The 116,454-nt window shown below is 41.4% G+C and overlaps 2 protein-coding genes and 1 pseudogene across 3 annotated transcripts; 2 read left to right on the top strand and 1 right to left on the bottom strand.

Annotated features, from left to right (window-relative positions):
- Positions 1–9,040: 9,040 nt before the first annotated feature.
- Positions 9,041–67,749, top strand: MBTPS2 (membrane bound transcription factor peptidase, site 2). Its single transcript, XM_081081964.1, has 11 exons — positions 9,041–9,273; positions 16,780–16,928; positions 19,048–19,279; positions 28,725–28,828; positions 32,306–32,433; positions 44,317–44,435; positions 45,798–45,978; positions 59,841–59,935; positions 61,308–61,503; positions 63,579–63,654; positions 64,987–67,749. The coding sequence occupies exons 1-11, from the start codon at positions 9,199–9,201 to the stop codon at positions 65,207–65,209; spliced, it is 1,578 nt and encodes a 525-aa protein (XP_080938090.1). The 5' UTR covers positions 9,041–9,198; the 3' UTR covers positions 65,210–67,749.
- YY2 (YY2 transcription factor) lies at positions 36,449–40,213 on the top strand (the record flags this gene model as incomplete). The annotated part of the gene is made up of 1 exon (XM_081080990.1): positions 36,449–40,213. The coding sequence occupies one exon, from the start codon at positions 36,449–36,451 to the stop codon at positions 38,258–38,260; it is 1,812 nt and encodes a 603-aa protein (XP_080937116.1). The 3' UTR covers positions 38,261–40,213.
- A 32,532-nt stretch (positions 67,750–100,281) lies between the features above and the next one.
- LOC308511111 (large ribosomal subunit protein eL31-like) lies at positions 100,282–115,565 on the bottom strand (annotated as a pseudogene). Its single transcript has 3 exons — positions 115,421–115,565; positions 106,751–106,814; positions 100,282–100,668 (listed from the first exon to the last, which is right to left on the bottom strand). The product of its transcript is annotated as a large ribosomal subunit protein eL31-like (transcript).
- Positions 115,566–116,454: the final 889 nt, after the last annotated feature.

The following is a 116,454-nucleotide window of genomic DNA, read 5'->3' on the forward strand; positions in this document are numbered from 1 at the left end:
CTGATGGCTCTTTTAACTTCGTCCCACAAATGCTCAATTGGATTGAGATCTTGAGATTGTGGGGGCCACCTAAGCAAGGTAAAGTCTCCCTCATGTTCTTGAAACCACTCCTGCACAATATGAGCACCGTGGCATGGCGCATTGTCTTGTTGGAAGAAGCCATCTCCATTGGGATACACCATCAACATGATAGGATGAACTTGATCAGCAATGATACTTAGGTATGTTGTGCTATTCAGACGTTATTCCACATGAATTAAAGGGCCCAAATCATGCCAGGAAAACATGCCCCAAACTATAACACCGCCCCCACCAGCTTGAAGGATTGTACTCATGCATGTGGGGTGCATGCTTTCATGCTGTTTCTGCCAAATTCTCACTCTGCCATCTGCATGATGCAACTGGAAATGTGATTCATCAGACCATACGACTTTTTTCCAATGCTCAACTGTCTAATCCTTTTGTTCCTGTGCAAATTGGAGACGTTTTATCTTGGTAACTGCAGAGAGCAAAGGTGTTTGAACAGGGCTTCGGCTTCCATATCCCATATGATGCAGTGTATGGCTAATTTGCCTACAAACGTCAGGTGGTCATAATAATCTGGCCATTATATATATATATATATATATATATATATATATATATATATATATTTTTAGAGGCCCAGTGCACAACATTTATGCACTTGGGGCGGGGGGGGGGGGTGGCGCGAGAGGGGTCCCTCAGCCCAGCCTGCACCCTCTCGGAGTCTGAGAGCCCTCAGGGGATGTCCGACTGTCAGCTTAGGCCCGCTTCCTGCAGGGAGCGGGCCTAAGCCAGCAGTCAGACATCCTTAGTGCTATTGAGAAGGCAGGAGAGGCTCCCACCATCACCACTGCACTCGCCAGCTGTGAGCCCAGCTTCTGGCTGAGCGGCGCTCCCTCTATGGGAGTGCACTGACCACCAGGGGACAGCTGCAGCATTGAGCATCTTCCCCCTGGTGGTCAGTGTGCGTCATAGCAACTGGTCATTCCATCATTCAGTTGATTTGCATATTAGCCTTTTATTATATAGGACTAGAGACTCAGTGCACAAAAATTTGTGCACTCGGGGGGGGGGGATCCCTCAGCCCGGCCTGTACCCATTTGCAGTCCAGGACCCCTTGGGGCAGGGGTCCTCAAACTTTTTAAACAGGGGGTCAGTTCACTGTCCCTCAGACCGTTGGAGGGCCGGACTATAGTTTAAAAAAGAACTATGAACAAATTCCTATGCACACTGCACATATCTTATTTTGAAGTAAAAAAACAAAACGGGAACAAATACAATATTTGCATGTGGCCCGTGGGCCGTAGTTTGAGGACCCCTGCCTTGGGGGATGTCCACCTGTCAACTTATGCCCACTCCCTGGGGGACCAGGCCTAAACTTGCTGTCAGACATCCTTCTGGCAGCCAGGGAGCCCTCGGGGGATGTCCGAATAAAGACTTAGGCCCCCCAAGGGAGCTGTGATGAGGAAGTTGGGGTGACAGAGGAGCCATGCTGTCCCGCCCCGGGTCGGGTTGCACACGGGACGCCCAGGCGGGCCAGCCGATCGCTGCTGCACCGCCCAGCCACCCCGGGTCAGGTTGCACATGGGACGCCCACCGCCCCGGTTTGCAGATAGCAGGCCCGGATGGCGGCAGGGCAGGCGGGATGGTGCTGTCCTGCCCCACCACCCCAGGTGGCAAATAGCAGGCCTGGATGGCGGCGGGGCAGGTGGGATGGCGCTGACCCACCCTGCCTGCAGTATGCAAATTAGTCGCCATCTTTGTTGGTGGTTAATTTGCATATCACACTGATTAGCCAATGTGAGGCATAGCAAAAGTACGGTCAATTACGATGTTTGTCTATTATTAGGTAGGATATATAATCTAGGAAAGCTAAAATTTAGATAAAAATCTTATTGATGACATTACTACATACCACAAGTTAGCATGCTTTTTCTTTTAAGGGCCAGATAGTTAATATTTTAAGCTCTGTAGGCCATTAGATCTCTCGCAACTACTCAATTCTGTTGTCGTGGTGAAAAGCTTCTATAGATAGTGCAAACAGAAGAGCATAGCTGTGTTGTAATATTACTTATTTACAAAATAACCAGAGGGCTGGATTTGATCCTCAGACCATAATTTTACAACTTCTACCATAGACTGTGAACTATTTTTAGTAGTTGAAGATGAGTTTTCATATATGCTGGAGCTATAACTCCTAGTTAAGTTCCTTCTAGAAAATGTGTTATGAAAACACTTCTTGAATTGTATTCTGCTGTGTACTGAAAAGTATATTACTGAATGTGATACTTTATCTTGGATGTCAAACATTTGGATATGCAGAAACAACTACAAGTCATTTAAATCTGATGGTGTTGTAAATTAACTAGGCTCTGCTTCTGTTTAATTGTTGAGAGACTGTTGATGTCTCACATGGCTATAACATAATACATTCTGAGTGAAGAACTATTTATAGACTGGAAAATCAGTTTTTAAACATGTCAATTGTTATTGATAACTGAAAAAAATATGACAAAGGCTAAGAGTGATTTGGGAATTATAAGGATACAATGTTTTGTTCATACACCCTTCATTACTGTAGTCAGAAAGCAATTTTAATCTTAGCAGAAAGACAGTGAGCCACTTCATCATACTTCAGTCAGACAAAAATACATGATGTCCAAAGATTTTAGAATTGCCTTGTAATATATTCAACAAGGTGTTTAAACAAGATGGAATAGTAGCCTTGGCTGGTAAGTTAAATGGTTAGAGCATCGGCCCATGCACCAAAGATTCGTGGCTTTAATTCCTAGTCAAGGTCATGTACCTGGGTTGCAGGTTTGATCCCCAGTCCTGGTTAGGATGCATGCAGGAGTCAACCAATTGTCTTACACCTCTCTCTCTCTCTCTCTCTCTCTCTCTCTCTCTCTCTCTCTCTCTCTCCTCCCCTCCCTCCCTCCATTCCACTCTCTCTAAAAATCAATGGAAAAACATATCCTCGAGTGAGGATTAACAACAACAAAAAGATGGAATAGCATCCACTACATGCTGAAAAGTCATCTTGAACAAAACTAAAATAAGTTTTTTAGATGAAAACAATATGTCTTAACTTATTAAAACTGCTTGCAAATAAAGTACTTTGCTCGCTGGAACCCGAGGAAGAAGTAACCAAAACCATGCTCTCAGAGTGCGAGCATTTCTTATGTGATAGCTGCTTGAAAGATTATCTTATTCTACTCCAAGAAGATGCTAATACGATGCACATGAAATGAAACTGCTACACAGATGGGAAAACTAAGATGGTTGGTTTCTTGAAAGCCACATTTTTAGATCCAAGGTTTAAGGACAAATTTTATTCATGTGAATGTGTAAAACAGCAATTTCAGGCAAACATAAATCTATTAGGAATAAAAAATATGTGAGGACAACACTTTCAGAAAATATTTTCTTCAACGAGTACTAGAAGCTTCTATTTGAAGGACTGATTCAACCAAACTGCACCATCATCAGCAACTGAAATGGAGATCAATGTTTACTTTAATTTGTTCCTATTAAAAAGAAAGGAAAGCTTAATAATTTTGTGGCAGCATCAACATAGCAGTATCTCATAATGGCAGCACTAACCAAACGCTAACTGCTACTGTGCCCTCCATAGGTAAAAGTGTGGGGGAGGAAGAAATTTTCCTCTATCCTTCTAGGTTCTTCTGGCTGGTCTAATAATCATCATGAGACAGATTAACAAGAGAAAATAACCAAATTTAATTACATATGTATGTATAGGAAGCCTACACATATCAGCAAATCAGAGACCCCACATACATGAGAGTTTCAGGGACAGAAAGGGAAAATGAGGCATATATGGCATCTGAGCTAAGGATGAGGTAAGACGCTCTAAGGCAGTGGTTCTCAACCTGTGGGGGTCGAACGACCCTTTCACAGGGGTCGCCTAAATACATCCTGCATATCAGATATTTACATTATGATTCATAACAGTAGCAAAATTACAGTTATGAAGTAGCAACGAAATAATTTTATGGTTGGGGGTCACCACAACCCTAAGGGTCATGGCATTAGGAAAGTTGAGAACCACTGCTCTAAGGCTTCAGAGGGGAGAAGGGTTACCTGCAAATAGATAAGAAGAGCAGATGTTCGGTAATTAGAAGTTTTCCCTGGTCATAAAAGTTATTTCTGGTAATAACTCTTACTATGGGCAAGGGCTCCAATTTAAATTCTTTAAAGGAGAACCTACAGGGTCTTGCTTGATTGCCTTTAGCTCAAAATAATCCACATGCCAAGCAGCACATCTTGGGAGGCCTGTTCTGAACCCCTTCAAAAGAGAGCATTTTTTATTTGGTAGATAACACTACTGTTTATTTCCAGGTATATTCTTCTCTGTTCTTAGGTGTGCAGAGGATTACATTCATTCTGACCTTAAAGTTGGGCACAGGTATTTTGACTACTTTGGGCTCATGAAATGTGAAAGTAACCTGTGAATATATTCTAGGCCATAACATTTTGCTGCCATTGGTAAACACCCTAGTCCTCTCTTTGTCTGCTGCAATGAATGAACCCTGAGCCTCATTTTGAAGTGTGAGCATGAGAAAATGGTGGAGTTTCCATTAGTCTGCCAGCCCATGATGGATACATAGCACAAACAAAAATAAATCTTTTGTTTTTTTAAGCCCCTGGGATTCTAGGATTTACCCAAACAATGACTAGCTTATCCTGACTGGTGTACTAGTAATTTGGTGTCATAAATGTAGAGTATAATGACCCCAAGAAGCAAGCTTACATTGATGAGAAATAAATATTCCTGAACGGAATGTCAAACTTTAAAATCTGAATATTAACATTTTAATAGTAACATTGTAATAATAGTTTTAAAATTAGTAATATCTAATTTTAATATTTCATGATGATTCTGGTATCTTAGAAGTTTATTATAAAATCAGAGGCCCAGTGCATGAATTTGTGCACCTTGAAAGGAACTGTGGGCCGTGAGGCTGCAGTGGGCACAGGGGCGGGTCTCGGCCCATCCTCTGCGCCCACACCTGGCCCCTCACGCCACAGCCCCTGGTCCCCTGTCTGCCAGCAGCCCCGCTCTCACCACTGCCGCTCATACCTGCTGATAGCACAAAGCGATTTGGGCTGATACCATAAGTGGATGCAAGCTGGGCCTGTGCCATCAGCAGTTGCGAGCAGTGGCTGCTGCCCTGATCGCCCCTCAGGAGCAGGGGGAGGTGGAGAAGCCCTCAGGGGCATTTGGGGCCAGCAGCCACCACTAGCACCCGCTGACAGTGCTGAGCGATTGGGACCAGTGCTGGGTGCCGGCAGCGGGTGCAAGCGCCAGACGGGACCATGGTGCGTGGGAGCAAAGAATTTTCAGTAACCACCAGAGGCTCGCCCTGATGACAGTGACCGGCACCCCACCTTGGTCTGGCGCCCCTGTTCACCTGCTCCACCATCCTGCCACGGCCGATGCCCGCCATGTTCTGCGCTCTGCCTCCTACTGCTGATGCCCACCATGTTCCCCGTGTGCCCCTGGTGGTCAGCTCACATCATAGTGACCAGTTGTTCAGTTGTTCCACCATTCGGTCTATTTGCATATTAGGGTTTTATATATATAGATGGTGATAGTCTGCTTCATGCAAATACTGACTTTAACATGCAACTATTTTGTATTCAGCCAAAATGTATATTTGGTGCCCCTCTAAAAAATATTAACACATTAAGCACCCAGTCATTCACCGATGACTGACACTATACTTTCCATCCGGAAGACAAAACAGGCTGGGTGCTTAATGTGTTAAACAAAATAATATGAATAAAAGCTTGGTTATGTACCCTTTACTTGAAAGTTACTTGACAGAAACCTGAAATGATTTGTAATTAGGTCACAAATTTATTCTAAAGAAGAATACCTTTATCTTCTGGAATTTAGGCATTTTTTTTTTTACTGCCATCTTGCATCCTCTATCTTGTCTCTTCTGCTGCCACCAGCTGGCTTCCACTACTGATAAATTCCAGAAACCAGCAGGATTCAATTCAATGTTTTGTTTTGACTGCTGGGTCCCTGATGAGAATACCAAGTCAGTTGAATAAGCAAATTTTTAGGTTTGGAACAGAAAAACACAATTCACTTATTTACTTCATATCTTGGGTAATCAGCAGCTGGTACTTGTCCCAGCAAGTGGTCCAGACAAGGCTTCAGGCTAACAAAAGAGAAGACATTTCCATTCTTAAGTTAATATTCTTCTCCCAGGGAGTTATATAAGAGCAAAGGTCAGCTCAAATACAATTGTGCACCAGTAGTCTTAATGCAGTTTTAGGTTTTAATAACGTCAGAAGTACACATTCTACAAACTTACACAAAACATCATTTGAAAGTAAAATTATTTCAATTCCCTTCATGCTTATTTGATCTTAACATTTTTTGAACAGTAAACGTATTTCAATTACTTTTTTCAGTTAATATTTGTCATCCTCTATTAGGGGAGGTAAAAATTCTGAAATTTAAAATTATTCAAACTTCACAAAATGAGTAAGTGTAGAAGCAATTGAAGTAAACATTCAGGTGATGCTTTTTTGTTAGTATGTTTCATTTATACTTTTGAAATTATCAAAACCTAAAACTGCACTAAGACTTTTGGGACACCTGTATCTGGAAAACTGTGAAGCCATAGGATGCTCGATTATAAACTCTTATAATTTACACCCAGCTATGTCTAAAATAATTTAAAACATTTTATAGTAACACATATACACACATGTATACAAGGAGCTGAATCATAAGGTTTCTCAAGATAGAGAGTTAAGATGCTAAATTATTAAAATTTTAGGAAAAGTATGGACAGTGAGGCAAACTAGTAGCAATATATGTAATATAGGTCTATTATTACACTTTATTTTTCCTGTAGAGGATGCTTTGGAGGTGCATTTCTATTTGGGATACTTGTTCTTAAGACAGTATTATGTCCTCAATATTTGGGTATAAGTATTAGTTTTTTGGTTTTTTTGTGGTTGGTTTTTTGTTTTGTTTTTTGAGAGAGAGAGAGAGAGAGAGAGAGAGAGAGAGAGAGAGAGAGAGAGAGCCCTCTGGGCATAAAACCTGCAACCTTTTGCTATATGGTCAATGCTCCAATCAACTGAGCAACCTGGCCAGGGCAGGTATTAGTATTTTTATTGATGATGCTTTTCCAGAAAAGGTAGAACAAATAACTTCTAAAGGCTTGAACATTAAGATAATGCAGGAAAACACTCCATAAATATTAGTTTTTCTTCCAATTAGAGATCATCTAGTTCAGTGGTTCTGTCTTGGCTGCACAGTGGAATGACCTAAGGAGCTTAAAAAAATACTAATGCTTGGGTCCCATGCTGAGATTCTGATTCAATTGCTCTAAGCTACATAACTTTAAAAAGAAATTTTAAATGGACAGTAATAGGAATAGATATGAAATAGTGGGATGAGATTTTTTTTTCTAATGCCAAATTTAGGACCTATAGTGACAGGGCTTAACAACAGTTCCTGTGGGATTTAAAACAACAACAGCAACAATAACAACAACGAAAAACCTGCCCTGGTTAGAGCATCATCCCATGCACCCAAAGGTGTTGGGTTCCATTCCCTGGCAAGGCACATACCCAGGTTTTGGGTTCAATCCCCAGTCAGGGCATGTATGGGAGACAACCAATCAATGTCTCTTTCTCACACTGAAGTTTCTCTCTCTCCCTCCCTCTCTCTCTAAAAATCAATAAAAACATATTCTTGGGTGAGGATTTTTAAAAAGTTTAATAACCTGTAGACTCAGGAAAACTGAGTAGATCTCCAAAATGGCTAAAGCCACCACCTTTAGTATTATCTCCAGCTGAAGACAAAGGATATTGGGGTTTGGGAGGAGGCCAGTATGGGAGGTGACCAAGAAAAGCACAGTAAACAAGGATAAGGTGTTATGCAGGATTAAGGTGTTTGCCTTCCCCATTGATAAAGTGTTCCTCCTACTCTTCCTGGTACAGAGAGGGCCACACCTTTGCAAATGAAGATTCCTTTATAAATGTAAATATCTCTTACAAAGGGGTAACTTCTAGTTGGTTGTCAGAGCTTTTCTTATGTCTGTTTTTAATAACCAGTTTAAAATAATATGCCAAAAGGCATATTTTGGGGTCTCAAATTCTCCTCTGCTACTGCTCTCAAATACCGGGTTTGACAAAAGTAGGTTTGCAGTTGCAAGTATGTGAAACATAGTTTATTCTTGTATTGCTATTTATTGTTTTACTTATTTTTAAAATATATTTTTATTGATTTCAGAGAGGAAGGGAGAGGGAGAGAAACATTAATGATTAGAATCATTGATCAGCTGCCTCCTGCATGCCCCACACTGGATTTTGAGCCCCCCAACGCAGGCATGTGCCCTGACCGGGAATTGAACCTGGGGCCCTTCAGTCCACAGGCTGACACTATCCACTGAGCCAAACCAACTAGGGCAATTGTTTTATTTTTTCATACAAACAACTGTAAACCTACTTTTGCCCCATCCTGTATTTTGAGTAAAATAAGCCAGACACAAGAGTGCCTATTGTATGATTCTATTTACTTAAAGAAGGGAGGAGGGGATTGACCAGGAAGGAAATTCCTGAGATGTAGATGTTCTTTATTTTTATTAGGCTACACAAATAAAACTTATTAAAACTCAATGAAATGGACAGTTGACTTCTGTATTATTTCACTAAATGTAAATGACACTTCAATAAAAAGAACAAATAAAAGTAATAACTTAAATCTGGATACCTATAACAAGGTCTGGGAGGTGGGGACGATTATTACTTCAGGTAACCCCAAACTAAAAAGCAACAGGAAACCCTAAACTGGAACCGGAGAGCATGAGCAGACAGCAGGGAGGGACAAAGCCTAAGAAATCACTAGAGGGCAGGCAGCCGCCGCCAAACAGATACCGGGACGTCAGCGCGCCAGTGTCCCACGAAAATAAGCCCCCGCCCCCTTTTCCGGCGCGCATGCGTCGGTCCGTGTTTTACCGGAAAAGGCCGGTGGGAAACGGCGCCATCGCGAGAAAGGAGCCGGTGGCCGGCTTGTTCCTGTGCAGATGGTGTGGTTGTAGGCATTGCGCGTCCGGTTCATTGCACGGTCGCAGGGAGGAGGACGCCGGGGCTCGCCTGTCCTCCGCTGCCTCCCTCGCTGCCATGATTCCGGTGTCGCTGGTGGTGGTGGTGGTGGGCGGCTGGACTGCCGTCTACCTGACCGATTTGGTGCTGAAGGTGAGGGCCTCCGATCCACTGCCCGAGCCCGCGGTACCCTGCACTGGGGCGCATGGCCCGAGGCCTTTTCTCTTCTACCTTCCGTTTCCCGGTCTGGAAGCCGTGCGGCGGGTGTCCACGTGCGGCCTTCCGCGTGGTGCCGGGGCCCGTGGAGTACATTTTGGCGGGCCGCGCGCGGGAGGGGTGTGGTGATCTGCGCAGCAGCCGCAGTCGCATTGCGGGGCGATGCCCCGCAGCCTTTGGGTCCAGCCCTGGAGGCGATGGTAGTGGTCCTGGGAGGGCCGGGGCATGCCTTAATCAGCGGCAGTGCCCCAGGGTTAAAAATGAAATGTCCGCATAGGAAAGGTATTGTTACCCCCCATTGTCTTTGAGGCCACGACCCTCTAGCGCAGTGGTTCTCATCCTTCCTAATGCCGCGACCCTTTAATACAGTTCCTCATGTTGTGGTGACCCCCAACCATAGAATTATTTTCGTTGCTACTTCATAACTGTAATGTTGCTACTGTTATGAATCGTAATGTAAACATCTGATATGCAGGATGTATTTAGGCGATCCCCTGTGAAAGGGTCGTTCGACCGCCAAAGGGGTCGCGACCCACAGGTTGAGAACCGCTGCTCTAGAGCCTCTGGTAGAGGAGTGAATCTAAATCAAGTTGTGTTTTACGTCTGAAACTTCAAAGTACACACGGTCATCTGGGGTTCCGGTTAAAATGCACATTCTGATTCATCCGGTCTGGGGCGGGGCCTAAGGTTCTGTGTTTCCAACCAGTTCCCAAGCGCTGCAAATGTTGTTTCCCAGGCTACCAGCCTATACTTCAGATAAATACTTAGCAGCAAGGATTTAGAATTCTGACTTCTCATATTCTAATTTGCATCCTCCACCAACCCTTCTTCACATTGACTATCCCTCCCCCACACATACACATACACACTCTTCCCCCCCCCCCACACACACACTGGGTACATGATCCATTCTCCAGTTATTTGAAAAGGGTAGCAAAAATTATGAACATTTGACCATATGCTTCTAGCAACCTTTTGGAATTGAATATTGGAGGGTGGGGGTAACTCTGTGTGGAATGAAATCATATAAATTTTCAAATGTTTAATAAAAATCTTAATTACGTATAGTAAAACCTTGTCATGAATATCGTCTTAAATAGTTTCGTTTGTGTTTTAGGTTTAATGGTAAAATGAAATATTTGTTCTATTTTGTTGTATTTGAACTTGCAAAATGAGGAGGTTACACAGTAGAGTCCTTAGATCTAGGATTGGGCTCTTCCACTTCCCAGTGATTGTGAGCTTGGGCAGAAAAGTCTCTTGTGCTTCAGTTTCTTCATCTTTAAAGTAGGGGTAATAATAGCAAAGATTTCCTGAGATAGTAGAGAAGATTGCATTAGTACATCCACATAAAAGCCTTGCTACTCAACCTGAGGTTCAAGGACCAGCAGCACCTGTATCATCTGGAAGCTTCTCAGAAACGCAGAATCTCAGTCCTCATATCTGGACTATAGAATCAGACTGTGCATCCTCACAGGATTTCCTAGGTGCTTCCTCTGCACATACTTGGCATAGTGCTTAGCATGTCATAAGCAATACAGACCACTGCTTCTTTAAACAGTGATTTTGTTGTTTAGAAAAAAAGCAAAGCCACATGATTTCTTCATGTTGCATGTGTGACAAAATAAAAGGGATTTTTCAAACCTCTGTAGTCTCTGGTCAAGTGTGTGAGGTGATCAGGATGGAATTTTAATTTCAGTAACAGCCCCTAGCTCAAAAGACCCCTATTCCTTTAGCAAAAAAACCTCTTATTCAGCATCTCTGCCTGGGGAATGCAAAGGCCTCAAAGCTTTTGGGGTCTGTACCTTCAACTCTGTTTCAGGGAGTTGTTCTGCTATTCCACCCTTGGTTCTTTTAGGATTTTCTCTGAGGACATCTAGTCGAGGGGTGTGTCAGTCTCCTTTAAAAGTCTTGGAAAACAGATAGGTTTCAGGAACTTCACCTGAAGATTGAGAGCAGAGAACATTACAGATCCAAAGGCAAATAGATACCTATATTCAGTCTCAGGTCATTTTTTATGACTGTGATGGGGTGAAGTATTCTTCTAGAAACATAAGTTTCTCAAATGGATGGGCATTGATATGACAAAATACTAACTGTACTTTCTGTAACTGAGGTAATAGGGGTACGTGTATATAAAATGACTTATATTATTCAAAATCTGTACTTAAGGACTTCAAACTTTCCTAAAAATAAAACTCTTATTAGGCTGTATTTAAGCAGCTATCCTGCCAAACCTGAATGTAAGAGAAATTACTGAGCTTAAGTTGTTTTTTTTTATTACTTTTACATGATCAAAGTAGGCCTAATTTCTTAGGGTTGCTCGGAAAAGAATAGAAAGCTGACTCCAACTGACCTGTTTCCTCTGTTTGACTGGTTGGGGTCTATTTAAATTATAAATAGGACAGTGATGGCTAACCTTTTGAGCTTGGCGTGTCAGCATTTTGAAAAACCCTAACTTAACTCTGGTGCCATGTCACATATAGAAATTTTTTGATATTTGCAACCATAGTAAAACAAAGACTTATATTTTTGATATTTATTTTATATATTTAAATGCCATTTAACAAAGAAAAGTCAACCAAAAAAATGAGTTCGCGTGTCACCTCTGACACACGTGTCATAGGTTTGCCATCACTGGTTTAGGTCCTCTGCCCATTTATTTTTATTTTTATTTTTTTTAAAATATATTTTATTGATTTTTTACAGAGAGGAAGGGAGAGAGATAGAGAGCTAGAAACATCAATGAGAGAGAAACATCGATCAACTGCCTCCTGCACATCTCCTACTGGGGATCTGCCTGCAACCCAGGTACATGCCCCTGACCGGAATCGAACCCGGGACCCTTCAGTCCGCAGGCCGACGCTCTATCCACTGAGCCAAACCGGTTTCGGCTATTTTTATTTTTTAATGTTTTTATTCATTTTAGAGAGAGAGGAAGAGAGAGAGATCGAAACATGGATGAGAGAGAGACATCGTTTGGCTGCCTCCTGCACACCCCACCAAGGATTGAGCCCGCTGCAATCCAGGCATGTGCCCTGATGGGAATCAAACTGAGGATCTCTTGGTTCATGGGTCTATGCTCAACCACTGCTGGGCTCATTTTTTAAAAATATATTTTTATTGATTTCATAGAGGAAGAGTGAGAAACATCAATGATGAGAGAGAATCATTGATCAGCTGCCTCCTGCATGCCCCCTACTGGGGATCGAGTCCGCAACCCAGGCATATGCCCTTGACTGGAATCATACCTGTGACCCTTCAGTCTACAGGCCGATGCTTTATCCACTGAGCCAAGCCGGCTAGGGCTGGGCTCATTTTTTTTTATTGTGTTGTTTGTTTGTTTGTTTGGTGTTAAGTTGTATGAGTTCTGTGTATATTTTGGATATTAACCCCTTGTCGGAGCTGCTGTTTGCAAATACTATCTCCCATTCAGTTGGTTTCCTTTTTGTTTCTTTTGCTGTGCAGAATCTTTTTAGTTTTATATAATCCCATTCATTTATTTTTGCCTTTACTTCCCTTGCCTTTGGTGATCAAACTCATAAAATCTTTTCCAAGACCAAGGTCCATGAGTTTAGAACCTGTGTTTTCTTCTGTGTAATTTATTGTTTCAGATCTTATATTTAGGCCTTTGATCCATTTTGAATTATTTTTGTACATGGGGACAAGCTGTAGTCTAGTTTCTTTCTTTTGCATGTGGCTTTTGAATTTTCCCGGCACCATTTATTGAAGAGACTTTCTTTTCATTGTGTATTTTTGGCTCCTATGTAAACAATTATTTGCCCATATATATGTGGTTTTATTTATGGGCTCTTAATTCTGTTCCATTGGTCTGTGTTACTGTTTTCCTGCCAGTATCATGCTGTTTTGATTATCTATGCTGCGAAGTATAATTTGAAGTCAGGTAGTGTGATACCTCCAGGTTCGTTCTTTGTGTGTGTGTGTGTGTGTGTGTGTGTGTGTGTGTGTGTGTGTGTGTGTTTTGGTTTGGTTTTTTGCTATATTTTTATTTATTTCAGATAGGAAGGGAGAGATAAAAACATCAATAATGAGAGGGACTCATTGATTGGCTGCCTGCTGCATGCCCCCTACTGGGGATAAAGCCCCCACAACCCGTGCATGTGCCCTTGGCCATAATCAAATCCTTCAGTCCACAGGCCAACCCTCTATCTACTGAGCCAAACCAGCTAGGACAGCCGTGGGCAAACTACGGCCCGCGGGCCGGATCCGGCCCGTTTGAAATGAATAAAACTATTCAAAAAAAAGACCGTACCCTTTTATGTAATGATGTTTACTTTGAATTTATATTAGTTCACACAAACACTCCATCCATGCTTTTGTTCCGGCCCTCCGGTCCAGTTTAAGAACCCATTGTGGCCCTCAAGTAAAAAAGTTTGCCCACCCCTGAGCTAGGGCCAGGTTCGTTCTTTTATCTCAGGACTGCTTTCACTATTCCAGGTCTTTTGTAGTTCCATACAAATCTGATTATTTTTTGTTTTATTTCTTTAAAAAATGACATTGGAATTTTGATGGGGACTACATTCAATCTATATATTGCTTTGGGTAATATGTTCATTTTAACTGTTGATTCTCTCAATCCATGAACATGAAGTATCATTTCATTTTATCGTGTCTTTTTCAATCTCCTTTAATAATGCATTGTGATTTTAAATCTATAGTTCCTTCACATCCTTTGTTAAATTTATTCCTAGGTATTTTATTCATTCTGTTGCAATTGCAAAAGGACTCTTTTCTCGTTTCTTTTTCTGAAATTTCGTTGTTAGTATATAGGAATGCAGTGGATTTTTGTACATTGATTTTGTATCCTATAACGTTACTATATTTGCTTATTGTTTGTAATAGTTTTTTTAAATACTTTTATTGATTTCAGAGAGGAAGGGAAAGGGAGAGAGAGATAGAATCAGCAATGATGAGAGAGAATCATTGATTGGCTGCCTCCTGCACACCCCACACTGGGAATGGAGCCTGCAACTTGGGCATGTGCCCTGACTAGGAATCGAACCTTGACTTCTTGGTTCATAGGTCGACGCTCAACCACTGTGCCATGCTGTCTGGGCTGTAATAGTTTGTTTTTATTTGTTTTGAAGTTGCTCTTTTTAAAAAATATACATTTTTATTGATTTCAGAGAGGAATGGAGAGGGAGAGAGAGATAAAAACATCAATGATGAGAATCATTGATCGGCTTGCCTCCTGGACGCCCCCTACTGGGGATTAAGCCTACAACCCAGGCATGTGCCCTTGCCCGGAATTGAACCTGGGACCCTTCAGTCTGCAGGTAGGGCTGTAATAGTTTTTTTGATGGAGTCTTTAGGGTTTTCTACATATGAAATCATGTCATCTGCAAAACGTAACACTTTTAAGTCTTCATTCCCAACTTGGATGCTTTTTATTTCTCTTTCCTGATTGCTCTGGCTAGACTTCCAGCACTATGTTGAATAAGAGTAGTGAGAGTGGATATCCTTGTCTTGTTCCTGATTTTAGAGGAAAAGCTTTCAGTTTTTCACCATTGAGTATATTAGCAGAGGGTTTGTTATATGTGGTCTTTATTATGTTGAGGTACTTTCTTTGCATACTGATGTTATTGAGTGTTTTAGTCATAAATCCATGCTGTATCTTATCAAATGCTTTTCCTGCATCTATTGATAAGATCATGTGATTTTTATCCTTTGCTTTGTTAGTGTGATGTATTACATTGATTGATTTGCATATGTTGAACCATCCTGTGCCCTGGAATGAGCCCTACTTGATCATGATGTTTTGTTATTTTTATGTATTGTTGTATTCAATTTGCTAGTATTTTGTTTAGGATTTTTTGCATCTGTATTCGTCAGAGATGTTGGTTTGTAGTTTTCCATTTTTGTGTTATCCTTGCCCAGTTTTGATATCGGGGTTATGTTGGCCTCATAAAATGTGTTAGGAAGTATCATCTCTTCTTCAATTTTTTGGAAGAGTTTGAGAAGGATAGGTATCAAATCTTTGAATGTTTGGTAGAATTCAAAACAAAGCCACCTGGTCCTGAACTATTATTTTTGGGAGTTTTTTTATAATTGTTTCCATTTCCTCACTGTTGACTGGTCTGTTTAAGTTTCCTAATTCTTCATGATTCAGTCTAGGAAAGTTATCTATTTCTAGGAATTTATCCATTTATTTATTCCCAGTGCTGTTCCCTGCAGCCATATGCTGCTGGCAGTGTAGCCTCGGTGCATGGCAGTGGGGTGATGTGGGGGAACCCGGCCACCTCTTTTGTTGCTTTGCCCTCCTGTCAGTGCCAACCAGTGGACCTTTGCATTGTTCCCACGCCCCCTGACACCCCCCCTCCCCCCACGCCTTCACCGGATCCTGGGATTAGTCTCAGCTTGCCTGTCAGGGAAAAAATGATTTTGTAGTACCAGCTCTTCGGTATGTATATAATTTGCTCTGCAACCTAACACCAATAGTAAAGGGAGGCGAGCTCTGGGAGGTTAAGGGAAGGGCTCTGTGGCTTTGTTTCTCTGTCTGGAATGCCAATTGCCAGACAACGGAGGGCACAGCTCTGTGCTTTGTCCCTGCCCAGGTCACTGGGCTCAGCTGCAGCTTGTACTGTCCACACCTGCAGGAATGCTCATTAAATCTCTTTGCTTTTCGCAGCGGAAGGGAGTGCCGGCCACAACCTGATTCCTTCCCTCTCCAGGCTGAGCCCCTTTGTGAGATCCCAGCTGCAGGGCTGCATCTGTGGCTAGTCTCAGCTTTTTCCCTTCCGGCCTTCCCAGTTTGCTCCCACTTGCCCACCTTTAGATGTTTCAGTGTGCGGTTTCTCAGACACATTTGTGCGTTGAGCAGGGAGTCCTTTGTTGAAACTTCAGGGATCTCTCATGCCACCATTCCTCTGATGTCACCCAGTACATTTTTTTTTTTATATTGATTTGAGTTGAAAATGTATTTAAATTAATTACAACTTTCTAAATGTTGGCTACAAGGAAATTTGAAATTACACAAACTTAATTTTGGCTGGCATTTGTGGCTCATATTTCTATTTGGATAATGCTGTTCTAAGCAAAGGTCAGCAAACTTTTTCTGTAAAGGGTCAGATACTATTTTAGGCTTTGTGGGCTACACAGGGTGTTACATATTCTTATTTTTGTTGTTGTTGTTGTCTTTGGACAATCTCTTAAAGATAAAAACCATCCTTAGTTCATAGGCAGTGCACAAACAGGCTGCAGGCCAGATTTGGCCCATGGCCTCTAGTTTACCAGACCCTAACTTCAGCAAACCAGCTAATGTGAGGCCTTCACTTTAACTGAGGAATGAACATAAAGCTTTAAAATTACTAGCATTTGGGCAGTCAGAATCTAGCTTTCCTATATAGAAAATAGTAATTTTTTATTTTCTTAAACATTATAAATTGTTCTTCAAAATTGAATGATGTGGAACTTTTTCTCTTTTAGTCATCTGTGTATTTTAAGCATTCTTATGAAGACTGGCTGGAGAACAATGGCTTGAGCATCTCCCCTTTTCACATAAGATGGCAAACTGCTGTTTTCAATCGTGCCTTTTATAGTTGGGGACGGCGGAAAGCAAGGATGCTTTACCAATGGTATTCTTCATTTTCTTTTTTTAGTTTAAATTAGTCATTGTGATCATGAGAAATGCTTGTTAATGGAACTGTTTCCATCATGTTCCAAACTCCTGAGTTTTAAAATGTTGACAGTGTAGAAATTTTCTGGTTTTATATAAACTTATGGGATTACATCATTGTGCTTTTGCATACATTATAAATCAAGATTCTATATTTTTCTTTTTTTTAATCCTCACCCACAGATATGGTTTTATTGATTTTAGAGAGAGAGGAAGGGAGAGATTTAGAGTGAAAGAAAGAAAAACATCAATGTGAGAGAAAAATATCGATCGATTGTCTCCTGTATATGCCCCAACCGGGGATTAAACCTACAACCTATGTATGTGCCCCAACTGGGAATCAAACCCACAGCCTTTTGGTGCATGGGACACCACTCCATGGAAGTGGGCTACCCAACCAGGGCAAGGTTCTATATCTTCATCTGGATGGTAGATACATGGATGCACATACGTAAAAATTCAGTGAGCTGTACAATTTAGACTTGTTCACTTTATTCTGTACATTGTACACTAATATAAAAGCCAAAAACCTATGGAGCCTTTTTCATTAGGAAAATAATCCTGAAGAATTCTCTCCCCCATCATCACACATAGGAACGTGGGTCCTATTCCTGTCTTTTGTTTTCCCTTATACTTTTTGTGTGATATTTCTCCAGGAGAAGGATTTTACAACTATTCAACAATCAGTAAGGCATATGGACAAACCACGTGCAAAAATGGCTAGCCAGATTGCAGTGTTGGGGGTGCTGGAGCCTCCCTTGCAATACCAAGCATACTCCTTTCGTTTAAAAAAACATTTAAAAATCATGGAATTTATAGCGTTTTTGGTTAAAGGGTTTACAATAATCTCTGGGATACCCTAGAGACAGACAGGTTTTGTAATTGAGAGAATTTCTAATATGGGAGTTAGGGGACCTTTGTCTAAATTGCTCTTTGTTAAAAATTTAGCTCCAAATGGAGTAATGCTAAATGTAAATAGATCATCATAAAGCAGTAAATGCACCAGCAAATCAAAGCAAAGAAAATAAAAAGCAGGAAATAAAAAAGAGCAGAAATCAGTGAAATAAAAAGTGTATAGAAGATAAAATCAGTAAAACCAAAAGTTGGTTCTTTGAAAAGATTAATAAAATTGATAAACCCCCTACCATGACTGATCAAGAAAAAAAGATCACACATGTAACTAAATCAGAATTGAAAATTGGAACATTAGTACAGATCCTATAGACATTTTAAAAAAATGAAACTATTTTGAACAATTCTATGCCTATAAATTTAACCATTTAGATGAAATGGACAAGTTCCTTGAAAAACACAACTTATCAAAAAGTTAGAAAATGTAATAGATATAAGGGTAACTTCTAATTATTAAAACAATAGAAAAAAACTATCATTAAATTTTACCATGTTAGTATTTAAACTCATCACAAAATATAGCTAAAATAAGATGCAAATAATAGAATCAGTAAATAAAAGAAAAGAAAAAGAGAATGGATGTCTGTATAAAGCCCAAAGAACTTTCATAACTATATGAGAACAAGAGCAAAACAATGCTATGTAAATGAGCAAAAGAAAGGAAAAAAAACTTTTTATTGGGCCCTAGCTGGTTTGGCTCAGTGGATAAAGCGTCAACCTGCGAACTAAAGGACAGTTCTGGTCAAGGGCACATGCCCAGGTTGCACGCTCGATACCCAGTGGGGAGTGTGCCAGGAGGCAGCTACTCAATGATTCTCTCTCATCATGGATGTACCTATCTCTCTTTCCCTCTTCCTTCCTCTCTGAAATTAATTATATATATATATATATATATATATATATATATATATATATATATATAACTTTTTATTGGAAAGAATATTCAGCCGCTTCAGTTATGAGAGAAATGTAAGTTATTAGAACAGCTTAAATAGACTAGAGCCTGTGCTTCAATTACAGATTTGGAGTTCAGATAAGAAAAAAGAGATAGGGGTATTGAAATTTTTTTACACATTTTGAAGCTATGAAATGTGCCTGGTCAATACATTTTTTAGCCCATGAATTATGAAGAATTGTACACTTATGCAATTTTTTCCTCTTAACAGGTTCAATTTTGGAATGGTGTTTGGCGTAATTGCCATGTTTAGCTCTTTTTTTCTCCTGGGGAAAACGTTGATGCAGACTTTAGCACAAATGATGGCTGACTCCTCCACTTCTTATCCTTCCTCCTCTTCTTCCTCTTCCTCCTCCTCCTCTTCTTCCTCTTCGTCCTCTTCTTCCTCTTCGTCCTCTTCCTCCTCCTCCTCACTTCACAACGAACAAGTGCTACAAGTTGTGGTAAGTGCCTTCTTTTTGCTTTAAGTAACTTTTGAAACATAGATATAAGGTATTTCTTTTGGATAGCATAACTCCTATCTGTAATATAAATATGAAAATAAAAGTCGCATGATTTCTCAAATTATCTCCCTAAACAAAAATATTAGTAAGATTATAGCAAAGAATTGCTGCAATATGTAGTAGCAGCAGTGATAGTGTTAACAGAACAAATGGGCCATCATTAAGACTGTCAACATTACACGTTGATTTAATACGTGTTGTCTTGAGATGTTAAATGATTGTTACTATAAAAGAATAAGCATGGTGATTTAAGATCTCTATAATAATTCTCATTTTAAAGCACTTGTGTAAACCTATATACCTTATTAATTCCTGTCTCTAGAGTTTGGAAAGGTGATTTTCCATTGGCTAACTTTTATTTCGAAATTTTTAATTATAGTTTTCATTTCCATGAATCGTGAATGTTATGTTTTTAATCATATTCTTATTAATGGAACTAGAGGCCCGGTGCACAAAATTTGTGCACAGGGGGTGGGGGTCCCCTCAGCCCAGCCTGCACTTTCTCTAATCCAGGACCCCTCGGGGAATAGCACTCGGACATCCCTCTCACAATCCGGGACCACTGGCTCCTAACTGCTCACCTGCCTGCCTACCTGATCGCCCCTAACTGCCCCCACTGCTGGCCTGGTCACCCCCAACTGCCCCCACTGCCAGCCTGGTCGCCCCCAACTGCCTTCCCACCCCCGCCAGCCTGGTCACCTCTAACTGCCTCCCCCGCTGACCTGGTTGCCTCTTACTGCCCCCACTCCTGCCAGACTGGTTGCCCCCAACTTCCCCCCGCCCCCACCAGCCTGGTCACTCCCAACTGCCCCCCCTGCCAGCCTGGTCACCCCACGCAGCCTGCTGCTCAGTCATTTGGTCAGCCCTCACTAACCCCCCCTTGCCAACCTGGTCACCCCACGCAGCCTGCTGCTCAGTTGTTTAGTTGCCCCTCACTAAACTCCCTGCTGGCCTGGTCACCCCATGCAGCCTGCTACTCAGTCGTTTGGTCATCTGTTCGGTTGCGACGGTCACTTAGGCTTTGATAGATAGATAGATAGACTGATTGACTGTTTTTTTTTTTTTTAAATATATTTTATTGATTTTTTACAGAGAGGAAGGGAGAGGGATAGAGAGTTAGAAACATCAATGAGAGAGAAACATCAATCAGCTGCCTCCTGCACATCTCCCACTGGGGATGTGCCCGCAACCCAGGTACATGCCCTTGACCGGAATCGAACCTGGGACCTTTCAGTCCACAGGCCGACGCTCTATCCACTGAGCCAAACCGGTTTCGGCGACTGATTGACTGTTTAAGAGTTGTTAAGATTTTTTTAAAACTCATCTGTGGCTTCTATAAGCTGAGTCACTATGGGAAAATTTAGAACTCATTTATAGTGAATGATAAAGAATCTCTCCTACGCCCTAGCCAGTTTGGCTCAGTGGACAGTGCATTGACCTGTGGACTAGAGGATCTCGGGTTCAATTCCTGTCAAGGGCACATGCCTGGTTGCAGGCTTGATCCCCAGTGGGGGGCGTGCAGGAGGCAGTCGATCAGTGATTCTCTGTCATCATTGATGTTTCTTTCTGTCTCTCTCTTCCTCTCCCTCTCCCTCTCTGAAATCAATACAAATATTTTTTTTAAAAAGAATCTCTCCTATGGTAATAGCTCTTTCTTAGAGGTTAAAAGAGGTTAGTTTTCCAGATGAGGCCTTGAATGAGATGACTTGTTTCTTCAGCAAACATTTAATGCATGTATTCTGCCTGTTGAGCCTATGTTGAGTCCTGCTTATACAGGGAACAAAATCCAATCCTAGCAGTCATGTAGGTTTTAGTTTAGAGGGAGAGCTGCTATGATTGTGCTACAGTTGGACAGAGCATAAGGTGCTATGGGGACAGAAGGCGTGCTGAAATGGGCCTGCCACTGGGGAGAGAGTAGAGAAGGGTGAAGAGAATCCACATAGCCTGGGAAAGGAAGATGGCAATTGAGCATCCCAGTAACAGAGGAAACTGTATAACATGGAAAGGTGAAGGAAATAATAGTAATAATAAAACCTAGTTAATATACAGTGCTTCCAGTGTGAGGTTTTTGTGCCCATTTTATTTTATTCTTGTAACAATCTGGAGATAAGTTTCACAGATGAGAAAACCAATGCACAGAGATGTTAAGTAACTTGCCTATGGTCACAGCTAGGAAATGGAGAGGGGGTCCGTCACTCATCCACCACTGACCTCAGAGCCATCATGCTCTACTCACTTAAGAAAGACTAATAATTCTTCAAGTAGCTATAAAGTAACTTTGACCTATGTCTAGGAAGTATATGGCGGAAGGTGTATGGTACAGGAGATAAGATGGGAGAAATAGGTAGGATCTGGGTTAGGAAGGGCCATTCTAAGAAGTTTTGATTTTACCTATAGATAAAATGAACCAAAGTAGGTAAGATGGGGAAACCATTTAAGAGGACAGTTGGAATAATTCGTGTTAGAAGTGATAAAGATCTAAACTAAATTAGTGTTAAGTAGAATGAAGGGGGTAGATTCAAGGTATCTTCTGGAGTGGAGTTCTCAGGCCTTGGCCATTAATTGAATGTGAGGCTGAAGAAGGAAGAGTTTAGGGTAACTCTCAGGCTATTCAGTTAGTTACTGTTTGCCAAGTAGAGAAAGAAGCAGATTTGGAGAAAATATGACCATTGTCCTTTCTGCCTGCTCGGAGTAGAATGGCAAAATGTTGTGAAAAGAAGAAATAATTTCTTCCTTTTGCTTTTCATTTTATTCATAGAGCTCAGACATGCTTTGGAACAAGCAAGAAGTCAACTGCCCTCTATAGTCCGCCGTGCATATTTATGTATACGTTTAAGAATGTTATTATCTTGCCGAAACCGGTTTGGCTCAGTGGATAGAGCGTCGGCCTGCGGACTGAAGGGTCCCAGGTTCGATTCCGGTCAAGGGCATGTACCTGGGTTGCGGGCACATCCCCAGTAGGAGATGTGCAGGAGGCAGCTGATCGATGTTTCTCTCTCATCGATGTTTCTAACTCTCTATCTCTCTCCCTTCCTCTCTGTAAAAAATCAATAAAATATATTTAAATAAATAAATAAATATATATATAAATAAATAAAACTTTAGACATTTAAAAAAAAAAGAATGTTATTATCTCCTGACTTTGATATGAGCTCTGGTAGCTTAGAGAACATACTTTCCGTTTACCTTATAATTCCGTACAGTCTGGTTCAGTATTAATTCCCCCAAACCGGGCACTCTGTTGTTGAGAGATCAGTATTCTGGTACATCTAATACCCTGTTTGATCACGGCCAAGACAGATGGGCAGTTGCGTACTCTTGCTTAGCAAATAAGACCTACCATCTGTTGGTATAATCTCATGCTCAGATCCTTACCTTATCTCATCGTTACATCTATAAAATAATAAAGAGAAAGAACTAATGTCCTATTGCAGCGATTTTCAACCTTTTTCATCTCATGGCACACATCAATGATTACTAAAATTCTGCGGCACACCGAAAAATATATATTTTTGTCAATTTGGCAAAAAATGTAAGTATAATTTTGATCGATTTACCAAAATAATAATAATAATTACCTACCCTTTTGCTCCAAAGTAACTTTTTAAAAAATCAGGTGCCTGTACTTGTATATAAGTATGTCTGATGCCAAAAATTAACCAGTCAGACTCAACATTGTTATGTGACATGACCAATAAGATGTAACTCGATTATATGACCTATATAAATAAAGGGTGTCCCAAAATTCACTCAAGAAGTAATTTTGATAGAAAACACAGGTTTATAATTAAAAATTGTAAATTTTTTATTGATTCATAAAGTATACAGTATAGGGTTATATATGGAATAGCATATCGGGTAAATGGCCTCCACGACTTTGCTGGCACATACGCACTCTTTTGTTGAAATTTTCCATGACCGAAATGCTGCTGCTCAGGCAATAATAGTTAATGGTGCTTGCTATCGCGACATGATAATCCAGTTTTTTGTGCCGTGGAGGCCATTTAGACACTTGGAATTACTAATGAATTTAGAAAGCTGTCCACGCAGCATGGTTTGAATCTCCTCCTCAGTTACTAAAGGGGACTTAAAAGTGAAATTCCTGCCCTAACTGGTTTTATTCAGTGGATAGAGCATCGGCCTACGGACTGAAAGGTCCCAGGGTCGATTCCGGTCAAGGGCATGTACCTTGGTTGCAGGCACATCCCCAGTAGGAGGTGTGCAGGAGGCAGCTGATTGATGTTTCTCTCTCATCGATGTTTATAACTTTCTATCCCTCTTCCTTCCTCTCTGTAAAAAATCAATAAAATATATTTTTTTAAAAAAATTAAAAAAGTGAAATTCCTCTGTTGTACACAAAAATTAAAATCGAATGAATTAAAATTAAAACATGAAATCATAAAAGATCTTGAAAAGAAAAAAACAGGTTTCTGTTTATATGAACACAGAATAAGGAAGACAAGCATAAAACTAATGGCAGAAAACAGGATTATTGATAGATTTGATTACATAACTTTTATATATCAAAAAAACTAAATAAAAGGCAAAGAAACTTGTAAATATATTTGTGATGTATTACAGAGGACTGGTAATTAATATTCAAAGTTATCTTACAGATCAATAAGAAAAATATGAATACTCTAAGAGAAAAAAATAGGCAAGTCATGAATAGGCTACCCTCAAAAGACATATCAGGTGTCAGAAGTAGGGGGAAAGTGCAGCTTTAATAATGATCAAAGAAATACACATCAAACAATGGGATGCTTTTTTTTTTTAATCCTCACCCGAGGATATTTTTCCATTGAATTTTTTAGGGAGAGTGGAAGAGAGAGAAAGACAGAGAGAAACATCGATGTGAGAGAAACACATTGTTTTGTTGCCTCCTGCACGCACCCCGACCAGGGCCCAGGCTGGGGAGGAGCCTGCAACCGAGGTATGTGCCCTTGATCGGAATCGAACCTGGGACCCTTTGGTCTGCAGGCCAACACTCTATTTACTGAGCCAAACCAGCTAGGGTGGGATGCTTTTTATTTCTCTCAAATTGTCGATTTGAATAAAATGAGCTTGCCCAAGTTATGGAAGTGTCCGCTGTTAGCAGTTTGATATGTATGAAAGTCCTTTAGATTTTGTGTTATAATAGCATTTGTTACCCTCTCTGTGAGGCATACTTTTAAACATTGGACAAGGATTATCTCATATAATCCTTAAAATTACTCTCATATAAATGTGGTTGTTTCCATTTTAATGATGAGGGAATTGAAGTGTTGGGGAAATAATCAAATTTCCTCCAGGTCACTTAGCTATTTAGTGATGGAGGCAGACTGTCTAACCAAAATAATATTTCTCTGGAACCTGAACCAACCATGCTTGTCTAATATTTTATCCCAAAAAATATTTGGATATATGTATCCAAGTATGTTTATTATAGTATTTATAAGAGCAAAAACTTAGTCCTAGCTGGTTTTGCATCAGCCTGAAGACTGAATAGTCCTGGGTTTGATTCTGGTCAAGGGCACGTATCTTGGTTGCAGGTTCTCTGGCCCTCACCCCCGTGTAGACACAAGATGGCCGCCACAAGATGGCCAGCATGGGAGGGCATTTGGGAGGGACCAGGCCTGAAAGGGAGGGCAGTTGGGGGGACCAGGCTGGCAGGGGTGGGCAATCAGGCCTGCAGGGGAGGGCATTTTGGGAGGGATCAGGCCAGCAGTGGAGGGCATTTGTGGGGGACCAGATCAGCAGGGGAGGGCAGTTGGGGGCAATCAGGCCAGCAGGGGAGGGCAGTTGGGGGGGACCAGGCCGGCAGGCAGGTGAGCGGTTAGAAGCCAGCGGTCCCAGATTGCAAGAAGGATGTCCGACTGCCGGTTTAGGCCCGAGGTGTCCCTGATTGGAGAGGATGCAGGCTGGGCTGAGGGACACTAGTCTATAATAATAAAACCATAATATGCAAATAGAATAGCAAACTGACTGTCCGGACAACCACACTATGACACACACTGGTGCCAGGCCAGCCAAGGTGGGTGTGATTCAATTGGTCAGGGAACCCCGCCATCACCCCATAATTACCCCACAGAGGGAGGCTCAGGCCACCAGCCGGCGGGACAATTGCCCCAAAGAGGGAGGCCCAGGTACCCTCTGCGGGGTGATTGATCAGGGGGCTCCGCAATCAATTGCCCCAAAGAGGGAAGCCCAGGTCACTGACCAGCAGGCTGCAGCAGGTGGGTGGGGCCTCTCTCTTCAGGGCGATCAATCATGGAGCCCCAGCCAGGTGAGCGGAGCCTCCCTCTGTGGGGCTATCAATTGCGGAGCCCTGCGATTAATCACCCCAAAGAGGGAGGCCCAGGCTACCCAGCCGGCGGCACTGCAGCTAGGTCGGCGGGGCCTCCCTCTGCAGGGCAATCTATCACGGGGCTCCCGGACTGCAAGAGCTTGCAGGCTGGGCTGAGCCCTCCCTCCCCATCCTCCATCCCCCCCGAGTGCATGAATTTCATGCACTGGGCCTTTAGTATTTATAATAAAAGCACAATTTAAAAAAATATGTGTACATAACAAGATAGAAAGACTGCATTAAAACATTGAGAATGGTTTTTTATTTGTGTTCTGGGAGCAAGATTATAGGCTTCTCTTTATCTTTTCAGTTTTCAAGTTTTCCTGCTTTTAGACATCTACACTAATAAAAGACAATAGTGCTAATTGACTGTACCTTCACTATGCCCATCAGCCAATCAGAAGAGTATGCAAATTAACCCAACAAAAATGGCCGTTAAATTTGCATACTGCAGGCAGGGCAGGATAGCGCGATCCACTGCCCGCCAGCCACCATCCTGGCCTCCCCTGTGCGACCAGGGGCGGCAGGGCAATCCGCCACCCCGCTGCCATCCAGGCCTTTCAGGAAGGCCTGCTCCCGGGTTGCCATGCCGATCCGTGAGCGTAATCTGTGAGCAGGAAAGCGCTGCCCGCAGGCATCCAGCAGAGCCAGCTCCCGGGCCACTGTGGCAATCCCCAAGTAGGAAAGCGCTGCCTGCAGGCAGCACCCAGGAGGGCCTACTCCTGGGTCGCCGTGGCGATCCACGAGCAGGAAAGTGCAGCCTTCAGGCAGCACCCAGCAGGGCTTGCTCTGGGGTTGCCATGGCAATCCGCCAGCAGCGATCCGTGAGCAGGAAAGCGCTTGCCCGCAGGCAGCACCCAGGAGGGCCTGCCCCCGGGTCTCCACAGTGATCTGTGAGCAGGAAAGCGTGGCCTGCAGGCAGCACCCCACCCTCGCCCCAGCTCAAGGGAGAGAACAACACACACTGGAGGCCAGGAGCCTGAGAGATCAACACAGAAGGGCGCCTGCTCCAAGCCTCCACAGTGTGGCTGGGGGCAGGCCCCCAGCAGACAAAGACACACATATACACACACAGGGCGACTGCTCTGAGCCTCCTACACAGCTGGGGGCACACCCCCAGCAGGGACACACACACACACACACACACACACACACACACACACACGGCGACTGCTCTGAGTCTCCAATGTGACTGGGGGCAGGCCCCCAACAGAGACACACAAACTCACACACACACACAAACACGCGGGGTGCCTGCTTGGAGCCTCCAATGTGGCTGGGGGCAGGCCCCCAGCGGACACACACACACACACATGGGACGCCTGCTCTGAGCCTCTGCTGCCAGACTCTGGCCGTCAGTAGGATATCCATTGAGGGCTCCCGGACTGTGAGAGGGGCCGGCTGGGCTGAGGGAACCCCACCTCCCAGTGCACGAATGTTGTGCACCAGGCCTCTAGTATTTTATAATTAACTTAAAACAGTAACTAATAATAGAAAGGAGGAATTTTCTCCAGAAGAATACCTTCAGGGTCCCAACTCCTGGACTGTGAGAAATAGATGCTCAGTATAGTATAGGATTGATGCCTGGTGGGCCCCACTTAGCCTAATTTATAGAATCTCTCCTTAATAATTAACATAACTTGGGAGTGATTATTTATCTTATGAGCAGATTCTTGGGTATCTAAAAAATAATTTAGAGGGGGGTAAAGGAGGGTAAAATGGGAGATATCTGTGATACTATCAACAATAAAAAGTATATTTAAAAAATAAAATGAGCCCTAGCTGGTTTGGCTCAGTGGATAGAGCATCAGCCTGCGGACTGAAGGGTCCCAGGTTCAATTCCAGTCAAGGGCACATGCCTGGGTTGTGGGCTTGTTCCCCAACGTGGTGGGCAGGAGGCAGCCAATCAGTGATTCTCTCTCATCATTGATGTTTCTATCTCTCCCTCGCCCTTCCTCCCTGAAATCAATAAAAATATATATTTTTTAAAAATAAAATGAAAAAAATAATTTGTCACGCAGCCCTTAAATCGCAAACTTCCCTTGTGTATGCAATGATTTATATCTATACAACATCTTAGGAGCACATGTTTGCAAGACAACTTTTTGTTGTTAATACTCACCTGAGGATATTTTTCCATTGAATTTTAGGGAGAGTGGAAGACAGAGGGAAAGACAGACAGAAACATAAACACATTGATTGGTTGCCTCCTGCAGGAGCCCCAACCAGGGCCCAGGCTGTGGAGGAGTCTACATCCAAGGTTCATGCCCTTGACCGGAATCGAACCCAGGACCCTTTGGTTGGCAGGCCAACGCTCTATCCACTGAGCCAAGCCGGTTAGGGCACAAGACAACTCTTGATTCTTCACAGGTCCTTAATATGTATGAATGTTCCAAATGCCGTACCTTCTGCATTAAATTTCAATTTTAATACAATATTTATGTATCACTTTGCTCCTACCCATATACTGGACAAACTGATACAATCAAAGTTATGGAAGGTATAGTGCTCCCACACCAACAAGGCGCTTTATTACACTACCTTTAATTAACAACTCTCATATAACTTGAGAATACTAAAAGGAAATTCATTGATGGGGGTGGGGATATCCTATATTACTCACATAAGTACTTGGAACCCTGCAATAACAATATAGGGGAATAGAGGAAGAACTAGGAATTGTAACAAGAATTCCCAAATCAGGCTTCCAGCTGACTCCTTCAATGTCGCTTCACAGTCCCTGGCCCCTGGCACTTTGCCAGGCTCTCTAATTCTTTCCGGTAGTGAAAACTACAGGAAGCTAAAATTTCAGCTTTTTAACCTGGTGTTTCCTTTTCTCTTTAGATTGGTATTTTGCTTAATTCAAAAGCTGCCTACTTCAAAAAATGACTGGTGTTTTTACTTTTATTATGATAGAAATGAAAAAATGAACCATTGATATTCACATTATTTTTAGTTTATAGAACTATCAGCTTCGAAGTTTAAGCTTTATTACAAAGTGAACATCATGTTCTTTGCTACCCAAGTGTGTGCTTATCATTGTGTCTATGAAATTTATAGGTTCCTGGTATAAATTTACCCGTCAATCAACTGACATATTTCTTCGCTGCCGTCCTCATTAGTGGTGTTGTACATGAAATTGGACACGGGATAGCAGCCATTAGGTAATGATATTTACCTTTTTATTTCTACTACATGCAAAGCAGCTTGCATTTAGGAGGTTTTATTACTAAAATCTGCTACATTTGATATTTTTCTTTCTGTGCATGCTACCCAGTTTTATCCGTAATTATTGAGATACCTTCTCTTTTGCAGAGGAGATTTATATATTAATGAATATGCTCAGTTAACCGTATGTATAACTATAATCTGGGTCTTTCTATCTTTTGCCTTCTACCAGCATGGTTATATCCTCATGGTGCTTCATGATTTTCATCTAATCCTGAAACCTAATCTTTCTATTCATCATTGGGTCAGAATGATACCTTTGCATTGCTTTCTTAGTACTTTGTTTGGCTTATCCGTTGAAATACTTTCCTGCTTTAACTCATGGCCTCTGCTAACTAGAGCAAGAACATTGAAAGCTCTGGGTTTGTTAACAAATTTCATAGCCTATTGAAACACCGAAGAAGATAAGGGAGGATGAGAACTGGGACTTCCTTCAAGTATCATGTCCTCTTTTTGTTGTGACTACCCAAATGTATCATGATTATAGCTATTTTAAAGGATCCTAAACCTATAAAATCATGATGGGTGAGAAGGTGAGTCACAACTCCCCTTCACTCCCACTGATAATTACTGCCATAAGGAGTACACATGCTGATGGGTATGTGTTTTATCCCTTCGGTGTATGGACCTGATTAAAGGTTTTAGATGAGAAGATTTAATCACTTATTACTTTCCACTTGCTTATGAACAAGAGTCTATAGATTGGCAATAAACCCTCATCTTGACAGATCACATACTGCTACACAGATGTGCTATGTAGTGGTTTAAGTGGGTGGCTGCCCTTTTTTAAAATCTCTTTCACCTTTGCTTCCACATTTTTAGCCTTGCAGCCCTAAGGGTTTTACATATAAAAGAATTGTTATTAACAGTTTAATAATTCACAGTATAATGTGGTTAATTTTTTAAAAAATATATTTTATTGATTTTTTTACAGAGAGGAAGGGAGAGGGATAGAGAGTTGGAAACATCGATGAGAGAGAAACATCGATCAGCTGCCTCCTGCACATCTCCTACTGGGGATGTGCCCACAACCAAGGTACATGCCCTTGACCAGAATCGAACCTGGGACCCTTCAGTCCACAGGACAACGCTCTAGCCACTGTGCCAAACTGGTCAGGGCTGGTTAATTTTTTTTATAAAATCACAACTGCTGATATAAAGTGAATTATACAGTCCTCTGATGTATTTAGTACTAAGTGATAGCACAGTGTATTTATATAGTGCTTTTTTCAGAGTAACTATTTGGTCTTAGGAGGCTGTTAAGTATAATTCCATTTTTAGAGAATGAATTGATATATAGTTCTCCTAAGGAAAGTCTGAGCATAATGCATTTTTAACAGTACCTCGTTTAATGTGAATAAACCTCTACATTCATTTATAATAGCACAGACAGCCCTAGCAAGTTTGGCTCAATGGATAGTGTCAGCCTGCGTACTGAAGGATCCTGAGTTCGATTCTGGTCGAGGGTGGGCACGTACCTTGGTTGTAGGCTCATTCCTCAGTCTTGGTCGGGCCATGTGTGGGAGGCAACCAATCAATGTGTCTCTCTGACATAGATGTTTCTTTCTCTCTGTCTCTCCACCTCCCTTCTACTCTTTCTAAAAATCAATGGAAAAATATCCTCGAATGAGGATTAACAAAAAAATACTAGTAATATAAAAGCTAAGACAAATATAAATATTTAGATAATGTAATTGAATTATATTTTCTACTGTGTCCTCGGAAAATAATTCAGACTAAACCATAAAAATGTTATTTAGTTTCTCATAGAAATATTAAACTTTTCTTTACATATATATATATATATATACTAGGGGCCCGGGGCACGAAATTCGTGCACTGGGTGGGGGGGGGGTGTCCCTCAGCCCAGCCTGCCCCCTCTCACATACTGGGAGCCCTCAGGCGTAGACCCCCATCACCCTCCGATCGCCTGATCGGCCCCTTGCCCAGGCCTGACGCCTCCGCCAGAGGTGTCAGGCTTGGACAGGGGACCCCCATCTCCCCCCGATCACTGGCTCTGGCCCCCGCCCAGGCCTGAGGCCTCTGGCCCAGGAATCATGCCTGGGCAGGGGACCCCCATCTCCCTCTGATCGCTTGCTCCACCCCCCGCCCAAGCCTGACGCCTCTGACCCAGGCTTCAGGCCTGGGCAAGGGGACCATCATATCCCCCCAATCCCCGGCTCCGCCCCCCACCCAGGCCTGATGCCTCAGCCAGAGGAGTTGACCCTCATCATCCTCCGATCACCAATCACCGGATCGGCCCCTTGACCAGGCCTGAGGCCTCTGGCCTAGGCGTCTGGACCGGGCAGCAGGGACCTGCAGTGGCAGCGGGGTGCGCCGCAATCGCACGGGCTCCGCCCCTGCCCAGGCCTAACGCCTCTGGCCTAGGCGTCCGGCCCAGGCAGCGGGGACCCGCAGCTGCAGCGGCCCCACGATCGTGGGCTTTGCTTTAGGCCCAGGCAAGGGACCCCTAGCTCCTGGGAATGCCAGCTTCGACCGTGCCCAGCTCCCATCGCTGGCTCCACCCCTACTTCCTGCTATCACTGGCCAGGGCGGCAAAGGCGCCTGATTCTCCCATCATGGCCGGGGGGCAGGGCAAAGGCGGCCCCAGGGCCGCCTTTTCCCTGCCCCCCAGCTCTTAGCTCCCCCCTGGGTTTCCGATCACTGTCAGTGGCAGGGGGCTTCTTCCTGCTTTCCCTTTCACCTCCCTGCATTGTGCCTACATATGCAAATTAACTGCCAATCTTAGTTGGCAGTTAACTGCCAATCTTAGTTGGCAGTTAACTGCCAATCTTAGTTGGCAGTTAACTGCCAATCTTAGTTGGCAGTTAACTGCCAATCTTAGTTGGCAGTTAACTGCCAATCTTAGTTGGCAGTTAACTGCCAATCTTAGTTGGCAGTTAACTGCCAATCTTAGTTGGCAGTTAACTGCCAATCTTAGTTGGCAGTTAACTGCCAATCTTAGTTGGCAGTTAACTGCCAATCTTAGTTGGCAGTTAACTGCCAATCTTAGTTGGCAGTTAATTTGCATATAGCCCTGATTAGCCAATGAAAAGGGTAGCATTGTACGCCAATTACCATTTTTCTCTTTTATTAGTGTAGATATATGAGTAATTTCAAGCTATTTGTTCAGCATATTTGTTTCTAAGAATTTTCAAGTTAAAATCCTATTTCAGAATTTCATTTTATAAAATGCAGTTTCATAGATGACCAAATATGTACGTTATTGTAAAATTGTGAGATAAATGATAGCTAGATAATCATATATGTAGGATAACTTTTTGACTGTCCAGAGAGACTTGTTTTTCCAAGTAAGAATTTGCACTATAGTGGGAAGTACTAAAATTACGTACATTATTAATTTGAAAAGTGCAATACTCGTGCTAAATTTCTTTCTCTATGTGATTTCTTAGGGAACAAGTTCGATTTAATGGCTTTGGGATTTTTCTCTTCATTATTTATCCTGGAGCATTTGTTGATCTGTTTACCACTCATTTGCAACTTATATCACCAGTCCAGCAGCTAAGGATATTTTGTGCAGGTAACAGATTTAAATGTTTTTATTCTTCTATGTGTTGTTAGTGGTTTTATGGAAAATACTCAAATCACAAATTAAAAGCATCTCATCTTTCGGTTGATAAATTCAGTTTATAAGAATCTCAGTCAAAAGTAGTAGAGCAAGCCCTAGCTGGTTTGGCTCAGTGCACAGAGCATCGGCCTGCGGTCTGGGGGGGTCTTGGGTTCGATTATGGTCAAGGGCACATGCCCAGGTTGCAGGCTCAATCCCCAGTAGGGGGGGCGTACAAAAGGCAGCTAATCAGTGATTCTGATCATTGATGTCTCTCTCTCTCTCTCTCTCTCTCTCTCTCTCTCTCTCTCTCTCTCTCTTTCTCTTTCTCTCCCCCCTTCCTCTCTGAAATCAATAAAAATATATTTTAAAAAAACAACCAAAACCAACATAATTTTAAAAAGACAAAGTACAATGAGTTGAACATACCATGTGAATAGAAAATATGACTAAAGCATTAAATGAAGACAGAGCAGCACTTAATTATACGGAGTATAATCCACAATGAAAATGTAATTGCTGCAAGTCTTACTGTATCAAGTAACAAATCATCAAAACGAAAATGGAGAAAGTACAAAGAAAGCAGCAGGTATAAGAAAAGAGACTCCTATCTCTTGATACTTGGCACGTAGGTATGAAAAAGTCAGATCATAAAAGCTGTTAATAAGAAAAAAATAATTATGTCAAAATCGTACCATAATTTATTTTCAAGTGCTCATAATACATTAAAAATTGTCCAGTTTCATTCAAAACAATCATTGCAGTATATTTAAAAGTAAAAATGAAATAATGTATAAAGTTTTGCTAAAAGGAAAATTAACTGCCTTCAATAGTTATGGAATAAGTGAAAGTAAATCAGATAAGCAACTGAAGAAGTGAGGGGAAAAAACTATAAAATGGTTCAGAAATTATTATAATTTGTAAGGATATAGGCAGAAAATAATAACTGGAAAATAAAAATTGGAAAAAATAAAAACTGTAACTGTTAAGTCCAAGAGTTAGTTCTTTGAAGGAAAAAAAAAAAAACAACAATGGGAGAAAGCTTCTATAGACAGAGTTAGCAGTCAGATTGGGGAATGACAGTTGATAGAAAATTAAAAATTATAAAAAGGCTCTTTGTTCATCTCTGCAAAAAATTTTCAAAATCCTGGATAGTTATTTAAAAAATAATAGCCTAAATAAAGCCCAGAAAGATAGAAAAAAAAAAGTATATACACAGGTTAATTACAATGAGAGAAATTAAGAAAGTTGATGAAGGATGCCTCTGAAAGTTTCGTAGGTGGAATTCTTTCAAATCTTGCAGAAGATTTTTCTTTTTAATTCCAATTTAGTATAAACTTTCCAGAGCACATAGAGAAGGAAACTAAGATTTTTTCTTAGGCCAGTAAAACTCAGATAAAAGCACCAAAAATACTCTGCAGTCACGTTATGTATCTAAGCAAAGCAAGGATAGTTCAACATTAGGTAGTCTATTTGAATATGGGAAGCATTATTAAACTTTAGGGGGGGGGGAATCCTCATATCAGCAGGTATTGAAACATATTTAATAGAATTCAATATCTATTAATGGCTAAAAAACAAAAATCTTTAGTGAAAGTAGAAATAGCTGCATACTTACTAATGATATAACACTTCTTAGACAGTGTTTTTCAACCTTGGCTGCACATTAGAATCACCTGGGAATCTTTTTAAAATCCTGATTTCTGGGCCTCATCCTCCGGAAATTCTATTTCTTTGTTATGGGGTGGGGCCACAATATTAGTGACAAAGAAACAGAATTTCCGGAGGATGAGGCCCAGAAATCGGGATTTTAAAAAGATTGCCAGGTGATTTTAATGTGCAGCCAAGGTTGAAAAACACTGACTTAGAAGCATTCCTATTTAAAGGACAAGACAAGCAATTCCGCTGTCAACTATCACTGATACTATTAAACGATCTATAAGTGTGAATCAGTGCAATTAAATAAGAGGGAAAAGAGTATGAATATTAAAAAGCCCCCCTCCCACCAATACTGTTATACACCCGAGGAGGAAGATGGATAAAATAAATGGAAATGAAATATAGAAAAATTCAGTAAAGAATCTGGTTCGTGAATTAATATTGAAGAAGCAATAGCGGGTAAACGGAGCGGCCGGTTAGTGAATTAATATTGAAGACGCGATAGCGGGCGGCCGGAGCGGCCGGTTAGTGAATTAATATTGAAGAAGCGATAGCGGGCGGCCGGAGCTGCCGGTTAGTGAATTAATATTGAAGACGCGATAGCGGGCAGACGGAGCTGCCGGTTAGTGAATTAATATTGAAGCCGCGATAGCGGGCAGACGGAGCTGCCGGTTAGTGAATTAATATTGAAGACGCGATAGCGGGCAGACGGAGCGGCCGGTTAGTGAATTAATATTGAAGACGCGATAGCGGGCGGCCGGAGCTGCCGGTTAGTGAATTAATATTGAAGACGCGATAGCGGGCGGCCGGAGCGGCCGGTTAGTGAATTAATATTGAAGAAGCGATAGCGGGCGGCCGGAGCTGCCGGTTAGTGAATTAATATTGAAGACGCGATAGCGGGCAGACGGAGCTGCCGGTTAGTGAATTAATATTGAAGACGCGATAGCGGGCAGACGGAGCTGCCGGTTAGTGAATTAATATTGAAGACGCGATAGCGGGCAGACGGAGCTGCCGGTTAGTGAATTAATATTGAAGACGCGATAGCGGGCAGCCGGAGCTGCCGGTTAGTCAATTAATATTGAAACCGCGATAGCGGGCGGACGGAGCTGCCGGTTAGTCAATTAATATTGAAGCCGCGATAGCGGGCGGACGGAGCTGCCGGTTAGTGAATTAATATTGAAGCCGCGATAGCGGGCGGCCGGAGCGGCCGGTTAGTGAATTAATATTGAAGCCGCGATAGCGGGCAGACGGAGCGGCCGGTTAGTGAATTAATATTGAAGACGCGATAGCGGGCGGCCGGAGCTGCCGGTTAGTGAATTAATATTGAAGACGCGATAGCGGGCAGACGGAGCTGCCGGTTAGTGAATTAATATTGAAGCCGCGATAGCGGGCAGACGGAGCGGCCGGTTAGTGAATTAATATTGAAGCCGCGATAGCGGGCGGACGGAGCGGCCGGTTAGTCAATTAATATTGAAGCCGCGATAGCGGGCGGACGGAGCGGCCGGTTAGTCAATTAATATTGAAGCCGCGATAGCGGGCGGCCGGAGCGGCCGGTTAGTGAATTAATATTGAAGCCGCGATAGCGGGCAGACGGAGCTGCCGGTTAGTGAATTAATATTGAAGCCGCGATAGCGGGCAGACGGAGCTGCCGGTTAGTGAATTAATATTGAAGACGCGATAGCGGGCGGCCGGAGCTGCCGGTTAGTGAATTAATATTGAAGACGCGATAGCGGGTAGACGGAGCTGCCGGTTAGTGAATTAATATTGAAGACGCGATAGCGGGCGGACGGAGCTGCCGGTTAGTGAATTAATATTGAAGATGCGATAGCGGGCAGATGGAGCGGCCGGTTAGTGAATTAATATTGAAGACGCGATAGCGGGCGGACGGAGCTGCCGGTTAGTGAATTAATATTGAAGATGCGATAGCGGGTAGACGGAGCGAAGAGGCTGGAGGGGTAGCATACGGGTATGAGCGTGACCTGGTACGAACGTGACCGGGTATGAGCGTGACCTGGTACGAACGTGACTGGGTATGAGCGTGACCTGGTACGAACGTGACCCCACGCATGCGCCAGGGTATCGGGAAGCGCATGCGCTGGGTGCCAGGATGCCCAGAATTCCCCGCGTCTAAGCCTAAACCGCCAGTCAGCGCCACTCTCTGCCCTTCGCGCCTTTTCTGCCGAGCGGAGCGGAGCGGAGCGCGAGCCCTCCCCCGCCTGGGGCCTCGCGCTCTTTCTCTCAGCTTTTCCGCCACCTTCCGGCTGCCCCGCCCTGCGCTGCCGCCTAGTCTAGTCGTGTGAAAGCGAAAGCCTCGTCAGAGCTCTCAGCCATGGCTTCAAACAACTTTATCTACATCACCCCAGAAGACATGGAGGAGGCTGTCGAGTTAATGGAATTACATCAGGTACACCTAGAGACTATTGCTATGCAGGATATTGCTGTGGACGATTTTGCTTTGGAGAATATCGACATGGAGAGTCTCGCAGTCGAGAGTATCCCTTTCGAGAATATCTCCATGGACAATATCTCTTTGGAGAATATCTCCATGGACAATATCCCTTTGGAGAACCTCGCTATGGAGAATATTTCTTGGGAGAATATCTCTTTGGAGGATTTCTCTGAGGCGGATGTCGCTGTGGAGAATATCCCTTTGGCGGATTTCTCTGAGGCGGATGTCGCTGTGGAGAATATCCCTTTGGCGGATTTCTCTGAGGCGGATGTCGCTGTGGAGAATATCCCTTTGGCGGATATCTCTGAGGCGGATGTCGCTGTGGAGAATATCCCTTTGGCGGATATCTCTGAGGTGAATGTCGCTGTGGAGAATATCCCTTTGGCGGATATCTCTGAGGTGAATGTCGCTGTGGAGAATATCCTTTTGGCGGATATCTCTGAGGTGAATGTCGCTGTGGAGAATATCCTTTTGGCGGATATCTCTGAGGAGAATGTCGCTGTGGAGAATATTCCCGCAGAGCTCACAGCGATGGAAACCGTTGAGTACCAGGATATCAGCGGCAGTTGGGTCCACGGTGGCCACCACAGTTCACCTCTGATGGCGCTGCAGCCGTTCATGGTTAACCCGAACGAAGGGAACCACGACCAGGAAATGATCATGGTGCAGACCCCGGAGGAAGTCGTGGGCTATTTCGAGTCCGACAACGAGCAGGCTAGCAACTGCCAGGAGCAGCCGGTGCCTGTCCCGGTGGAAGAAGAAGCCTACTTCCAGGAAACTCCGGCTTCCCCGTCTGACTCCGCGGCATCATCGCTCAAGAAGCCCAAGAAGCTCCGCATCGGTCAGCAAAGCGCCGCCAGCCACGATCAGCAAAGCACCACTAACGGCGGTATGAAAAGCACCACCAGCAGCGGTAAGCAAAGCAAGAAGCACAGCAGCCACGGAAAGAAGCTCCGCATTGGCCAGCAAAGCGCCACCGACCACGGTATGGAAAACGCCGGCAAGGGTAAGAAACGCACCGCCAAAAGTGCGGCCGGGGCGGCGGGAGGCAGCGGCTCGGAGGAAGGCAACAGAAAGTGGGAGCAGAAGCAGGTGCAGGTCAAAACCCCAGAGGGTGAGTTCTCCGTCACCATGTGTTCCCAAGCTGGTGAAAGCGATCAGGAGATTGAAGGACAGAGTCCGGTGAACTTACCGGACTTAGCTCCTGATTATTCAGAGTATTTGACGGGAAAGAAACTTCCTCCTGGAGGAATACCTGGCATTGACTTATCAGATCCCAAACAGCTGGCAGAATTTATTAAAGCGAAGCCCAAAAAGTACAAAGATGACATTCTAAGAACAGTACCTTGCCTTCATAAAGGCTGCGGAAAGATGTTCCGGGATTCCGCTTCTATGAGAAAACATCATCACACCCACGGTCCTAAAGGCTACATATGTGCAGAATGTGGCAAAGGTTTTATTGAGAGCTCAAAACTAAAACGGCATCAACTGGTGCATTCTGGAGAGAAGCCCTTTCAGTGCACATTTGAAGGCTGCGGAAGATACTTTTCCCTGGATTTCAATTTGCGTACACATGTGAGAATCCATACAGGTGACAGGCCCTATGTCTGCCCCTTCGAGGGTTGTGATAAGAAGTTTGCTCAGTCAACTAACCTGAAATCTCATATCTTAACGCATGCTAAGAACAAATAGCCAGTGAAAAGGAGAAAAGATCCTTTTTTGATTCTTATATATCTAAGGGTCATGTTTTCATAGATTCGTTTAAAAAGTTAAAAATATATGTTCACGTTGTTAAGATGTCATGTTTTAATAGAGTAGTAAAAGTTAAAGGTTAAAAAAGTGAAAAAAAGGTTAAAATATGTATAAGATTACATTGTTCTGTAATATCATTTGGAAAACATGGTGTTTTGTCAAGTTTGATCCCAAGAAAGGATAATTCATAGACTTCACATCAAAAGACTTTTTATGCAACTGTGCTTAAAATGGGACTTTTCATATTCAAGTTCACCTATTTACAAATTTTTAAAGTTCTGTATTTTCCAAATGTTCATGTTTATACTTTTAGGAATATGTTTAATAATTCTATGGAAGTTGATAACTGCTTACTGTAGATTTTGTTTATGAGAATGAACGGTCATATACATACATGAAGTATTTTCCTGTTTAAAAAGAGGTTATATAGGTTTTGTTTGCTATCTTAATTTTGGTTTTATTCTTTGCTATTAACATATTTTGCCTAACTATCTTTTAGCTGCATGAGTGATGTATATGTAGTATTGAATAGTAGATGTGGTTAGTACTGTTCGTCAATTTAAACCCATTTTAGTCAATTTAAACCCATTTTAGTCATTTTATTTCTAATACTGCCAAATAGTGTTATTTAGTGTAATTTCTTTGCTTCTTCAGTTAGAAAGTGCTGCTCAATTGTAGTTGTATTGTTTTTATAATGACTTTTATAACATTTGTTATGTACACCTTATATAATAGAAAAAGCAAAAGTGAAATACCTGTTCTAAATAAAGAAAAAAAACACTTGCCTGTATAAATACCATAGCTAGAAAACAGGGAGGATGCTACTGGCATCTGGGGAGTAGAAGCGAAACATCCTGCAATGCATAAGGAATTATCTGCCCCAAAATGCCAATAGTAAGAAAACCTGCTCTAGAGAAAGTAAAATTGTAATGTATTCCTTTAATGTACTTATAAACATTAATGGACAAGAGGTTGTTTAAATAAAGGAAATGTGTTTTCAACCACCGTTGTTGCTTCTTAACCATCATGGGCAAATTGGGACTCTAGGGGGGTGGTCTGGTACAAGTTGCATCCCTGTCTCAAGAGAGGAGGGGAGAGGAGGTTGCCCAAATAATCAGGAATCAGTGCTGCTGAATTACCCGCTGATTTGTTCGGAGGGAGAGTTAATGAGGATGCAAGCATCTAGGTAATCCTGGTAGGCTTTTTCATCCTGGCTTGGAAGGAAAAGCTGAATTTAGCACATATAAGGGTCACAAAGCTAATCAGTGGGAATGTTTTGTGGAATTGTGTTGGGACTAGCAACTTGGTGGGTGATGAGGTTATAGCTGTATTCCAAAATTAGTTTCATTAGAGTAAATTTCAGTGGGTCAAAGAATTAGTGATTTTTTTGGTTTGTTGTTTCAATTGTGTTTTTTAAGTGATGCCATGAAAGTAATACAAGAAAACACAGGTATCTTCTATAATATTGAACTGGGAAAGGCTTAGTACAAAGGAGCAATTTGACCACACCAACATTTAAAATGTCTGCAGCCTTAGCTGGTTTGGCTCAGTGGATGAAGCAGGGACCTGTGGACTGGGGTCCCCGGTTCAATTCCGGTCAGGGGCGCATGCCGGGTTGTGGGGGCTCAATCTCCAATGGGGGTGTGTAGGAGGCAGCCGATCGATGATTCTCTCTCAACATTGATGTTTCTGTCTCTCTCTCCCTCTCACTTCCTCTCTGAAGTCAATAAAAATACATATTTGAAAAAGTAAAATGTCTGCATAGGCAGCCTATAAACCAAACCAAACAATAACCTGGATGAAAAAATTTAAATGCCTCTTACAAAAGACCAAATTCCTTAATATGTACATTGCAAATAATAATATATACATATTAGTAAAACAAAAAGCAACCAAGTCAAAAAATGTAAATAGGGAATGGATATGGTTCTCAGACAAAGGAAATAGAAATAGCCTTTTAACAAACATGAAAATGCTCTTCTAAGTCGCTCATAATTAAAGAACTAGAAACTAGCTCTAGGCGGTTTGACTTAGTGCAGTGGTTGGCAAACTGCGGCTTGGGAGCCACATGCGGCTCTTTGGCCCCTTGAGTGTGGCTCTTCCACAAAATACCGATTTCTGCGCACAGGCCACGAAGTTTCAATCGCACTGTATGTGTGCACCCGCACTGGTATTTTGTGGAAGAGCCACACTCAAGGGGCCAAAGAGCTGCATGTGGCTTGCGATCCGCAGTTTGCCGACCACTGGCTTAGTGGATAGGGTGAAGGGTCCCAGGTTCAATTGTGATCAAGGGCACATATCTCGGTTGCAGGCTCCTCCCCGGCCCGGCAGGAGGCAACCAATCGATGTGTTTCTCTCACATCGATATTTCTCTTTTTCCCTCTCTCTTCCATTCTCTCTAAAAATCAATGGGAAGCTGATTTTTAGTCATTCCTCCAGTGATGATTTAAAAAAAATAAATAGAAATTAGAACAAATATTTTACTTTTCACCTAGCACATGGCAAAGTCTAAAATTACAATAGCATCTGGTGTTGTTTCGAAAGTGGGAAAACATGCCAGTTATGAGAACATAAATTAATACAAACTCACTGGAGGTCAATTTTAATGCACATATTTTTGACCCAACAATTTCATATCTGTGTAATTTTTCGTACCCTCACAGATGCGTATTTAATTAGGTACATAACAATATGAGCAAAGCTGTTGAAGCATTGTATGAAAAAGTTAGTAGGGAACCTTATGTCAATATGTTTTAAAAAAATGGGTTACTCTGTAGTGGATATAAGAAATGGGATAGGTATGAATGTGCAGATAAGGGAAAAGTCCAAAATTGATAAATGAAAAAGCAAAGGTAATTTGATACCTTTGGTGTTTTTAAAAGAACTGTGTATAGAACAGAAAATACTGTCATGTGTCCTGGACTAGACTTGCTCTGGATATTTTTAGAATGTAACAACTTAAAGCACTCATATAGGGGTAGCGGGGTCCATCTTACAATGTGAATATGGTGTGTGGAACATATTAGCTAGATATCTGGCTGCTGTAATAACCAAAAATAGCAGGCTTAAATTCTTATAAAACATTTCACATGTAAGTAGCTCAGCGCTGATATAATTCTACTAGGGGCCCGGTGCACGAAATTCGTGCACTGGGTGTGTGTGTGGGGGAGTGTCCCTCAGCCCAGCCTGCCCCCTCTCACATACTGGGAGCCCTCAGGCGTTGACCCCCATCACCCTCCGATCGCCTGATCGGCCCCTTGCCCAGGCCTGATGCCTCCGCCAGAGGTGTCATGCTTGGACAGGGGACCCCCATCTCCCCCCGATCACTGGCTCTGGCCCCCGCCCAGGCCTGAGGCCTCTGGCCCAGGAATCATGCCTGGGCAGGGGACCCCCATCTCCCTCTGATCGCTTGCTCCACCCCCCGCCCAAGCCTGACGCCTCTGACCCAGGCTTCAGGCCTGGGCAAGGGGACCATCATATCCCCCCAGCCCCCGGCTCCGCCCCCCACCCAGGCCTCATGCCTCAGCCAGAGCAGTTGACCCTCATCACCCTCCGGTCACCAATCACCAGATCGGCCCCTTGACCAGGCCTGAGGCCTCCGGCAGAGGTGTCAGGCCTGGGCAGGGGACCCCCAGCTCCCTCCAATCGCAGGATCGGCCCCTTGCCCAGGCCTGACGCCTCTGGCCTAGGCGTCCGGCCCCGGCAGCGGGGACCTGCAGTGGCAGGGGGCGGGGGGGCCGTGATCGCACGGGCTCCACCCCTGCCCCTGCAGGACGCATCTGGCTGAGGCGTCCGGCCCGGGCAGCAGGGACACGCAGCTGCAGCGTCCCCGCGATCGGGGGCTCCGCTTTAGGCCCAGACAAGGGACCCCTAGCTCCCGGGACTGCCAGCTTCGACCGTGCCCAGCTCCCATCGCTGGCTCCACCCCTACTTCCTGCTATCACTGGCCAGGGCGGCAAAGGCGCCTGATTCTCCCATCATGGCTGGGGGGCAGGGCAAAGGCAGCCCCAGGGCCGCCTTTGCCCTGCCCCCCAGCTCTTAGCTCCCCCCTGGGTTTCCGATCACTGTCAGTGGCAGGGGGCTTCTTCCTGCTTTCCCTTTCGCCTCCCTGCATTGTGCCTACATATGCAAATTAGCCGCCATCTTGTTGGCAGTTAACTGCCAATCTTAGTTGGCAGTTAACTGCCAATCTTAGTTGGCAGTTAATTTGCATATAGCCCTGATTAGCCAATGAAAAGGGTAGCATCTTACGCCAGTTACCATTTTTCTCTTTTATTAGTGTAGATGATTTGGGCAACTCAGGCCTTTTCTGTCTTGTTAGCTTATAACACTCAAAAAAGAGGGGACATCTTACAGTGTGAATAAGGTATTTGGAACATGTATTAGCTAGGTATCTGGCTGCTGTAATAGCTAAAAGTAACAGGCTTAAACTCTCATAAAACATTCTAAATGTAAGTAAATCAAAGCTGATATAATTTTGTGATTTGAGGGATTCGGGCCTTTTCTGTCTTAGCTCTGCCGTTCCCAACATGCAGCTTCTTGGTTATGGACTCAGGTTTAGCTCCCTCCTATGGCTACATTCCAGCCAGTAGGACAGGGATATTCCCATCATTTCCACTCACATCCTCTTGAGCACAACAGTCATATAACCATACTCAGCTTCCTGAGAGTCTGGGAAATGTCTTTAGGTTGCATTTCTATCATTACAGAATATTGGTTCTCTACTGCTGATGTTATCACCCTCCTGAGAATGTTTGGAATGTGTGGGGTGGGAGGTATTCATTGGTTGTCTGACAGGGGAGCAGTAACGGTATTTAATGGATGGAGCCAGGCATGCTAAATATCCTGTGATGTTAAGGACAGACTTGCTCAACTAAGAATCATGCTACTCAGAGTGCTAGGAGTGCCCTGACCCGGCCTATGACAAAAACTAGCAGAAGTGAAGGATAAGTTTGGAGGGAGGGGTTATATAGCCGCGTGCCAGTGTATGTTTAGCACCTGGCTCTGAAGGGGAGGGTGGGGAGCTCTGATATTTAGCTTCTGCTGGTTTCTGACTCGTAAATATGTGGTCCCACCGTGGCCAGTTCAAGGTGCCAACCTGAAGTTCCTAATTGGGAAGGGATGCGCATAGTTGTCTGTGGCAAGCTGGTAGAAACAGACTCCAGCATTCCACTGAGTTCATCTAACCATTTCTGTATATATGATGGAGGTGGTTATAGTCTGTGACATGATGGTAGGTACATCCTCTATTTGGCCCACCAGTAACATTCTCTATAATAGTTTTATTCTTAAAACAATCTCTTTTTTTCCAAATACCATTTGGATTTCCATACCCCAGTTCAGCAAGAATGTTGATTCCATCTTAGCTTTTATGTGGGTAGTTTTAACATTCCTTTCAAAGACCACAAGTATGAGCCTGCACCAGCATGGCTCAGTAGTTGAGCGTCGACCTATGAACTAGGAGGTCACAGCTCGATTCCCAGTCAGGGCACATGCCTGGGTTGTGGGTTCAATCCCCAGTGTGGGGCATACAGGAGGCAACCGATTAGTGGTTCTTTCTCATTTATGTTTCTTTCTCTCCCTCTCTCTGCCTCTCCCTCCCTCTCTGAAATCAATAAAAACATATTTTTTAAAAAGATCACAAGTATGTTTACATTAATAATACATACATTTTCAGAAAAAAGAGACTATAATAAATAGAAGAGATTCTATTTGTGTTATATACATATGTATATTAGGTATAATAGGATGTAGGTTTTATTGGTGTTAAATCATATTAGCATGTGGTATTTTTAATGTGGTATTAACATGCTTATTTTACATTTTAATATATGAAATGGAAGAGATGTCTAACTGAACATCCGTCTACTGTACTAATAAGTAGATCTATGTGCCTCACAGCTTCTTCTGGTTATGTAAGCCCAGATGTCATGAAGTCCAAATACCTAGGTCACTTCTGCCCCTGGTTCAGCTTATTCCTTTTTTTCTCTTTTCAGGTATCTGGCATAATTTCGTCCTTGCACTCCTGGGTATTTTGGCTCTTGTCCTCCTCCCTGTGATCCTCTTGCCCTTTTACTACACTGGAGTCGGGGTGCTTATCACTGAAGTTGCTGAGGTAAATAATGGATTACTTGGGCATTTTTTTTTACCAGATTTTGTGATGTAACACTTAGCATTTTGTGTCAGGTTCTTTTTAATCAAGTTCTCCTCATAGCCCTAGATGGTTTGGCTCAGTGGATAGAGCGTCGGCCTGTGGACTGAAGGGTTCCCTATTCGATTCCGGTCGAGGGCACACACCTTGGTTGCAGGCTTGATCCCCAGCCCCGGTCCGGGCTTATGCAGGAGGCAACCAGTTGCTGTTTCTCTCTAACACCCATGTTTCTCTCTGTCTCTCGCCCTCCCTTCCATTCTCTCTCTAAAACAAAAGTTCTCTTCCTAGACAGAATGGTCCGTTTCTCCTGGAGAAATTATTGCCAATCCTTTCAAATTGAACAGTTTTGTGGAATACATTGTCTTTTTAAAAATACTAAAAATTGTTTCTGTTCTGAGTTACAAAAATAGTATAAAGATTTTCTACCTGTAATTTGTTGATAACATGCGTCATTTACTTTTACTGTTTATTTTTATAATTCTGCTTTTTAGTAAAAGGTCTCTTCACATTTGAAACCTAGGCTAGCTAGCTAGCCAGAACAATTCATGGGAGCTTAGGTCTTCAATTCTGTATTTTACTCCCTTATTTAATAACTACCGAGATAGCATCAAGTCTTCTATTCAGACTTAGGGAAGAGGAAAATTGCCTTCCTGAGCAACTGGCTCACATATTCATTGTGCTGACAGTATCATCTGCATATTTGGGACTGTGTCTAAATAAGGACTTTTACAATTTTATCCACGGAAGACATAGGAAAATGAAGGCATTCTGATGACTACTTTCACACCAAAAAATAATTAGCAGTTTACCCAAAAACTATTAGTTTAATCTTAACAGTTGGCAAGTGGGATTTTGTATTTTCAGTTGCAAAAAATCCAAAATCTTGTAGAAGTAGGAAAAGTATAATTCTTGGGTTTTGTTTTAATTTTGTAGTATTTTCCATCTTGGATTCAACGCTGGATTGTTTTGTATATTATTCAAATAGTCTACTTATTCAATTCAGTGTCTTTTTTTATTTATTTTTTTAATATATTTTATTGATTTTCTACAGAGAGGAAGGGAGAGGGACAGAGAGTTAGAAACATCGATGAGAGAGAAACATCGATCAGCTGCCTCCTGCACACTCCCTACTGGGTATGTGCCCGCAACCAAGGTACATGCCCTTGACTGGAATCAAACCTGGGACCCTTGAGTCCACAGGCCGATGCTCAATCCACTGAACCAAACCGGTTAGGGCTCAATTCAGTGTCTTTAACGATTATTTGCTCAGATTAGTCATAGCTTGTTTTCACACATTCTCTGATTTGTTTTTGCCTTTTTCCCAAGGACTCACCTGCAGTTGGACCCAGAGGTCTTTTTGTGGGAGACCTTGTTACCCATCTACAGGATTGTCCCGTTACTAATGTACAAGATTGGAATGAATGTCTAGATACCATCGCCTATGAACCCCAGATTGGTTACTGCATAAGTGCAGCAACATTGCAGCAGTTAAGCTTCCCTGTTAGAGGTGTGTATATTTCTCTCTGTATAAGATAATGCTTCAAGCAGTAGTACTTGCCACTCACAAATCTTAGATTATGTCTATAAATTTATTTTTTTCTAATTTGTTTGAAACAAATCAGAAAAGTAATAATAGGCCCAAACTAGTAAACATTCTTGGTGAATTGGATACTAATACGTATGTTTCTTTTATTATAAATATTGTTATTGAACCTCTAATTTTATAACATCATATTTGAGTTTCAGGAGACTAGAATCTAATTCTTTCTGTATATAAAAAAAAAAAAAACTTGTGTGCTCTGCGCGGTACTGAGTGGGTGCTACTGAGGGGACCCGCTGCCATGTGAGAATGTGCCAGCCCCACCAAATGCCCATGAACCTTCTCTCAGTGCTGCCCAGGCCACTGGGCCCGGCTACCCTGCTGCTGTTTGGCCATGGAGTGGCAGGCACCGGGGCACCAGGGCCCAGGAGCCAGGCGTGGCGGCAGCACTAAAAAATTGAGCAGTATGAGGGAAAGCAGAATCTGGACTCACTGAAAGAGTATCTGGAATTGAAACTCCAGAGTATAGATGGGGGTGTCCCAGAGACCGTCCAGCCCTCAGAGGTCTGGGTGCTGGCTGCCCAGCCCAAGGCCAACAAGGGCATAGTGTTGCACTCACGGAAAATAACTTAGATGGTACCATTGCAGAAAGAATAACTTTCAGCGAGTTTTATGTTCCATGGTGTGGTCATTGTAAGAATCTGACTTCTACTTTGGAAGAACTCTAAAAAGGAATTCCCTGCCCTAGCTGGTTTGGCTCAGTAGATAGAGTATCGGCCTGCGGACTGAGGGGTCCCGGGATCGGTTCCAGTCAAGGGCATGTACCTTGGTTGCGAGCACATACCCAGTGGGAGATGTGCAGGAGGCAGCTGATCGATGTTTCTCTCTCATCGATGTTTCTAACTCTCTATCCCTCTCCCTTCCTCTGTAAAAAATCAATAAAATCTAATTTTAAAAAAAAGGAATTCCCTGCTCTAGTTGGTTTGGCTCAATGGATAGAGCACTGGCCTGCAGACTGAAGGGTCCCAGATTCTATTCCGACCAAGGGCACATGCCTGAGTTATAGGCTCGATCCCCGGTAGGGGGCATGCAGGAGGCAGCCAATCAATGATTCTCTCTCATCATTGATGTTTCTCTCTCTCTCTCTCTCTCCCTCTCCCTTCCTCTCTAAAATCAATAAAATATATTTTTTTTAAAAGAATTCCCTAGTTTGGTAGAGGTCAAGATTGCTAAAGTAGACTGTACTGATGGACAGAGTACAGAAGTAGGCAAATGTAGGTTTATAGTTATGAGTATTAGAAATACAAAGTCAGTGAGTATAATGGTGGCAGAGACCTTGGATCGTGGCACTTTGTTCTGCAATGGGCAAAAGGTGAACTTCAAAAATGCAGGTGTGAGTCACCTATCATGCCTGGCCGCCTAGGGAAGAGTTAAATCATGTGGATATTGCTGAGTTTCAAGGTGAATGTACTAAACTTGTGGTATCTTCTCTTTTTTTAAAAAAATATATTTTATTGATTTTTTACAGAGAGGAAGGGAGAGAGATAGAGTCAGAAACATCGATGAGAGAGAAACTTTGATCAGCCGCCTCCTACACATCTCCTACTGGGGATGTGCCCGCAACCCAGGTACATGCCCTTGACCAGAATCGAACCTGGGACCTTTCAGTCCGCAGGCCGACGCTCTATCCACTGAGCCAAACCGGTTTTGGCTTCTCTTTTTTTTTTTTTTTTTTTAAGCCAACACACTCTATAGATTCTTTATTAAGTTTCTTTAAACATGTAACTCATGATCACTTTGCAAACTATTTTCAGTGGCAATCTATCATCCCCTTTAACCTTCTCTTGATGAAATTGAAATGGTTGCCTTTGAGTCTAAAATAGAGTTGAAGAAAATCAAATTGCTGGACTATTTTTGCCTCCTGAGTGATATTGGTGAAAGCATCATCCAAAGCAGTTTTTGAACTGCTTACAAGTCTGGAAAGGTAGCCATGTGACAGTATTGATATTCCTCTGATCTGAAGGTCCCATTGACTTACTAATAATGTGGTTAGTCTGTGGCTTGGGGCAGATTTAAAAAACACTGAAACCCCATGCCTCTGGAAGAGATTTTCACAGCCACTCCTGGATTTTGTTTCTGTTAATACTGCTCTCATCAGGAGGGGTTTGCCATGATGGAAGCAATGGTACTTTTGCCCCATGCCTGCGTAAGATAACGCCGATTCCATAATCTTATGTGTGTCGATATTTGTCAAATACTGTTCAAGGGATACCTCTTTATTTCTCATGAGTGAAAGATTTCATTGGTTAGGTTAACACGAAGTCAAGGTCCATGTAAAGATTTTTACGATTGCCATCACCGGTTTGGCTCAGTGGATAGAGCATCGGCCTGTGGGCTGAAAGGTCCAGGGTTCAATTCCGTTCAAGGGCCTGTGCCTTGGTTGCAATTGATGTTTCTAACTCTCTATCCCTGTCCCTTTCTCTCTGTAAAATCAATAAAATATATTTTAAAAAAAAGATTTTTAAGATTTAAAATCGATGTTTCAGTCCATGTTTAAGATTTGATGTCTCCCATGGAAAACGTGGGCATAGAAAGTTCCACAAGGCTTGTCTTGACTATCCTGTTAACTCATAGAAAGATTCTGGGGCAAGAGGACTAGCGAAGCTTTTCCAGGTACTGGTATCGGGGACCAGGAGAACATTGCAGCCCCACTACAGGGCCCTAACTGGAAGCAGTTTCAGTTCTGCTCCTAGGTAGTCCTTTTAGAGGCTCACTGTGAATCATTTGCCTTCCGGAGGCTGACCCTCTGCTGCTGTATGAAGAGTGGGATTAGAGCAGCTGCTGCTATGCTCTGCCTGGGCCCGGACCAGCCATCAGTCCCTTTGGCTTCTGCTCAAGGGAGCGGCTCATTCCCCTCCATCCCACCAACAAGATACTACCCTTCCTGTGCTGCTTGCAGTCCATGTCACACTCCCAGTCCGCCAGTCATTGTCGCATTCGTCGTCAGTCCGACTTTCCTCTCCCCCTCCCCTCCCCCTCCCCCTCCCCCTCCCCCCTCTGTCGTAATCTTAATCTTTACCAAAGAGCTGAGCCCCTGCCGGGCCTGCCATGTCTTCTCCCCCAGCCCCCTACCCTGCCTGTCTTCCCTCTCCAGCCTCCCACCCCACCTATCTTCCCGTCGCACCCCTGCCCCGTCCCCCTCCCCCACCTCCCTGTATCCCCTTCCCCCACCCCGCGCCGCCATGGGCTGTCTCAGAAACAGTAAGACCAAGGACCACCGCATCAAGGAGAAGGCCAATAAAAAGATCTAGAAGCGCCGAAACCGGTTTGGCTCAGTGGATAGAGCGTCGGCCTGCGGACTGAAAGGTCCCAGGTTCGATTCCGGTCAAGGGCATGTACCTTGGTTGCGGGCACATCCCCAGTGGGGAGTGTGCAGGAGGCAGCTGGTCGATGTTTCTCTCTCATCGATGTTTCTAACTCTCTATCTCTCTCCTTTCCTCTCTGTAAAAACTCAATTAAAAAAAAAAAAAAGATCTAGAAGCAACTGCAGAACAAGCAGGTCTACTGCTGCTGGGTGCAGGAGAATCTGGTAAAAGCACTATTGTGAAGCAAATGAGGATCCTGCCTGTTAATGGACTTAATGGAGAGGGCAAGGAAGAGGACCCAGTCTCAGGATGCTAGGTGCAACAGCGATAGAAATATTACCCTTAGGTGATGGCTACCTTTTATCTGCTTCCAGCTATGTCCCGTTGCTCTTGCGTGCTGGAATTGTCTTAGGAACTTCTAAAAAGAATACTATTCTGTTGTGGGGGGAGGGGGCCTACACCTAACCTCTAAAGATAACCAGGGAGAGGGGGAAAAAACACACCAAAAAATGGTCAAGGCTTGTTTTGACTATTCTATTAACTCATAGACAAGTCACAAAAACAATAACAAAAATGGAATAAAATCCTTAATTGTTCAAAGTGTAGTGTGACATCCAAAATAGGCAGGCATCAACATAAAAAGTCAGTCAGTTTACTGTACCAAGAGTTGGCATTTGAGAAGCAGTGACAAGTCCTTACTAAACAACTACTGTGTACTAGATGCTAGCCTAACCCTGCCATTGCTAATCCCTGCCTGCTGCCTGCTCTTTTCTGTGACTGTTCTGCAGTAAATACAGTATTTTTTTAATATTTTTTATTGATTTCAGAGAGGAATGGAGAGGGAGAGAGAGATAGAAACATCAATGACGAAAGAGAATTATTTATCGGCTGTCTCCTGCACACCCCACACTGGGGATCAAGCCGGAAACCCTGGCATGTGCCCTTGACTGGAATCAAACCTGCACCCTTCAGTCCGCAGGCTGACACTCTATCCACTGAGCCAAATCAGCCAGGGCTGTAAATACAGTATTAACATATGTGATAAATAAAACTTCTGTACCAAAAAAAAATGGGATTAACTTAACCTAAAAACCAAAGAAGGAAGTAGGCAGGGCTGAGTCAGAGCAAAAAAAATAGGCCATGCTACCTACCATCAATGCTAGCATCCTTATAATCCATGCCATTTTTACTATCACTTTTAGAAATAAGCAACAGTAGGCCTAGGCTCCCTTAAGATAGCTAAATGTATGTTCTTTGCAATCAATTTGTTTATACTATGATACTTTCTAAATAAGCTCTTTAAAGGAAAAAGCTTGGGTTAAGTCAGCATTCCAGCTCAACCATGACCAATTAACTAAATTCCAGTAATTAAATATCCCTGTACTGTATGGACGATGGCATATCCGAAGCTATTTGGGGTAGAGTTATTTTATGTGGCAGGCATCCAAAGGAAGTAATCTTGGCTTCCGAAAATATCCCCTGAAGTCAGATCTGTTGTTCCATGTAGCAGGTGGCAGGGTGAAGCAAGTTTCTTCTCAGGAGCTGCCAAATTTATTTTGAGTTCTTTCAGCTCTGAAAAATCAGTCTTCCAACTCTTTATATAAAACTAGGGGCCTGGTGCACGAAATTTGTGCACTGGGGGGGGGTCCCTCATCCCAGACTGCCCCCTCTCACGTACTGGGAGCCCTCAGGGGATGTCCTACTGATGGCTTAGGCCCGCTCCCTGCTCCCCTTGGGGAGCGGGCCTAAGCCGCAGTCTGGCCTCCCTTTGTGGGAGGTGACTGGGCTGATCAGGGGAAGGCACCAGCCCCATCACCCTGCTGCTGCAGCCACTGCCAGTCACCGCAGCCACCAAGGTGTTTTCATCAACACGGACTCCAGTCCCTTCACCATGAAAAAATGACAACTTTCTTTGGGCATTTTTAAGATGTGTCTTTCATAGGATATGACATTTCTTTATTATTTTTTTTATCCTCACCTGAGGATATGTTTCCATTGATTTTTAGAGAATGTAGAAGAGAAAGGGAAAGACAGAGAGAAACATCAAAATGAGAGGGACACTTTGATTGGTTGCCTCCTGCGTGAGCCCTGACCTGGGCCCGGGCCAGGAAGGAACCTGCAACCTAGGTACATGCCCTTGGTCAGAATTGAACCCAGACCCTGCGTTCAGCAGGCGAGGCATTATCCACTGATCCAAACCAGCTAAGGCAGGATATGACATTTCTTAGCCCTCCAGCAGCAGAACTTCATTTTTTTCTCCAGGAGTGAGGTGGGAAAACCCTAGATCACCTCTTTGGATTCTTATTACCCAAGTTACTAAGAATATTACCAGTGGCATACAGGGAGCTTAGCCAATGAGCGGTCAGAAAAGGTGCTTCCTCTGTAGTTCACACCGATCACCGGCTCGGCCCCTGCCCAGGCCTAAAGCCTCTGGCCAAGGCTCCCTCCAATCACCGGCTCTGCCCCTGCCCAGGCCTACAGCCTCAGGGCCTAGGCAGGGGCCCCCCCATCTCCCTCCGATCGCTGGCTCCGCCCTTGCCCAGGCCTTTGGATCGCAGGCTCCGTCAGGCCAGCAGGGGAGGGCAGTTGGGGGCAATAGAGCCGGCAGGGGAGCAGTTAGGCATTAATCAGGCTGGCACAGGAGCGGTTAGAGCAGGAGTGGGCAAACTTTTTGACTCGAGGGCCACAATGGGTTCTTAAACTGGACCGGAGGGCTGGAACAAAAGCATGGATGGAGTGTTTGTGTGAACTAATATAAATTCAAAGTAAACATCATTACATAAAAGGGTACGGTCTTTTTTTTTTTTTTAGTTTTATTCATTTCAAACGGGCCGGATGTGGCCCGCAGGCCATAGTTTGCCCATGGCTGGGTTAGAGGGTAATCAGGCTGGCAGACAGAAGAGGTTAGGGGCAATTAGGCAGGCAGGCAGGCGAGCAGTTGGGAGCCAGCAGTACCAGATTGTGAGAGGGATGTCCGACTGCCAGTTTAGGCCCGATCCCGAAGGCAGTCAGACATACCCTGAGGGGTCCCAGGTTGGAGAGGGTGCAGGCCAAGCTGAGGGACACCTCCCGCCCCCCCCCCCAGTTCACGAATTTTATGCACTTGGCCTCTGGTGATTAATAATCAAGAATAACTTTACTAAAGTGCTGTGTGCAACAATGGCAAAGCAGGAAGAACTGATTTTTAAAGTTTTAATATAATTTTGCATGTATAACCCATTTTAAATAACTTCTTATTGTAAAATTTTTTTCAAGCATTCATAAAAATCAAGAGAGTAGTATAAAGAAACTCATGCATCCTTCTTTGAGCTTCAACAATTATCAACATTTTGTCAGTTTTCTTTATTCAATCACCTCACTTTTGTGGGGAATATTTAAAGTATATCCTAGCCATCCTATCATTTCATCCATAAGCTTTATCATGTTTTAACAGATGGTGACTTTTTAAACATGACCAGAGTACTAGTAGCACACCTAACAAAATTAACAATAATTCCTAATATCTAGTTGGTTTTCCCTGTTAGGTTTTTTTCCATAACCATTTTTTTATACTTGGTTTGTTTCAGTTGGATGGTATGTCTTTTAAGTTGTAACAATTCTTCCTGGCTTTTTTTTTTTTTTTTTGAAATATTTGTTGAAGAAAGTGGAGTCATTTGTTTTGTTGAATTTCCCATATTCTGAATTTGTCTGGTTATATCTTATCCTCATGATGTCATTAATATATCCAGATGTCCCCCATATTTCCTTTAGAGGCTTGATTATAATCAGGATCCATGGGGGTGGGGGGCAAAAATACTCCTAGGTAGCACTCATTACTTCCTGTCGCATCCTGTAGACGCAAACAGTGTCTGCTTGTCTCCCTCGTGGTTATGTTGATTGTTCAGTAGGCTAACCTGATTCTTTAAGGTTGAAATATTTGTCAATTTTTCCTATTCTCAAGAGCCACTTACCATCTTCCCAAATTTTCAGTTGACAGAAGGTTGGTATGTAACCCACAATGTGTTCTCCTCTAAGAAAAATAATCCATTATTTCTTACTTCTGAAGTACTTTATCATTTTCCTCCAATTTTTCTAAATTTGGTATACTCTACATTGAATTACAAGAGCCAAAATGACACAGTGGACAAATAAAGTTCTCTCCAATAGAATTTTTTTATTTAGGATATCTGTATTCCAGATGTTTGAGGTTTTTTCCTTTTCCTGTCAGAATGAAAATGAAAATTTTCCTTGAGATACTCTGAAACTCTTTCCTTATTAAATTTTAGAATATTTCACTATTATGAGTCATATGCTATATTCTTGAAGTATTTCTTTAAAAACCTAAGGCAGGCATTACTCTTCCATACTAATAAAAAAATCAGTCCCAAAATAATTCTTCAATATCAATTTTATCTCCTTAGGAGTTGCTGCAGTACACTATGCATATTGATTTTACATTATGATTATATCTGATAAACTTGTACCTCTTTTTAACCATTTTTAAATTGAGTATAAATATATATATATATATATATATATATATATATATATATATATTTAGGCAGTTTACAGGAATCTTAATAACTGTAAGTGTAATTTATTTTTTTTAAATATATTTTACTGATTTTTCACAGAGAGGAAGGGAGAGAGATAGATAGCCAGAAACATCGACGAGAGAGAAACATCAATCAGCTGCCTCCTGCACACCCCCAACTGGGGTTGTGCCCGCAACCAAGGCACATGCCCTTGACCGGAATCTAACCTGGGACCCTTCAGTCTGCAGGCTGACACTCTATCCACTGAGCCAAATGGGTTAGGGCTGTAAGTGTAATTTAAAGTATATACTAAATTTTAAAAAATCTTTATTGTTGAAAATACGACATAGGTCCTCCTTTTCCCCCCATTAACCTCTTCAAGCCTGCTTCCCTAGATTAATTCTAATGGCAGACTTGAGCACCCGGACTGTGGATATTTAAGAAAGCTATAGATTGATAGTATTTTACATGTATCTTGACACCTTTGTTATCTTTTATTATGAATGCAGGGGAGTGCTAGAACCAAATGTGCTAATACATAGTAGCCAATAATCTAAAAGTGACTCATGTTCAATTTAGAATGGGATTCAGCATACATAATTAAAATTCTAGGAATTTATATTACTTTCAAAATGATAAAGGCACCTTGGAAAGATGTGACTCTGAGTGCTCATAAGTTGTCCCAGCCAATCATTTCTGTCACCTTATTTCATATCCTGACTTTCCCTGGTATATTATTAAAATTATGAAGATACTCCCTAAGATATTAAGTAGACTAGATATTCTCCTTAAAATACTAACAGCTTTTTTTACAGATTAAAAAAAATGTGGTTAATCTGCCTGAAATGACTGTATATTTTATTAAATTTTTGAGACCTTTTTTTCCCTGTTAATCCTTTCTTTTTTATTTTTAAACATTAACCTGCTGAACTATGAATGTCACCAACAGAGCCAAGGCTGGTTAATTTTACCTCTGCCCTTGATGCATGAGGTAAGCCTAAGGAGTTTATTCCAGACACTCCTTGGAGACTGAATGGCCTTGCCTGGAGGTCCAAAAAAGGACAGTGGGTGAGGGCTTGGAGTTCTTTGCACCTGTAATAGATCTCTGGTTTATTTGCAGTCGGAACAGAAAACAAAAACTTTCCCTCCTTTCACATTTAAGTCTTTGCTTTTAATAGTGCTGGATGTTCATATGCCACTTAGTGAGTTGAATGGAACTAAAGTTACAGACAAGAACTAGTCTGGCTCTTTTGGGGCGGGGGCTATTTTCCTCTCTTTAGTTTGAGAGGACATTCTGTATCATATATGCATAAAGCAAAATTTCTTTTTTATTTTCTAAAAGCACTATCTTGAGTAAGAAAGACTATACTCAGCAAGTCCAGCATTTTAACTGCATTTTAAGGAGAATGATACTGAATACTGAAGGCAACTGCTTCCTAAAATGAAGCTGTGAGCCCAGACTCAGACATTCCCCTTGAATAACCTATATTCCTGTTCAGAAGTAGTGAGGGTGTATGCCCATAACTGCCTGGCAACAGGAATATTATTCTCTTACGTATCTTTAAGATAATAAAAGGAAAACTGCAGGGATCTTTTCCACATATCTTAAATACCCAGATTGTTTTTAGGCCCAAATCTTCTGTAATGTTTGGGGGGCGGGGGTAGGTGTCTGTTTTTCCATTATGAACATCAAGTAATAATCTAAGATTTCTTTGCTATCCTAAATTGAAGAGAATATGTGTGTTATAAATCATTTTAAACTACTTATTACTAGGTGATGCTGTAGAACTAAGAATAAATAGGCTTGCTTCTCCCTGTGTTGGAGCTCTAACTACATTTATGTGTTTAATGAGCTAGGGTAAGAAAATTGTTCAGTTCCTTTTAGTGATATAGAAAGTAGTAGTAGGAACTGTGAACTACAGATTGAAAAAGTTTCTCTCCAACCTTATTCCAAAATTGCCTCTGGTCTAGACTACCCTTTGAAGACTAGGAGATGTCTAAGACTATCTTAAGCCCCATCTTAGGGTACATTCAGAATATGTAGGTTCTCCCTATAGTGAAATTATGAAACTAATCTGGTCTTAAATTTCCTAATTGTCTCCCAGACTGGGGAGATATATGGAATAACTCTAATCTTTAACTCAAGTTAAATTGAACCCATAAATGCCTCTAGTCTAGGACCTCCCGTTGCAGTCTTGAATGTTCTTTCCAAAGCAGAATTGGATTGGCTTCTCATGATTAAGAGAAGTACCTTAATGTGAAAGTTTTCTATGGCATCTCCACTTTATAGGTTAAGAATTGAGTTCCAGAAATTGGTTCAGCAACTTGTTCTTTAATATGATCCAGTAGAAAAGATTCTAAAATAAGATATTTTAGACCCACAACTTTTTAAAAGTTGATAAACAAAAATATCAAGTTTACTTCTCATCTGGCAACAAAATATTTAACTTTTTAGTGGAAAACCCTGCATGTCAGGAGATATTTAATCTTGTCAGAATAGCCACAGCCATGGATTCATGTTTTGGTTGGAAAAATCACCATAAGAATCAGCCATTACCCAGAGGTTGAAAATCGGTGGTAGACTAGAGGCCAAATCCAGCCTTGGCACATGTATTTGGTTTGGCTTGCAATATATTTATAAAAATTTTAACTGGCTGCTAATATTTAAAATTCAAGAGGGTTCACATGAAGGTCCAGATATCTGATTCCTTTTGGAATAAAATGGAGGAACTATCAAGACTGGGCCCCAAGTTGAGTGGCCTAGCTGCTAACCCCTTAGAATAGTATATATATTTTCTAATTCATTACAGTCCCCATCACTTCCTGTTTTTTTCCACACACTATCCACTTAATTTATTTGATACTAGAGGCCTGGTGCCTGGGATTGGTGCACTGGTGGGGGCTAGCCTGTGGAAATCAGCCCGCTGTGGGAGCATCTCTCATCCAGGTCAGCCAAGCAGCTGTGGACCTGCCCTCTGAGCGGCTGCTCCCTGGTCCAGCATCTTCCATGGAGCTGGAGCACTTGCCTCTCCAGGGGACCTGGTCGGGCCGGGCCCAGGGACAAATATAGCACTGAGAGGCAGTAGAGTAGGCCTTAGTCCCGCGGCGGCCACAAACCCGCCTCCTAGTCTCCAGGGTCATCTCTGCGAGTCCAGAGGTGGCAGGGAATGAGGAGGAGGAGCCTGGGGCAAGGAGGCGATGATCGCAGCCTGGGTTCCTGCCATCGGCTGGGGTTAGCAGCAGGAGCAGCCATTCATCCTGGTCAGTGAGCGGCGCTCACACTGTGGCAGCACACTGACCACCAGGGGCAGCTCCTGCATTGAGTGTCTGCTCCCTGGTGGTCAGTGCACATCATAGCGACTGGTCAACCAGTCATTCTGGTCGTTCTGTCGTTCAGTCACTGGGCTTTTATTATATAGGATTTGCTTGCCCCCTTTAAGCATTTGGGTTATCACACATGCTTTATCAACACATCCTGTAGTAATATCAAATTCTTGACTTTCATTCTATAGTGTATACTATCCTCCAAGGAAAGTTAGTGATCAAGCATCAGATGTAAATTTTAAAAAATAATTACTAGCAAAATCAAGTGGTATAGAACATCAGTTAAGTGTTTGATGCATATTGACTTATCTACCTTATATAAGTTTCTGAGAAACCTTTTCTCAAGGAGCTTCTAGGGAAAGAAACAGTATGCCTACATTATTATAGTACAAGGTTAAATGTAAGTAATGACCAGAAACATTGGGAGTTGTGGGAACAATGGTGGTCAGTCTCAACTGAGAAGTTAAGGGCAAAATTCATAACAGGAGTCCTGAGTTGGTCCTCAACAGTGAGTTTAATTTCAGGAAGCCAAGCTAGAAATGAACCATGGCACCATAAGACTAGAAGGTGCTCAAGGACCTGCTAAGAATTTGGTTCAGCAAAAGAATAGTGTGAGATAAGATGATAAAAAATGAAAGGCTAACTTTTAGGCTATGAAATTTAGACTTTATTTGGGAGCAGTGCAGAGTGTTTGGAAATGTTACATTAGAAGAGTCACATTCTTGTAGTTCTACCTTGGCAGGTTAATTTGAAACATTCGGTATGTAGGACAGGTTTGGACGTGCGAGCTAGATGATAAGCAAATAAGACTCATTAGGACTTTGTTCAGATGGGTGAGGTGAGAAGGAATTGGAGTCTACACTCAAGTGGGAACAGATGGTGATAGAAAAATGATTAGGAGGTAAATATTGGTGGGACTTGGCAGCTGACCAAAATGAACACTGAGGGTTTTAGCTTGTGTTGATTTTTTAAAAAAATTCTAATAACTTTTTGCCTTATACTTTATCATTGTGCTGATGAGTGATTGTAGGCACAGGTTTATCAGTGCCGTCACATATTCGCAGTTTGCTTTCATATTTTAAATATGATTTGTCACCCCAGATTTCAATATCTATTCAGTTATGATAAAAAAAAAAACAAAACTAGAGAACATAGACTGATGAACAGGGACAGATCCAAAGACAGAGAAACAGCGATCAGACTGTCAATCCCCAGAGGGAAAGTAGGGGAGGGCGGGGGTAAGGGGAAGAGATCAACCGAAGGACTTGTATACATGTATATAAGCCAAACCAATGGACATGGACAACAGGGGCATGAGAACATGAGGGGGGGGCGTTAAGGGTTAATGGGGGGATGAGGACACATTTGTAATACCTTAACCAATAAAGAAATTAAAAAGAGATTTAAAAAAAACTGCCCATGTAGCCAACCATTGCAAAGGAGAAGTAGATGCATTGGTTAGTTTGCTTCACCTGTTTTGTTCTTTATTTTGTATTGGCCAAGAAGAGAGAGCAGCAGTGGCTGGGGAAGATCCAGTGTAGCCAGTACAAGATGTCATTCTTAAATAATCTAGTTTTAAAAAACTATTTAAAAACAACCAAAAACCTTTGGCTGAAATACAGTGTCCTTATAAAATTACATTGCATATCAACTAACATTTTCATGCCAGTGTTCCTGAAGACACTCTTGAAATAGAAAACCTTTTTTGTTTTTTGGTTTTTTGGTGGGTTTTTTTTTTTGTACTGGAAAGAGTACTTTTTTTTTTGCAGTACTATAGTAACTTTGTTCTTAAATGTCTTCTTCAGCCTATTTGAGTATATGGCTGTATGAATGTAAGATTCTAAATTTAATTGGTCCTTCACATATATCAATTTATTCTTTACAAGTTTGATGTGTTGAATGCCAAGAACCTTCCAAAATATAAATACATGGAAAATACTTTTTATACCACCTGTGTCGGTGATTTAGCTTCCTTATTCTGCCCCAGATACCAGTGAAGCAGTCTACCAAAGAACTTTAAAACAATAAATGAATAGTGGGAATAAACAGTTTCTATTATCGTTCAAAAATGGTAACTGGATTATTGGCGTATAGGCAAATGTGTACACATCTGTGGGGTCAAATTGGGCTGCCCTAGTTCCAGAAGGAAAGCCCCAAGGTAAGCCTGGAGGTGAGGTAGGTATGTGATATAATAGAGATTTCCTTAGGGATGAGAGTCTCTTGGCACCCTTTGGCCCACTTTGTTTGCTAATACAGCCATGCAGGGGATCAGTAGTGATATTGGATCAGTGACATTAGGGCAGCTAACAGTGGCTCATTAAATGTCTGTACTTGGCCAGCCGGAGTTATTATAAAGCCCACTGAGACTGGGGCTCCAGCTTTATGAGTGGGTCAGTTTATATGAAGACAGCTAACCTAGAGTAAGTGCTGCTTCTTAATTCAAGATTGAATATATATCTTTTGTAATATAAAACCAAACTCTGCAGTGAGTAGCCATCAAGCTGAGCTCTGAATTATCCAGTTGTTTCTGAATTCATGTGCATCTTACTGTTGTTGTCTTGAAAGCAAAATTTTTATGACAAATGTCATTCTATATAACAGATTCTAATAAACTATTTCTCTTCAGCATACAAACGGCTAGATGGTTCAATCGAATGCTGTAACAACCAAAGCCTCACAGATGTGTGCTTTTCCTACAGAAATAATTTTAATAAGCGTTTGGTAAGTTGTCTCTGAAGCTGTCTTGCTTGTCTGATATAATTATTATATAACTAGAGGCCCAGTGCACAAAATTCGTGCACTGAGGGTGTGTCCCTCACCCAGCCTGCACCCTCTGCAATCTGGGACCCCTCGGGATATGTCTGACTGCCGATTTACCAGCAGTCGGACATCCCTCTCACAATCCAGGACTGCTGGCTCCTAACTGCTTGCCTGACTGCCTTGATTGCCCCTAACTGCTTCTTCCTGCCAGCCCAATCACCCCTAACTGACCACCACTGCCAGCCTGGTCGCCCCCAACTGCTCTCCCCTGCTGGCCTCATCTCGTCCCCATCTGCCCTCCCCTGATGGCTTGGTCACCCCCAACTGCCCTCCCCTGCTGGACTGATCTTGCCCCCAACTGCCCTTCCCTGCCAGCCTGTCACTCCTAACTGCCTTTGCCTGCCTGATCACCGCTAACTGCCCTCCCTTGCTGGCCTGATCTCGCCCCCAACTGCTCTCCTCTGCTGGCCAATTGGTTCTTTTTGGTCAGTTTCTATGCCAGTCAGCGTCAAAAGCTCTGTCTCCTAGGCAGCTATTGGATCCTCACACTTCACCCTGATTTGGTTCTGATTGGTTGGTTTCTGTGCCAGTCAGCATCAAAAGCTCTGCCTTTTAGGCAGCCATTGGCTCCTCACACTTCACCCTGATTTGGTTCTGATTGGTTGGTTCCTATACCAGTCAGGGTCTCTGGGCCTATCAATGGGGCCTGATCAGAAAGGCGGAGCTGATCACAGCCCCTTGCAAGCCTGGAGAGAATTGGAGGTGCGGCTGCTGGAGAGAAAGAGAGAGGCAAGTACTGATCAACATCTGCCACAGAGGCTATGGATCAGACCCTGTTTCTCTCTTCAGGCCTCTCTCTGGGCCTGATTCTCAACCCCTTCAGCAGTCAGTGCTGGGTTACCAGGACTGCAGCCACAGCAGTCAGTGCTGGGTCACAATGGCAACCCAGCACTGACTGCAGGACTGACTTCTGGTTGGTTGAGCCTCCGGTCATGACAGACCCAGGGTTTTTATATATTAGGATAAGCAGATAGAGCTAAAATGGAATCTATGAAAACTTCTCTCCCTTTTACTTTGTATCATTTTATTAAAATCTCTGCATTTCATGTGTCACATTTCATCTGAGAATCTTTAAAAATTTATAGTGGTAATATTGTACTTGGACAAAGTAAAATACTTGAATCTGACTTATAGTAGGTACACATAAATGGCATTTTTTACATGAAATTCTTTCCTAATATGCTAGGTGACATTAAAGATATTGAAGGACTTGTAACTTGGTGATTTTCTTTTAATAAATCATTTTTAGTATTGACTAATATTTTATTCGTAGCATACATGTCTACCTGCGCGGAAAGCAGTTGAAGCCACCCAAGTTTGTAGAACCAATAAAGACTGTAAAAGAGGCTCAAGTTCAAGTTTCTGCATAATCCCTTCTTTGGAAACTCACACCCGCTTAATAAAAGTGAAACACCCACCCCAAATCGATATGTTGTACGTAGGACATCCTCTGCACCTGCACTACACAGGTGAGTATTATGGTGGTAGATCCTCAGAAAATCATTAAGATGCCATATTGCATTAGTATTCGTTATAAATTTGCTCACTTTTCAAAGTCTTGTTAACTTGTTCTTATTTTTAATTTTAAAAAATTATCAGTTACAGTTGACATACAATTTTATATTAGTTTCAGGTGTTTCTAACTTATTCTTAAGTATTAAATAAAATTTAGGCAGTAGGAAAATAGTCTGAATTTATAAAAGCAAGATGGAACTGAATCCCATGTCTGCCTTTAGAAAGTAATACATTTTTCCTTCTCTTCCACTTATGCCCAAGTCATAGAGCTGGTCCCTTAGATATTCTGTGAAAGTTTATTAAATTTTATCCAAGCACCCAAAAGTAGTGACAAGAGCAGCATACCCCAGAGAATGCCAGGGATCATAGAGATATGACAATAAAGTAATTTGTGCATGACACATGAATTTTATGTGAACATAATTTCAAAACTGAGCAGCATAATTATTTGAACAGTATAGAGCTTCTCCATGTGGCTTAAGATCCTATAGTCTAACTCCTTTTGTTGTCTAAGCTTTTTAGTGTTCCTTTTTTAAATAATTTACTGAAATATAATTTACATACCATACAATTCATGCTTTTAAAATATATATTTTTTTATTATTGACTTTAGAGAGGAAGGGAGAGAGAGCAAGAGAGAAACATCGTGATGAGAGAGAATCATTGATCGGCTGCCTCCTGTACTGTGGGGGTTGAGCCCGCAGCCCGTGCATGTGCCCTGACCAGGAATTGAACCATGACCTCCTGGTTCATAGATGGAGGCTCAACCACTAAGCCATGCTGGCCAGGCCAATTCATGCTTTTAAAGTATACAATTTAGTAGCTTTTAATATATTCAGAATTGTGCATCCATCACCAAAAATCTAGTTACAGAATCTTTTCACCTCAAAAAGGAACCCCATTCCCATTAAGCAATCACTCCTCATTTTTCCCCAATATCCCCCAGCCTTTGGCAATGACTAATCTAATTTCTATGTCTATAAATTTGCCTGTTCTTCGAGTTTCACATAAATGGAATATTTTGTGACCAGCTTCTTTCACTTAGCATAATGTTTTTAAGGTTCATCAATGTTCTAGCCTATTCCAGTACATCATTTTTATGGCCAAATAATATTCCATTGTATGGGCATAGCACATTTTCTTTATTCATTAATCAGTTGATGGGCATGTGGGTTTTATGTTACTCTTTAAAAGGCTCTCATTGTATCATAGTCATATCCTGACGCACAACCTGAATCATTCTTATTAATGCAGAAGTGTATACTGTAGGTTCTACTTAATTACAAGAAAGTTTTTTTGGTTTTTTTAAAATATATTTTATTGATTTTTTACAGAGAGGAAGGGAGAGGGATAGAGAGTTAGAAACATCGATGAGAGAGAAACATCGATCAGCTGCCTCCTGCACACTCCCTACTGGGGATGTGCCCGCAACCAAGGTACATGCCCTTGACCAGAATCGAACCTGGGACCCTTCAGTCTGCAGGCCGACGCTCTATCCACTGAGCCAAACTGGTTAGGGCTACAAGAAAGTTTTTAAATATTTTGAACAAAAACAGGATTCTGGAATCTACATAGTGGAAGAGACCTTAAAAATTCTCTAGTCTTAATCCTCCTTTCAGCAATGAAGAAAAAACCGAGACCAAAAAGGTTAAGTAGCCTAATAGTTGTAGTGAATGTAACTTTAAGATTGTACCTCTTGGAAAGGGTAAGGACTCTTGATGTAAATTCTGTATTTATTAAATCAGTCTGTGTTTGGTATTCATATTTGGTATATAGTTAACTTTATCTTATTCTCACCTCAAAATATAAGTGCATATTGGGGCATGATTTTCTGTATTCCAGTATTTTTATTAGATGTTCTTAGAATAATTGATTGTTTTCATATGTGGTACAAAGCCTGTATCATATGTTTGGAAAAGGCTTTCTCAACCAATTTAATAGGCTAGCCCAATTTTTTATTATATGGTAAAATTTATAATGCTGTTGTTTATATGAATAATATGCATTATTCCTTTTATTTTTCTTTTAGTGAGCATCACCAGTTTTATCCCACGTTTTAACTTTCTAAGCATAGATCTGCCTGTGGTTGTGGAGACATTTGTCAAGTATCCTTTCCGGTGTGAAAATGTTTTAAAAATGTGTTATGTGGAACTTGATCTTTCTTATCTTAAATAGACATTCATAAACCTTACAGATATCAATTAATTACTAACCACTAAAAAAGAAACTTTAAGTTGAAAAACATCAACTTAGGAGGGAAGAAGTCAGAGGGAGGAGAGAGATTGAAAGGGAAAGAGGAAGTTTAAGGGCACAAAAGGAAAGGAACCCAGAATACAAATTGAGAGTTGAACTATAAAGGGTGAAAACTGCAGTTACTAGTGAGGTAATGAATTCTGCCTTTTCCGGGCCTGCTAGCTCTACATAAGGGAGAGCAGACTCGTTTCCACAACTAAAATAGGATTCAGAGGACAAAAATCTCTTGTGTTCTTTAGCATATTATGTTTGCATATACAAGGTGAACTTTTTTTAAAAAAAATATTATTATGTAGAATTTGAATAAACTGAACAGTTTGGAGGGTTTCCTTTTGCCACTTTCAATTTTTTTTTAATTCCTTTCCTCAGTGATTTGGGAAACAATGAAATGGAAAACAAATGAGCAGTTACTAAAAAATGTGTACAATCAAGATTGTATCTTTCTTTTTTTGATTTTTTACAGAGAGGAAGGGAGAGGGATAGAGAGTTAGAAACATCGATGAGAGAGAAACATCAATCAGCTGCCTCCTGCACACCCCTTACTGGGGTTGTGCCCACAACCAAGGTACATACCCTTGACCAGAATCAAACCGGGGACCCTTCAGTCCGCAGGCCGACGCTCTATCCACTGAGCCAAACCGGTTAGGGCAAGATTGTATCTTGTAGATTGCAGCTTTATCTCAGGGATTTGCACTATAAACGTATAGATGATAGTAAAATAGAGTTATATTTACATTATAGTTATATTTATGCTATAACCTTATAGATGATGGTAAAGTAGCGTTCAAGGGGCCAAAACCTTTGTTTCCTAATGGAAAATAATGCTTATAAGGATCAAAAAATAATTTTATTTCTTATTTCTTCCAAATTCCTTTCCTTGTTGTATCATTAAAGAATTAAAAGACTTAGTTTCTCCTAGAGTTCATTATAGAGTATCTTAGTTTACAAATGGTTGGCCTTTAGTTTTCTAGTTAAGGTTTTTGAACTTAGAAATAATATGTTATTTGTTTTAAATAGTAGAGATCCAAGAAGGAATGACCTGTACTGGTAGGCACAGATTCAGAGAAAGGAGGGAAGTCACCTGTCATCTTGAATCCAGTCCTAGTAAAGTATCTTCTCCTGAATCCTGGAAATGGGATTTCCACTCAGACCTCACAATCGGCTCCTTAACTGATTTTAACCAGGTACCTGATTTCTCTCTCAGGAGCTCTGGCTATTGTTAATGCAGTGCCCTGCTTTGCTTTGGATGGACAGTGGATTTTAAACTCGTTCCTGGATGCTACTCTTACCTCAGTGATTGGAGACAATGATGTGAAAGATCTGATAGGATTTTTCATCTTGCTTGGTGGCAGTATACTTTTGGCTGCCAACGTGACTCTGGGGCTCTGGATGGTTACAGCACGGTAATGTTGGCACTCATCTGACAGAATCTGTGAGTTATAATATACAATACTGAAAACCAGTACTTGGTATGAAATATAAAGTGTTCCCTTAAAATTACATTTTAGCCAACAACTTTTAAGCTCCTCCTATAGCCAGAGTATCCAAATGCTAGGATGGGGATAAACAGAAGAAATGCCAGGTATAGTCCTTGACTACATCCTAGTTTCAAAGACTGAACTTACAATCTGCAGATGCTTGTGGAACAATTTCTCAACAAGCGCAGATTCTTGTTAAACCGTTTTGTGTGACTTCGTATTGTCTCAGTAGTTTAAAAGGAGAATAGAATTTGGTAAAATTAGTTGGGGGAAACTTCTTGAAAAACCATCATTAATCCATATTTGAAGGAGACCAGACTTTGGCCAAGTGGAAGTGGAGCATTTTCTCGGCCTATACCTCTTGTCCTTTGTCTTGTTTGAAAAGTATTTTAAAATTTAATGGCGTATTGTTTTATCTTCTGATAACTGAGGTCTGATTACAATTAATAAAGTTTTATAAAAAAATCTGCTGACCCAAAAGGGAAAATCTTTGTCAAATGATGCCAAATAATTGAACAAAGTAAGAAGTAGGGCCTATGATACCTTGAAACAGGTTTTGCCCCACAAGTTACCTCTTTGCTAATGTATCCCCATTCCCTCACAGCAGCACTTGGCCTTGACATTTAGAATCAGCTGCAGGAAGTGTCTCCCACTTGCAGCACGTGAGCTGGAGCAGTTAGGGTCCTGATTACCACTCTCTGCAGAGCTTCACAGCTTGGAACCCTTCCAGGGTAGACCTTTTTTCTTACGCTGCTGGGGCTATTTGAGTCCTAGCTCCCAGGTTCCTGTCTTCGAGAAGCAACTGCCTTAAGCTCTGAGCTATGCTCTGTCCTCACCAGCAGCTCCCACGTTTCTCTGTGTTGGGCAATAAAAGATCTAGTCCTGGCCTTCCATCTTTCCCCCGAGCTACCTCACTGGGTCCACAGAACACTTGGTAGCACAGTGAGAATGGCTTCACATGAGTACCAACGTGGATTTGCCAGAGCCTGGGAACCTACTCTTGTGCCGAAAAAGCCCCGCCTAGTTCAGAAGTGTATGAGCATGCTGTACTTTGATGACAAATATGTCCTTTCCTCATACACTCAGGAACACTAACAGACATGTATCTAACTTCTTCAGTAAGTGAGGTATTCCATGGGGTTCACCTTTTTCAGATTAATGAGTTGCTGTTCAGGTACTAAAAGTTTTTAATCATTTTTAACAAACTCTTTAGATTGTATTACACATTTGCCTGCCTTCTTAAACGAATTATATATTGAGTATGATTTTAACATTTAAGTAATGACTCCAGGTTATCAGTTATTAGCACTACTAAAACTATACAAATTATTAGTCTATCCTAGGAAAAACGCATTTGTTCTGTTTGTTACGCAATCATTCAGGATCAAAGTGTATTAGCAGAGTAATGTTCAGACCTGTTCAGGTAGAACTTGGGGAATACCATGAAATACTTGCATAATTAATTCGAATACGTGAGCTAAGTGATTTACTAATGAAAATGTATATGTGCAGGTCAGCTTTTTAAAAACTGAGGAAAAATTTTAATAGAAAAAATCCTTCCCATTAATTTTTTTTCTGGGTGAAAAAAATCTCCAACCACATTATTTGCTTGTAGCTTTTAAACACCTTGATCTGTTGCTCCATAGGGTCAGGATTTGGGAATTGCGCAGATCAGTCCTATTTGTATACAAATGGCCTCATCCTGTAAGAAAGGAAAGAAATGTTACGTGTTGTCTCTTCAGCTTGATTGTGGGCACTTCTAGAGCAAGGACCATGTCATACTCCTCTTTGCATCCCTGACACAGTGCATGAGACATCATAAATACTTAATAAATATGGTTGAATGGGTGATAATTAGTGTTATTTATGGATTAGGGAAGCATGTATCTATTTAAGTAAGCTATAAAAACTATTGACTATTTACTGTAAATATATGTTAACATAAAAACTCGGAAGGTCTGTGTGTCCCTGGAAGATTATCATCTCTATGAAAATAATCCATTTTGATTTCTGTAGAGCAATTAGAAAAACTGAATTATTTTGAAGCTTTGAAGAAAGTATTCTTTTTGTGTTGTCATTTTGTTCAGTGAAATTTTATTTTCAGTGTTCCTACTCTGCATTGTTTACATTTTTGAGGATTTAAAAAAATCACCTATGATCTGTAAAGAATGTATATATTTCTTTCAGCATCTCAGTTTGAAAAGACATGCAGTTAAACTTGACCTTTTGATAATCACTCTTGTAGGTCATTGTCTGTTCTAATAGTAAATTGTAAACTTGTACTTCATGGATATGTAGCTCTCAGTCATCAGTTTGTCCTATGGTATTTATTGAATGTCCATATACTAATGGTGCACAGAGATTTTCTTCTCTAAATCTTTTGACTGTGTTGTAATTCATTCATAGGATTTAACTTGAAGATACCATAGTTGCTGGCATTTGATGTTTAGCAATAAAAGAATAAATGTGTACCAGCAGTCTATATTTTATCATCATCTGTGTGTTGTCTTTTAAAAAATATTTGTATTCTTTTCTGTCAAAATTGTTTCTTTTACATATAGTACGGTCTTAGCTGTTGTGTTGTTGCTTTTTTATTTTTAGAGAGAGGAAAGGAGAGAGAAAGAAACATTGATCAGTTGCCTCCTACAGGTACCCCAACCAGGCATTGAACTTACAACCTAGGTATTGCCCTGACTGGGAATCAAACCTACCACCTTTTGGTGTATGGGATGTCTCTCCAACCAAATGCACCACACTGGCCAGAGCTGATCTTAGTTGTTTTCAAATTCTTTTTTTTTTTTAATTTATTTTATTTGTTAATCCTCACCTGAGAATATTTTTTTCCACTGTTTTTTAGAGAGAGTGGAAGGGAAGGAGGGAAAAACATCGATGAGAGAGCCACATTGATTGGTTGCCTCCTTGCACATCCTCCGACTGGGCTGGGATTGAACCTGCAACCCAGGTATGCGCCCTTGACCAGGAATTGAACCCAAGACGCTTTGGTGTGTGAGCTGACACTCTAACCACTGGGAAACACTAGCCAGGGTTTGATTCTAAAAGCAGCCTTCAGTTTTTACTCAAGTGATCTGTATGTGAAACTCCTTGCTGGCATGGAAGGAAGTCTTTAAAATAAGATTTCTGTGCTCTCACTACTGTTTTGGAAATGGCCTGTTTATGGATGAAGAAAGAGGACTATTATCATGTTTCCTTGTATTGTTGCCCGGCTGGCATGGCTCAGTAGTTGAGTGTCGACTTATGAACCAGGAGGTCACAGTCTTCTTTAAATTAGTCTATATTTTTAGGAATTCATGAAAGGAAAGTGCTTCAACTGTGACATTTGGTTCTTCCTGACCTTTTGTCCTCGTGCTTCCTCCCTTGTCTGCAGAGCCTACCCCTCTCCCATACTCCCATATGTACACACACATACACCCATGCATGCACACATTCTCTTTCTAGGTTATTAAGGGCCAGATAAAATAGGCTGAAAATTTAACCCAATTCCTGATTGGTTAGCCTTATTCTCCTTCTCCTCCTTGCCTCTGATCCCATTGTACCACACTGGCCAGGGCTGATCTTAGTTGTTTTTACATTTTTTGTTTAATTTATTGTATTTGAGCAACATGACTAGGTGACTGGTTATCTAAGCCACCTTTTTTATTAGCAGCTTTATTGAGATAAAATTAAATACCATAATGTTCGCCTGTTTAAAGTTTGCAATTCAATGTAAACTATTTTTCTTTTAATGACTATGCTTTAGTATAATTGAATCTTTATTTTTATTAATTTGTTTTATTGATTTTTTTTACAGAGAGGAAGGGAGAGAGAGAGAGAGTTAGAAACATCATGAAAGAAAAATATCAACTAGCTGCCTCCTGCAAATCCCCTACTGGGGATGGGCCCGCAACCAAGGTACATGCCCTTGACCAGAATCGAACCTGGGACCCTTCAGTCCACAGGCAGATGTTCTATCCACTGAGCCAAACTGGTCAGGGCTAATTGAACCTTTAAATGAATGTGTGATAAGACTGGAAAGAAAAATGTTTCTGTGATGTCACAGCTATCTCAAACTTTGAAGTAATTTTAAGCACTAGCATAGAGTGGAATAACAAATTTCTTTTTTTTTTTTAATCTGGAATTGTTTTTTAATATATTTTTATTGATTTCAGAGAGGAAGGGAAAGGGAGAGATAGAAACATCAATGATAAGAGAGAATCATTGGTTGGCTGCCTCCTACACGCACCCTACTCGGGATCGAGCCCAGAACCCAGGCATGTGCTCTGACCAGGAATCCAACTGTGACCTCCTGGTTCATAAGTCGACACTCAACTACTGAGCCATGCCAGCCGGGCAACAAATTTATTTTTAAGGTGAAGTATGTGATATACTTTGAGACAATAAGCCTTTTAATCAGTGCATTTGCAAGCTACTTTCCTGTTTAGGCCATACTAATTTGAATAATCCATGGTATATTTTATCAGACCATGGCAAGTTAATTGAATGAAAGGAAAGCCTGTATTTCAGAACCTAATGCTACAATAGATTATACTCAGGGTGGAGGTAGAAAAAAATGACTAAAGGAAGTTGCAATTTCTAGTTAGCAAGCAGGTAATATTGTGTGTATAATTTAATTTCCCATTAAAGAGAGATGAAAACATACTTTTACCTTAGTTTTATGTAGCTAAAGATTGACGGGTATTCAATAATTGTCCCTGCTTATTAACTGTTTCTCAAATTTTCCTACTGAAGTGTTCCTGACACTGTAGAGGAGGGAAAACCCACAATGGACTAAGAGAAGTATCCTGCAGTTGGCTCTCCATCCTACAAAATTGAAGTCTCACTTTATTTTATTATTTTTAAAAATATTTTATTGATTTCAGAGAGGAAGGGAGAGGGAGAGATAGAAACATCAATGATGAGAGAGAATAATTGATTGGCTGCCTCCTACACGACCCCCTCTAGGGATCAAGCCTACAACCCAGGCATGCGCCGTGACTGGGAATTGAACCGTGACCTCCTGGTTCATAGGTTGACACTCAACCACTGAACCACACTGGCCAGGTAGGTCTCATTTTTTTAAAAATATATTTTATTGATTTTTTTACAGAGAGCAAGGGAGGGTGATAGAGAGTTAGAAACATCGATGAGAGAGAAACATTGATCAGCTGCCTCCTGCACACCTCCTACAGGGGATGTGCCCACAACCAAGGTACATGCCCTTGACCGGAATCGAACCTGGGACCCTTCAGTCTGCAGGCCAACGCTCTATCCACTGAGCCAAGCCAGTTAGGGCTCATTTTTTTTTTAATTCATGTGAATTTTGCATGCCATTAATCAGGCTTTGTAAAGCCAGGTCTCCTCTTATAGAAAACTAAATGATAAAAGAATTAGACATTAATTATATTAAGACTAGAGGCCTGGTGCACAAATTCGTGCACAGGTGGGGGCCGGCTGGCCGGGGGAAGAGGCCACGGGAGGTTGGCTGTGGGAGTGCACTGACCACCAGGGGGCAGCTCTTGTGTTGAGCATCTGCCCCCTGTGGTCAGTGTGCATAATAGTGACTGGTCTACTGCTCATTTGGTCGTAACAGTCGCTTAGGCTTTTATATATATAGATTTTCTACATGTCTAAAATACATCGGTAAAAAGTAGTCTATAACATATGGCCAGTAGACTAATGGCAGTCTATGATAGTGTTTTTGTTTATTATTAAAATGAGAAAAATAAAGCTTATGTAGATTGTCTATAATTACAGAATTTTTTTAAAGTATGTGTGTTGTGCCCTAGCCGGCTTGGCTTAGTGGATAGAACATCAGCCTGTAGACTGAAGGGTCGTGGGTTCAATTCCGGTCAAGGGTATATGCCTGGGTTATGGGCTTGTTCCCTAGTTAGGGGGCGTGCAGGAGGCAGCTGATCCATGATCCTCTCTCATCATTGATGTTTCTATCTCTCTCTCTCTCCCTTCCTCTCTGAAATTAATAAAAATGTATTTTTTTTAAAGTATGTGTGTTGTTATAAAGTTGCCTGGTGCCCTTTATCAAAGAGCTATCCTCTATTTGCAGTACAGGAAGACTTAATTTCACTTAACACTTCCAAATTGCTCTCTAGAATGGCCCTCCGTAACTAACACTCCTTGGCAAGTCATGAGGGTTTCATGTTTCCCCACACCCTTAACTCCACCTAAGTTATCTGACTTCCATGTTCTGACAAATCTGTTGAATGCAAAATGGAAATTCTTTTTAATTTGCATTTCTCAGACTATTATTCAAGTTGCACATCCATAAACTTGTTTTGCCATTGGATTTTTTATTCTTCCAATTGCTTGTTGATATCCTTTGCCTGGTTTTCCAATGAGTGTTTTAAATTTTTCTTATTGATCCATGGGGATTTGTTGTATATCCTATATTGGGAGTTAACAAACAACAGCCTGCAGGCCAAATCCTGCTCACCACCTATTTTTGTAAATAAGGTTTTATTGGAACATAGTCACTTTCATTCATCTATGTATTGTCTGTGGCTGCTTTTGTGCTATAACACCAGAGTTGAGCAGTTGCAACAGAGATCATATGACCCACAAACCTAAAATATTTACTAATTGACTGGGTATAGAACAACCCATGTCCTAAATATCTATCTCACCCACTTAAGATGTTACAAGTAATTTTTCCCAATCCATCATCCATCTATAAACTTTCCTTTCTTGAATAAGGATATATTAGTTTGATGTAGTCAAATCCTTTAATTTCTAGATTCATTGTTTATAATAATGAAAGCATAATATGCTAATTAGACCGGACATTATACTGGACGAAGCTGGGGCCAGAGGGAATCCTGGGTGCCTGCCCCCTGGTGGTCAGTGTGCTCCCACAGGGGGAGCACCACTCAGCCAGAAGCCCTGAGCCAGGCTCACAGCTGGTGAGCACAGCAGCGGTGGCAGGACCCTCTCCCACCTCCGCAGCAGCGCTAAGGATGTCCAACTATGGGCCTAGACCCACTCCCCGTGGGGAGGGTGCATAAGCCTTCAGTCGGACATCCCCCAAGGGCTCCCGGACTGCAAGAGGGCACAAGCCAGGCTGAGGGGCCTCCCCACACACAAATTTTGTGCACCAGACCTCTAGTGTTACTATAAAAGCCCTACCCTATCTCAAAATCATAATAATAGTCTACAGTTTCTTCTGTTTGCTTTGGAGTTGTACTTCCACAATGAGATCTTTAATTTCTAGAATACAGGATGGGGCAAAAGTAGGTTTACGGTTGTTCATTTGGAAAATAATACAATAATTAATAAATATTAATACAATAATAAATTCTGTTTCACATACTCACAACCATAAATCTAATTTTGCCCCATCCTCTATATGGTGAGAGACAGGAAAATCCAGGTTTCTTTTTCTGTATAAAGTAAATGATCTTTAAAAGAAACCTAAGTATTTTCCTGTATAAGATTGATAAAAGTTTACATAAACTCACATTCTCTAGTTATTATGTACTTAAATGACAAATTTTCAGAATGCAGAATAGTAACATAAGTTTGCCCTGACATGTCAGTCTTCACTTCTGTTAGATCACGCCTCCTCTTGGTATACCTTCCTGGCTTCCAGGCCTTCAGGCTGGCTCTGGTTGTCCAGAGGATCTCACAGGTCTTGGCCCTTTTAAACATTTCGCCCCAATCAAAATGGACCTGAAATCATAATATTAAAGATGTTGGCTAAGGATTTTGTTCAAAATAACTTGTGTTCATAGGTGTTTTCATTGATAGTACTATAGGCATTTTAATATGGTCTGACCCAAACAGTCACTTAAGAGGAGGTACTATGATAAACCAATATAGGAGAGAATTCAGGATAGTATGGACTTTCAGGACTAAATCAGACAATACAAAGCTACCTACTCTGTACAGGATATCACATTTCAAAATAAGCTTTTTAACATGCTTATTTTAATTTGAATTTTTAGCTAAACTTTTTTTTTAATATATTTTATTGATTTTGGGAGAGGGATAGAGAGTTAGAAACATTGATGAGAGAGAAACATCGATCAGCCGCCTCCTGCATGCCTCCCACTGGGGATGTGCCAGCAACCAAGGTACATACATGCCCTTGACTGGAATCAAACCCGGGACCCCTTAGTCCACAGGCCGACGCTCTAGCCACTGAGCCAAACCGGTGAGGGCTAAACTTTTTTTAATGTGCCCTTTTGTAGATCTTTTTATCAACATCCTTCGCCCATTCTTCCCTGCAGTAATAATCATCTTCTTTTCAGCATCCAATACCCACAATTTTACAGAGTTTACGAACATACTTGATCATACCATAGCTTTTTTTATAGGTCCCTGACTTTCATATTTTATTCCTAGCATTCTTTTCTTCCATTTCAACCACTTTGTTTCCATCTTAAATAGCTTCTAATTTTATTTCTAGGTTTTTATCACCAGAAATCTATAGTTCAGGGCACTCCTTTTCTGTTATGGAAATACCTAGGAAAAAGAGGTTGGTAGTCACGAGTTTACTTGGGAAGTATATAATTGGAACAGAAGGAGATAGATAATGTAATTTTTGTCCTGTATAGAAAAACAATTCTTACTAGAAAAGAAATACATTTTTATTATAGAAAACATGTTAAATCAAAACAAAATTTAGGTAAACTGGGAGGGGGGAGAGAGACAAATGGATTGGTTGCTTCCCCCACACACTGTCACATGGATTGGTTGCCTCCCACACACACCAGGGGCGTGGATCAAACCTGCAACCCAGGTATGTACCCTTGACCTGGAATCGAACCTGCAACCCTTCTGTGCACAGGCTGATGCTCTAACCACTGAGAAACACCTGCCAGGACGGTAAGCTGCTTTTTAAACTCAACAATGTATTATAAGCATTTTTTAATGTTATTAATATACTAGTGTTATTTTAATGGCTATATAATATTGCAGTGTTAAATATGCCATAATTTAATCAACCTCTATGATTTCTAATCTCACAATATTGTGAACAAATCTATAAGAAATACCTTTATAACGAAAATTTTTGGATATTATGATTTTTTTAAAATATTCTAGAAACTTGAGATAATCTTAAGAGGAAAATTGCTGTCTTGAAATGTGAGCAAAGTTTTATATATACATATTGCCTCATTACACTGTTTTTTCTGGTAGTTAAAATGGCATCTCATTTTAATTTTCATTTCTTTGGTTAGAAAAAAGGTTGAACATTTTTAAATGTGTTAGCCATTGTCTTCTTTTTGTTAATCCCCATCCTTTGCCCATTTGTCATGGGAGTGATTATTGTCTTCTTACTGCTTTTTATCATTATGAACTCTACTGTTTGATTTGTTACATGTGAATATATTAAAACTTTATTTAAATATAATGCTTGCCCTAACCGGTTTGGCTCAGTGGATAGCGCGTCGGCCTGCGGACTGAAGGGTCCCGGGTTCGATTCCAGTCAAGGGCATGTACCTTGGTTGTGGGCACATCCCCAGTAGGGGGTGTGCAGGAGGCAGCTGATTGATGTTTCTCTCTCATTGATGTTTCTAACTCTCTATCCCTCTCCCTTCCTCTCTGTAAAAAATCAATAAAATAAATTTAAAAATAATAATAAAAATAAATGTAATGCTTATTTTTATGTTTTTATATATCATGGTCTGTCAATCTTTGCCTTATGTTTGCCTTTGGTGATATGATTTTAAAGTCTCAAGATTTTATGCCGTAACCAGTTTGGCTCAGTGGATAGAGCGTCGGCCTGCAGACTGAGGGGTCCCAGGTTCGATTCCGGTCAAGGGCATGTGCCTTGGTTGCGGGCACATCCCCAGTAGGAGGTGTGCAGGAGGCGGCTGATTGATGTTTCTCTCTCATCGATGTTTCTGACTCTCTATCCCTCTCCCTTCCTCTCTGTAAAAAATCAATAAAATATATATTTAAAGTCTCAAGATTTTATAAACATTCACAAACAACTTTATGATAATTTTATGATTTCATATTTTTCAAACATTCACATCTTTGATCTACATGAATTATATTTTGATGTTGGTACACAGCAGGGATATAACCTTGTGTTTTGTTATCTCCAAATAACTAAACAGGCTTTTTTTTTTAATCCTCACCCGATGATAGTTTTCCATTGATTTTTAGGGAGAATAGAAGAGAGAGGGAAAGACAGAGAGAAACATTGATGTGAGAGAAACACATCGATTGGTTGCTTCCTGCATGAACCCTGACCAGGACCCAGGCCAGGGAAGAGCCTGCAACCAAGGTATCTGCCCTTAACCAGAATTGAACCTGGGACCCTTTGGTCCACAGGCCAACACTCTATCCACTGAGCCAAACTGGCTAGGGCCAGGCATATTGCATACCATCCAGGAGAAGGCGTAAATTTACATCCTTTGGAGAGAATAGATATAATAAGTGAAATTTCTCTCATTTGAGAAATCATCCTTATTTATATAAGAGGCAACTATTATTTTACTTTTTCAATTCAGTAATACAATGAATTGAGACTATATCTCATGTATTTTAATTGAATAGAGTGCTTAAATTTTTTTAAGTATTTTTATTTTTATTGAAATAGTATTTCTCATTCCTAAACAATACAGAGTAGCATTCTGGAGATTATCCTTGATATATAGCATTATCTAAAGGTATTTTTTTTATCAACTTCTTAATAAAATATTTTTTGCTTCTCTAGATTTTCAAGCTTTAGTTCTCTCTGTGTATTGTCTAATATTAGTCTTTAAAGGTTAAAAAAAGTGTCTTTGGAATAGATGTTCTGATTTTAAAATAAGTATCTTCATCTCTTTTAGTTATATAATGATTAAATATGGAACACTACATTCCCTGATTACTTGTTTATTATTTGTTTAAATATATGCATTACTTTTTATTCATAATTTAAAATCATGAAAATAAGAGGTAATGAGGGTACTATAAACTTGTACTTTATTTTTTTATAAAATGTTAACAACTTTTTCTATTCATAATAAATTATCAGTTTCAAAGAAGTTGGTTGAACGTGCTCCCCCCCCCATTTAAAATGTTTTTTTTCTGCAATCATTGTAGTTAGTTTTTACACTTGCCAAATTCTAGCGTATGACTATTTTAAATGGGCTACTCTAAGTGATACTTATTGGATTTAAGAGGTTCCATTTCATTGCTCATCCCCATACAGTCATTGGAACTGATATTTATTTTTTTCATTCATTTAAGAAATATTTCTTGCATACCTACTATGTTCCTGGCACTGTTCTGGCTTCTGAGGATACAGCAGTAAGTAAGACAATTTTTCTCTTGTATTTTATCAGAAAAAACAACATATTATTTATTTTTAAAATAATATACACTGAGTACTACTTAGTGTTGCAGGCATGGGTGACAAAAGGTTAAGCTAAGGTTAGCAGAGGCCAAATGTTAGAAGTACATTAAAGAGAGTATGTACTTAAGCCTAATCACAAATAGGAATTCATTGAAGTTTCAAGCAAGAGAGGGCCACAATGAGATTTGCATTTTGGGTAGATCACCTTGGCCAAGGATAAATATGGATTAGCCAGGAGAAAGTTTGGAGGCAATGAAATTGGTTAGGAGACTGACTATTTCCATTATCTTGGCAAGAAATTGTGGTGATATAGAATAGGATAGTGAGTAGAGATTGAAAGAGTAGAGGAAAACCTCAAAATTAGAATCTACTGTACTTGATGGTTACACGTAGTTTCGGGTCACGAAGGAGTCAAGAAGACTTCAGGTTTCTGGCTTGGACAATTAAATGATGGCAGTGCCATTAACAGAGGACATCAGTAAAGGAGCATTTCAATTTGAAACTCTTGAGTTTGAATGCCTGGGAGGACTTCAAGTGGGCCATTGGATGTATAGGTCTGAAACTTAGGAGAAATTAGTTGGCTATATGATGTATGAGCTCAAGTACCCCAAATATGTAATTGAACTCATGGATTGGATAGATAGTCTTGGGAGAATGTAGAAGAATTAAAAGGAGTCCTAACCAGTTTGGCTCAGTAGATAGAGGGTCGGTTTGCGGACTGAAGGGTCCCAGGTTTGATTCCGGTCAAGGGCATGTACCTTGATTGCGGGCACATCCCCAGTAGGGAGTGTGCAGGAGGCAACTGATGGATGTTTCTCTCTCATCCATGTTTCTAATTCTCTACCCCTCTCCCCTCCTCTCTGTAAAAAATCAAAATATATTTTTTTTAAAAAAAGAATTAAAAGGAAAGAGAAGGTGTCTTAAGATAGAGCCCTCAGGAATACCAGCATTTAGGTAAAAGGGGTACAAGGAAGCGGAAACAGGAAGCTTCAGAAAATTAAGAAAACCTTAAGAGTATATCTCCCCACCTACCTATTCTAAAGGCCCATTTATCTTCACAAAGTTATTTCTTTTCCCATAAGTGCCCTTTCTTTCCCACCTTCTAAGAAGTCATTTGTTCTGCTAGAAGGGCACCATATCTCTCCCCATCACCTATTAATACGGTAGATAAGCCTCAAATACTAAGGTCTCCTAGAGTCACATTTCTTTGTGAACTTCTGGCCCATGTATGTAATTAAATCTGTTTTTTCTCTTTGATAATCTGTCTTGTGTTAGCTTAATTTGCAAGTCGCAAATCATTAACTTGAGAGGGCAGAGGAAAAGTTTTTTTTCTCTCTGACAAAGTAAAGACATGTTTGAAACTTATTCTCAGGTGGTTCAGAGAGAAAATAAAGCAGATATGTCAAAATGATAACAATTGTTGAATCCGGATGAAAGGTATGAGGGAGTTCTTTGTACTCCTCTTGAAGAGGGAAAGAGAGCGGATAAAGCAGATATGTCAAAATGGTAACAATTGTTGAATCCCGATGAAAAATACGAGGTAGTTTTTTGTACTCTTGAAAGTTTTGTTTGAAATTATTTCAAAATAAAATGATTTTTAAAAAAGAACCAGCTTCTGCATTTATTGATCACCTCCACCTTCCTTATTTTCTATTTTATTCTATTTCTAATTTCAACACCTTTTTATTTCATAACTTCCTATAAGTGGAGGAATGAGGGATTTGAAAGACAGCTGCTTTGGGGGTTTAGGCAAATTATATCTCCGTATCTTAATTTCATCTTTGCAAGGATAATACCTACAAACCTTTGCTATGTAAACTGAGATAAGAACACAGTAGGCGCTCAATGTTATTTCCTAATATGGTATTCACATGCTTGTTTTACATTTTATGAAGTCTTTCATTATTCCCATGACAACAACTTATTTTATATCACACCATACAATAAGCTAAGAGGTAAGGCTTTTTTATGCATTACCTCTGAATTCTCCCAATAACCTTATAGCAATCATTTTCTCAACCTTGTAGGTTAGGACATTTAATGAAGTTAAATGACGTGGCTCAGGTCACACAGTCAGTAGAAATGCAAGGATGAGAACGCAGGTTCTTCTAGCCCAAGGCTTGTGTTCTTTATGTTACACCGCTATTTGTTATTTCTCCTCAAGTGTTTCTTTTTATTCGTGGTAAACTATACATAACAAAATTTACTATTTTAGCCATTTTGAAGTGTCCAGTTTAGTGGCATTAAGTACATTCGCATTGTTGTGCTACAATCCCCGCTATCCCTCTCCAGAGCTCTTCATCTCGCAAAACTGAACCTTTATGCCCGTTAAACACTAACTCCCTTTTCCTCTATATCCCCAGCCCCTGACAACCATCATTCTACTTTCTGTCTCTATGAATTGGACTACTCTAGGGACCTCATATAAGTGGAATCATACAGTTTTTGTCCTTTCGTACTGTCTTATTTAACTTGGCATGATGTTTCCAAGGTTTATCTTTTTGGTAGCATGTGTCCTACTTAAGTTTTATAAATATTTGTGCCCATGACATTCACCTATGACCTCATGTGTCTGATTTCCTTTCCTGGTTTATAACTTCCTTGAGGGCCACCGTCATAATGTCTAGTTCCTAACAGTACTCAATGAGCTCTCTTGTGAATGGATATGGGATACTCTAAAGTGGAAAACGACCCCTTCTTATGCTTGTACTAGTACATTCCAAGTTTACTCCTATTCTCAGCTATTGGAGAGCAAGAGATAAATGAGCATAATTGCTCTGTACTATTGCAATGGGAGACAGGCAGAACTTGAGTTTCCACATGTTGCAAGCATGGCAGCACGTGCATTTTAGGCACATAGAGAAAAAGGTCTTCTCTTTTAGTGCAAGTTTGGCAATGTTTTTCTCCTCCTGAGGAAAATAAAAGTGACTCATCACATTATGGTAAGAATGAACTTATCAGATGATTGCTCATCAGCCTTCGGTGTCCTGTGAGTGCGCTGGAAACGCATTTGCATTGTCATACTATTTGATCATTACATAATTCATGGAAACATTCAAGGATAAAAGGAGAAGTTGAACAGGAAATCTTTGGGGTCTGGGTTTTAGCCTTCTGCCCACTTTGACTTGAAGAAGGTGGCGATTTTGAGTCCCTTCCCGCTAACACGCCCAGGCCTCCCCCTCTAGGAAGCAGCAGAGCTTCAAGGGTAAAACTGGCTTTGGAGCCAAGCAGGGAATGTGGCCAAGTCAGGAGCAGCCCCAGGACACAAAGGTCTTCCTCTCCTCGTCTGGCAAGAGCTGTTGCTGGACCACATGCCACCATCCCACTCCTGAAGCAGAACATTCGATGAGCGCCCGAGAAGCAGAAGCCACCTCTCCCAGGAAGAAAGGCTATGCACCAGAGGAGGTGCAACCCAAGGGATTCAGCCACGTGCCCCTGAGCCACGCAGGACCTCTAGCACGCTTTGGAGCAGCGGTCGCCAACCTTTCGGACTTCACGGACCACCAGTGGTCCGTGGACCATCGGTTGGTGACCGCTGCTCCAAAGGTTTCCTTAAAGTGATGGTATGAAATAACTGAATGCAACCTGAAAAGCAAAGGTATTACACTTACTAACTGATTTCTCTTGGTGTGTCTGCAAAAATGCCATTGGGGCATCTTTTTTAACATTGCGATCTCTGTGGAGATAAAGCAATACACGCGATTTTATTTTATTTTAAATCTTTAATTTCTTTATTGGTTAAGGTATTACAAATGTGTCTTCATCCCCCCATTAACTCCCAACCTCCCCCACACACTCATGCTCTCATCCCCCAATACACACGATTTTAAAAGATTACCCCTACTAAATGGAAATCAAGCCGGCTTTTATTTTAGCGACCTACGTAATAACCTTAACCTACTAGTTTTATTTGGTATAATTTTTTTCTCATACTGAATTGGGTTTCTTGAAGCTCATTTTCTTTTTCTTTTTAATCCTCACGCAAAGACATGCTTAGAGAGAGGGAGAGAGATCAATGTAAAAGAGAAACATCGATCAATTGTCTTCCGTACGTGTCCTGACCAGGATCGAACCTGCTACCTAGCTATGTGCTTTGATTGGGAATCAAACCAGTAACGTTTTGGTGCACAGTACGATCTTAACCAACTGAGCCAATCTGACTGAGTTTAAAGCTCAATTAAAATTTTCAAATCAAAATAGGAAATACAGAGAAGAGGCAGCTATTAGAGTGCTCTTAGAACGTTGGTAATATCACAGGTTTTTTGACTGAGGAGCCGTCTCCTAAAATATGAGTTGGCATACACTTTTGGTTACCTACCCAAAAGCCATTTATCTTTCTCTTTTCCCTTCTAGCAAGGTCTGTTCCCCATAACAGATGCTAAAAATGCCAGATACTCTCTCCCCCTACTCTCCAGATACTCTCTCTCCCACTCTCCTTGCGTGTAGGGCTGGCCGTGTGCCCAGGTCTGGTCAATGAGCCTTTCAGCAGCACTCCTTCTAGAAAGATTTTCCATCCTGATGAAAGCAAGCTATTCAAGAACTTTCTTTCCCACCTCTTCCTTCCTGACTTTTTCATAGGCTTTGGGAGCTGTGGAGGCCTTATCGCAGCCATTAAGCGGCAGACAAAGGCGAATGTGTTGAGGCTGGCAACATACACGGATGAAAAAAGTCTGGCTCACCGGTGCCACTGGTTAGCCTGGGATGACCACCTACCTCTCAACTTCTTGTTAGGCAAGACCATAAAACTCCCTGTTTTTAGTTGAATGCTATTCACAACTAAAAGTATCTTAACTGACCTAAGGAGATTTTTAAATACAGTCCAGGAGAAAACTATGTTATGCCAAATATTTACTAATTTTCCCTCAGATATTGGGAGGGCATGTTATGGAGCATAAGCATATGAGAAAATCCTAGTAACATTGGGATAAATGGAGGCTCCAGGATAGAGCCCCAAGCGTTGCCCTAGCAACACCTCAGGTATTACAGTGTTGGAAAGAGGTGTTTATTGTGTAAGAAAAAGGACATGCTATAACAGTGAAGATACATGTTGGGGGGAGCAGGGGAAAATTTAGCCAAATTTATTGACACAATTATTAGAATAGAATCGAAAATAATTGGCTTAAATTTAAGGGCAAAGATAAGACTGCCAATCTTTATTAGTGAAGGTTTTTCTTAAGGATTTTAATTCAAATGTGGCATTCATTCTGATTGTAATGAGAGTTTTACGTTGTCCTATTTGAAATGCCATGTGAATCTTCCAGATTGAAAGTAGAATTCATAAGCAAAGCAGCTTTGAAATTGTTTCCGTAACACCTTACAAAACTCAGACAGGTGACCTTGCATTTTACTTAATAAAACAGAAAAAGCCATTTGGTGATAAAATATAGTTATTCACGGGTAACCACATAATGAATAAACCCATTTTGCTAGAAAACTATCGTCATTAAAATTTATATTTACTGCAGTTTATATGGAAGGAAGTTACACATTTGGTTTACAGATTTGATACACTGTGCTTAGCAATTTTACTCTCCCACTTATTTGCTGAGATAATACACTTTTCTCAAAATGTTACAATATTATTGAAAAATGAAATTAACATGAAAAGTATATGTTAAAGACTGTTAGTGTCCAGGTGTTCCATCTTTTCCATCTGTCATTCATTTGGGTATAACCAGAGCTTATTAAATAGAATGAAATATACCATATGTAACATACCAATGGTTCTCAACTGGGATGACTGTATCCCCCAGGGAACATTTGGCAATGTCTAGAGACACTTGTGATTATCACAACAGGTGTGCCAGTGGTATCTAGTAATTAAAGGCCAGCAATGCTACTAATTATCCCTAAATGCATAGCCCCCCCAAAACAAAGAATGATCCGGTGAACAATGTCAATAGTGTCAGGGTTGAGAAACTGGTCCACACTGAGCACCTTGATGTTTAAAATATAACACAAACTGGTTCTTTTTCATTAGAATTCCTAGAAAAAAAAGACTAGATCATCATTTTAAAGTCCTCTCAACAATTTCTCAGGGGAAGCATTGATCCCTATAAACTGCAACACACTAGGTTGAAGTCTAGGTAGTATGTATTATTTGTTTTCTATTAGAAATTTCTTCTTTAGATGTTACAATATTTTCTTTCATGCAAAGATAGAACTTAGATGGAGTCCCTTCCTGGAACTCCCTTTTTAATAAAAAAAAATTGTTGTTTAGCCCAGCCATGGCTCAGTGGTTGAGTGTCAACCTATGACCGGAGGTCATGGTTCAATTCTTGGTCAGGGCACATGCCTGGGTTTCAGGCTTCATCTCCCAGTGTGGGGCATGCAAGAGGCAGCCAATCAATGATTCTCATCATTGATGCTTTTATCTCTCCCTCTCCCTTCCTCTCTGAAATTAGCGGAAATATATATATATTTTTAAATTGTTGCTTATTTGGTCTGACTGAAGGTGAAGGGGTTTAGAGCATGCCTCCCCAAGATGTACCATTGTGACATGTGATTTGAGTTGAAGGGAATCAAGACCCTGTGGGCTCAAGACTAACTGTTACCCCTGCCTTAAAGAATTTAAAGTGGGGCTTTCCCCATAATAAACATTATCACTGGAAATAAATTTTAGGACCCAGCTACAGAGCAAATTTCTAATTATTGAACATCTGATATTCTGATACCAACCTTCCTCCTCTTTGAAGCCCCGGGCACCTTACCTCATCTTTAGCTGAGAATGTCATATATACCTCATTTTTCCTTACTGTCTATGAACCTCTTATGTATGTGTGGTTCACTATATGTACATATGTAATTAAATTTGTTAATTTTCTCTTGCTAATCTCTTTTATGTCTATTTGATTTTTAGACCAGCCAGAAGAACCTAGAAAGGTAGAGGAAAATTTGTCCCTGCCCCAGTGGTGAATCTGAACTTTACTAACATTGCAAAGAGTTCTCCCCAAGGTGTGGATCATATGTGTGAGTTTGATATAAATTATATGGTTATAAGAAAGTCACTTAAAAAAAAAACGTTTTGTGCCCCAATATTTCCCTGTCTATAGAATAGAGACTTACCTTGTGTGTAGAAATAATGTCAGAACATTTGACTTGGAAAGAAAGTCACCGTCCAGCCCTGACTGGTTTGGCTCAGTGGATAGAGCATCGGCCTGTGGACTGAAGGGTCCCAGGTTTGGTTCCGTTCAAGGGCATGTACCTTGGTTGAAGGCACATCCCCAGTAAGGGGTGTGCAGGATGCAACTGATCGATGTTTCTCTCTCATGGATGTTTCTAGCTCTCTATCCCTCTCCCTTCCTCTCTGTTAAAAATCAATAAAATATTTTTTAAAAAAGAAAGTCACCATCCAAACCTAAGATAGAAGGTAAAAACCACCATTTTCAGGTTAACCTTTCTGTTTTGCTTTTCAGCATCTGTGCCGTACTGAGAGCATGAAAGTCAGTCTGTCTGTGGTTGACTGGAGAGCATTATGCTAAGTGAAATAAGCTAGTCAGTGAAAGAAAAATACCACATGATCTCACTCATTTATGGATAATAAAGACCATTATAAACTGATGAACAAAAATAGATACAGAGGCAGAGCTGCCTCGAACAGACTGTCAAACTACAGTGGGAAGTCCGGGGAGAGTTGGGCGGGGGTAAGAGATCAACGGAAGGACTTGTATGCATGCATATAAGCACAACCAATGGACACAAGACACTGGGGGGTAGGGGAGGCAGGGGGAAGGTCAAGGGAGAAAAAAAAGGAGACATATGTAATACTCTTTGTAATACTTTAAGCAATAAAACAAAATTAAAAATATATATGTATATATTTTTATTAATTTTAGCAAGGAAGGGAGAGAGATGGAAACATCAATGATAAGAGAGAATCATTGATCAGCTGCCTCCTGCACGCCCCCTGCTGGAGATCAAGCCCACAACCCAGGCATGTGCCTTTGACCACAATCGAACCCAGAACCTTTCAGTCTGCAGGCCGAAGCTCTATCCACTGAGTCAAACCAGCTAGGGCATGTAATTTAAATGTCTTTTCTTTTTTTATTGAGAGTTGGCAAACCTGTTTTATGTCTTTGAAAGTCTGGGCTGGAACATAGAGAAGGAAATTTATGTTCTTTTCAAAGATCTCTAAAGAAGATTATTCTGCAGTCCATGAGGCTGTTCTAATATAGCCTATAATTTGTCATGATAAGACATGACACATTGCAATGTAGATTGATATAACTAGTTTGGAAAGCAATTCAACTATTTATCAACTAACCTCAAAAATTCTATGGCCTTCGAGGCAGTAATTTCTTTTCTGGGAATTTATCCTAAAGTAATCATCCTAAATATATACTAGGCTTTTTATAAAGAAATGTTCCTAAAAGTGTTTTACCCCATTGAATAACAGCAAACTACCTAACTATCCAACAACCAAAATATTGGAATGGATAGATTAAAATGACTAACTTGACTCAGTATTATGTCCAAAATATTAAAAATTGCTTTTATAAAAACAAACAAATAAATAAATATTTTTTTAAAAATGCTTTTCGCCCTAGCCGGTTTGGCTCAGTAGATAGAGCGTCGCCTGCGGACTGAAGGGTCCCCAAGTTTGGTTCCAGTCAAGGGCACATGCCTGGGTTGCGGGCTCAAACCCCACTAGGGGGTGTGCAGGAGGCAGCCAATCAGTGATTCCCTCTCACCATTGATGTTTCTCTCTCCCTCTCCCTTCCTCTCTGAAATCAATTAAAAATATATATAATTTTTAAAATGCTTTTACAGAACACATGATAACATGGGAAAATATTTTTGTTAAAACATAAAACAGAATATGCCCTGGCTGATGTGATCCAGTGGTTGGAGCATAGACCTGAGCACTGAAGGGTCAAGGGTGTATACCTGGGTTGAAGGTTCAATCCCTACTACAGTTGGGGTGAGTACAGGAGGCAACCAATCAATGTGTTTCTCTCACATGGATTCCTCTCTCTCCCTCTCCCTCCCTCCCTTCTTCTCTCTCTAAAAATCATTAGAAAAAATATTCTCAGGTGAGGATTAACTATTTGTATATATACTAGAGGCCCAGTGCACGAAATTCATGCTCTGGTAGGGTCTCTAGTGGTTGCTGGCTGCCGGCCAGGGCCTCCCTCCCTTCCCCTGGCCAGCCTCACCGCCTGGTTGAACTCCCAGACGAACTACCGGTTGAGGGGACAATTTGCACACTATGCTTTTATTATATAGGACTAGTGGCCCAGTGCATGGATTCATGCACATTGAAAGAAATTTAATTAGAAGAAATATTTTAATATCGCTATTCACCCTTTCTCTATAATGGAAGTGTCAACCAAATTCACTACCGACAATGACAGATCGAAAGACACATGTGCAATTGGTGCCAGTGAGAGCTTTATATGTATTGTTCATGCACGAGTCAACTTAGCCTTTTTATTTTTTATTTTTTTATTTTTAAAAGGGGAGGAGGAGGAGATCCAACTTAGCCTTTTATAGATATACAGTGGGGCCTTGACTTACGAGTTTAATTCATTCCAAGACCAAGCTCGTTAAGGAGCTCGTTAACTCAAATTACTCTGTCAACTCAATGCAAAAAATCAGCTGAGAGACAGCTGGTATCTCAAAAAACTCGTTAGTCGGGACACTTGTAAGTCAAGGCCCCACTGTAGAATAAACTTGCTTAATTAGACCTGCTTTCTGATTTAGTTAAACTTTTTCCAGCCCAGTGAAACACCCCAACTTCTCTTTCAAGTAATTGTCAGCAACATAGCAGTAAATATCAACACAAAGCAGATTATTATTGTATATCATGCAGGGAGAACCAAGGGTAAAATATTTAACTGCAGCAGTGTTTGACTATATTCTGTGCAGTGAGAAAACGTGAAGTCATTTTCAAGGTCCACCATTTCTACTTTTCAGTCGGGTCAAGTTTCTCAATTTTCTAAATCTCTGTTTTCCTGCTAATGAAAAGAAAATAGGACTCTACCAAGTCTCCTGTCTACCTACTCCAGGACTTCTGTGAGGATCAAATGAGATGAGGCATGGGAAAATACTTCACAGACATTTGGTTAAAGTGTGAAATGTTTGCATCTGGCTGTAAAGCAAATTGTGTTCCTGGGCTGAAAAAACTCCAAGGAGGCTAGTCGCTAGTGAGAGGAAGCCGGGAGTTGCTACATGACATCATTACCCGGTGCCCACAGCAACTGTTTCCAGGCTGGGCTGAGCTGTGGGCCACATTTCGCACCATGGGGTCTCAGCAGCGTTGGCTGCGATTTGGTGGGCTGTTGTTCTGGGGTGGTGACAGGGACTGTGTCCCACTTGGGGGAAGCTGAGTGTTGTTTTGTTGGCACCAGGTCTGTGGTGCCGTTTCTTTGTAAATGGTCAGTGCGTGTCATGGCAGCTCCTGCATTGAGCATCTGCCCCCTGGGGGTCACTGCACATCATAGCGACTGGTTGAGTGGTCAGAGGGACACTTAGCATAGTAGCCTTTTATATAGAGAGATGTGGATTATTAGTTAGCCAGAAGAACTTAGAAGGTAAGTGGAAGGAAAATTATTTTTCCTCCCCACTAGCTTATCTGCACTTACAGAAATTCTTCCTTAACACCCATAGAAATTCCTTCCTTCTATTCATACAATTATTCCCCTTCTCTTTCTCATAAATATCCTTCACCTTCGCTTTCTAATTGGAACACTATTTGGGTATCTGAATCAGTGCTAAGAATAGTTACTTTTTGGGATCTCAAATAAACACTTGTTGCCTCTCACCTTGACTTTTTTATCTTTAGGTTAACACCTAATTGTCTAATTTTTTTACTATGAAAAAACATTCACATACAAAGAGATGAGCCATTAGAAGAAAACACGATGCGGTGTCATCTTTAGAAGAAATATCTTGGATGAATCACTTCCCTTCATTAAAACACCTGTCTCAGATAGGAGAGGCTAAGCTCTGTTGTGGTAACAAACAAGCCCAAGGAACACAATGTTTTCCTATTCATGCTACATGTCCGTCACAGGTCATCTGGAAGCTCCGCTTCTCATAGGGACTCAGAAGCCAACATTTTAAACTGTGCCAGCTGTCACATCAGAGGGAAAAGGAGCTCTGGAAAGTTGTACATTGGCAGTGAAATGCTCCACAATTAGTTCTATGGTCCTAATCCAAACCAAAGGGGCCCAGAAAGTATGCAGAACAGATTATATATTTGGTGAATGGCACCTAATAACACAGCCTCAAAATATAGTAAGCAAATATTTGAAAAACTCTAAGGATTCGTGAACAAATCTATGATCCAAGTGGTTGTACTTCTGGTACCTGCTAATGGAGTCTGTAGCCATCTTGATCTTGTTAGATATAAGTGTTGTAGAAAGCATACAGATATGTCAGGTAGAGACCAGAAATCACAAGGAAATACAATAATGCTGTTTGTGAAATCAAAAAGTAATAATGCATTTGTTGAGTGTGTCTGGCAAAAAGAGGAGCATGCAATACATACATAGGTGGAAACCTTTTTAATTTACTCACATTATACTCAGCTGTGCTAAAAATGTTGTTTTCTTATTTCACTAAGTCCGCTTTGATTTGCCTTTTACAAGCTCCCAACTTCTAGGTAGAAGTTCAGGGAGGGGACAAGATAGAGTCCAATTTATTAATCTCAGTTTAATCCCATAGTTTAAAATGTCTTTGTAGTTTTAAAGTTTTTACTTGTATGACTCAGTTAAGTGCTCAACAGGTAAGCATTCTGCCCCTCCCTCTGGTGCTCTCCAAGAAGGCACCTGGGAGTTGGAGGGAGGGGTATGGTTCGAGACCTCATAGTAGCAAAGGGCAGATGTTAATCCTCCCAAAGAAAAGCAGTATCCACATCTGCCCCCTACTCTCCCCAGCTTGCCCAACAGCATAGCTAACATACTTCCTGCCCTAGTACTTTGACCTGGAAGGAGGAGATCAGGACAACTGTGTCTTGAAACGCCCCCCACCCCCCCGCCCCAGACTCCATTCCCCCTCTCTTTTCCCCACAGCTGAGTCCAAAAGTGGGGGGACACTTTCCCCTCTCTTCTTTACAGCCTGGGGGGCCTCCTTTCTATTCTGCACACAGGGCCTATGTATTAAAAAGGAAGCTTTGTTACTTAGAAATCCCTTTTCCCAAAAAAGCCTGAGCTTTATGTACATCGTCTTCTTAAAAAGGGATCAAGGAAATCAGCTTTGACTGATGAATGGCCGCTCTGCTCAGGGAAGCACCTGCCTGTCCTTTCTTTCCTGGGACAATAAGCTTGATGAATCTGTCAGAAGGCTACCAGGAAATAGGATTTAAAGGGTGGAATCAGAATGCATTGGTTTAATTCTTATAAAATGTGTTCCCCAGAGAGGTGAAATTAGATGAACCAAAGTAATGAGATTCATTTTCTTTGGTGCCTTGTGAGAGACATGTCTCTTCTTCATACTGACACAGTATAATTTTCAAAACACAAGCCTAATGAAAATATAGACTGAGTACATGTCACAGGTTTTCTGCATTAATGAGGGAACCAGCAGTATAGTAAATCTGGTACAAAGAGAATGAAAAAGACAAATTTATATGTTCAAAAGGGGAAAACATGCTGAAGTAAGTTTGTTAAATTAGAAGCAAAACAGCCAAAAAAAAAAAAAAAACATAACCTCTGGGGTTATCTCTTCCCTTGCACAGGACAAGTTAACATGTCTGAGCCTTAATTAGGCAGCAGGGCATTCCGCTAGAGAGCCGAAGAATCCTTGGGTGGGCCTGTTAGATAAAGGCCTTTAATAAAGTTTAGTCCAACATTGAAAGGACAAGCAATCACCCTTTGCCTTGTTTCCAAGTGTTGGGTAAGTTTTCTTAACATAATCAAACATTGCATATATCCCACCCACCTTGACAGACATACAACCCAGGCTGGTGAGAACCGATGGAATGGATGAATTTATAAAGACCCCAGGGAAATAATAGAGGGGGTGTTTAAAGCAAGTCCAGGTTTCTGCCTTAGAATGGCTATCTTTAAAAATGTGAAATTGTGATGATGTTCCAAAACTAGAGATTTTAGAGATATTTATTATTCACAAATTACCTGTTCCTTAGAATCATAATCTAGATAGATTTAATTAGGCCTAAATGATTCCATTACTAAAGCAAATTAATGGTTTAATGAAACCATATGGTTAAATGAAGCCATAGAGGCATGTGATAATTATTTTTCAATCGGCATAGGTTACGTAGTTTACCATCACCCATGAAATGTATCCTTGCCTATTTGGTTACTGAAGTGACAAACATTATTTCATCGATAAGGCATACTCAGAGTTGGCTTAAGTTTAAGGAATTTTGGCACCGTCTACATGGAAACCACTTTCCAACTGACAGTACTTTCCAAGACAGATTTTTTTAAAATCTCATCATAGCAGCTCATTTGTAATACCATCCTCCCTATTCACATGGTTTTTGAAGTATCCTCTTGGTTAGAGGGAAATCAAAGAAAATGAATATTATAAAGGAACAAAGCCTGCTCTGATGAGCAATTTCCCCATGGAATTTCGTTTTCTGAGTAGAGAGTAAGATCATCTGATTAAAAAGGTCCAATTTTCTGAACCTTTCTATTGAAGTCTATTCTGTGTAACATGAGCATGTTTCCACATCAAGGTTATTCAGCCTTGGAAAACACCAGAACTCACACAAAGCTTGTCCTTAGAAGCTGAAGAAATCTAAGACCCTGCATGATTAGGGCAGAATGAGAAATCTAAAGGTGTTGCTCACAGACTGCTTGGCCATGTTTTTTTTTTTCCCCTGCAAGAAAGCAAAGAAACATTCGAGAAAGCATTGTAACTCAAAAGCATGACCAAAGCTAAGAAATTTAAGTAACCGTGTCACAGAAACATGGGAACATAGATTCTGTTGGCTAATCCAAATAGATAATTAATCATGTTCCTGACAGTGTGGAATGCAGATTAGCCAGCTATTTTCAGAAACTTTAGCAGGCAGGCTGAATGTTTTGAATACTGGAATCTGGAGTGGCTTTGAGTAGCTGTTCAGTCAATGATTCTGAAATCTACAGATTTCTTAGACCAGTAAAACTTCAAAATCATGTTGAAGACTAACATAGTGTTAGCATTTTTATTTTGCCAAATAATAATGTTGGGAGGAAACCTTACTATCTATAATTACCAGCATTTTATAAAAGATACAGTTTCACATATTCTTTTTTTAATAGTTCATAATTGGATTTACCAGTGGATTTGGGGTCAAGATACCTTTGGGTAGCCTAACTTCTTTAACAAATCTTTCTTTAGTGACTAATAGGCACATGAAGTACTTGACATCCATGACTGATCAAAACAAATGCTACTCCTGAGACAGGTGAATGTGACATTGCTAGCCTTTGGCTTTAGATAGGAGTTTTGTTTGTTAGGATAATCTTCTCCTAAGGAGGATTTTTGTTTTCAAACAGAGAGGAGACAGATTTAAACACTGACCAAATTCTGACTGAGGCATATGTTCTGTTTTCATCTGCCCTTTGGACAAGATTCAAATCAAATTCCCTTAATACCTATTGCTAAGAATTCTGATGTAGGCTTTGGGGCAAAATTTCTCAAATTTAAGTCTTCATAATTATAGGCTGAGAACCTATCAAAAGTACATATTTCTGCGGTTGAGTGCCATGGTTTCTGAATGAAGTCTGAGATGGAAGCCCTGGAATCTCAATGTTTAGCAAACGTGACATGTGACGTTGGTGCACACGGTCCATGAACCTAATCTTGAGAAACATTGTTCTAGGAACTATAAAGAAGTAACACTTCCAATTTAGTAATGGCACACTAGCTAGTTCAGATCAACCTTTCTGCTGAACATAATGTATTAAACATCTTTTTAAAAGTGCAGTCTCAAAAGCTAACAAAAAAAACCTGATAAATTACTAGGATGAGATCCAGAATGGAAATCCACAGGGGATGAGCCTGGCACACTAGACCGTTTTGCCTTGGAGTCATTAGCTAGTCCGGAAGAGATAATTGACAGGGTGAGCTGTCTTTTTAGCAACCTCCTGGGATTAGGGAGACAAGAGTCAAATCAAGGCATGATAAGGGCGGAGACCCAGTAAACCATTCCAAGTTTCATATGCACATACCTATTAGGAGTAAGGGTGAACTAGAAATGGCTCCTTTAGAAAGTTTCAAATCTTGATCTTGAACTAAAGTAATCCTGGAAAAAAACCAAAGAACATCTTTAGAGGAAGATTACATCAACCTAGGCATTGAATTATTTCTACAAATATTTTTTCATGTATAATGTCCAGCACACAAAGTCTTAATGAGAAACAGAAAACCATAAGCAAGAGCCACTAGGAAAAATAAACAACAAAACAGACTCAAAGAGACTCCAGCCAGATACTGGGTAAATCTCCCTTGAAGGTAGGTGTGGTCTTATGATCAAGTTTGGACCAAAGGGATGTTAATAGAATTGATGTGTATTTATCTCCCTAAAGATGAAGCGGCTTGCCTTGATTTTTCCCCCACCAGCTTGGAAATGGCAATAATTGGGACAATTCCTTGGGCCCTAACAGTGATGCTGAGGATGGCAGAGCTGCCCATCAGCCAAGATTACTATATGTCCTCATGAAACAGAGCTGCCCTGCAGGCCCTGGACTATTATATAAGGAAGAAAGAAACTCCAATCATATATAAACTATTGTACTTTGGGGTTCCTTTGCAACAACAATTTTGCCTGTACCCTAATGCATAGATGTGTTATGGAGTAACACAAAGGAGAGTTAGGAAGGTGGCAGTGAGGAGGAAGAAGTTGGTGTAAGCCTCAATAGCAAGGTCAGCGGTCAGGACTTGAGGGGCTAGGTAAGGTGAAGCAGTGCAGAAGGACCGAGTAGATGGTGGTAATGGGGAAGCCAATGAAATGGCTTCAGTTACCTCGTGTGATGTTTATAATTCTGTATTTCCAGGCATACCCTTCTACAGAATTCCAGGCCCATATTTCTAAGGGCTGGCCAGAATTTCTCTCTGTAGGTCAAGCAAGCTCCTCAAACTCAACATTTCAAAACTTAGCTTTCTTCCCCAGAGAGCCTTTTCTTTTTCTTGTATTGCCTGTTCTTATTAAGAACTCCACACCCTTCAATATAACCCTTCACTCAGTTGTCCTAAACTAGGATCCCCAATAATTCTTCCTTCGTCACCACTCCCAATTTCTCTTAAAGGCCGTCTCCTGCCGTTCTTTCCATTCGTTTCTCTATTCCCATTGCCAGTACCTTGGCTCATGTCTCCATTATCTCTTTTTTTTTTAAATATATCTTTAGTGACTTCAGAGAGGAAGAGAAGGGAAAGAGAGATAGAAACATCAGTGATGAGAGAGAATCATTGATTGGCTGCCTCCTGCACAACCCCTAATGGGGATCAAGCCCGCAACCCAGGCATGTGCCCTTGACCGGAATCGAACCTGGGACCCTTCAGTCCGCAGGCTGATGCTCTATCCACTGAGCCAAACCAGCTAGGGCTCCATTATCTCTTATCTTAAATGTTGCATTATGTTCCTTTTTCACTGAGCTCTCTGATTTCCCTTACGCTTTACATTGCTCTCAGGACTGTTTTTTCAAAACACAAACTTGACCATGCCACTTCCTCCCGTTTCCTATAAGCCAAAGAGCTTAAACTCAGTATATATCCGGTCCCCTCTGAACCCATATCAAGCCCCTCTGTGTGCTGTGGGCCCTGAGCCCACTGGGCCTTGGCAGTGCCCTCTGCCTGGAATGTCCTTGTCCTCTCCTTACTTAGTGAACTGCTACTCAGCCTTCAAAACCATTCCAATATGACTCATTGGAAAACTTTCCCAGAACCTTCTACCTTAGTTGCTTAGTTATTCCCACCTCAGTATCTGATAACTGAATGAGTGAATTAAAGTATTAATAAATGACACACCCAGCAGAAGGGCAGAAAATTTCAGAAGTATAGAATTTTACAACCAAGAAGGGAACTTTGAGATTTTAAAGATCATCTAACTGTGTTTACAGATGAGGTTCAGAAAAGTTAAATGACTTTCCCAGGATTAGACAGCAGAGCTGGAATAAGATGGGCTTCCTGGTTCTGTTTCTGGGGCTTTTTCTTACATTTTGCAGTGAAAGTATTAAAGAATGATTTCTAAAGAAGGGTTTGTTTGAAAGGTTGAGTTTAAAGGTTTGGCTGTTTCAGCTTGTGGACTAGGTGGTGGTACTTGAGGGCAGATAAAAAATGATCAAAATGTCTTGTAACAGAGATAATTATCTAAGCTGTGAACTATTTTGCCAGAGGGATGGAAAGAAATCCTGTGTACACACCAGTGTGAGCACTGACAATAGTGTTCAGTCCAAGAGCTCAACACATTTTTTTTAAGGGCCCAGGGGCCCTTTCAGTTTGGCTTTTCAAAATGTTGTTTTTGAATGTATAAAACATCGTAAATAAGAATACAAAGGAAATCAATTATATGAAAACATGGTTACCAAGGTATTAAATGTGTGCTACATGTACTTCTCTATTTGATCTATTAAATAACAAGATCTAGCAGCAGTCTAATAACTACCATGCTTTTTAAGTGGCAATGAGTATGAATTATATTTTAAGATAGCAATAATTGTCATGTGATATGAAAGTATTTGTGATTTCTCTTAGTGACAAGGCATAGGTCCTGCTAACATGACCATAGTTTGATACTTATATTTGCAATGAAGGAACCACTTCTGTTAGAGATCAGTGAAAATGGAGAGGAAATGGTTTTCAAGTTCACTGATCTCCTAAACCCAGGTTGAGAATCCCTGGCTTAGTCTAATCTCTTTATTTTAATGATGAAGAATCTTTTATCTGAATTATGTAAAATGATTTCAAAGGAAACCATTGATGGAGTCTATAAAATTGTCATCTCTCAACTCAGCATACTTTCCTCAAGGAGCTTGGGCTTAAAAACAAAGAATTAGAAAAGGGAGGTTGCTTTTTTGTGTGTAGGGTACTTGACTATATTCTTTTTTTAAAAAAATTGATTTCAGAGAGGAAGGGAGAGGAAGAGAAAGACAGGAACATCAATGATGAGAGAGAATCATTGATCCGCTACCTCCTGCACGCCCCCCACTGGGGATTGAGCATGTGCCCTGGCTGGGAGTCAAACCTGTGACCTCCTGGTTCATAGTTCAATGCTCAAACACTGAGGTATGCCGGCCCAGCTTGACTATAATCTTTAATTGCAGCAGAAAAGACACTGGGGAACTCAGAGCTGATAGTAGGAGTCCTCCTGAACCAGTTTACATTCTGAACAACAAAGATGGCCAAGCTACTCAAAGGGGCTAAGAAATTTTAAAGAAATTCTCTTCTATAGTACTAAAGAACTGTTTTAAAAACATTTCTGCTTTCTGCACAGTGTCCCTGGTCTCTAAGTCCTGCTTGGTGCAAAGGGCTTGGGGAGGAGAGATCCTATATAATAAACCCCTAATATGCAAATCGACCAAACGGTGGAACTACCAGTTGCTATGACATGCACTGACCACCATGGGGCAGACACTCAATGCAGGAGCTGTCCCCTGATGGTCAGTGTGCTCCCACAGGGAGAGCACCACTCAGTCAGAAGCCAGGCTCATGGCTAGCAAGTGCAGCAGAAGCAGCGGGAGCCTCTCCCACCTCTAAAGCAGCGCTAAGGAACTAAGCTGGCAGGCAGACATCCCCCAAGGGGGACTGTGAAAGGGCACAGACTGAGTTGAGGTGACCTCCCCCCCGTGCATGCACTGGGCCTCTAGTATAAGAATAAAACCTAAATTAGTATCTCAGTAAATTATCATGCACCATACCAAGAACAAGAAAAAAGACAACATGATTAATTTTTGAATAAGTGGCAACAATAGGAAGTATCCATATTATATATATATATATAGTTATATACCCGAAAGTAATGCAATGTTATATGTCAATTATATCTCAATTTAAAAAAGAAGCCCTAACTGGTTTGGCTCAGTGGATAGAGCGTTGGCCTGTGGACTCAAGGGTCCCAGGTTCGATTCCGGTCAAGGGCATGTACCTTGGCTGCGGGCACATCCCCAGTAGGGGGCGTGCAGGAGGCAGCTGATCAATGCTTCTTGCTCATTGATGTTTCTAACTATCTCTCTCCCTTTTTCTCTGTAAAAAATCAATAAAATATATTTTTTTAAAAATAAAAAAGAATAATGTTGACTATTGGTTTGGGATACAAATTCACCTGAATTGTATTCTGGTTATTTTTAATTTGACTTTTTAAGAGAATACATTTTGTAGGGTGTGGAGTCAGGCTCTAAAAGATTTGTTAAACCAAATAATTGACTAAATATGGCAAAACAACTTGAAGTCATGTCTCGATGGTTAATTTATGATGCCCCCTTTGTCATGTATTCGATTATTATATGGAGTGTACTTCTTGAGTATATAATGCTTCCCTTCTTGTGCCTCTCCATCCATGTGCTAGTACATCTCTGAAATTTGGGTCATTTTAATAATAATAATAATAATAATAATAATAATAATAATAAAGTAATAACAATATATATTAAAAGAAGTATCTGAAAATGCCCTTTTGAAGAACAGAATGCCCAGCCTTGAATTAAACTGGTATCATCTGGAAGTCCTGGGTAGTTGAATCTTTTCAACCATTTTGAGCATGAGCCATGGTAAGAAATAGATTTTTTAATTGGAATTTACCAATTAAGGGGCATGCAGAAGGCATGCATACACATATATGTGATTCAAACAAGTTTCCCCAAAATGGACTTCTCTTAAGTGATGGAATCCACTGACATTATTTTGTCCTATGCCATTCCGTTCCACTCAAAGAAATGCTGGCCAGTGCCCTGCTAGTTATGGCCAAGGACTGAGTTACAATCCAAACTATATAAAAGGCTAATATGCAAATAAACTGAACAGGGAAACAACCAGTAGCTATGACGTGTGCTGACCACCAGGGGGCATGCATGGAACATGGAGGGCGTTGCCTATGGCGGGATGGTGGAGCAGGTGAACAGGGGTGCCAGACCAAGGCTGGTCCCTGTCATTGGGGGCAAGCCTCTGGTGGTTACTGAAAATTCTTTGCACCTGTGTGCTGCAGTCCCACCCCAGCGCTTGCACCTGCTTCTGGCGCTGGCCCTGCTCGCACCCACTGCTGGTGCCTGGCACCTGTCCCGATCACTCAGTGCTATCAGTGGGTGGGAGTGGTGGCTGCCAGCCCCGATCACTCCTGAAAGCTTCTCCACCTCCCCCTGCTCCTGAGGAGTGATTGGGGCAGCAGCTGCCACTTGCACCCGCTGATGGTGCTGGCCCCACTCACACCCACTACTGGCGCCGGCTCCAATCGCTCCACGCCTTCAGCAGGTGCAAGCAGGGCTGGTGGGAGCGGGACGGCCAGCAGACAGGGAACCGGGGTCCGTGGTGGGAGGGGCCAGGTGGGGGCACCAAGACCCGCTCCTGTGCCTACTGCAGCCTCATGGCCCAGAGTTACTTTCAAGGTGCATGAATTTGTGCACTGGGCCCCTACTAGTTTAATAAACACTAAGCTGGATGAACTCTGAGGATTCTCAGATTCTATGATATATGTGGGGATCATATTAGTAACTACAATGTGGCTATAGCTGGTTTGGCTCAGTGGATAGAGCATTGGCCTGCAGACTGAAGAGTCCTGGGTTCGATTCTGGTCAAGGGCACATGCCTGGGTTGTGGGCTTGATCCCCAGTAAGGGGCATGCAGAAGGCAGCCTATCAATGATTCTCTCCCATCACTGATGTCTCTCTCTCTCTCTCTCTCTCTCTCTCTCTCTCTCTCTCTCTCTCCCTCTCCCTTCCTCTCTGAAATCAATAAAAATATATTTAAAAATAAATAAATAACTACAGTATTTAGGAGGAAAATGTTTCCAAGAAATGCTCTTCTTGCCCTAGCTGGTTTTGCTCAGTGGATAGAGCATTGACCTGTGTACTGAAGGGTCCCGGCTTCAATTCTGATCAAGGGCACATGCCTGGGTTGCAGGCTTGATCCCCCAGTAAGGGGCATGCAGAAGGCAGCCAATCAATGATTCTCTCTCATCACTGGTGTTTCTATCTCTCTCTCCCTCTCCCTTCCTCTCAGAAATCATTAAAAATGTATTTTTAAAAAAGAAATGCTCTTCTTCTGTTTTTATCTCCAATTCTTTATTTTGAAAATTTTTTAAACCACAGAAAAGTTCAAAGAATAGCACATTAAAAGCTCTATACCATTCATCAAGATTGACAATTTTACCACAGTTGCTTCTCTCTCTCCAAACACACACACACACACACACACACACACGCATGCACGCACGCACACACACACGTATTTTAAGTTTATTCTTATATTTCCTGAACCATTTGAAAATAAGTTACAGACAACATTTTATCTTCTTTTTTAAACAAATTTTTATTTTTTAAATTTATTTTTTGATGTTTTTTATTTATTTGAGAGAGAGAAAAAAAAAACATAAATTTTTTGTTCAACTTATGCATTCATTGGTTTATTCTTGTCTGTGTCCTGACTGGGGATTGAACTAGCAACCTTAGCATATCTGGACGATTCTCCAACCAACTGAACTACCTGGCCAGGACCTAGAAGTGTTCAATCTATTCTGCCTCCTTTCCATAATTCTAACTACCTTCTCCAACAGTGGAAAACCTGGACTCCATTATTCACAATTTATTTACTTATTTGCTTAATCCTAGAATGCATAGAAAGTAGTTTCAGGCTTGCAAACTCATGCCTATGCAAAACAAGCTTTCTTACTATAGTTCAATATTTAGTATTAGAATGCTTTAGCCAAACGGTATGCAGTCCAAATTCTGGGTATCAAATTACTTGGATTAATGCCGCCTCCCCAATGTGATTATGTTATTTGAAAAAACACTTCAGTTAATGTGTTTGTATTTAATTTTTAAGGTCCTCTCAATTGTTATTTTAAACCACTGAATTCTACGGTGGTTTATCATGCAGCAATGGATAAACCAGACACCATGGTATCGCATCACAAAGCACTTGATGTCAGTTTGTCCCATTATCAGTGATGAAAAGTTGGATCATTTGCTTAAGGTTTTATCTATCAGGTCGCTCCGTTATAATGAATAAGTAATCTGTGGGGTGTCTCACCTTCTTTCTTTAGTGACTCTTGCTACATGAACTTAAGCCCACCATAGCAACAACAATAGAGGAACCCTGCTTCCGAGTTACATTTTCTCTGTTGAAGTACCTGCCTTCATGCCACAAGAATACCGAGAGAAGGTGAGCACCTATTGGCTGATTGCCCAGCGGGTGGGCTCCACAGATGGGAGAGAAGCTGGAAATCCAGCTGTGATGAAAACACTTGATTCTATTTGTAGTTTCACAGCATCTTTGCTTAAAACAGAATGCTGCGAACTCTGTAGGTTTGCCAACTTGTGATTCTGATCTTCAAATTGTGAGATTTGGAAAAAGAAAAAAGCAAAGAGCAGTCTTTTTATTTTAAGCTTTGTGGATGAAGTTAGGATCCGGTGCCCACTGAGAAAGAAGTCTATTAAGGACACTGCTTCTCAATTTCACAGTAATGCGATTGTTTCGTAGCTAGGATGAATGTCCCATTATATAAAACTAGTCAGGTCTATGTTGTCTTCTTGGTTTCATGTCTTTTAAATTCTGCTTTCATCATATTCAATTAAATCATGGTCCTCCTATATCCCAGACTTATAGATGTTCTAGGACAGTGGTCAGCAAACTCATTAGTCAACAGAGCCAAATATCAACAGTACGATTGAAATTTCTTTTGAGAGCCAAATTTTTTAAACTTAAACTATGTAGGTAGGTACATTGGTATTAACTTAATTCGGGTACTCCTAAGCTGGCCTTTGCCAAAAACGTCCTCAATCTGAGGGGTCAACCTCAGCGAACGTACCCCCACTTCTTCTAACGCCACTTCTTCAAAATAGACTCGCCCAGGCCGAAAACCGACTTCTGCGCATGGGCCACGAAGTTTTAATCGCACTGTACATGCGCACCCGCATGTGGTATTTTGTGGAAGAGCCACATTCAAGGGGCCAAAGAGCCGCATGTGGCTCACGAGCCGCGGTTTACCGACCACTGTTCTAGGATGAATGCCACATAGTAGGGGCCTAAGTGTGTACATGCATGGAAAAAAAAGAATACATGGGATTCCCATTCTTTCATTCAATCCTCACATAGTTATAGCATGCCCATTCTTCCTGTCATATGCAAGGTCTTATCTTAGGCCAGTGATAGCGAACCTATGACACGCGTGTCAGAGGTGACACGCGAACTCATTTTTTTGGTTGATTTTTCTTTGTTAAATGGCATTTAAATATATAAAATAAATATCAAAAATATGTCTTTGTTTTACTATGGTTGCAAAGATCAAACAATTTCTATATGTGACACGGCACCGGAGTTAAGTTAGGGTTTTTCAAAATGCTGACACGCTGAGCTCAAAAGGTTCGCCCTCACTGTCCTAGGCAGTGAACCACAGATGTTAATAAAACATCTCCAGCTTCAAGGGCTCACAGGCTAGAGGGGAAAGAGAAGGATAAACAATGAATTCTAAAACTCAGGGTGGGTGGCAGGCACAGATAGAAATAAATATGCGCTGAGTTTATTGTCCTCGTTGTCCTATTTATAAGGCATTGCCTGTGTTTTTTGCAGGTTTAATGACTTTATTTGACAATCAACAGTTAGTTCTCATCTACACAAACCGTTTGTAGGTTTTTGAAAGTGGTGACAGGTACGTAGGTGACCAACACATAGAGCTTATTTGGTGAGCCTTCATCCTCATTACATTTTCTGGACAACTGCACCTGGATGTGGTATGGGACATCCCTTATTCCTTTGGCCCAGGCAGCTTTGTTGAGCTTGGTATCAATGCCCACATCTAGAGTTCCCATCTTCTCTATGGCAAATGTCCAGATCTTTTTGAGTGCCCAAGGGGCCGCTTCTTGAAACCCACTCTATGGATGTGCTTGTGAATGCCCGTGGTGTATTATCTGGTCACTGCCTCATTGATGGCAGAATGGCCCACTTCTTTCTCACCACCCTTCTTTGAGGGAGCCTTTATGCCAGGCCTAGATTGGAAAGAAAGAGGCGTTGTCAGTTTATTCACAATTTAGACACATCAAAATATTATTCACAGGCCCTGGCTGGCTTGGCTCAGTGGATAGAGCATCAGCCTGTGGACTGAGGGGTCCCAGGTTCGATTCCGGCCAAGGGCACATGCCTGGGTTGCGGGCTCAATCCCCAGTGGGGGTGTGCAGGAGGCAGCCGATCAATGATTCTCTCTCATCATTGATGTTTCTGTCTCTCTCTCCTTCTCCCTTCCTCTCTGAAACCAATAAAGAAATATTTTTTTAAAAAAATTATTCACAGGGAAGTGCAAAAAAAAAAAAAAGACAGAATCTCAGTAAGCAGGTGAAAGAACACAGCATAGGTACAGAAAAGACATGATTATTTCAGGTTATAGAAAAGAAATGATATTTCAAGTAGAGGACTCCAGTCTTCTATACATATATGTTAATATCATCACCATCATCATCATTTTTTAAAGGAAGTACTTGAGTAATGTGACAAGTACCTGGGACCCCCAGTGTTGCTAAACTGTTTCAGAGCAGGGTACTGAGTTTTAAAGGAACAGAGAAAAGGGAGGTGAGAAAAGCCTCATGAAGTTAACCCAAGTAAAAATTACAAAATATGTGTGTATTATGGAGAGAGAAAAAATTACAAAATATTTATGCGAGTTTTCTCAGTTTTAAAAAATAAAGACAATCAAAAAAGGAAATTATTTAACAATCATACGTAAGTCCACCCATAGGCAATGGTAAGTATCATTGTTTATCTCCTTCCTATTTTTCTAGAACATACATACTTATAAATATATGAAAATGGGACCAATCTGTATATTTTCTTTTGTGACCTGCTTTTTCTCACATAATAATACTTTGTGAATATCTCTCTACATCATCCAATGTTCTCCTATGACATCAAATTTAAGGGCAGCACTATATAGAAGGATAGTAAGATGGAATGCAATTGCTGATTAAGCTACAAAGTTAAATACAAATGCAACTATCGGTGTTAGCCTTTCCAGGTAGAAATCATTTGCATTTCTACAGGACAAAAAATATCACTCACAATCTTATCAAGTTAACGTGTAAATATGTAACTTCGTAGTCTGGGCCTAATCAATAGTAATTAGTAAATTCAAGCTAAATTTCTTTAGACCTGCACTATCCAGTACGACAGCCACTAGCTACATGTGGCTACTGAGCACTTGAAAGGCTAGTGTGACTAACTGAACTTTTAATTTTATTTCATTTCATTTCAATTTTAATTTTAATTGAAGACTGAAGTAGTGTAAACTATTTTCCCATTAAATTCAACCTTATTGTTTAGGTAGAACTACATTTTACTTTAACTGTTGCATCTCATAGATATTGCTGTACTGTACTATACTATGTGTGTCAACTGTGTGAGTCATCTCCAGTATTAGACATAAACTCATTATTTCTCTAGTTAGTGTTAATGGATTGAGTCAATTCAAATTTTTAGCATTAAAATGCGTTTAGCCCTAGCCGGTTTTGCTCAGTTGATAGAGCATTCACTTATTGACCAAAATGTCCTGGGTTTGATTCTGGTCAAGGGCACATACCTTGGTGGCCGGCTCCTCCCCAGCCCAGGCCTGAACGGGCTTGTTCAGGAGGCAATTAATCGATGTGTTTCTCTCACATAGTTGTTTCTCTCTGTCTTTCCCTCTCTCTTCCACTCTCTCTAAAATCAATGGAAAAATATCTTGCCCGGCCAGCGTGGCTCAGTGGTTGAGCATTGACCTATGAACCAGGAGGTCGCAGTTCGATTCCTGGTCAGGGCACATGCCCGGGTTGCAGGCTCAATCCCCAGTAGGGGGTGTGCAGGAGGCAGCTGATCAATGATTCTCATCATTGATGTTTCTATCTCTCCTTCTCCCTTCCTCTCTGAAATCAATAAAATATATTTTTTTAAAAAAGAAAAATATCCTAGGGTGAGGATAAAAATAAATGTGTTTATGTTTTTTGAACATTTTATTCAGACAGCACCATTTACCGTCATACCCATATAAATCATAACTGGTAACTAAATGGAAATACTTCTTATACTTTAAATTATAATATAATTAAATAATTTTAAAATAAAAAATAAGTAGGGACTAATTTTTCAGTTAAAATAGAAGGCATACAACTGGGGCAGAATTGATTGGAGATGTAGATATTAATACTACACAGAAGCGGGGCGGGGGGGAACAAAGGCATTAGAAGAAGTATGTTGTAAAGTTCATATAATTTGCTGCAGCAGACCAAAAAAAAAAATTATGTGTAAAAATCATTTAAAGATAATAAAGTGAACAATATTACGGAAGATTTTCAGCAAATACAGAGTGAATTTGATGAGAATAGTAAAATTAGATACCTGCATTCAAAATTGAATGCCCAATGAAAATTGTTTAAAAAAAATGATAACAAGTTCTGAACTTGGAACTTTGGCCAGCTTTAAAATGGCTTGAGCCCTAGCCTGTGTGGCTCAGTTGGTTGGGTGTTTTCTGTGCACCAAAACGCTGCCCCGCCCCCACCTGTCAGCCCAGTGGAAAATATGCAGCATAGCGATGTTTTGCTCTCTCTCTCTCTCTCTCTTCCTCTCTCCAAAAATCAATTTAAAAATCTTTTGAGCCGAAACCGGTTTGGCTCAGTGGATAGAGCGTCGGCCTGCGGACTGAAGGGTCCCAGGTTCGATTCCAGTCAAGGGCATGTACCTGGGTTGCGGGCATATCCCCAGTGGGAGATGTGCAGGAGGCAGCCAAGGACACTAGACAGTGTCCTATATCACATGAATCATCCAAATTTAAGAAAAGTACTTGCAATTTTTCCAATTTTAAATCAATTAATCTTAGGTACTGTTAGAAAGGTTTGGTATTCTACAGGCAATTATTTTGTGTTTTAATTGAAGATCTTTCTCGTTTTTTGTAAAATATAGTTTTTAGTATTTTCCTTATAATTTTTAAGTAAAATTTCAATAAATGAAATAATTTCATTTACTATTGCCATCTAAAACTAGTTTTCTTTTAGGGCAATAGCATAGATATTTTTAAATATTTTACATCTGTCAAAGAAGAACCTTAGTTGGATATAAAAAAAATTATCATGATGGATGGTGCTCCAGCTGTTAAGTCAAGATTTTGGATCTGTTGAAATTTTAAAACAAGAGACTGATGTTTTTCTGGTGACTTCATATTACTTATGATACACACTGAAAATATTTGTGCTCAGTTTTCTGAAAAGCATCATGGAAACGATTGTTGAAACTGTTCAACATATACGTACAAGTTTTATGACTCATCACCAATTTATGGAACTGTTGAAAGAAGTAGACAATGAATGTAATGATCTTTTGTTTGCTGCCAAACAAAAAGTTTTACAAAGTTTTACTGTGCTGTCAACAATAACAAAAGGAGTGTTTGCCAAATATCCATTAATTTAAAAAACTGGCAATGTGATTTACATGTTTTCTTATGGATAGCACACTACATATGAATAAGATAGATGTGAAGCTCTACGGAAAGGAAAAGCGTATTTATGATTTATCTAGACAGGTATAAGAGTTTATGTTGAAATTGAAACGTTGCATGATTTAAATCAATAATATTGATTTTAGCCCTAGCCGGTTTGGCTCAGTGGATGAGAACTGAAGGGTCCCAGGTTCAATTCCAGCCAAGGGCACATGCCTGGTTGTGGACTCGATCCCCAGTAGGGGGCGTGCAGGAGGCAGCTGATCAATGATTCTCTCTCATCATTGATATTTCTATCTCTCTCTCCCTCTCCCTTCCTCTCTGAAATCAATAAAGAAATATATTTAAAAAATATATATTGATTTTATACATTTTTCTAACATGAAACAATATGCAGAAGATTGTAATTATAATAGACAGTATTAGGTATATTGGCTGTAAAAATTGTAAGTAAACTTTGAAGAATGCTTTGTTTATATTGATGAATCTAGAATTGTTTTTCAAATAACACAATGCTTCTTTGAATTTAACATTAAGAATACTGAGTTGAGCCCTGACCGGTTTGGCTCAGTGGATAAAGCATCGGCCTGCAGACCGAAGGGTCCCAGGTTCGATTCCAGTCAAGGGCATGTACCTTGGTTGCAGGAATATCACCAGTGGGGGGTGTGCAGGAGGCAGCTGATAGATGTTCCTCTCTCATCGATGTTTCTAACTCTCTTTCCCTCTCCCTTCCTCGCTGTAAAAAATCAGTAAAATATATTTTTTTAAAAAAGAATACTGATGCCGAACCGGTTTGGCTCAGTGGATAGAGCGTCGGCCTGCGGACTCAAGGGTCCCGGGTTCGATTCCGGTCAAGGGCATGTACCGTGGTTGCAGGCGCGTCCCCACTGGGGGGCGTGCAGGAGGCAGCTGATGGATCCCTCTCATCGATGTTTCTGACTTTCTATCCCTCTCCCTTCTTCTCTGTAAAAAATCAATAAAATATATTAAAAAAAAAGAATACTGAGTTGACATAAATGAATGAATTTAACTTGTACAAATGTGGTTTTGAAACTGACATGTTTTGCTTCAAAATCAATTCTTTTAAAGTTAGTTTTGTCAGTGTGGATGTAAACATTACAGGAAAATGATTTTTTGGTACTTAGTTCAGTTATGGGAAAATTTTAGGTATATTAAGACAACTTGGGTATGTAATATTACTTTTTTCAGTTGTAAATTTTATGAAATCTAAATAGAGATTAAATACTTTTCATTAAAATATAACATCCAAAGATATGCTATAAGGGTAAAAATACATACTGGATTTCAAAGACTTAGGATAAAAAAGAGAATCTAAAATATCTCATTAATAATTTTTTTTACATATTGAAAGGATAATACTCTGAATATATTGGGTAAAATAATATACATTATTAACCTCAATTTCTCCAGTTTGTTTTTATTTCATTTTTTAAAATATATTTTGTTGATTTTTTACAGAGAGGAAGGGAGAGGGATAGAGAATTAGAAACATCGATCAGCTGCCTCCTGCACACCCCATACTGGGGATGTGCCCGCAACCAAGGTACTAATATATGCCCTTTACTAGACTCGAACCCGGAACTCTTCAGTCTGCAGGCCAATGCTCTATCCACTGAGCCAAACCGGTCAGGGCTTTTATTTCATTTTTTAATGTGGCTACTATATGTGGCTCTATTGGACAGCACTGCTCTGTATTAGGTTTCATAGGAGTACTTATTTGAGAATATTCCAGCACAACAAAGAAAGAGCATGGAGTAATCCTTGTATTATTTAATAAATAATCTTAATTCCACATTTTGGGTAATTTTCTTAACATCATTGGGTAGTGAAAACCATGATGTGTCTGAGCCTTGCAGAAACTTAGCAGGGTTAGAACCTGTGTCTTTGGAGGAATAGGAGTTGCATGAGAAAAAGAAGACTCAGGTCAGATTGTGAGAAGTGTTTAAGCCATACATGGCATTTGAACTTCATTCTGTAGGCAATTGGCACTGAAAAACTGTAGCAGGGGAGTTGTTATATCATTAGAATTGTATTCTGGAAAGATGACTATTGAAGCCTGTGGGGCATGAATTGCAGGGAGCCAGTTATTACTGTGGAGGACAGAACGAATAAAGGCCCAAAATTAGGTAATAGAATAGGGGTTCCGGGAAATGACCAAATGTATTTAAGAAAGATTTGGCGAGGAGGCAAAATTCTGAATTGATCCAGGGTTGGGAGTTTGCAGGGACAAAGGATGAGGGTTTGAGGGCTTGAGGATGTGATAACCAACTATGAGGAGAGGACAGAAATGAGGTGAGTGATAAAGTGAGGAGGAAATAGAGTGGTCCTCAGACTGAAGGACAATTTAAAGGGTGAAGGGTATACTTTGATATGATCCAAGAATGGGCACGCTACACATATTCTGAGTGGCCATGACTTTTACATGAACTGCCTCCTGCTCCCAGCCTGCCACAAGCATCCAGAATTACTGGAGCTAAATAGTTTAAGGAACTGAGATAGGGCGTTGGCCAAATCTCCCACAAAGAAACCGAAACTGAGGATGAGACAGGCATTGCATTCGGGTGTCAAAGTTGTTAGGAAAGGTGAGCTGCTACCTGGAGGCCTGGAAGTGAGTGATGGGGCTGGATAACGCATTAACCTCCGGGTTTTTTATTAAGCCTGTGAACAAAGAGCTGAAAGTATCAAAAAGGCAACCTTCCTGTTTTCCTCAGCTCTGCACTTTCAAAGGCTGACTGTTTCCCTGAAGTCAAGCTTGCCTGTTACCAAGACATTTAAACATGTCTTAGACTCCATTGTGTCATACACACCTCAGAAGCATGGCTTTTCTTCCTCCTTTTTAACATCTAATGTTTTCTATACATTCACTGCTCCTTTTAAATTTATTTATTTCAGAGAGGAAGAAAGAGTTAGAAACATCAACGATGAGAAAGAATCATTGATCGGCTGCCTCCTGCATGCCCCACACTGGGGATCGAGCCTACAACCCAGGCATGTGTCCCGACTGGGAATCAAACCGTGACCTGGTTCATAGGTCGACGCTCAACCCCTGAGCCACACCAGCCAGGCTCACTGCTCTTGTTCAATATTAATTTTAAACGCACACACATAAACGTTTCAAATAGTGTACAAGGAACACTTGTACACCCTTTACCCAGATTCAACTATTGTTGACATTTTGTCCTGTAGCCTTGTTAGTCACTCTCCTTTAATTTACCCATGCATATATAATTTTCCCCAAAGCATGAATTAGTTGGAGACATTATGTCCCTTCACCCCAAATGCTTTGGCGTGTAATTCTTAAGAACAGGGACATTCTCTTATATTATCACAGTACACTGACCAAAGTCAGGAACTTTAACGTTGCTACAAGTTATTGTTTACTCCAGAGTCCTTGTTCCACTGTTGTCGATTGTCCCCATAATGACTCCTATGGCAATTTTTCTTTCCTGGTCCAGGATCCAATCCAGAATCACACATTATGATGTACTTGTAAAATCTCCTTAGGTTCTTTTTTAAAAAATAATTTTTATTTTTCTATTGATTTTTGGAGAGGGTGGAGGGGAGAGCCAGAGAGAGAGAGAGAGAAACATTGATTTGTTGCCTCAAGCCTGCAACCAAGGTACATGGCCTTGACAGGAATCAAACCCGTGACCCTTCAGCCCGTGGGCCAAGGCTCTATCCACTGAGCCAAACTGGCTGGGGCTCTCCTTAGTTTCTTTTCATCTGAAACGGTTCCTCAGCTTTTCTTTGTATTTCTTGACCTTGACATTTTTCTTTGAAGAATATAGGCCATTCATTTTGTGGAAGGCCCTTTATTTTGAGTTTGTCTGATGTTTCTTCAGGATTAGGTTCAGGTTGTGCATTTTTGGCAAGAAGACCACAGAAGTGATGTTGGGTCCTTCTCAATACATCATAGTAGGGGCACATGATGTCGGTTTGGACCAATTTGAGATCTTACTAATTGTACAACAACGGAACTTTCTTTAGCTTTATTTTTCCCATTTGGCAGGCATCTTGCATTGCAGTGCATTTTTCTTTTTTGCACAAGCGTGTTAATGGGAAGTCTCTAAATTATTTTTCGTTAGTTGCAAACAGCCAAAGTGCAATAACCTGGTGTTTTTTAAGGAAGCAAGTTTAAAATAACATACATTTGCATGGCCGATGTGGCTCAGTGGTTGAGCATTGACCTATGAACCAGGAGGTTGCAGGCTTGATCCCCAGTGTGGGGGGTGCAGGAGGCAGCCGATCAATGATTTTCTCTCATCATTGATGTTTCTATCTATCTCTCCCTCTCCCATCCTCTCTGAAATCAATAAAAATATATATTTTAAAAAATAACATACATTCATTTTCACTTATGGAGCTTTTATGTCAATAGGTATACTCAGATTAAAATATACTAGTACCTACTATCTATTTCAGGCAAAAATGAGAAAACTACATATTTGTAAATAATTTAGAAAAAAATGTGATTTAAGATTATTAAAGGACAAACTTCCTGACGCAATGAACATATTTTTATTATATTTTTGAAAATCTAATTGGCTTTATTAAATGAATCATAAATTGGGCAGCATCTATCTAGCAACCGGAAAGGTGCTCCCCAATGAACATATGTTTAAAATATCAATATTCATATTTCCTTAAAGTCGAAGACCCTTATGATTAACATGCTGACATGCCAGGTAATCGACTCTAAAACCAGAAATAACTATGGGTTAGTGGGAAGGACTGAATTATCATGTGTGGTGTGGATCTTAACAGTAACTGCTGCATAATTATTTTAGGCAGATTCTCAGAGACTGGAAGAGGGGAGTCATGGAACTGGTGATGCCAAGAAGAAGACGCTGAAAACGGAGCCAAAGAAGAGTTTAAAATAAGAGCTGTGTCAACATGCATAAATTCACTTGCTTTGAAGAAGCTGCAATGGGATCCAGGAACAGGAAAAAAAATATTGTTTTGCCTTTGCATGCCAACATGTAATCTCTCTTTTTCTTCTACTCTTTCCTTAAAACAACAATTGTCTGCATGTAGGATGAGTGTGTTTTAAATGAACCATTCAGTGCTTTTTGCCCGCTGTTCTCATTTCCAGTACGGACCGGCAACATGATAGATTAGAAATTCTCCTGACTTTGGAGTCAGACTGACCCACGTTCTAAGCCTTGCTCTGCCACAGACTGCCCTGTGGCCTTGAGCAGGTTGCTTGGCCTTAGTCTCTATGTCTTTAAACAGGAAAAAAAAACACCTTTTCTGGGTTGGGAGGGTTAGAAATGACATATATCAAGAGCTCACAGTACTTTACAAGTACTGTGGCCTCTAGTGGACATTCCATAATGGAAGTGGGACATAAGGACAGAGAAAAGAGCCCTGGCCTAGGAACTGGGGCATCATGGTCCTGGTCCCTAAGCCTTCATTTTACTATCAAGCACCTGACCTTGGGTTGCTCCCTCAAATTGTCTGGGTTTTAGTCCCATTAAGGAAGGTGTATTGGCTGGTGAGAAATACAGGTCAAGTTTGAGGGCATTAGCATGCTGCCACTAATGCAAAGGGGGAAGTTCTTCACTGTACAGCTGACTGCTGCACTGTGGGAACAGAACAAGCAAATGAGGGATCAGCTCTGCCTGGGCTGGGGTGGCATTTGAGCTGGGTATTGAATGCTCCATTATGGGCCTTCCCACTGGAGAAAGGAAGTGTTTCAGGCGAGGACAGAACCCTAAGGGTCCGGTCGGTGAGAAGCATGGTGCTGCCATGCAGTGCAAAATGGTGGCTCACATCCAGTCCCACTGCCGTCAGCTTCTGGGACTACCTCTGACTGTTGAGTTGTATCAAAGACATTTTAAGATCGGTGAACCTTCTGTGGGCTTTGGAAATCTTTTAGCTCTACTGCAGGGAAATGGTTACTGAAATGGGAGTTGCCCTCTAAATCCCCAGGTACCCACCATTTGGACTGGGCAGAGGAAAGTACCAGTTAAACATCAGTCTTAACTCATCAGTAATAACGAATACTTCCACGGGGCTATCTATGTGTCAGGCACTGTTCACTGTTCCAAGTACTCGACTTCCGTTAATTTATTTAAACCTCAGGATAACTGTATGAAAGTGGTGCTGTTGCCCTGGCGGGTTTGGCTCGGTGGATAGAGCATCAGCCTGCGGACTGAAAGGTCTCAGGTTCGATTCCAGTCCAGGGCATGTACCTTGGTTGCGGGCACATCCTCAGTAGTAGGTGTGCAGGAGGCAGCTGATCGATGTTTCTCTCTCATCGATGTTTATAACTCCCTTCCTCTCTGTAAAAAATAAATAAAATTTATTTAAGAAAAAGAAAGTGGTGCTGTTATGATACTTCCTTCACAGATGAAGAAATGTAGAAAGATTAGATCATTTGCCAAAGGTTACCTGCAACCAAATGGAATAATCAAGATAAGGATCCAAAGTTTGCGCAGTGGCAGTATCAGAGCCAATGAGGTTTATCGGAGGTGCTATTATTGCTAATTGAAAAAATAAAATAAAATAAGGATCCAGGCTGGCCAACAAAAGGCCCTGCACCTAATCATTCTGTGAACTGCTCCTCTAGAGACTGCAGAAGAAAGGAATCAATCTTGTGGGAAAATAGATATTTAGCACAGACAGTTGAGAATTTAGTTACATCTTCAAACTAAATGGTGCACTCAGACAAGAAGCCAGGGCATTGCTTTTGGGACCAAAACACGCTCTATTATTTGCTTTGGTAGCACTTCTGATTGTGTCATTACTTGGGACACTTAGGTAATGCATTGCAATGATCAAGTCTCCCTCCCCTGTAATGTGCTATTCTTTGCCAGAAATGAGAGGGAAAAAGGAAGTGGGGTGGGCTGGACAGCATTTTATGTGGAGAAATGAGGGCTTTGTAAAGAGGCTCAAGTGGAGGTTCTCTTAAGAAAGGCTGGCGTGGTATCTTTTCAGGGCTGAATGATGGAGCTTCAGACTTCCAATCTTCCCTCCAAGTCAGGTTTTCTTAAACTGGAGGAACCCTTTGCGGGTTGGTGGACGTGTCTTAGGGCACTGAGAGTCTGTGGGGTGAGGAGAGTCTGCAGAGTAATGGCAGGGACTGACTTGTCATCCTTTTCTGTTCTATATGCTAGTTCTAGAAAGGCCAGCGGGGACACAAATGAAGATTATTATGACTGGCACTTGGAGTACTGGCTTGAAATGTCTTGAGGAAAGCCTTTTTTATAAATTATGTGGGTTTTTTTTTCTTTCTTTCTTTTCCCTTTTTTTTTTTTTTTTTTTTTTTGGTTAATCCTCACCCAAGGATAATTTTCCATTGATTTTTAGGGAGAGTGAAAGAGAGAGGGAAAGACAGAGAGAAACATTGAGGTGAGACAAACACATCGCCTGGTTGCCTCCTGCATGAGCCCCGACCAGGGCCCAGGCCAGGGAGGAGCCTGCAACCAAGGTATGTGCCCTTGACCAGAATCAAACCTGGGACCCTTTGGGCTGCAGGCTGATGTTCTATCCACTGAGCCAAACTGGCTAGGGCTAATTTACTTTTCTTAAATAATCCTCCAGAAAATTCTACCAATGAACTCTTAAAGACCTTCTGAATGGGCTGTGGACTGCCTGGCACCCTGGAGATCAGAAATATGATGGGGAACAGAGTGGGAAGTCACAAGGGATGGCGGTCACCCTCATCTCCCTCCCCCAACACCTGATCTCATCTCAGAGAACTTGGTCTCTCTTGGGGTCTTTGGAGTGTCGACCCTGATGTTCTATTTCTCAGTTCATCTGGAAAGACACAGATGTTGAGGGCCTACATTATGCCAGGCATGGTGCCAAGCAATGGGAGTGCAAGGGTGAAAAATCAGGAGTCCTGAAGGAGCTTGGTGCCTAGGGTAGGGTGTGCCTTAATAATATCAACATTCTCATCATTGTAGCTACCTCCCATTGATCAAATGTGTCATGTGGCCCAGCCAGCATGGCAAGTGGTTGTATGTCGATCTATGAACCAGGAGGTCATGGTTCGATTCCCGGTCAGGGCACATGCCTGAGTTGCAGGCTCCATCCCCAGTGTGGGGCATGTAGGAGGCAGCTGATCAATGATTCTCTCTCATCATTGATGTTTCTATCTCTCTCTCCCTCTCCCTTCCTCTCTGAAATCAATAACAAAAATATTTTTAAATATGTCATGTGTCAGATTCTGCCCTCTGTGCTTATCATATGTTTATTCATTTAATCCTCACAACAGCTCTATGAGGTGGATACTGTTATGAGCTTCATTTTACAGAGGGGGTTGGGAGGCACAGAGGGATTGATGAACCCGTCCACTGTCGCACAGCTAGTAAGAAGGGGGTAGGAATTCACCACAGAAACGATCTGATAAAGACAGGCAATAGCTCCAGAGAGGAGAGAGGTGGGACACCCTCTCTAGGGTCACACTCCCTGATGGGGAGGGGCGCCTGCTGGTGGGAGGCAGCAGACTCACACACCTGGCTTTGGGGAGTTATAAGAAAAGGGGGTGCAGTATGAGACAACAGCCAGGGTTAGCAGAGGCAGCACCATGAAGGAGTGAAGAGCCCGACTCTGGAGCCACCTGCCTGGGTTCAAGTCCCAGCTCTCCCGCCTTCTAGCTTCTTAACATCTTTGCGCCTCAGTTGACTCATTGGTAAAATGGGGATAAGTGCACCCACCTTTTGGGGCTGTCGTAAGGATTAAAGAAGTTAGTGTTTGAGGTTAAAGAATGTTTTTCTCTGGGAAAATGGTAACCATGAGGCTGGTTTCCCAACAGCCTTCAATTTTGCTCCCCCCCCCCTCGCCCCCGACATCCCCCCCACACACCTCTAGTCAACTTCCTCCCATTAGGCATTTATTTGACATTTGCTTCAGGTGAGGAAGTTCAGGTGATGAAATTCACTTAATAAATTTCTGTGCAGCTTTACCTTGAAAACTTGGTTTGGCTACAGGCTTTTTAAAAACTGAGGTAAAATTCACATAACAGGCGAACCGGTCTGGCTCAGTGGATACAGCGTCGGCCTGCGGACTGAAGGATCCCAGGTTTGATTCCGGTCAAGGGCATGTACCTTTGTTGCGGGCACGTCCCCAGTGGGGAGCGTGCAGGAGGCAGCTGATCGATCTCTCTCATCGATGTTTCTAACTCTCTATCCCTCTCCCTTCTTCTCTGTAAAAAAATCAATAAAATATATATAAAAATGAAAAAAAATTCACATAACATAGAATTAGCCACTTTATAGTAAAACATTCACTGACATTTACTGCATTTACAATGTTGGGCAACCACCACCTGTATCTACTTCCAAGACATCTTCATCACCCCAAAAGGAAACCCATTCCCATCAAGCAGTCACCTCCCTTCTCTCCTCCCTGGAAACTGGCAACTACTGACCCGATTTCCATTTCTATGGACTTACCTATTCTGGACATTTCAAATGGCTTCTTTCACACAGCACGCTTTCAAGGTCTATCTGTGCTGTAGGCTGGGTCAGAACTTCATTCCTTTTCAAGGCTGAATAATATTCTGCTTATCCACGCATCACTTGATGGACATTTGGCTGTTTCCACCTTTTTTTAAAAAAGTGTTTTTTTTATTGATTTCAGAAAGGAAGGGAGAGAGAGATAGAAACATCAATGATGAGAGAGAATCATTGATCCGCTGTCTCCTATACCTCCCCGCCCCCCCCCACCCCCCCGCACTGGGGATCAAGCCTGTAACCCAGGCATGTGCCCTTGACCAGAATCAAACCTGGGACCCATCAGTCCCCAGGCCTATGCTCTATCCACTGAGCCAAACCAGCTAGGGCCTCATGGCTTCCTGATTTGACAGTGGCACCTGTGGCTTTACAGTGGCACCTCCTGTTGTTTTACTTGTTTGTTTTTGTTATTTTGTTAATCCTTGCTGCAGGATATTTTTTTCCATTGATTTTTAGAGAGTGGAAGGAAGGGAGGGACAGAAAGAGAAAAACATCGATGTGAGAGAGACACATCGATTGGTTGCTTCCTGCACGCGCCCCTACTGGGGCCAGGGAATGAACCTGCATTCCAGGTGCCCTTGACCAGGAATCTAATGGGAGACCCTTTGGTTCATGGGCTGACACTCTAACCACTGTACACACTGGCCAGGGTTGTGTGTTTTTTTTTAAATATACATATATATATATTTAATATATTTTTATTGGTTTTTTACAGAGAGGAAGGGAGAGGGATAGAGAGTTAGAAACATCGATGAGAGAGAAACATCAACCAGCTGCCTCCTGCACAGTCCCCACTGGGGATGTGCCTGTAACCAAGGTACATGCCCTTGACCGGAATCAAACCTGGGACCCTTCAGTCCACAGGTCGACGCTCTATCCACCGAGCTAAACCGGTTTCGGCCTTTAAATATATTTTTATTGATTTCAGAGAGGAAGGGAGAGAGATAGAAACATCAATGTTGAAAGAGAATCATTGAGCAGCTGCCTCCTGCACGCCCCCCAATGGGGATTGAGCTCGCAACCCTGGCATGTGCCCTTGAGCAGAATCAAACCCTTCAGTCCTCAGGCTGGCTCTCTATCCACTGAGCCAAACCAGGTAGGGCTGTTTTTTTTTGTTTGTTTGTTTGTTGTTGTTTTTTAAACAAGGCTGATGCCCAGGCTGGACCTCATGGGCTGGGGTGCAAGCAGGGGTAGGCTTTAAAGCTTCCAGGTGATCTGGTGTGCAGCTCAGTTGGAAACACTGTGACAAATATCCCAGGCCCCTCTCAGTTACACACTCTTCTTTTTTTTTTTTAATATATTTTATTGATTTTTACAGAGAGGAAGGGAGAGAGATAGAGAGTTAGAAACATCGATGAGAGAGAAACATCAATCAGCTGCCTCCTGCACATCTCCCACTGGGGATGTGCCCGCAACCCAGGTACATGCCCTTGACCAGAATCGAACCCGGGACCTTTCAGTCCGCAGGCCGACGCTCTATTCACTGAGCCAAACCGGTTTCGGCTACACACTCTTCTTAATCAGAAATTTCATCGTGTTTAACTAGCTGGGTGAAGCCCACAGTCATCTGCAAAATGGCGGGGGAGTCATCCAGATTTCTGTCAACCATTCTCACCCTAATAACTGAGGCCAGGTTTTTAAAGAAAGGAAGTGATTTCATCACAGCTGCACGCGGTGGGCAGGGAGGCAGAACGTCTCCAAGGGTCCCCAGTGGACTGGTGAAAGAGCAAAGAAAACAAAACAGTAAAACAAAGTTCTGGCTTTGATGGCAGGTGCAGCTGCTAGTGGCTGCCAGCCCCTTACCTCTCTTCACAAGGAAGGTTGGGGACAGCAGCACCATGACTGGCCTCTGGGATCTGACAGCCTGGGACAGTGTCCAGTTAGCACTTTGCCTCCCCGCTTCTGCCACCACCACCTTCTCCTTTTTCATAGAGGGATTTTTTCCCATTTTGACTTCCTTCTTCCCGGTTGGTAGTTATTGTGGCTAACTGCAGGACAGTGTGGCTCCTCCTCAGAGTTTATAAAACTCGGTTGCAGCCCAGCTGGTGTGGCTCAGTGGTTGAGTGTCGACCTATGAACCAAGGGGTCACAGTTCTATTCCCAGTCAAGGGCACATGCCCGGGTTGCGGGCTCCATCCCCAGTGTGGGGCATGCAGGAAGCAGCTGATCAATGATTCTCCTCATCATTGATGTTTCTATCTCTCTCTCCCTCTCCCTTCCTCTCTGAAATCAATAAAAACACAGCAACTCTGTTGCAGATGTTCAAGTTGGGCTGAATAAGCAGATGGGTCCTTGTGAGTGTGAGTTTTGGCACTAAACCTATGGTTTTTCACCTTCAGCGCTGACTTCATTTTAGTCACTACTGGCACTGCCCTCTAGTCACACACCCCCAGGAACACACCTGGAGTGGAACACGCAGGCTTTCTTCTCCTTGCAGCGAGGGAGAACGAACACCTTGGGGCACCGTGGGGCATCACAGCAAGAGGATGTCAGGTAGGACCACATATAGGATTGGGGCCGTATTAGGTGTTCGGGGGAGCATTTCAGGAAGCCGGGCATTGCTCAGGACTGGGGGCAGGGTAATTCCATGATTGGGTGCCTTAATCAATGCCATCTGGAAGCAGGGAAGACTAGACAGAGGCTGTGATGGGGAAAGAAGCAGCAGTCACTCATTAGCCAGGATTGGGGGGTGTTTGGTGATGTCTGTGGTTGGACAAGGTTCACGTTCACATGTTCTCTATGTTCAGACATGATTCTGGAGTGGTCTTGGTTTTTTTTAAAAAAATATATTTTTATTGAATTCAGAGAGGAAGGGAGAGGGAGAGAGAGAGAGAAAC

Source organism: Myotis nattereri, assembly GCF_964212035.1.
Source record: "Myotis nattereri genome assembly, chromosome: X".
NCBI classification, from domain to species: Eukaryota; Metazoa; Chordata; class Mammalia; order Chiroptera; family Vespertilionidae; genus Myotis; species Myotis nattereri.

Bases quoted from the DNA above. Each gene is read 5' to 3' on its own strand.
- MBTPS2 (XM_081081964.1), top strand. From the start codon at position 9,199: ATGATTCCGGTGTCGCTGGTGGTGGTGGTGGTGGGCGGCTGGACTGCC. The intron at 28,829-32,305 runs GTAATGATATTT...GTGATTTCTTAG, and splicing joins CACGGGATAGCAGCCATTAG to GGAACAAGTTCGATTTAATG. The intron at 44,436-45,797 runs GTAAATAATGGA...CTTTTTCCCAAG, and splicing joins TTATCACTGAAGTTGCTGAG to GACTCACCTGCAGTTGGACC.